Source organism: Sinohyriopsis cumingii, chromosome 9 (assembly GCF_028554795.1).
Source record: "Sinohyriopsis cumingii isolate HCF-2022 chromosome 9, ASM2855479v2, whole genome shotgun sequence".
Classification (NCBI taxonomy): Eukaryota; Metazoa; Mollusca; class Bivalvia; order Unionida; family Unionidae; genus Sinohyriopsis; species Sinohyriopsis cumingii.
The window spans coordinates 115,296,808-115,418,703 of NC_142969.1; the positions used below are offsets into that span (position 1 = coordinate 115,296,808).

The 121,896-nt window shown below is 35.3% G+C and overlaps 1 protein-coding gene across 1 annotated transcript; it reads left to right on the forward strand.

Annotated features, from left to right (window-relative positions):
- The first annotated feature begins 53,306 nt into the window (after positions 1–53,306).
- Positions 53,307–114,578, forward strand: LOC149792512 (uncharacterized). Its single transcript, XM_089971129.1, has 9 exons — positions 53,307–53,536; positions 92,551–92,678; positions 97,124–97,248; positions 99,583–100,148; positions 102,535–102,588; positions 106,632–106,770; positions 109,510–109,625; positions 113,125–113,197; positions 113,906–114,578. Exons 1-9 carry the CDS (start codon positions 53,513–53,515, stop codon positions 114,226–114,228), a joined length of 1,548 nt encoding a protein of 515 aa, XP_089827255.1. The 5' UTR covers positions 53,307–53,512; the 3' UTR covers positions 114,229–114,578.
- The last annotated feature ends 7,318 nt before the right edge of the window (positions 114,579–121,896 follow it).

A 121,896-nucleotide genomic window follows, 5' to 3' on the forward strand; every position in this document is an offset into this window, starting at 1 on the left:
CATGTTTATTGTTGTTGTGCTTATTGTTGTAGGGTTTAACGCCATTTTTCAGCACACGATAGGCTATACATGGCGGCCAGTATTAATGGTGGAGGAAGAACCCGGGAAAACCTCCAGAAAGAACCACCGACCCACAAGAAGCTACTGGCAGGCTTTCTCACATACCCACATTGGCCATTTCATGTTTATGTGACTTTGTTGAAATTTTGTAATTAGATGCATCTCAGTTACTACTTCACCCTTGTACCTAAAGGTCACAGTGACCTTTTATGCTGTTACTAACATCGGTTAAGTATTTGTGTTTATTACCTAGACCTATATACTCTGTACACTACTTAGGATGCATTTCTTTTACTGCTACACCCTTAAAACCAAAAGAAAGTCACTGTGACCTATATGTTATGCTTTAACAATTGGTTAAGTATTTGTGCCAATGATCACATATAGTCATCCATTGTATACCTATATATACTCCAGCCTACACAGAAGGCCATTCCTGACCAGTGCAGTTGTAAGTAGGAATAATTATGTTTATTTAATGGTAAATTTTCCATATTAATGTCAACATTGTTTATTGTGATAAGTTACCTTCAACATGTGAACTGTATTGTCCAGTAAATGTGTACACAAAAGAGTGTGTTGCATGCTTTTCATATAATGTAGTGGCTAATCAAGGTAATTATTGATGCTGAACTACAGTATGTTTGCACTTCTGGTTGTCACTCATAGGTTACCCCAAATCATACAGTATGTTTGCACTTCTGGTTGTCACTCCTAGATTACCCCAAATCCTACAGTATGTTTGCACTTCTGGTTGTCACTCCTAGATTACCCCAAACCCTACAGTATGTTTGCACTTCTGGCTGTCACTCCTAGATTACCCCAAACCCTACAGTATGTTTGCACTTCTGGCTGTCACTCCTAGATTACCCCAAACCCTACAGTATGTTTGCACTTCTGGCTGTCACTCCTAGATTACCCCAGATCCTACAGTATGTTTGCACTTCTGGCTGTCACTCCTAGATTACCCCAAACCCTACAGTATGTTTGCACTAATGGCTGTCACTCCTAGATTACCCCAAACCCTACAGTATGTTTGCACTTCTGGCTGTCACTCCTAGATTACCCCAGATCCTACAGTATGTTTGCACTTATGGCTGTCACTCCTAGATTACCCCAAACCCTACAGTATGTTTGCACTAATGGCTGTCACTCCTAGATTACCCCAAACCCTACAGTATGTTTGCACTTCTGGCTGTCACTCCTAGATTACCCCAGACCCTACAGTATGTTTGCACTTCTGGCTGTCACTCCTAGATTACCCCAAACCCTACAGTATGTTTGCACTAATGGCTGTCACTCCTAGATTGCCCCATTAAGATCTGATTTCATGAGGTGGACATGATAGTACATTCTTAATGCAGATTTAAGAACAATTATTTTTAAAAAAAATCCTCAGGTTTTTATTCAACTCATTATAATACTTCTACTTTGATATTTATCTCTATTTTATAGTTTCATGTTTTTTGTGCATTTTCACTCTAGGTAGATAGGAAGGTCAGTGTATGCATAGGTAGTGTAGGTAGACGGGTGGGTGGGTTATTAAGGAGATGGTTTTACAACGTGTCAGTGCAATACTGGCTACTGTATATAGTGCCAATTAGAAGTTAAACATTTAAGTTCTAAAATGATTAAAACATTTAATATAAAAACAAAATATTTTAAAAAAGTCATTTGTAAGAAGACGGGTTAAAGTAAGTACAAGCCTCTGATTCATAATCACCATATGTCATAATTTTTTTTTTTTAATGCTCTCTAACATACCAAATTTGCTCAAACAGAATTTGTTTTATGAATCCTTGTTAGTTTAAATTGGGGTTCTATTTATTGTGTCTTTCACTTGTCAGATTTTATATTACTGAATTATATTTTCTCTCCTTTATGTAAATAAAATGTGCACACAGGTTTATGAAATGATAGAGCTTGTTTTACATGGCTTTTTTATAGCATTAGTTGGTAGCGGTTAGAAAAAGGCACTTTTACTTTTTCACTATCTGTGTGGGATTCACATTAGTCTTTGTGATGTTCGGTGGGGTTGGGGTGGGGTGCTTGCAATATATTATTTAAATTACTTTGGAAGTCCCACCCAGGCTCGCTGTTGTAGGAAGTGAAATTAGTGATAGTGAGAGGTAAAGCTTTGAGCCCCCAGTAAGCAGTGCCTACAGTTAAATTATTGAGAACACAAAGGTGAAATTCAAAGGAATAACAATTTAATACAATTCAATATTCAAATGATAATTTCTCAATCACTCCTCTTCCTCACGACCAAGTGATAGCCTATTGCATCCAGTGATATATAGTGTGAGATCGCTTTTCCACCTGTCCTTGTTTTCTACTCATCTGTATCTCTCCTATCCCGCCAATTCCTTCTCTCCTTCCGACTTCCCTTCTAACTCCTTCTCCTTGGCTGCTTCTTTTCCAGTTTCTCCTCCTCGACTCCTTTTCCTCCTCCTCCTTGACTCTGCTCTCCGACTAGCCTTCGATTCACAATCAGCTTCTCTACTAGTCTGTATTCCATCTCTTTCCTAGAGACTCAGGACAAAACCACACCGGAAGTCTGTCCCTAAAAGCTTCCTGTGAAAACATAAAGACGTTAGCATATTTCCTTAGCCATCTCATCTCACACTAAACCAACAATCATCAGATATAGGCTATTACATTTTTTCGGTCATGCATTCGTGCACATTGAAATACCCATACGCTCTTGTATGGTAAACAACGTTATAATAAAAACATGGTATCAACTACTTATCATACAGACATCAATAAATTGCATCACATCCGTATATATATTCTTAATCTCATTATACTGAACAATAGCACAGGAATCAGATGCATCTCTGTACATTACACTCCCACAAGCGTACACAAATATTCAAAATATCCACATTAACTAATTATACACACTGCAACCATTTTCCAAAGTTACAATTCAATTCAACAGTTGCAAAATCTAGAATATCACATGAATAGATGCACTAGTTTACTATGGATTAACCAAATAGCTAATTACAATATTAAGTCTAACTATGAGCTAGCAATCTACATAATTCTTTACATAATCATAGCTCATTTTTCAAATACGCATGTAAATTAAACACTACAAAGGTAATTCTATGTACTAACGATGCTACTAATTAAGTATACATACTGCACATAATTACAATTACAATGCCATAATATTCTGCAACAATTGAGCAAATAACTCACTGACCTTTACGAAGCTTTGTCTTTCCTTAGAATTTCCTAAGTTTTCCCGCCAATTCATGAGTGGCTTCCCTGAGTTATTCCTGCAGCTTCTCAGCACGCTGTTTCATTGACTGGGGTTTCTAGTCTAAAGTGCTCAGTTAAATTCAGGTTGAAATGGTGACCACACCCTCTCTCAATTCTGATTGAATATCGATTCTACCCTGTTCTATTCAACTTAGCAGACAATGCTCCGGCCGTCTGTCAACGTGGTGAGATTTACGATGCCAATAAGGGTCCTTTGTTCTTAAGCAAACCTTTCAGCATCCACATGTGATTTTTGACACCCAAAAAGCTGGGCTCTCATAACAAATACAAACAGGACCACTATAACCACAGGGTCTAATATATACATGACTTCTAACCAATTCCTTTGTTCTTGACTTACATAATTGCGGGCAGGCAACGTGACAGTCTTACATGAATTATAATAATAGGAACTTAAAAAGAAACACACTTTTTTAAGACTTTCATTCTTTTATCTCTATGGTGATACAAAGAGCAGGTAACAAATGAAAGTTTTCTGCCAAACTGTCCATATCTCTGTTTGAGTATTGTTCCTAGCTGTCCATTCATGTGTGTGTGTTTTCTTCCAAACTGTCCATCCATCTGTGAGTTTTGTTCCAAGCTGTCGATCCATCTGTTTTGTTCCAAGCTGTCTATTCATCTGTGTGTGAGTTTTCTTCCAAACTTTCCACTCATCTGTGTTTTCTTGCAAGCTGTCCATTCATCAAAGAGAGATTTCTCATAAGCTGTCTATCTGAGCTCTCTTCCAAGCTGTCCAATCATCTGTGTGTGAGTTTTCTTCCAAGCTGTCCATTCATTTGTGTGTGAGTTTTTTTCTTCCAGGCAGTCCATTCATTTGTGTGTGAGTTTTGTTCCAAGCTGTCCATTCATCTGTGAGTTTCCTTCCAAGCCGTCCATTCAGCAAAGTGAGAGATTTTCTCCTAGGCTGTCTATGAGTTTTCTTCCAAGCTGTCCATTCATTTGTGAGTTTTTTCCAAGCTGTCCATTCATTTGTGTGTGAGTTTTCTTCCAAGCTGTCCATCCATCTGAGTGTGAGTTTTCTTCCAAGCTGTCCATTCATTTATGTTTTAGTTTTTTCTTCCAAGCTGTCCATTCATTTGTGTGTGAGTTTTTTCTTCCAAGCAGTCCATTCATTTGTGTGTGAGTTTTGTTCCAAGCTGTCCATTCATCTGTGAGTTTCCTTCCAAGCTGTCCATTCAGCAAAGTGAGAGATTTCTCCTAGGCTGTCTATCTGAGTTTTCTTCCAAGCTGTCCATTCATTTGTGTGTGTTTTCTTCCAAGCTGTCCACTCATTTGTGAGTTTTTCCCCAAGCTGTCCATTGATTTGTGTGAGTTCTATTCCAAGCTTTCCATTCATCTGAATGCGAGTTTTCTTCCAAGCTGTCCATTCATTTGTGTGCGAGTTTTCTTGCAAGCTGACCATTCATCAAAGTGAGAGATTTCTCCTAAGTGGTCTATCTAAGTTTTCTTCCAAACTGTCCATTCATTTGTGTGTGTTTTCTTCCAAACTGTCCATCCATCTGTGAGTTTTGTTCCAAGCTGTCGATCCATCTGTTTTGTTCCAAGCTGTCTATTCATCTGTGTGTGAGTTTTCTTCCAAACTTTCCACTCATCTGTGTTTTCTTGCAAGCTGTCCATTCATCAAAGAGAGATTTCTCATAAGCTGTCTATCTGAGCTCTCTTCCAAGCTGTCCAATCATCTGTGTGTGAGTTTTCTTCCAAGCTGTCCATTCATTTGTGTGTGAGTTTTTTTCTTCCAGGCAGTCCATTCATTTGTGTGTGAGTTTTGTTCCAAGCTGTCCATTCATCTGTGAGTTTCCTTCCAAGCCGTCCATTCAGCAAAGTGAGAGATTTTCTCCTAGGCTGTCTATGAGTTTTCTTCCAAGCTGTCCATTCATTTGTGAGTTTTTTCCAAGCTGTCCATTCATTTGTGTGTGAGTTTTCTTCCAAGCTGTCCATCCATCTGAGTGTGAGTTTTCTTCCAAGCTGTCCATTCATTTATGTTTTAGTTTTTTCTTCCAAGCTGTCCATTCATTTGTGTGTGAGTTTTTTCTTCCAAGCAGTCCATTCATTTGTGTGTGAGTTTTGTTCCAAGCTGTCCATTCATCTGTGAGTTTCCTTCCAAGCTGTCCATTCAGCAAAGTGAGAGATTTCTCCTAGGCTGTCTATCTGAGTTTTCTTCCAAGCTGTCCATTCATTTGTGTGTGTTTTCTTCCAAGCTGTCCACTCATTTGTGAGTTTTTCCCCAAGCTGTCCATTGATTTGTGTGAGTTCTATTCCAAGCTTTCCATTCATCTGAATGCGAGTTTTCTTCCAAGCTGTCCATTCATTTGTGTGCGAGTTTTCTTGCAAGCTGACCATTCATCAAAGTGAGAGATTTCTCCTAAGTGGTCTATCTAAGTTTTCTTCCAAACTGTCCATTCATTTTGTGTGTGTGTTTTCTTCCAAGCTGTCCATTCATCTGTGAGTTTCCTTCCAAGCTGTCCATTCATCAAAGTGAGAGATTTCTCCTAAGCTGTCTATCTGAGATCTCTTCCAAGCTGTCCATTCATCTGTGTGTGAGTTTTCTTCCAAGCTGTCCATTCATTTGTGTGTGAGTTTTTTCTTCCAAGCAGTCCATTCATTTGTGCGTGAGTTTTGTTCCAAGCTGGACATTCATCTGTGAGTTTCCTTCCAAGCTGTCTATTCAGCAAAGTGAGACATTTATCATAGGCTGTCTATCTGAGTTTTCTTCCAAGCTGTCCATTCATTTTTGAGTATTTTTCCAATCTGTCCATGTGTGCAAGTTTTCTTCCAACTGTCCATTAATCTGAATGTGTTTTCTTCCAAGCTGTCCATTCATTTGTGTTTGAGTTTTTCTTCCAAGCTCTCCGTTCATTTGTGTGTGTTTTCTTCCAAGCTGTCAACTCATTTTTGAGTTTTTCCCCAAGCTTTCCATTCATCTGAGTGTGAGTTTTCTTCCAAGCTGTCCATTCATTTGTGTGTGAGTTTTCTTGCAAGCTATCCATTCATCAAAGTGAGAGATTTCTCCTAAGCTGTCTGAGTTTTCTTCCAAACTGTCCATTCATCTGAGTGTGAGTTTTCTTCCTAACTGTCCATTCATCTGAGTGTGAGTTTTTTTCCAAGCTGTCCATTCATTAGTGAGTTTTTTCTCTCCAAGCTGTCCATTCATTTGTGTGAGTTTTTTCCAAGCTGTCCATTCATCTGTGTGTGAGTTTTCTTGCAAGCTGTCCATTCATCAAAGTGAGAGATTTCTCCTAAGCTGTCTGAGTTTTCTTCCAAACTGTCCATTCATCTGAGTGTGAGTTTTCTTCCTAACTGTCCATTCATCTGAGTGTGAGTTTTTTTCCAAGCTGCCCATTCATTAGTGAGTTTTTTTTCTCCAAGCTGTCCATTCATTTGTGTGAGTTTTTTCCAAGCTGTCCATTCATCTGAGTGTGAGTTTTTGTCCAAGCTGTCCATTCATTTGTGTGAGTTTTTTCTTTCAAGCTGTCCATTCATTTGAGTGTGAGTTTTCTTCCAAACTGTCCAGTCAGCTGTGTTTTGTTGCAGGCTGTCCATTTATCTGTGTTTTCTTGCAAGCTGTCCATTCATCAAAGTGAGATTTCTTCTAAGCAGTCTGAGTTTTCTTCCAAGCCATCCATTCATCTGTGTGTGAGTTTTCTTCCAAGCTGTCCATTCATTTGTGCATATTTTCTTCCAAGCTGTCTATTCATCTGTGTCTGAATTTTCTTCCAAGCTGTCCTTTCATTTGTGTATGATTTTTCTTCCAAGCTGTCCATTCATTTGTGTGAGTTTCCTTCCAAGCTGTCCATTCATTTGTGTGTGAGTTTCCTTGCTGATGTAGCATAGTAGGACATAGGTGTCACCTTTTCTGCCAGTTGCTAAAGTGGTCACATCAATGGTAAAGTCTGGAGCTAAAGTATTTGCAAGTAAGATTCAGGGCAGGGTGGGAAGATTCAGGGAAGTTACATCAATGCACGGATGCAGGTAAGACACCAGGTTTCATGAAGGAGTTTAGATGTTATCATGGGTTTGTAAATTTTAATGGATGGAAATGTGAATTTAATTTTAATGACAAATGTAGGTCACTCACCTAATTCTGTCTCTATAATTGCAAGATTTGAATTCGTGAAATGTGTTTAATATTTTTCTTCATGCTGAGCAATCCCAAACATTGGTAATGTATAATCACTGTTGAACACTGGTATTATTTGCTGATTAACTCTGGTTTTAATAATTGCATGCTATTCTTCCTCCCTTAATTACATCAGTTTGCATTCAGCTCCACCCTTAATGACATCATTTTTCATTCAGCTCCTCCTTAATGACATCAGTTTGCATTCCGCTCCTCCCTTAATGACATCATTTTTCATTCAGCTCCTCCCTTAATGACATCAGTTTGCATTCAGCCCCTCCCTTAATGACATCAGTTTTCATTCAGCTTCTCCCTTAATGACATCATTTTGCATTCAGCTCCTCCCTTAATGACACCAGTTTGTATTATGCTCCTCCCTTAATTACATCAGTTTGCATTCAGCTCCTCCCTTAATTACATCAGTTTGCATTCAGCTCCTCCCTTAATGACATCAGTTTGCATTCAGCTCCTCCTATAATGGTTATAGTGTTTGTAATGATAAAACTGTAGCCATATTCCAATTAATTTCTCCTTGTACAGTAGTGCCAGCCAATTACCAGCACTGACTCTTAGTAAATTGTTGGAAACATTTTATTTGGGTTTTTTTTTAATGTTATTATATTTTCTAAAGAATTGTTTAATAAATTTTTTTGTGGAGAAAAATAATGATTGCCAACAATGATGTAGACAACAGTACCACATGACTGTTCAAGGGTGACCCTCCCTACAGGGTCATACCAACTTCGGGCCAATCATTTCTGGTGCAATAAATTGACATAATGAAAACTTTAAACTTTCAAGAGTGAATTGTATGCATTATAACCAAACTAACGGCAAAAAGAAAAGTATGAAATAATTGAAGCCCACGTAAAGGAAACTGTTAACTTTGTATGTGATTCATACTAATACATCGAATGAATACTATTTCTAATGTCATTTGAAACCAGATGACAACATTTTATTGAAATGTTAAAACATGCTGAAAACTATGGACAAAAAGATTGTGTACTTGCATATATGTAGAAATTTGTTTAATTAGTTAATCAAACTAGATAAGTGTTTTAATCCTTATTTAAATTCAGCAAGGTACAAAATGATGTCTGAACCAAAATAAGATAGATTAAAGTGCATGCATGATTTACTTCCCATTTAACATCATCTCTATTATCCTTTGATGCAGCTTGCAAAAATTATTTCATAATGGAAGAAAGACACTGTCATTTTAGTTCACTTGACGTTAAACTCTTTTTCACAATTTAATCATAAAAATGGCTTCTGTTGTTGGCACTACATTTTTTTTTTATTGTTCATTTTGAAATATTACTGAAAACTCTTCAAAAAATATCTATCTATCTATCTATCTATCTATCTATCTATCTATCTATCTATCTCTCTCTCTCTCTCTCTTATCTTGTTTTTGTGATAATGGAAGGATACTATATATACTTGTTTATAAATTGAGTCCAATTACTGGTACATGGATCTAGATTTACTGTCACATTGTGTGCTAGCAGGCTTAATGTCTAGATTTACTGTCACATTATGTGCCAGCAGGCTTAGTGTCTAGATTTACTGTCACATTATGTGTCAGCAGGCTTAGTGTCTATATTTACTGTCACATTATGTGCCAGCAGGCTTAGTGTCTAGATTTACTGTCATATGATGTGCCAGCAGGCTTAATGTCTAGATTTACCATCACATTATGTGCCAGCAGGCTTAGTGTCTAGATTTACTGTCACATTATGTGCCAGTAGGCATAGTCTTTAGATTTACTGTCACATTATGTGACAGCAGGCATAGTGTCTATATTTACTGTCACATGATGTGCCAGCAGGTTTAGTGTCTAGATTTACTGTCACATTATGTTCCAGCAGGCATAGTCTCTAGATTTACCGTCACATTACGTGTCATCAGGCTAAGTGTCCATGCAGTCTGTTAGGAGTAATTGGTAAAACAAAACAACACAGACCCTGATCTGTCAGCCCATTATGAAATGGTAGATCAGGATTTGTGTTGTTTGCAGTTGGAATTGACTTTTAAGCAAGTACATATGGTATTATCATTTAATTCATGTCTTTAACATAAGATTGTCTGGGTTTAATCTTAAAGCATAACAGAGATCCTCAGACATCTTATGCAAATCAAGCTTTTATTGTAAATTGTTAGAATCTTACCATAGCTCACCGTTTTATGCCCCTCTTTTAGGAGAGTCATGAGCCTTGATGACAGGATGTATCTAGATGAGCAAGATATCACTGACTTGAGATTAGGACATGGTGACCCACATTTCATTCTGTACTTACTTAGCTTTTCTTTTATAAATAGTGTCTGAGACATTATGAATCTTTAGCAAATGAAACAACTAGAGAAGAATTATATAACAATCATTTAAAAAATAGGTCTTGTTTCGCTTTGATAAACTTTTATGTACCTGGATTTCGCAAGTGTTATCCCCAAATAGGTTGATCATATTTACTCAGTGGTTTCACTTCGCAGTGGAATTAATTTATGAGGGATTCACTAATTTGAAAAATAGATTATTATGATATACCTGATCCCTTTTTTATTATTTTAAAATAATAATAATAATAATAATAATAATAATAATAATTTATTTATTAATGTTGACTCATTTATCCAAGGACTATTCTCCCTTGAGGTCCTCTTAAGAAGAGTATAACAATGTGCATTACATGAAAGATAACAGTAATTACTGTTTATTTTAATGTGTTTGGTATTAAAATACTAAATTTCATTGTAAGCTATTAGAAACACCTACATATTCATGATATCTGTTCTTAATAATTTTCTGCAGATTTTACTTGTGGAAGCTTGTTCCACATAACTGTATGAGAGTATTGGAAACTTTTTGTAAATTGCTCTGTTCTTGGCTTTTTTGCTTGAAGGTTTCCATGTGATGTTGACTTTAAACTAATACTGTGTTGAATCAAACCTTAAGATACTCTGGTGTTGCTCCATATAGACATTTATACACAAGAACTGCCGTTTGAAAATCTACTGTTTCATTTATTGTGAATCATTTTAGTTCAGTAAACAGTGCTTTTAATGGATGATCAATAGATGTATTTAAAATAATGAAATGCTGCCCATTTCTAAAGTTTATAAATCCTGTCAAGCTGAGATTTGGCACAGTTTCCCCATATAGCTGAACAGTAATGTTGGATGACAGTGTTTTACAAAACTTGTCAATATGGTCATCCCATTGTAAATTATCTACAGACACACCTACAAGCTTTTCATGTTTAAAATTTTCTAACAGATGATTAATTTTTGTAAGAGATAGTTCTGGATTCCCTAACTTGCATGCTTTTGTGATGTCCCTAAAATCTTACATTTTGATGTACCTTCATTAATTAACATCCTATTTTATTGTGCCCAATTTTTAATTCTAATAAGGTCTGAGTCTAATCTTTATTTTGGACAACTTCAGTTTCAGAACTAGATGTACAAGGTTGCATCCAGGCGTGGTCCTAGAGCAAGGTGAATGAGGCAACCACCTTGGACCCCATGCTTTTAGAAAGATTCAACTCCTGAATGCAATTTTTTTGCTTGAGGCCGCATGCTCATTGCATGCTGCCTTGGGCCCCGCACATCCTAGGGCCAGACCTGGTTGCATCATCTGCAAACAAATCTGTATTTGTTGATTCATTATTTAATGGTAGATTGTTCACATAGATAAAAACAGAGGAGAAGAGGACCTAAAACAAAGCCTTGAGGGACCCCTGAATGAATAGTATGAGTTTGAGAGCTATAACTGCCAATGCTTGTTGAGACCTTATTTTAAAAAAAATAATTCATGGTACTAAATACTTTAGGGTGACTGAGGGTACTAGTTTTGCTATGAGCCCATGTTGGAAGCAAGAACTCTGATTGTGGCAGCTGCAGTGGCAACATTTAAGGTTTGTTAAGGATCTCATCGAAGTTGCTTTCATATTTATATTCCTAAATCCCATGAGAAATTCTCAACATACTTGGCATGAATAGTTCATTCTGTGGCAATTGCTGACCCTGGTCACCTTGGAGATGGGGTTCCAGTAACTGAAAATTTGTGTAAGGGTTTTGGGTAAAGTTTTTTCATTTGGTGGTATTTTCTAAATCCTTCAGTAGATTTTCTATATACTTGGCTTGAATTGTTATGAAGTGAAAACAAATCCTTTTATGACATGTGACATTGGAGTCAGTGTCCCACTTGTGGATGTTTCTGGTTATTAAAGTTTTTACATTGGCTTAGATTTCCTCAATCTTGTGATGGATTCCAATCATACTTGGCATTAATTAACAATTTATTATACAGCTTGCTTTCTCACCCCTTTGACCTTGTATATGAAGGTCATAGTGATAGGAACTTTGCATTATAGTTTTGGGTAAAGTTTTTCATTTGCTTTTATTCCCTAAACCTCTTGATGGATTTTCATCATGCTTGGGATGAAATATTATGAAAATAAGACATTTAATTTTGCTACATGCATGCTGACCAGTTTGACTTTGTAGTCAAGGTCACAATCTTAGAAATGTTACATTAAAATTTTGGTTAAATAGAGGATCTTTCCTTGAAACAAGTGAATAACAGAAATATTTCATTGAATTGTTGAAAATATTTAAATGTTTCACATACAAGATGAAATATATCCCTGATTCACTTGTGTCAAGCAAATTTTCTTTTTATTTTATGCTCAAACATATTGGCTTGCAAAGATATACTGTATGACAGATTGCAGTGGCAGATTTCTTTCTGGATCATGCCCAATGTCGGTGGTATAGCATTTCTAATCTGCTGTATTTTGTGATTTTTCACATAAAAATATAACAGTTGCATAATTCTCCTTCCCAATTCAAACAGTACATTAAGAAAAATAATTTGCATCTTGGTGGATTGGAACATATGCCATCTTTTATGGAAGGCCACAATATTTACCACTTGGCTACGTAAGCATCTAAGAATAACTTTGAATTTAATAATTATCTTGTTATTGACATGGCAGTGAAATTATTGATCGTATTTCACTCAAGTGAATTATAACAATTATTTCACTTGGAAAATCCAGTATTTCATGGCCTTGCACAAAACAGAGTATTTTAATTTTCTTATATTTTTCTGAACTCCATGAAGGATTTACTTAATACGTTGGATGAATTACTATGAACTTAGGACAATTCATTTTGCACCATGCTCTCTCAACCTTTTGACCCTGGGGTCTAGATCATGTTTTATAGCAGTGCTTTATCATGGGCCTCACGTAGAAGTCCAGGCCTTACATACAATACCAGGTCTTACATACAAGTCCAGGTATTACATTCAATTCCAGGCCTTAGATACAGGTCCAGGCCTTTATGTTTGCTCAACATGGGCCTTACATACAAATCCAGGCCTTACAAGTTCAAGCATTAGATACAGGTCCAGGCCTTCATGTTTATTCAACATGGACCTTACATACAAGTACAGGCCTTGATGTTTGCTCAACATGGCAAAAATTCTCCTTGGGTCATGAAACTTTGTCCAATTATCATCATTGCTTTAAAAAATGTAAGTGTACAAACCTATGACAGCTGTCATTACATTATGTTGCTTATGGGACTCATTAACCTATATTATAATATACTGCTGTCAAGATAGTGTTGTAAGGCCCCAATATGTGAGTCATTTACAGGTCTTAAGTTGGGTATATTATGTTATCCACTCATCCACATGTTAGCATGTGCATGTACATAACATAAATATGTAACTTTTTGATGGATTTTCATGAATTTACCCTGATATTTATGATGACTAGATGGTACATCACATAACATAGCCAGTCCATGTGCCAAAGTCAAGGTCATGACATGGGGAAATGTAATTCTGTGGCATGTATCCTTGTTAAGAAGACACATTGGAACCACTAAAAGTATTTTAATAAAACTATCCAGTTATATATCATGTATAGAATGTGTCCCATGTACCTTTGCCACACCTCCTTCCTCAGAGTCAGGACAATGGAAAATATAACTCTGTGAACATTTAGGCAACCTCGAACTAGGATTACCTGTTCCAGTTTTGTTCACTCTGAGCAATGAAGCTATCCTGATTACTGTTCATGCTGGCTTGTTCTATTGTATGACAAGTGGTAAGTAACTTTGTGATTGGTTAGTTTTCTACTTGTCTGTATATGGGCCCCGAGTGGCCGAGTGGTCTAAAGCGCTCTCCGTTACGGATCACTGCCATCTCACCTCTGTCTGCGTGGGTTCGAGTCTCGGATTCAGCCAATGTGGGTATGTGAGAAAGCTTGCCAGTAGCTTCTCGTGGGTCGGTGGTTCTTTCCGGGGGTTTTCCCGGGTTCTTCCTCCACCATGCCGCCATGTATAGCCTATCGTGTGCTGAAAAATGGCGTTAATCCGTACAACAACAACTTGTCTGTATAAACAATATAGTATGAACAGCCATATTAGTGGTGGTCATTCCACTGGAGCTTCTGAAGGGTACTGGTCATGGGATTGCAGTAAGAAAAGTACCTCATTCTTTTGCTTCAAGAAAAATGTGAATTGACCTTTGTCCCATATGATATGGTAAATAGATTTATAACATGGTTAATGTAACAGTTTATTTTATATGTACTCTGTATATGCCTCTGAACTGTATGTTGATGTATTTTAGTACCTTTAATAAGTTATCAACCTGCATATTCTTTTCTGAACCTATCATTCTGTCCATACACTTGTCTGTCTGTCTGGTCTCTACTTTTGCTCTACACACTGATTGTTGTGTTTTGGTTTATTTGATCCACTATTTCTCTAGATGGATAATTAATAAATGTATGGTATTGTAAGTTATTCATATTGAATGTACTGTAAACAGAATCAATGTATACGTGCAGAACAATAATGCACTGATGACGGTATTATTTATAGTTGTAGTAAATGCATTTTTAATGTATTTTTAGGGTGTAACAAAGCAGGAGAAATGTATTTATCTTCCGTTACCAACCATGTGCACAGTAAAACACAATTTCTTATAACAAATACTGGACTTGTATTGTCTAATCCGTGAGTAGAAAGCAAGTGCTGTAACACATGTATACAAGTCGATGTGCATGAAACTTTCACCAAAGAAATTTATTTAACATTGTAAATACTCTATCACTCTTTGCATAGGACTTAAGTCATGTTGGTTTTCAGACCTATTCCATGTTGTTATATATTAACTGATATAATTTGTTTGAATTTTAAACCAATATTGATGAATTGTTTCATATTAAGATGATTATGTATGTTCTGGCTTTTTGTTTTATTGTCCATTAAGATATAATTATGTACGAATTAATGTCTTTTGTGAGGTATTTCTCATTGATTTGTTTAGGTTTTGTGAGGGTTAATGACATATGATAGGTTATTCATGGAAGTCAGTATGATTGGTTGTTGTTGTAGGGTTTAACACCATTTTCAGCACACGATAGGCTATACATGGCGCCCAGTATTAATGGTGGAGGAAGAACCCGGGAAAACCCCCAGAAAGAACCACCTACCCACGAGAAGCTACTGGCAGGCTTTCTCACTTACCCACATTGGCCGAATCTGAGACTCGAATCCACGCAGACAGCGGTGAGATGGCAGTGATCCGTAACGGAGAGCGCTTTAGACCACTCGGCCACTTGGAGCCCCAGTATGATTGGTGAAGAAATAACCCAGCAAGATCCATGGGAGAACTACTGACCTAAAGGAAGATACTGGCAAGTTTTTCACATGCCCACATTGTTCAAGTCAAGACACACATAAGTAAGATGTGTAAATGATCAATGACAGCACATGATTTGAACAACTTGGCCATACAGGACACATGTTTCTACTGAACTACAATTGTTTAATTTTTATACAAGCAAGTTATGTTGGCAATGTTTATGCTGCTTTGAAAAATTGTTCAAAATGTTTGTCCTCTTTTGTTCCTCCTTTGTATGCCCAACCAGACAGGGGTAGGAGCATATCGGTTGTCATTGTCCCAGATTCTTATCCCCTACCCTGACAGCATTTCTGGGGAGAGTGTATTTGCTTTTTGATGAGGCATCGTGTAAAGCAGGGATCAAGAAATTCTAATGGTTCCTATCAAACATTGTTTTCCCTAAAATAACATATTGGCATATATTTGTGAAATTCAGTCTAAATAGATGTAATAGGCTGACAAGAAAGAAAACACTGATGTACCTAATTAATAAATATTTAGGAAAATGTCACTTTTTTGTTCTAGATGTGATGCAGCTTTAGTTTTAATATTATCCTACTATGATTAACTGGTTTCTACTTAAACTAATTATTTATCTTAAAAAATTATTTTTTCTTCTATAGAATTTTGCCAGACAAGTTTCCTATTCCACTTAACAGTTTTTAAAAATGAATTATTAATTGAAAACAAGGAGATTTACCTCAAAAATATGTAACACCTAATCAGTGGACATTTCTGGTAAAATCAGATGGTAAAATTTTATCTGAGCAGGTCCCCAAGTAAGTCTTGGAGGGTAAAAGTTGATTTGAGACTAGGCTTCACATATTTTAGTCTGACAGTAACATGCTGATACATTGCGACACATACCACTTGGTGTGAGAGACTTACATAATATATATATATATATATATATATATATATATATATATATATATATATATATATATATATATATATATATATATTACATATCTTAGGGCAAGGGATGACTTGTAGGGCAGGGCAAAGGTTGACTTGTAGGGCAGGGCAAGGGTTGACTTGTATGGATGGGCAACGGTTGACTTCTAGGGCAGAGCAAGGGATGACTTGTAGGGGAGACCAAGGGTTGACTTGGAGGGAAGGGCAAGGGTTGACTTGGAGGGCAGGGTAAGGGTTGACTTGTAGTTCAGGGTAAGGGTTGACTTGTAGGGCAGGGCAAGGGTTGACTTGCAGGGCAAGGATTGAGTTGTAGGGCAGGGCAAGGGTTGACTTGTAGGGCAGGGCAAGGGTTAACTTGGAGGGCAGGGCAAGGGTTGAATTGGAGGGCAGGGCAAGGGTTAACTTGTAGGGCAGGGCAATGGTTCCTTGTAGGGCAGGCAAGGGTTCACTTGTAGGGCAGGGCAAGGGTTGAATTGGAGGGCAGGGCAAGGGTGACTTATAGGGCAGGGCAAGGGTTCACTTGTAGGGCAGGCAAGGGTTCACTTGTAGGGCAGGCAAGGGTTCACTTGTAGGGCAGGGCAAGGGTTCACTTGTAGGGCAGGGCAAGGGTTGGCTTGTAGGGCTTTAAATAAGTCCAGAAGATAGGCTTTCACACCACTTTTCTGTTATGTTTTGTGGGTATAGAGTGTTTAAACATTGGGAAAGTTAAATGACCAAACAAACTTTGTTGCCAACAATATTGTTCAACATAGAAAAAGTGTGTATACTTGGCCTAGTCACTTCTGAATTAAGCGTAGTTGGCCATATCAAAGAAACAATATGTAAACTAGACCTAGTGACCTTTAAATGTTACTTTGATAAGGTGGTTTCTTTTCGGGCATTTTTTAAAACAAACAAATAATGGTACATGTACTAGGAGCTGCCTTACTTGGTGCTCAGCGTTAAAAGGTTAGTGTTAGGACTGGTGGATCTGGTTGTTGGAATGGAGATGATGCAATATGTCCAGTGCTAGACTTCACCATTAACTGCCTTACTGCAGACATTGTAGTGATATAACTGAAAATTGTTAAAGCTACATTCTAAAATCCAAATAACACACACATAAACAAGGAAAAGAGAAGTTGATAACGAGTTTTGAGAACTCCTATGACTTATATTTCCTTGCGTAGTGTTAGTCAATATCATTAATCTACCAGATATGTCTGGCAAATACTTTGATTTTAGGATCAAAAAGCCCAAAGCTTTGGCTACGATTACTACCTGTGAAGGGGCAAATTTCTTTCGATCTATGAAGAACACATTAGCTGAGACCAGAGAACAGATAATTAGATTTATGGGAACATGCGCATATCAAATCGCCATACTGCCATGATCGGTAATGTCTTTTCAAGGGAAGAATTTCATTCTTAATTAAGCATTCGTTTATTTAGCCAACAGAAGGCTGGTGGAGACAAAAGCTAACTTCGATTCCATAGTGTAAATGTCGAAATTGAAAGATCGCAGAACACTGTTACTCAAACTACAAGGTCAAGTTGACCACGACTTTGGCGCCTCTGGAAAAAGGCGGCAGATATATTTGATTCTGATTGGTTACGCTAAATGCGGGGCGTGTTTCCCACACTAAATTTCCTAGTTTTAATATTGCCACATCGAACATTTTATCAGTCTAAGCTTTTCTGCAAGAGAAAACAAGTGTAGAAGACACTGAGAGTAATTTGGGAGAAATTCTCTCGTAAAACTGTTGTGAAAAAACCGACGAACAAATTTGGCGGTAGAAGCGGGGAACGCTGAATGCTCAAAGGTATTTGTGACAATTACATGTAATTTGTTGATGCCATATATAATGCTTTGCTGAGTTTATTTACTTATATTTGCATGAATTTAATTTCTATATTCGTATATCAATTTGCTTTATGAAGTATAACTGTGTTGAGTTTATCCATAGGAAGTCGTACATTAATCTTTAGATAAGTTTGACAAATTGTTTGAATTAGTCGTCTTGTTTGCATAAGAATTAGGTTCTAAGAATTTCATGCATTACATTAGTTATTCTGAGTTACGAGAATCCGTGTGCATTCACCGAATTTAGAAGATTTCCACGTATGATTAAGGTTGAGTGCGTATTGACTGAAATAAAGTAGTATGCCATTTAATGTATCTCATTCATTCACTTGTGTAAATTGAGGCTGGCTCGGAACCGTTATGCCTCATGTGGTATTAATGTGTGGTGTTAATGCGTGATGAATTAGCCATTAAACTAACTATGGTCATTATAGGACGTGTGGAGCCGACTGATAGCCTTAGCATCTGTTTAGCACCAATAGTAAAATCTGATAACGAGAGGGGGATAGTGCAAGCCCCTGTATCATAAACAACAGAAAATTTAGTTGTCTCTATTTATATTTTTTGAAAGGGAGAAAATAGCTTCTGCGACGTATTATCTCTATGACGTATTATCTCTGAGACGTATCCTGTGAGGTACTATCTCTGAGCAGTATTCGGAGACGTATCCTGCTACGTATTAATTCGGAGATGTATCATGTGACGTATCTGTGAATCTACGTGCTACGCATAGAGTTGAGGACCGAAAGATGAAAACAGAGGAAGGTAGAAGGAACAGCTACAGTGGAAGTGGAGTGAACGGAGAAGCAGGTTATGCAGTTGTACAAAGCATTGACTTCGATTGTTTACTCGATCCTATGATGAACTAAATCTTTCAGTAAAACAGATCGGCTACTTTATGTAAATATATTTGTGTTCTTTGTAATTCGGTGAAAGCTTTATTTCTAGAAGCAGACTATATTCCTGATGTAATGAATTCTCACAATTGTTTTATGTAATTGATTAAATTGTTGTTTACGTGTACGGAGGCTCGTGTTGGTCTGCTCAGATCTCTATCTATTCCACCTATACGTTTCACCACTTATTTTTGTATTTACTCGAACCGGGCAATAACATAGAGGGTGGTTAAGCTCTAGACAACGAGAACCAAATTAAGCGGACACCTTTAAAGAAGGTACAGTCCGCCAACCCACACACCTCTTGCAAGAAGAGGGGACATTGTGTAAAGTTTCTACAGAGTGGACCCGTGGGTACGCTTACACTACCCTATTATCAAAACTGGAGAAAGTTCTGTCCATTCATTTGCATTATGTTTTTAAAAAACAAATCACAGAAACACAAATACATAATTGAATTTTTTGTACTTAATGACTTGTCACATATTTGATTCCCCAGTAGTGTATTGTCTCATGCAGGGCAAAAAAGTAGGGTCCCGTATGGTTTTAAGTATAACCAAAACAGGGGCCCAGAGTTGCCGAGTGGTCTAAAGCGCTCTCCGTTACGGATCACTGCCATCTCACCTGTCTGCGTGGGTTCGAGTCTCGGATTCAGCCAATGTGGGTTTGTGAGAAAGCTTGCCAGTAGCTTCTCGTGGGTCGGTGGTTCTTTCCGGGGTTTTCCCGGGTTCTTCCTCCACCATTAATACTGGGCGCCATGTATAGCCTATCGTGTGCTGAAAAATGGCGTTAAACCCTACAACAACAACAACAACAATAACCAAACCATATAGAGAACAAATAATATTTTAATGGATGGTGTACAGTTGCTAATAAAATAATTATGATTAAATGGTATGACAGATGATGTTATGGGAAAGCTACATGTAGATTTTATTAAAATGAAAGTACAGGGCTACAATTTCTCCAAAACTAAGGATTCAATATCTAGAACACCTAGGCCATGTTTTAAATACGTGAGTTTTGGACTAGCACTTGAGGTCCATGAATAGGGATTTCTATGATTCACAAGTTTAGAACAGTGCAAGATCAGTACACATGGTTGAAACGAAGACAAAGACCTTGTGTTGGGGTGCACATGCAGCAGATTTTTTTACCCTGAGTGACAGTACTTCTGATGCTGAAACTGCTTATCATCACATGCATGTTTGCCACCACCTCCTCCTCCATCTTCTCCTTAATTATTGTCATCACTACCAGAAAAGAAACAGAAGGAGGAGTTAGATAACTTTTACAACACCATAGGACATTTTGGCAAAGCTAAAACAACTGATATGTATGAAGCCTTTTTGGCAAAACCTAGGAGAAAGAGACTTCCACAGTCAAGGAATTCTAAACCTTCCATGTCATCAACAACATCAACGATCATTGAAATGCCAGTAGCAGCAGCAACTACGACAAAACAACAGCAGTATGACCTGGACGGGATGAAGGTTTAAGGCAGCTGAAGCTGATGATGAAGTCAAAGATTTGTTTGCTGAACACAAGGACACTTTCCCAGGGAACTTAATCGTCTCAAAAAACCAGAACTATTGCCAAATCAAAATAAAATCTTTCACAGAAATATATGTGTATGTTAATATCTTATAAATAAAAAGCAAATCAAGACTTAGATACGCTTACATCTGTGGTATATTCGTGTGAATAACAATTTCAATGAAAGTTTCAACAAATCATTATACCTCCTGTTCTTTTGTTTTTCTTCAGTCTTCATCAAATTCTTGAAAGAGATGAGTTGGTGTGGCAGTCTCGTGTAAACCATTTAAGTGAATCAGTTGAAGACGTTCTAATTCAGTTTCGATTTTTCCGTTTCTGAAAAATCTGTTCGATCCAGTAATAATTGCAACTCCTGTCGTAAGCGTGACATTCTTGTGAGATTAAGATTCGCGGGTAAACGGGGCATCCGTTGTTCGTACAATCCGTCTAGTTATATCAACCGTTTGTAAGGAGCAAAAGTTAATTTTATTCCTCACATAGGTGTCAATGCACAGGCTTAATAGCATTCCCGAAGAGTCTGTTCATTTTGTGTTTACATCATCACTCCTCCTCTAATAGAACAAGCGATCGATTCTAAGAAGGAAGCAGGGACTTCTCACAACGGACCTGTCAACATTTTCTTTAGACTAGAATGTTCTTTTCAGCATTTAGAGAATAAGGTGACAGTGTCGTCCTGTCGTCATGGGAACTGTTCGTTTCAATACATTTAAACAACATTCATAGATTGATGATTTCTTTTGGATCTTTTTATTGTGAATTTTTTTGTTTTGTCCACATACTGAACACAAATTTAATAAATTGACAAGAAAACGCTTTTTTCTTACTGGAATTGTTTCTTGCGATATTGGTCTTTACATGCTGGACTCCATAATTAATTTTTAAAGATCGATCACTGAATAATAATTTATTTCCATTCAGGAACACAAGACATCAACGCTAAACAGCTACAACATCTCCCTCCACAGAAAATGCTGCTCCTGATTGCTAATTCATTAGTCACGTTTGTCACACTATATAGTAACTGCATCTGAAAAATCATGTGATACTGGTAACAGTCTCAAAATGATTTTGGTGATGATCGACGTGAATATATTTTCAGTCTGGAAAATGAGTACTCCAAACATGAGATCTCCACGAATGACTCGAGAATAAATTTTCAACGAATAAGGAGTGGAAAGTATCTCGTGACTTTCCTGCATCTTATGTGGTCCACACACGATCGCTTTAGAACTTTCGTCTGGTTCCAAAAGACTTTGATTCTACGTCATTTGGGTTAGTCTGATTGTCTAAAACTTGCCCATAATTGCCTCCATTCTAGTGTGCCAGTTTTCTAGGCATGACCTCAAGCTACCACGATCGCGTAGGTTAAACACATCTGTTACTGGTAGGGCCGTAGAGCGCGAGCACGGTCCCTGCGGTAAGAAACACCCAAGCCTCTCCTAGTTCTTGTTCAAACAAAAATTTTATTTTATAAAATTAAAAGTGTTGTTCGGCCCGGGCCCCAGGGATATATCCCCGGTTGCCCCCACCCCCACCCCCTTGTCGGCCCTGGTTCCTGGTCGTTGTTAATCTTGAAAATACTTATGTAGGTAACAGTGAGCTGATCCACAGAACACTCTTCCGTTGTCAGCTGCCTAAAGGAAGTGAAATGAGTATTGTATGACGGGTACCTTTTCCATCAGCCATGTCAAACTCGTCACTGGATTGATGAACGTGTTGAATTTTATCTCCAATTTTGGAAGAGTTTACTTCCGCAAGTGTGCGAAATTAAACCAAAACGATACTTCAAACTGTAGTGAGTGACAGAATGATCTTCAGCTTGCAAGGACTTGGGACCGTGTAAGCGGTCGTTCTAGAGTTTTGAAAGTCACTTTCTTGTCGGTTAAATGTGAAACTAATCGTCAAAGGCTATCGAAAGATTAGCAGCAGGGAGGGCGAACAGACCTTGACAAAACGACCGACCAAAAACATCTCCAGGGAAATATCACCCGGAGAAATATTTTATTTACCGAATAAAAGCTTCCTGAGATAGTTACGTCGTTATTGATCCTCAATCGAATGAACAACACCTTGTTCGGAAGATCTAGCTGCATATTAATTATGTTCATGATTTTTTTTGCTTTTTTGGTTATTCTCGTCGACAGACTATACTGAGACGCCCTCCCTGCTGCTGTCGTATTTAAATGAATTTTTAAAATTCAGATTCATTAAAATAAAATAGAATAAAATAAAATATCGAATTAATTTTTAATTTCAAGATACAAAATGAAAATAAAATAATATGGATGTTGGAGAATCACTTAGCGCGAAAATAGCACGAGAACGACTGAAAGCAATAGAAGAGTATCTACCGGTGAAAACATCAGTTAAGCGAAAAATAAAAATTATTCGAGATGCAAAGGAAGGATTTGCAGAGGCAGCTAAAGAATTATTTAAACCAGTAACCGAAACCACCGAAAAGGTTCTCCTAGGTGATGTAAAAGATCTTGAGGTGAGAAAACGTGGTATTCTTCCTGTGTTAAAAACAATTGAGGAACAAACTCGACCACGACCCGCTGCTGCACCTGCTCCGGTTGCACCTGCAGTGGTTAAGGTTAAAAAAAAAACAATCTGTTGTATCCATAAAAAAATTCACTGATCAGGGAATAGATGAATGGAAATTAGGAGAACCATTAGATGATGAAGAAGATGCATATGAATTTGGTCGGGCTGCAAGTGAAAGATTTTCATCCAGGAGGCCTTATTTTCATCCCGAGTATTTTCCCAAAGATCAAGAAGATTGGAAAAATTTGTTATTCAAGGCGAAGCAAGGTCTCACCAGCAAACCAAGCGTGACCGATAAAATGTATATTGCGTATATTACAGGATATCAACGCAGAGAAAGTGAAATGAAAGAAGAAGAGTTATATCAAAAACAAAGAATAAAGGAAGAAAAAGAACAACAAAAAAGACTTAAAGCAAAAGAAAAAGAATTAGAAAAGAAACAAAAAGAATTAGAAAAAGAACAGAAAAAATTAGAAAAAGAACAGAAAAAAACAGAAAAAGAAAAACCAAAGGAGGTAAAAACAAAAGAAAAAGAATTAGAAAAGAAACAGAAAAAAATAGAAGAAGAACAGAAAAAAATAGAAGAAGAACAGAAAAAAAACAGAAGAAAAGAAATCCCCTGTAAAGATATCTGATCCTGTATCTCAGGAAATACCAGAAGATTACTCTGAGATGTTCTTAGAGGATTTTGTTAGATTAATTCGTTCCAGCGAGATCTTTGCCGTTAATATTGCGGCTGATGGTTATGATAAGAGAAGTGATTATTTAAAACCAAATTATGTCGATTTAGTTCCACCTTATTTATGGCATCAAATAATCTATTCTGTTCATAAATATAAAAAAAATGAAAACTGATGATCCAGATTTTAAAAATTTTCTCAAAAGAATTCGCGAAACAAAAGAAAAAATGTCTGCACTTCCTTCCCGGCAAGCTAGCACCTTACTTGGTGATTATACGGATCCGCCCCTGGATATTTACAAAAAAATGCTAGATGATTCAGTTGTTCAGAGAATTCAACACAGTGAAGACAATGCAATTGCAGTCGCATCTAATTTTAGAATAAACAAAATGTACATTAAACCTGAGTATCATAGGGAAGTAAATATAGATCCAGTTAATTGGCCACTGATAATATATTCTGTGTAAAAAGATAAAGATACTGATTTTGATGATCCTGGGTACAAAGAATTTATTAAAAGAGTATCAGGAATAGCAACTCCTCCTCATACCGGTAGCGGATATAATTCTATCTGTCCCGATAGCGTCATCAATGATGTATCTCGACTAGAGGTTCTTGTTGGTGGAAAACGAGCTGGAAATAATTCACGCGAAATAATAAACGAAGCAGCGGATATATGTCGAAGATTATTTCAAGGAAAAGTTATCGACGTATCTATCTATCGCGATCTCGTCGACGAACTCGTAGATGATTATCACAGTGATTGAATAATTGTATTATAAAATAAAATGATCGTTCATAAGAGTCATCAGAGAGCGATACAGGCTCGTATCATGAATTCAAGGTTACCTGTGTACAAACTCAAATATGGATCGGGGATAGGTGATTCAATAATTAAATTTTTCACTCGAATAGCTCCTAAGGTCGGTCCATTAGCCAAGCAGTTATCGTCAAAGGCCATAGGGGTTGTTCGCGACAAAGTCATAGGTACCGTTGGTGATGCTACCAGTAGAGCATATGACGCCATTAAAGATAGAATATTACGATTGGTAAAAGGAAAACCGAAACCCACAGATAGATTACCCGTCACGGCTGAGATGCCTGGTGATGTCAGCAAGATTATAAACGACGCGGCCAATGAAAAACTAGCATCGTTGGCGTTAGAACAAATACAACAACCACAGCAGGAAATTAGTACAAGCGCATTCGGAGGGCGTCTTCGTTTTAGACGATAAAGATATTTTATAAAAGCATGTTCTCGCGCGCATCCAATGAAGCATTCAAATTAGATGAACCAATAGAGAGAGACGACTCAGTGCGAGATTATCAATATTACTCGTACGATGCGATAACATCAAATAGCCCTAGTAGAATAGAAATACAAGTACAAGATACTACAAGATATTTTCTCCCGTGTGAGGCATTCATTGAGGTTGTTGGTAGGATTGTGAAAAACGATGATATTAATTATGCCGCGGCTGTCAAAGTTGGATTAGTCAACAACGGTATTATGGCGCTATTCAAGAGCGCAGCGTATATGATCGATGGTAGAGAGATCGAATCAATTAACGACAACGTTGATGTAGCGACCACGATCATAGGCTTAGCGAGATACTCAGATGATTTCACTAGATCGGCTGGTCCCAGCATGATGTTTACTAAAGATAATTCAGATGCCGCTAATCCTAATCCATTTCTCGTGAGACAACCAAAAGATCGAACTGCTCCTAATCCAGCTGATGCTGCTATCGAGGATATGATCATAAACTCTAATGCTGATTATAATCTTGGATTTGCCGCTCGTGTAGCTATGTTGAAGGGCGATAATAAAAAATTTTCATGCGCTATCCCGCTATCACATATCTTTGGTTTTTGTAGAGATTTTAGAAAGGTCATATTCGGAGCTAAACACGCGGTTGTTTTTTCATCGAAAAGGCGACAGCAACGACGCTATCTGGAGAGGAGCGGGTGACGCCGGCAAGGTTGTATTAGAAAAACTAACACTGTGGATGCCTTCGATTACGCCATCGATAGAAGAAGAAAAAAAATTGTTATCATTCATGAATCAAGGTGGTAAATTTGTCATGTCGTGGCTGACGACGTACACGGATAGTATCCAGAATAATATCAGCGGTAATTTTACTTGGCATATAGCGTCTCAGCAGGGTGTATCTGATTCAAGACATATCTGTATTGCTCTTCAACAAGCTGATCGAGTAGGTGTTCAAGAACGAACTCACATGATCTTTGATCATTTTAATGCCAGCGATGTATCACTGAGGGTAAATGGACATCAAGAGCCAGTTGAAAAGATTCAGTTAAATTACGCAGAGGGATCAGTAGCACGTGGTTATCATCGTTTGTGGAGCTATATGGGCCGAGATCAGAATATTGATACCGGATTACAAATATCTCAGTTAGATTTTCAAAATTTTTATCCAATCTATTATTTTTCATTGGAGCACATGGATTTGATAAAACAATCTGTCGTTGATATTCATTTTAAGATCAGAATAACCAATGCTTCTCCTGTTGCGTTGAGAGCCGTCGCCGTCATACTCAGTGATAGAACAATGATTCTTGAGGGTATTGAAGGCAGAGTGAGAATCATCGACGCCCCTGTAGAAAAAATGTGATTTAGATTCAATCTAGATTTTATAAATGCCGTATGATCACGTTAGTGTGACTCTGACTCAGGGTCAGATGAAGAAACTCCAATCAGAGTTAGCGAAAAAATGTGGAACAAAATTGACGTTAAAACACGATCAGATTCTAGGTGGTCCAAATAAACTATCCTTGACAAAAACACAACAAAAACATTTCAATAAAGCCAAATCATCCAATACCGGAACGCAGGTTACACTATCTCCGGCTGCGTTAAAGGATATGGTCAAGGTGGGCGGTATTTTCCCGCTATTAGCTGCAATACCGGCGTTGATAGCTGCTGCTGCTCCAGCTGTAGCGAAGGCAGCTGCGTTAGGTGCGGTCGGATATGCAGGTCATAAACTAGCAGAAAAAATTACAGGTGGTAGATACAGAAAAAAAAGGACGAGGACTCCGATTACCGGGGACTCCTCCATGGTATTACGGAAAGGGAACAACTCTACCAGGAACCTCCGCGGCGTGGAGAAGATAACGCCGATGTCAAATTATGATCTAATAGATGCTGCAAAAAAAAAAAAAATTTCAGAGGCGTGTTCATGCGAGATCAATTACCACCCCGTCCGAATAAACACGAGACAGGAATTATAAATCTCGATAACAACGCCGGACCGGGTACTCACTGGGTAGCGTACGCTATTAATCCGCGTGAGGCTATTTATGCTGACTCATACGGATTAGCCCCGCCTGTAGAATTCTTAAAATATGTAGATCAGCTAAATACTCCAACGTGGTATTCTACGCTACCAATACAAACACTAGACGATCCTCCGATATGCGGAAATGAAGCAATAAATATTCTATCGGCGATATCTAGATAAAAAAAAACCCTACCATAAGGCTGTTCACGAGCATACATCAAGTAAATTAGATCAACGACAATAATATAATGGTTGACATCTACGGTAGTTCCTTGTTAACGAGAACAATAAGAAAGATACTAGAGCGAGAAAAATTTGATACAGGCGATTTATCAAAATACGCTACAAAGGACGACGTTAACAATATTCTATCACTGGCGGAAGCAGATCCTGGTGAGGTTGCTGTTTTTCAGGATGAATACGGAAAAATAAAAACCAGCAACGTGAAGATAGGCGATATAATCAAACGAGACGAATACAACATTCACGTGGTTGATTTTAATACCATCAAAGAAGATACCAGAAAAAATACCAATGCCGTTGAGAGAAATCGCGGAGATGTCGAGCTTATATCTACTCAGATGATTCAAAAAGCCAGCGTAGATGATATTGATAAAATAAATAAAAAACTCACTGTGATTAACACATCCGTTGATGGTAAAATTGATTTTAACAAGATTCCACCAGCAACGAAAGATTCATTCATCAATCTAACTCCTACCATTGCATCAGGAGTATTAAAATGGACAAATACATCAAATACAATCAGATACACGGCACCTGTCACTGGCGCGTATAGAATAAATCATTTTTCTTCGGATAGATTTAGAATCACCTGTGAAAAATATAAATGGCGACATCACTCAGATAGATTCCTCGGTACGTTAAATATTTTATTGGATAAAAATATCGAAGAGGTAATCAAATTCGAATTCGCTGACGTTAATAAACCAATGCCGCCAGAGATGTCCATATGGTGGATCATAGAATTTCTCGCTGAGATTCCTTCTTCATTTAGTTTTTGATAGATAGATATATGGAATATAGATACAATCAAGCTCGTGCGTGGCAGATGTCGCTGAAGAGTATCATCGACGTCTATCAGATAAAAATAAAAAAATACCAGCGCAGACTTGTCATTATTGATGTTGCTGTTTATTCTGTCTCTGCGGTTATTACCGGGACTGGAATAATCTTGTCTGCGTTAACGATGACAGCGCCGCTTGTCATCACGATAATTGTTTCCACAACAACCACACTCGCTGGTGTATTCGGTATTATAACAAAAAAAATATCCTCGTGTACTAACACAAAATTAATCTCGTACAAAGACAAACTAAATATAGCAACGGCGGCGTATTCTAAATTATCTCTGTTGTTGTCGGAGAGTCTCAACGATGGCGTTATATCCGACGTAGAATTCGCGTTGATATCTAAAATTTACAATCAAACGATTAAAGATATTAATATAAGTAATGACCGAGTTACTGCAGCAGATCGCGACGAACACAACGGTGACAAAAACAACGATGATATCGGCTAGTTCAACTAAGCCCGAATTTAGCATCGTTTTTCCTACTCCTATCTCCATCGACGAGATAGCACTAGCTCAGTTACGTGTTTATTATAGCTGGCCAAATATCAGATAAAGATCATTTGGTGGATTACATTCGAATAATTCCTTCGTTTTTGCTCATAAAAACAAAGATGATGGTACTCCTGATTGGTACGTGGTTGGATTACCATCGGGTAGTTACCAGATCGATCAGGTTAATGATGAGCTCATACACAGAATAAAGAATATAACAAGATCCGATCCTGGAATAAAAATAATCGTACACGAACCAACATCAAAATCAATCATTGAAATCAGCTCGAATTATCAGGTAGACATCTACGCTAGCTCAGTAAGAACCGTATTAGGCTGGCCTGAAATCAAACCACCAACACCACCGATTCCACCAGAACCTAAGAAATCTGACTTTGTCACGGATAGAAAGGCTATTTATCCTTTTTATGTGGATCCAACGATTGCTCTCAGGAAAGCAACATTGAGAACTGAATTTGTATTCAGAAAAAGAGACGATATGAAGTTTACATTTGTGGTCAGAGAATTCCCAGACTATGCCAGAGGGGTGACGACGATCGAACATTTCACTCATGAACACGCCTTTTTCACCACTCTTTTTGATGCACTAATTAAAATAGGTAAAAATCTTTTAGTCGATATAAAAAGATATTTTCATGAGTGTATTTCTGATATATCAAGCTCATGTGATACGATTATTCAACACGTAGAAGCAATAAATCAAGCAACATCGGATGCAGAGTATATTCACTCACGATTGATTCAGGCAATAATCGACGATAAATCAGGCAATAAAGAAAAATTTATGCAAATATATCGGATATATGAAGCCGATATACCAAATTACAAATTTCCAGGATACCATGTGGACGAAATCAGAAAAAATCTCACTGAAACCATCGATGAGATGTTTTCCCAATTACAAGCCGCATGGAGAAAAAAACTACCACCACCATCCATTCTCAAACGCGACAATGCCGAGGATGGCACCGGCAGGAATCTCTCACCGGAGATAGTTAATATAACAACAACCATCGCGGTCAATCTCAGTTGTGATATTGTCGAGAATAGCTACATCGCCGATGCATCCGTCTCTGATCAGGCGAAACAAAGATTCGTTTTGTATTCATTTTCACCTAAAGATCCACCGGGATTCTTGCTGGTACAAGAGCCAATTAATCCTGTTTATCTTAGATGCCACAATAGATTATTACAGCACGTAAATTTCTCTCTGACTGTTGATGAGCGATTTGTACATCGCGGATTGTATTTTTTTTATGAGTCTGTATTCGGACGACAATGTATATCTATTTTCTTGTTTGTGTTGCAATATTGTATCAAAATCGGCGATGATTCTATCAGAATCTAGATCATCTGATAACGATATTTTTTTTTGTTTTTAATATCTCAATGGATTTTATTATCTCGTTGATATTTTCTTGATTCATATTTATCAATGATTTTATTTATCTAATATGAGCGGAAAGTAAGAAAATTTTATCCATGATCCGGATTTGTAAGAAAATGATGATTTTGTTATTCTTTCTGCGCATCTTCGAACTGAAGCTGAATTAATACCAAAATATTTCGCGGCTAAGCTCATACTCTGGAAATATATTTCTTCATTTGTTTCTGTATTTACTGATTTAACCGCCTTGGAAATTCTTCGTCCACCTGCATCACCTTTCCGTAAATTCTCACTCTGAGTAATCGCTTGTAGATTATGGATGGAATTATTGAGTGTATCTCCATCAATATGATCAACCACTAATCCATGCTCGATGGATCCGCGAAAACACTCATACACAAATCGATGATTATAATAACATTTTTTATTTTTATTGACGCTGAACATGGGATAACCGGATTTACTAACGTTACCGAGTGGTTTTTTCGTTTTGACGTTCCTGACTGTACCATCAGCTGATGCTTCATAATTATTGTGGATTGGATGTTTCCTGTATTGGGGATTCATATACAATATACCATTTATCTAATTGATAATTTGTCTGAGCATCTACTTAAATAATCCTCCTCACATTTGATAGCGATATTGCTATTGGGTGATTTTTTATCGTAATGTCGTTTTAATTCTCTGTATTTTTTACCACCACATTCTAAGCATATTCTAGTCTTTCCTCGTATTCCAATATTGCATCTAATGCATCTCGTGGGTCCAATTCCACCGCGTTTTATATAAGCTAAATGTATTCCACAGTATTCTTTCCTGCACAATCTATCGCAGCAAGTAAACGAGCCAACCATAAGCCATTTGCAATTATTCATCGTTATTATTATTTAGATACTTGTTTAAAATATAACAAATGGTATTTGATCTCGACGAAATAGAGTATGTTATTCCTGAGCTAGATCAAGCTAAGAAAGAATTTTACGATGACGGAGCATCTCATGTATGGTCGACGTGGAAAGCAGCTGATATTGATAACACAATGAACGATACACGAGCTAAAAAGATAATTAATTTGCTCAGCGACAAATACATATTCAGAATAAAATTCATCGTGAATAACGAGAATGACATTTGGATTACTCGTGATAAGCGTGATCCTGTGATTAACGGCAAAAAATCAGTTACGGTGAGTAATAATTCGAAGCCAGGATTACTCACAGGAATAGATAAACCGTATTATGTACGAGCCTATCCCGTAACAGCTGTTGTTTATGGTATTTACAAGCTAAATAAACCCGCTGTTGAGAATCTTAGTAAAATGAAAATGTCAGTAAAGATTAATTGTGTAGCTGAGCGAGTTAGAACATTTTGCCAACATAAAACGTGGTAACGGATTAACTAATCTAAGAAAAGAAAAAATAAATGACTGGGCGGAATCAGTTGCTGATAGTGCATCAATAAGTGCCGTTGCTGCGTTACCAGCGAAATTAAAATTCCCTATCACGGTTGAAACAATATCAGGTGAAATATTGTATTCTTCTGCGTATAAATCTAAAGGTGTTCCCATCGAGATAATTGATCATAATTCTCATGCTTGGAGTAGTGCAGTTACTGTTTTTCCTCGAGAACGTAATATTAAATTCTATTCTGTCGCAGAGAATTCTGCGGGAAATATATTCGACACTATTCACGAGATAAGCAAATCAGATCCTGTATCGGTTTGGTTATTTTCCAGTGATGATCGATACGATACGTTTGTCAGACCCAATGGGGATATATATCGAAGTGAAAAATTACATGATTCTATGACCGAAATAGCGAAAAAATATTCAGTGAATGAGGAATCGCTTGTTAACTGCTTCACAATTCCATCTGTTGTTGCTCATGCAGCGCGAGAGAAAAATTCATGGAAGCCAACCAGAAAAGATTTTCTTAAAGATATTCAAGATAGCTGCGCTGAGTATGGTCATGGTGGATTATGGAATACCGACTACGGTTTCATCGATATGATTTCATTTGACATGATAGCATGTTATCCTGGTAGTTTTCTCGGAATGGGGCAATGTAACAATTATTTCACTCAGTTTGGACATCCTTGTGATGAAATGACTCGAGTATCGATTAATGGTCCGTTACCTGATTTTCCCCTGGCAGGATTCGCCAAGGTTACATCGTTCGAATTCGCCACGGGATTACATAAAATATCTTATATTTGGTTTGGACGACATTTATCAGAACAAAGATGGACCCCGATAGTGTTATTGAGATATATGCTAGATTCTGCTATGTTGACATCGTTAACAGTCAGTGAAGCGATTATTTCGTATAAGAAACAATTCAATGTTTGGTTACCAACTGAACACGATGACGCAAAGGATTTAGGCAGGAAAATTATTGGGAAATTTACTCAGGGTGGCGCATATGATCATTAACGACGTAATTGTAGATTGATTATGGACGAGGTCGAGTTGGTTTTTATAATCGCCGATACCGCTGATAGAAGAATATTTTGCACGCGAGAGGATGTTTATATCGCTGATGGAACGAAATTAGGTACCGTTGTCAATTATCTTGATGGAGAATCACCGCAGTACGTTCATTTGAGATCGTCGATGCTGGCATATGCGAGTATAAATCTTTTGTCGATGATAAATAAATTTCCTGATGCCGCGGTTAGAGTAGCTACTGATTCATTCTATATTGATAAAAAATACCTGCCAGAGTTAGAAAAACTGACCGGAGATGGATCATGGGGTACGTGGCGAGTGAAGGATGAGCATATTTTATGGTATTGTGAAGACGCTGATGTAATTGATGAAGAAAAATATCACTCAGATAGTATATCAGAAACATCTCTCGCACCATCTGTTTATGATCCCGCTGCAAGACAAAATGATATACATAAATGGATCAGGAGGATCGGGAAAACAACAAGAATGATTGAATTATTTAAGAATTCCGATGTAATTGTGTTGACGCCAACACACAGATTAGCACGAGAAATGAAACAACGAGGGGTTAATTCGTGTACATATCACAGTTACTTCAAGTATAATGGTGGTACGTGGAATCCGTCCAGGATGGGAGAAAAATACATAAATAAAAAAATCATATGGGATGAAATTTGCACAGTATTCGCTGGTACACTGAAAATGTTCTTAGAGTATTTATGGACGAAAAATACTGCCGTGATAATGTGCGGAGATCATGGTCAACCTAATCCTATTGATGGAGAATCGCCTCACGAGTGGTTGAAAGATTTTGTTGATTATTATGAAGAGGTTGATACTGATTATAGATATCTCGATGGCAGATTGAGTGAATTTAAAAAATTAATTCGATTAAAATCAAACAAAATTCAATGTGACGTAATGAGAGAGGTAATTCAGGAAACATCGATGAAAGATTTCCTATCGATGTGGACACCGAGTGATTTGATAGTTGCCAGCAGAAAGATAATCAGAGATATTCTTCAGCAGAAACTATTCAAGATACATCAAGAAAAATTTCCTCTGATGCCTGTTCCGTTATGTTATAGACCAATCGATACAAGATTGCAAAATATCGACGTCGATATACCAGGACAGGGTAAAAAAAGTCTTGTGCTGAATGATATTGTCGTCGTTGATATTAATTTCGTTAATGATATGATAAATGCAGAAAAATTACCGTGGAATCTGGGATATGCTATGACGATACATTCCTCACAGGGATTAACTATCTCTGATTGTCGTGTTTGGATCGTAGATGATAATGTGGAGTGGTCCAATTTGGTGTATTTAGCTATATCTAGAGTGAGAAAAATATCTCAGTTGGGTAGAATAGTCTTAGATAGATCGGTTATTAATGACGAAACGAATGAATTCGTGATTAAAAAAAAGTTATTCAGCTATAAACAAACTGATAAGAAAAATAATCATGAATTCGATCTGGATATGGAATTCATTTTATCGTTGAAAGAAAAACAAAATAATCATTGTAGTGGTTGTAACTGCATTATGACCTGGACGTATCAAAGGAACGATTCGAGACAATTTACCGTGGATAGAATAAACAACAATCTAGGACATAACAGAAAAAATGTCACTCTAGCTTGTTTAGAATGTAATAGACGCGGCGTGGATTATCTAAGTGACCGAGGTGGTAATTGAGTATCATCAGGAATTACCTGTAATTCTTCTCGCGTGAAGCCTCGCTGAGGGGCGAAAACGTCAAGTTTGTAGATTGCTGGTCTACCTGATGATCTCGTTACAGATGATATCTTATGTATTGTTACACTCCAAATAGGATCGGTTGCTCTTTTTCTGCCACGCTCAGCCTCTCCGTGTTTATGTAAATACCTGACTAAAACATCACCTAATACCGGTTGAATTGAAAAATCCTTCCTGATGATAGGTATAAATTTTTTTTGCATACTTGCTGTTGGTTTCATCTTTATCGCTCTCGTTATTTCGTTATTTATCGCTGAGATAACACTCGGTAGCCTAATGACCCAGTCGCTAGATCGTTTATCCTGAATGAATTCTCTCGCGTATTGATATCCAAATAATTTTTCAGCTAATGTTTTGTTGAATCGTTCAGCAATAGCCTGATCGTTATGAATATTTACTTTTCCGCGTCGTATCGCTACATTCTTTGTGTTCATTAGTTGAGTAACCGCACCAAGGAATTCTCGTCCGGGATCAACCTGAAGTAATCTCGGCCACATTAATGGACCCCGTTGATATATTTTTTCAAATGCATTAGCAACCTCAGTCGCTGTTTTCGTTGCTAATGGCTCAGCTTCTTTGTATCTGCTAGCGATATCTACAACGGTTAGTACGTATTTGTATGTTTTATCGTTAACGGTATCGTGCGGTAGAAACATTATATCAGCCTGATGAACTTCATTTGGAATACTAACATCAAAGTGAGCGTATTCGATTCGTTTAGGTGGTGGTAGATATATTTGCCATATAGCCTGTTTAGATAACCACGCAGCAGCTACTGATGGTTTTACTTTGGCAGCCTTCGCTAGTTTCTTAATCGCCAAAATCCAACAGGAAAATAATAAATCTCTTCCATATAATACTAACCAGCATCGAAAACTAATTTACTTTTCATCGCGGCCTTTATCGCCCAGCTAGCTAATCTTTCCTTGATGGTCTTATCTTTCATTGAATCTATCGCATGAATTAAATTTACATCAGCTAGATGCCGTTGTTGTAGATCCTTGCTTCGATATGCGATATCGTGAATATAACACGCTCGATCAATTGCATTTACAGGATCCTCACCGGGATTAGGTTGATCTTGATCATTCAATCTGAGATCGAGTGGTGTTCCTGGTCCGCAGTAGCTGTATCCTGGTAAATGTTTATCTCCTGGATACTTGGACCAGAAGAATCCGGGTAACGATGATAATCCTGATGCGATGTCACCCCCGATTCTTCTTCTTTTTTTTAAATTAATTTTACTTTGATTGGTTTTTCACCAGATGATGTGAATCTAAATTTTTTTGTTCCATATACTTCACATTTACCGGTAACTGCCGATCTATTATTCTTTGTAACGACAGTAACTACATCTATGGTTGGAGTTCGTGTTCTGCATCGCACACAATATAAATCCATAATATAATTATATCATGAATGTAATTGATTTTTCGGCTACAAAAAATTCTACACCTGTGAAACATCATGCCGCGCTACCTAATTCGATTAGAATGATCATAATAGGACCATCAGGGTCAGGGAAAACGCAGCTATTGTTGAATTTGATTATGAGATGGCTAAAATGGGACAGATCATATTTGGTTGCACCATCCCTAGATGATCAACGATGTTATCAGGTATTGAAGGAATTTAATGAAAATGCGGCGTTGTTGAATAGCGGCGAAAATATAATTGAGTTTATCACTGATATTGAGGAAGCACCATCAATTGATGTTCTTGATGGTTCGATAAACAATCTTGTCGTTTATGATGATGTCATGCTAGATAAACAAACTAATCCTGCTAGAATATTCTCTCGTGGACGACATAAGAACACCGATGTTGTTTATGTGACTCAGAGATATGCTCAAATACCTAAAGTGATTAGAGATAATTGTAACATGTTGGTGATCTTCAACAGTGTGGATACACATACACTAAGAAATATTCATCAGACTTGGTGCAGCGGCGACATGGATATAAATAAATTCAAGAATTTCTTTGGAAGAGCTCAATCTACACCGTATGGATTCGTCACTGTGAATTTATGTGATCCAAGAACAAGATATCGAATCGGTCTAGATAGAATCTTTTGACAGAAAAATATTCTAAAATTCATTTAAATACGACAGCAGCAGGGAGGGCGGCTCAGTATAGTCTGTCGACGAGAATAACCAAAAAAAAAAAAAACAAAAAAAAAAAATCATGAACATAATTAATATGCAGCTAGATCTTCGAACAAGGTGTTTATAATAGATTCAGGATCAATAACGACGTAACTATCACAGGAAGCTTTTATTCGATAAATAAAATATTTCTCCGGGTGATATTTCCATGTAGATGTTTTTGGTCAGTCGTTTTGTCAAGGTCTGTTCGCCCTCCCTGCTGCTAAAGATTTCTTTCTTGGACGATCTTGACTCACTCTGCTTTAGGGAGCATGCGCAGGATAAAAGTACTGGTTTAAGAATCCGTCATTTCCTTTTCAAAATCACTGGGATGGACTGCCTCTAAAACTTCTTGGAGTGTGTAAGACGACACAGAATGTTGTCGTTGCTTTGTGTCAAGCGTCTACTTGGCATGTTGTAATCGTGTAATGACGGTGTACGATTTAAGATTGATTGACCTAATACTACCTTTTCTTCTCGCTATATACTGGACTCCTACGTAAGGTCGGGGCCCCGAGCGGTCTAAAGCGCTCACCGTTACGGATCATTGCTATCTCACCTCTGTCTGCGTGGGTTCGAGTCTCGGGTTCGGCCAAAGTGGGTATGTGAGAAAGCTTGCCAGTAGCTTCTCGTGGGTCGGTGGTTCTTTCCGGGCTATTCCTGGGTTCTTCCTCACCCATTTATACTGGCCGTCATGTATAGCCTATCTTTGTGCTGAAAAATGGCATTGAACCCTACAACAACAACCAGTGTAAGATAATACTATCATTCAGTTACACGATCATCCTGTGAAATTCTTAGAACACTTCTGTCATATTTTTACAAAGAGTGATTCAAAAAGACAAGTCTACAAGACCTATAAAAAGAGTCAAGACGGTTTCTCCGGAGATAAAAGTGAAGATATCATTGGACTACCGAATTTCCACAACGTCGAAGAAAGAAAGAAACCAGATCCTGAGACAAAAGTAAACATACCTGCTATCATTGTCAAGAACAAGGACATTGGTCTTCTGATTTTCCTGAACATCAAAAATGAATGTGAAAAAGAGTACAAGGGTGAGCTCCAATAAGATGATGAATTCACTCAAAGACAGTGAAAAGTCAAATGAAGAAATAAAAAGAGGACATACCAGAAGCAATTAGAACGTCTTCAACTGATTCACTTAAATGGTTTGCACGAGACTGCCACACCAACTCATATCTTTCAAGAATTTGATGAAGACTGAAGAAAAACAAAAGAACAGCAGGTACAATGATGAAATACATGGTCATAGCGATAAAAGAGAAAGGCGAAGATTTTAAAGACATTCTCCCCCACGCACCGATAAAATACCCAAATTGAAATCTACGTCCTGGATTGGTTGGACTCAAACGTTTGCCAATCCCCTATCCAGCAGAAGAGAAAACGAAAGGAAAAAATGACTCGTTCAGGTATCGTTATAATTTGTGAAGCACTGCAATACAAAATATTACGCAGAGAAAAGATCATCGGTGGTTGTTTGACTTATTGATCAGCAACTACATGGGCACACTTTTGTGGCTGGATGAAATAAAAAATTGCATCATGCAGCCTAAATGAAACTGAAAAGTGTACGCCTGCAAGATGGGATACAATGATTCCATAAGCAATCGATATACACATTACGCAAAACCCATTCGAAGGCACTATCCAAGAAGTTAAACAAAAGTGGCAGAAATCAATCATCAATGACAAGCTGAAAGCGCCGACTTTCTTAATCTAATCTCTCAATGACTATTGAAAAAGCGATACATTTGTTTTTCACCGCTAATGACCCTGAAACTACAGCCAGTATGATGAAACGATTTCCAAGTACCTTGAAAGAAACATATAAGGAAATATTTTACATATTAACGTACTCTGCACTACATCGACTTGTTACCACTTCTGGTGACAGCTTACAATCATTGTACTATCGTAACATCAAAATAAGTGAAACACCAAATGTATTTAGAATGCCTGAGAATTCTTCCAAGAAAAGGAGAAAAAAAGAGGAGATTTTTGAGTTCGTATCGGAAAAATAAAACGCACTTTTGAGAACGGCTGTTTACCGCATCGGAAGACAGAATTGTTTATGTGACCGGACAGAATTGTTTTTGTGACCGAACAGAAACGTGGACGTTATCCACCTGTCTATAAATTGAAAGATATGAACGGACAAGTGCGAAAAGAAGTTTTGATTTGTCCGATTACAATGATTCGTCCATAACGATGACGATGTGTGCGATCCTGAAAGCATTCTTGATTTTAAAAAAAAACAAACATGCAAAATGGGAATACAGTGGAACACTGTATCCAAGAAGTCAAGACCGTTGGAAAGAATAACCATCTAGTTTGATTATTGGGCTGTAGCTTCACAAGTCGTCGACTCTAAAAGAAGCAAAAAGCAATAAACGTCTCACTTCATTCTTTTCTCTGAGTTCATTCCTCCAAGAACTTCAAAAGCAAAGACAACAGTGGGTGTGATGTAAATAACGTGTTCTTCAAAAGCAAATCATTTATATATTCAGAACTTTGTTGCACATTGTGTCACTGTAGCAGCCATTGGAAAATTGGGCTTGAATAAAGGGTACATAACTGTGGACTGTTTTAATAAGCAGTTGTATTAGTTATCTGCTTCCCAATCCCTCGTTGAAATATAGATCATTTTCAGATACTATTTTTAGCTGGCTAAACATATCCCATAGCCGCATCCGGTACGGTCATGCACATTTGACGTAGGGCAACTCGAGTGACCTACACTTCTTACATGAATATAAAATCTGTCATTAACGATCGCCGCAGATAGTAGTAAACAATAATATGCCAGCCCACACGTATAAGAGTTGAACTGTACGTTTTCATCAAGTATTTTTAACAATAAATGAGTTTCAATTGCTTTATGTTACTGCATCGTGGCTCATCTTAATTCCGCCCCGCTCCCCCCCCCCCCCCCGCCCCCTTATGACTGCATGGTAATGAATAATCCGAAAATAAACAAGTTAACTTGTCTAAGTAGCAGCAAACAATAAACACCAAAGGCGGCACTTCACATATTAAGCAGATTCCTCAAAGATTTGCCATTTAGTTAATAAATTAAATGGAAATGAATGTGAATCTCAAAACTGCTTATGATACATTGGATTGCCTAAGGAATTTACCCTCCCTCCCTCCCTCCCTCCCTCTCTCCTTAGTTTGCTAACTCCTTGAACACAAATGAATAATATTGATGTGTTAACTCATCCTGCGATACATTTGCAATGACCAGTTGTTTCAGTAATATCAACTATGTGTAACTCGTGTGGCTTCTCAGATTTGGCTTGGGTTCTCATTACGTTGGCATTGATGATGCTGTGTTTACCTGTATGCATCCATCCACAATGAAATTAATTATATGCAACAAAGAGATTTCTAAGTCCTCATGTTTTCGCGAGTATATAGCCTTAAAGAATCATGTAAATACACGTAGATTTGTACAAATTGTAATTCTGGTCACATAAGAAAATCGTCCACCCACCCCTTTCCTTTCAGAAATAGATCATCCAACTTTGTAAGTCCTATCCAGGACCGCGGACAGGGTAGGACAAATTCCGGGGGACCACAACGGTCAGGGGGTCCACCGTTGTTTCAATATGTGATTCTTTGGGGCCTACTGGATAATTTGCCCCAGGGCCCACAAATCCTGTCCTTTGCCCTGGTCCTCTCTGATGATTTTCGTGCTCAAACCTACTTTTCTGTTTTAGGCAGGCTACTGAACTATTAACTCATGATTTTTAAACACGCTATTTCTGTGAAGGGCGTACAGATGTCAACCCTATTCAAATTTGTTTGAAACTTTCTTTACGAACATCCATTATGTTAACGACAATAGCTTAGAAGTTGTCAAACGTTGATTGCGCATGCGTTAAATATTGGAGTGGAAAACCCCAGATTCGACTTAATGAAAAAGGTCTGTACCGACGGATATGTCAACAATGGTAGTGATAGCCACACCAACTCCAGTCACAACAATCCTGTGGAATCATTTCGTAATCATTCTTCTCAACTGAGCTATTCTTCATACACGAGAATCCTCGAACTATGAATAATAAGTTTTATTTGACATAACCTAGTGACAGTTTTATGGATGTGTTTCCCAACAACATATTCTTCAATTTCACAACGAAATTGCCTCAAGCGATACAACTGGACAAGGACATTTGTTGGGATTTGGCTGTGATAGATATCAGTATTTCATGGGAATCTTGAACACTGCTGCTGATCAAAGTACTTCGCCGCAGAAATACTCAATGAGTAAGTACAAAAATACTGGGACAAAAATTATTCTGAAATTTACGAGAAAGACAGCTACCAGTATCCATGAGGATTCCTGCAAGAATTTCCGACATCTCGTCGATACGATTTTAGCTACTGTATATTCAGATAGTTTTGTCAAAGAACTCAACGAAGCCTAAAGAACATTAAAGATTGATTACCCTTTAACATCTCATCGTCTATAAAATTGGATTTTTAAAGAGAAACTATTTCATAACTTTTTTGTTTCTCTGAGCATAGTTGCTACTCAGGGTGGAAGTACAACCCTCACTCCAACAACATACATCATTAACAAGAACCGATACTTCAAGAATTTTAAAACGCTCTCGAACTGAACGACGGGCTTAATTTTATGTTTGTGTGCTGGGATATCGTCGAGTACAGCATGCTGATAAACAAAGCCGCTACATTGTTGATGGGCATTAGTGTTAAAGTGGGTTTTGCTGTAGCTTCTACGATGAAAGAGGCAGTACGTGTCGTGTTCACCAAGAATTTGTACATCCTTATTATTTTCCATGCCTTTTGTTGACAGTGTGAATATTGGGATAAAAGGATATATCAGAAAACTGTATTATATTCTCCAAAGGAAAGTCATGGTGAAGATACGATTTTGAGAACGATTATCAACTAATATATCGTGTGTACCGAGGAGTAACTCAACATCGAGGACATGGTTTGAGGAGTACTTGTTTTAATCGGTCTTTCCTACTGTGGCCCCCTATTTGAGATCCAGCCTTGTTGCAAGGAAAGGAATTACTTCAAATTGTGACCATTTACAAGCAAGGTCCCAAACAAAGTGTTACTCAATGCAGGGAAAATGTATTTTATCAGACATGAAAAGAGCTCTTGAGATCCTAAGAATTGCATACAAATTCATTACGCTCGAAAACATCGAGTCATCCTCTATCATGCAGCAAGACCAGGGAGAAAAAGACATGGAAAACCATGCAGACTTTATCAATGTAATAAGAACAATAAAAAGGTGTAACAGGCAAAGAATTGTTACATATTAGGACGTTTTTGTTATTGCTAATAAATTATGCACTGTGATTCGTGAGAACGTTCCAAGAATATATGCTAATACTGAATAGTGTTTCTATTTATAAACCCTCGTTGGCTCTGAAATTGACAGTGGTGGTTAACAAAGGTCTTGGTTTTTAGCACATAATAAACTTTTTTGCTGTATCGATAGGGATGATGATGTCTAACACCTAATGACCACCTGTCACCCGCCCACCTTGACCATTTAATATCCATACATACAAATAAAATGAACAATAAGATGTATTACATAATGCTCACTAACACAAATAATTAAAATCAACCACCCACCCTTACAAACAAAATATATATGATGGAATGGGCATTGTTGATGATTACTCACCATAAACAAACCCTTGCTATATATTAACCACACACAAAGTCATTTAAAAGAAGACAAAGGGGTTGAAGTTATTATCACTCATTGTTACAATAAAAGAACACACAAACTCGTGTGAAAGTGATCATAAATCATATAATCAAGTAGTACTATTGCAGGTAATTATGATTCAACAAGCGTTATTTATTGTACACCTATATCCAAACTCATGCCAAAGGGGATGAAAATTGTTTCATATGTACGACCACTGACACTCGTACTAACCAACAAATAAATATTATATCATCTAGCATTTATAGGTTACTGCATTTGCATGGGAAAATATAAATGAGTTTTTGGATGGAATACTGCACTCCTAAGGTCGTGCAGTATTCCATTCCAAAACTCGTTCATATTTTCCCATACAAATGCAGTAACCTATAATTATTGTACACCTATATACAAACTCATGCCAAAGGGGATGAAAAATGTTTCATATGTACGACCACTGACACTCGTACTAACGAACAAATACATATTATATCATCTAGCATTTGCCTATGCAAAGTAGATGAGGGTAGAGAATGGGTGCGTATGGTTATTACTAGATAAATGTTTATGTAACAAAGACGAAGCATAAAATCCTAGACACCCTTGAAAGGATGAGAGCGTTGTAAGACACATTTTGGCAAAGCCCAGGAGATAACAAACCATCATTATCATCAACTTCAGCAGACAGGGCGACAAAGGTAGTAGCTAAGGTGGCACTCGGACTCCGAAAAGGCCTGAGACAATTACAGCTGATGGTCGAAGATTCACGATTTTGTGTGGGTCTTTTCCAAGGCCAGAGGCTTTCATATGGCCACCATATCTGACAAGAATAAGATCATGCTCGTTCATTGCCAAATATAAAATCCCTCCCAAAACTGTATTTTTATCTAATAATAATAACAATAATAATAATAATAAGAAGAAGAAGAAGAAGAAGAAGGGGGAGAAGGAAAAAGAGAAGGGGAGGAGAAGAAGAAGGGGGAGAAGGAGAAGGGGGAGAACGAAAATAATATTTTTTTTCGCTTACGTTTGGTATATTCTCGTAAATAGGTTTCATAATGAAATTTCAAACATGTCAGAAAAGACCATTTTGTTCTAATGAATCGCTTGTTTTAAATTTAACATAGGGAGTTCTTCTTCAATACTATTCTTCTCTTCCCTTCTATCTTTCTTCATTTCCTTTTGTGTGAATGGTATCCTGAAAACTCGTGTCCCCACTCGTGACACACAAAATACGCATCTTAGATTTTGTGCTGGGATCTTTGTGCTGGGAGATCATGGGGATGACCGTGTACGTCATATGTGTTTATTCTTTGATCGTTAGCACTAATTGCAGAATATACTTTAAAGAGAGTGACTCTCAACAACAAAGCATCTGTATTTCCTGTTATATTGCACTCCACGACAACAGACTGCACATACATCAACCTGAGTCCATTGTTTCGCTTGATGGGGGTACGGAAAGTACTGGAAAAATTTGTTGTTGTTATTGATGATGATAGTGACAATGTCTTTTAATGGTGTGAGGCTCTGTTTCCACCCAGAATGGCAACAAACTTGGGGAACATTTGATGAAACAGTTTTGATACCGGAAAAAATCCGTTTTAAGACGATGAGAGAGTGGATGGTACTTGACCAGCGCTTATTTGTTGGAAATCTCGAGAACATTGAGAAACGATGACTTTTCCACGATTCTAAGTGTTACTGTGAGTTTGATTCTTGTAGTTCTGACTGCTGTTACGATCGGATATTTCCACAAAGAACTGCCAAGAGAATAAACAATGCAACCGTTGAAAAAAAAAACTGATCCACAATTATTTCTAATAAAATAAAACTATTTCATTTCTTGGGACACGTTTTCCAAACTACACCTACTATTTTTGGTGTTGCTGTTGATTCTGGGATTCTTAGGAAGATGAGGCGGACTAAGGTGACACAGTGTTAAAAACAAATTCATGGGTTATTATTCTTTTTATTGTCAATAACGTGCGATTCCGCAATCCAAGAAATAAAACTGGATGTTGATCCTTTCCAACATACTTTGAGTTCTTTGATACTGCGTTTTCTAACTTTACTTGTTCTCTGACCGATAGTGCTTTCAGTAATCGTACACGTCGTCGTCTTTCTTGGTCAGTAGTTGCAGCTCGGGTAAGTAAATGGTTCCCTGTAACACCTCTCTGATCATGTCTTCCATATTATAGACACGACTGATTTTAGGCTTTCACCAGAAGTAGGAACGCATCAATGGATTCAATATTATGTTGACGTATAAAATATTTCCCATACACGTTCTTTCAAGGTTCTCTGAAAAGGTTCCACAACACTGATTCTGGTTACATGACTTTTAGTGACGAAAAAAAATGTCTCATTTTTTCTGTAATTGTTGTTTAGAGATTCAGTCTATTTACTTTTGCAGAGGGTGTCGACCAAATTAACTCAAGACGAGTATCAATGCTGACATTAACACTGAACCGGTTTTGGATGGCAAAGGGACCTATATGGTATAAGTAAAACTTTGTATATAAATCTCGGATATATGCATTTAGTCGCTAGGAAGCAGTCTGATCAAGAAATGTCCCTTCTTCTGCTTGGATTGTAAAAGGGTGTGTGGTGGATTGTGATAACAATTGATTGTCTGTCTAAACTATGTGTTAATACTCATTAAGTTTGTTATGCATATCTTTTTTTGCAATCCCTTGTTTGATTTAGCCTACGTAACAGGGTATGTAGAGAGCGTAAAACTGCATAGGATCTATAAATAGATGATTACGTATGTGTTAAATAATTACAAATAATCTTAATTATAAGACCTAATGTCATCGTTGGGTACGTTTTTCACTGGCTGATGGGGTTTTGACGGTTCTAGAAGAATTCAATAACTTCATTTGATTGGGCAAGGTCACAAGAATAGGCAAGTTCGAGAAAAATTGAGTAGGAACATCCGTCACGTGGGGTATGTTGTGAAATATAGTCTTAATATAAGGTGTATATAAAGAGAGAACTGAGTAATCAGGTTCATTCCTAGTTTGGATTCATCCTCATTTCTTTTGTTCCTGTTGCAAGTATGCAGACTTGTTTTATGTTGTACTTTAAGGTTGTTCAAGAAGAAAAACATTTGTCTGGACTGTTCATTAGAAGTAGAACGTGCTCCTTAAAGGGCTATGCTATAAATCTGGAACTATTGCGAATTATTCAAATAAGTTTTGGATGACGCCATTTTGATAACGTCACGATTCTTTGCGGATATTTCCAGTTTTGCAAAAGAATGCGGAACTTTTCATTCACTTAGACTTTCATAGAACTTTATCAGGATTATCTTGGATTCACTTAATAATACTGTAGGTTCCTCTCTTATTTTCATTTATAAATCGATAATTAATTATTTTGTTAAGCTTTACAAAACGTGTTGGATATGCTTTTTTCTGCTATTTAGTTTATAACCATAGGGTCATAACAGCTCACCAAATAATATCTTCGCGCATATGTTTGCAGCTGTGATTGCTGGTAAGTAACACTGTGTATTAGTTATATGCGTAGGTGTTGGTCAGTAGTTGTGGGTGCTGTTCACTAAGACTGAACATTGGTTAATAGACGTAGATGTTGGTTAGTAGATATGGGTGTGGGTATATGTGCTGGTCAGTAGAGATGGATGTTAGCCAGTATATATGGGTGATGGTCAGTCAGACCGTGTATTAGTCAGTAGTGTAAATTAAACCTTTTTAACATTGCATTTCCCATTTTCGCTATGCATTTTTCAACATGGAGCCCTAAATGTCAACCTCCCCTTTTTCTGTAAGTTCATTTCCACCAGAAAAGTCACAGCGAAAAGAATAGGCGTAATGTTAATTTTCCCTTGTCCCCATAGAATCATTTTCGCCAGAAAATGGGGACAAAACAGCGAAGTAATTTACATTTTTCTTTTGTCCCCACAGTAGAATTTTCGTCTCATAAATGACACACTATACTACTATTGTAAACTGTAACATATACACGCTTGAGGTAATTATACTTGACACTTTTTGGATTTGCTCTGTATTTTTACACGTGTTCAATTCTGTGGGAATTCAAAGTGCCTCAACCTTATACGTTCATTTTACTTACAGAGGTACTCATCCTCACCGGGTCGGAATTCTCGCTTGCCGCGACAAGTGTCAGTCAACACATAACTGAAATTTCCAATGTCCCGTTAACCATTTGTTTCCCTACATTCAAGCTGTAGGCCAGAAGGCCAGTGGGTCAACTGTTTGAGCTGTACTATGTAACCTGTACAATATCAAATCTTTGTAACATCTTTCACATCATACTTTAAACTTATCAGGAAATAAACATGATTTTTAAATACGAAAACCATAATTTTAACTAAATAATTGCCCGTTAGTGATGGAACGTTTCCTTCAAGTCAGATTGGTTAATTGCGCCCTTCATGAATGATGACCGCGACGTAAATTATTTGTCCATGGTTTGATGAATTATATATGTGTGTGTAAGCAAATCGATGTACCAATAATATTGGTATCTGAGATTGTGATCCGCCCATGGCGCAATAATACGAATATGTAAACATTCTTTCAACTGCAGGACTATAGATCAATGACAAATTTCCACTCATCAATCATTAATGACGTATGAAAGAAACGATATAAGGTATTAATAGCCCCCGTTTTCTAAACGAATTTAACATGGTACACAATTACATCGCAATCATTTCTTTTTTTTACCGTTCCCATCTCCGCTATCAAGCGTAATATGGAGCGAGAATTTTTTTTAGGGCTTGATGAAAACCTTAAAACTGAACTTGCACCAAGTAACATACAAGAATACAGTTCTTCGTAACGGTATGCTTACACTTCCTTTGGGATATATCTACAGTGTTCACACTGTCAATAGTTGCAAAAGCATGTCGGCACTAAATTAAATTTGTCGGTTTGAGGCACACATACTGTAACGTATTTATTGCTTTTTTGTTGTTGTTTCTGAAACCTATTATAGTGTTCTAAAAATCGATAATTATTAATTAAATATGAAAATGTCTTAACGGCCCCTCTCTCTGTCTCTGTCTCTCTCTCTCTCTCTCTCTCTGGACCATCATAGCAAGTTACGGAAGAAAATCCATTAAAACAATACGAGCGTTGGGGATTTTCGCTTGTCTCATACGACGATGTCTCTTGACCTATGTATGACGGTAAAGTTGGGGGAGGGGGCGAGGGAGAATGTAATGATCCGTAATAATGTCAATTAAAGCAGAATAATGACTTAGATCAACTGTAAATATATTAAAATATTTTAATTATCTCTTGTTAGTTCGTCATCTTGTATAGTTTTTATTCAACGCTAATTTCCATACGCCAGTACGTGAATGCTTGAGCGTTCAGTGTGTACCAGAAGCTAACGTGTTTGTAGTGCTCTACTTTCTTCATAAAACAATTTTTCATGTTTAAATCATAAGTGTGTCTTATATTGATTTAATCAATGTGAATAAAAATAGAAACTCTGATACAAAACAATCAACTTATTTATTTGTAAATATGATTGTGAAGGACAAGAAAATGCATATAACTATATTTTGTAGCGGACACACTGAAGAGTTCATTCACTCGGTCAATACACGGTTGCCCGGAGCATATCTTAACTCAGTTCAAAGGCCAAATACGTGTATTGTTATGCGACATAAATAAAATATATGTATAATACGTACGCTGTATCAATGATATACAACTCGTATACATTTTTTCATTAAAAGCATACTCGGCAAGCCTCGTTTCCTTTTAATGAAATAATTATGCATCTCGTGGTATAACACTGACACAGCGTACTATCTACCTATCTCTCTATCTCTCTATCTATCTCTCTCTCTATCTCTATCTCATTCACTCAGTCTATCTCTATATATATATCTATCTATCTATATATCTATCTATCTAGATTTTTATCTCTCTCTCTCTCTCTCTCTCTCTCTCTCTCTCTCTCTCTATATATATATATATATATATATATATATATATATATATATATATATATATATATATATATCTATTTCTATCTATCTATATATCTATATATCTCTATCTATCTATATATCTATCAATCAATCAGTCTATCTATCTATCTATCTGTCTATAGATTTGTATCTCTATCTATCTCTATATATCTATCTATTTCTATCTATCTCTATCTATATATCTATATATCTATCTATCTCTCTATCATTAGACATTATTTGTTTCATGAATTTATCAATGCACATATATGTGTATGTATAAAGGCGCACATACATACGTACATGCATACATTTATATGTACTCAAACGTACATGAACAGGAAAATTATATGTTCAAGTTTTCTAAAAGTGAAACGTTTGACGTTTGACTTTGCACAGATTAGTCGATCAAATCAAAATGTGAAAGCTTCTTGAAACATGCGAATTGATCCGTGTCAGTCCGAATCTGACTGGAATAAAAATACGCACAAAATCACTGTCGCTTGGATTCCATATTTAAGAACATCCCATTACATGCTTTTGAAGAACCTCGACCTTTTATTTTGTTTGGTTCTGCGAGACACCGTGTTTTGCCCTTCATATCGTCCTTCATGGCCAAGGACTATACTGCAATATCCTTGGATATGAATTATTAATCAACATTAATTGTCAGGTGGTGTCCTGCCATTTACCGTATATATCCACCTAAGACACGCTTCTTTCAGTATCGCATACACACAATGCGCCAGCGGATCAGGGTCAACACTATCCGCTCTATTTAGGCTTTCTAGTGTAGACCATGGGCTGGCGGCACATAAACTGTTTTTAGTTTATTGCGTGTAACACTGTGTGGTACCTGCTGTTTTTCTTGTCTTGAAGATTTGTTCATACATGTACATGTATTGCTCCCAGCAAGTATTTTATCATGAACGTAATACAGAGCTCGAAACATGCTCATTCGATGTCAACTACTAACATTCATGTTAGTTATGGTAACCATGCGATAGTTACTCTCTTTTATGTAGAGTTCCTATGAAAAGGAGAAAGACTAGGATATTGGTACAGATAATCATTTCTAGCAGTTTGAGCCAGAGACAAACAAATACATATTTCAAACAGTGCAAATCGAAAGTTAAACAGAAATATCCCAGAATTTCTTTGAAAGATTTTTTCGTTTTTAATTTCCTTGCAGTCTTCACGTAAATTTTATACCCGTACACTGTTTAGATACAATCTCTTTGTACCGTTTACAATCACAAAGGTTTTATTCTTGAATGATGGTATATTTCTTAAGATGTGTTGTATCTAAGATTCCTTGAATTTGTTCCATCTGAAGAAATGCCTACCGCCACTTCCACTGACATTTCGAACAGGCCTTCATTTGACATTTTAAACAGGCCTTCATTTTACATTTTGAACAACTGAGTAAACCATAACGTTATTGGAACATAATATTTACTCACATATATTAATCCCCTGGCCAACAAGAGTAATTCTTTAGAGACAATGTACTGATTAGTATGAACGATTGATGCCAAGGCTTCGGGAGCCTCGCGAGAAGAGATCCGCCAAGACAGTAGATTTCGGTTGATCTGGACACAATTTTAACCTGTTAGTAATGGTTACGAGTCTAAGACAATGACGTGTGGACTCTAAGCTATGTACAGTCATTCTGTGGACTCTAAGCTAATGACTACATCACTAAGTCGATTATAAGCTAATGACTAAGTTACCATACGGAGGAAGGAAATGTTACAGCAACCAGTTAGCGCCAGTTATTAGTCCAAGCTAAAGAAAAAGTCATCATGTGGAATCTAAGCTAATGACGTCATCGTATGAAGGAAGAAAATGTTACAGTATTGCGCTACTTATTAAGATGTATAACAAAGTTTCATCACTGTAAAACAAAGGTCGATTCGTCTAGATATAATAAGGTTACAGTTGCAGATGAAATAATATATAAACGGTCGACATTACAAGCGTCACTTAAGCGTGAAAATTGGTAGTTCGCAGTTACCTGGTATTGGTTTTATTGAGTTATTCCTGAGATGGGTCCAAGTATAAATTTTCAGGACTGTAGGTGCATTAAGGTTAACTATATTACGGGTGTAATTTTCACGAGTTCAGGTTAAATTAGGGTTCAAGCTATTTTCCAAGTAACTAACGAACAACCGAAAATATATAAGTTACTCAAATTAGCTCACATTGTCTTAGTTTTGGTTTGCTTCGGTTAAACACTTTTAGAATCACCCAAATACATATTTTCACAAATGTAAGACACTTTGCTTCAAGGTATCTTGGTGTTGCTAACAAATATCTCAAAATATGGGTCACTCAAGCGCGCAAATAAGTCACAGTGACCGTCTTGTTGTTGCTTAGTTATACTCCTTGTGATGCATACATGCTCCAATTGGCATGAGAATAGTTCAAACAGGGATAATGAGGGCGAAATGGGCAAATTGTAGAAAGTATAAAAATCACTCGAGCGTAACTGTTAGATCACAGTGACCTAGTTTGAGAATGGCTGAGTTGCTTTTATTAGATACATTCACATGCCAGTTTGTATGAGTGATGGTGACAAAAGGTCAAACAGGGCCGTGGTTTAACGAACGAATAGCTGAAAATCCAAAAGTACCTCAACCGTACAAAATAAGTTCAGAGTTACTAATTTGTAGTATGACTGCATTATTCTTTCTGAGATGAATTATATACAGCTTTTCAAGGATACAGGTGGAATAAGGTCCAAGACAAAACGAGTGTAATTAACTACTGACTGAAAATACCAATGTCACACAGGAATGAAAATGAGGTCACAAGGAATTCGTGTTTAGTATAGCTGAGTCACTCTCTTTTACATGCATCTAAATGCAAATTTCATGAGTTTAATTGTAATATGATCCATGATATTGACAGCGTAGAGAAGAATTAATGAAAATAATTAAAAAAATAAGTCAATCAAGAGTTAAATATAGGTTCCATCGACCTAGTTTGGACATAGCTGAGTTATTCTTTCTGAGATGCATCCAGATAACTTACCTTTAACAATTTTTCAGTCATATCGCTACGATATCTGCATTGTGGCAGTTTATAGTGATGTCTATCACTGGGACATCATTCCGCAGATATGTAGCATGCTGTCCCACCCAGTCACATTATCATGACAACTGGCCGACCAGTCCTAGCACTAACCTCTTAATGCTGAGCGCCAAGCGAGGCAGCTGTTAGTACCATTTTTGTAAGTCTCTGGTATGACTCGGCCGAGGATCGAACCCACGACCTCCCGCATCCGAGGCGGACGCTATAACCACTAGGCCACCGGAGCGGTGCATCCTGATACTAATATTCATGAGTGTAGATAAAACACACTAGTGACACTGAGAGTATAATAAACGAATACATGAAAATTAAAAGACACTCATGTTTGAAAATAATTATTAGTGATGTAGTTTTGGCGTCACAAAGCTACTCCCTAATGATGAGTCAATATATAAAATTCCATTAGTATAGGTGAAATAAGGTCCATAATCATTAGAGTGTAGCGTAGGAATGATTGAAACTACACATATTAACAAAAATGAAAACTGGGTCATAGCGACTTAGTTTTGAAATGAGCGAACTTCTTCTCTTCACGAGATGCATTTACATACCGGTTCGCACGAGTGTAGGTATTCATGCTGTGCAAGATACAGTGAGAATGTAACGAACAAAGACATGAACGAAAATAAGAACGAAAGAGCACATGCGCAGATGGGAAAAATAAAAGGATATAAAATCTGGAAAATAAATAATAAATGCTACCAAAAAAAATTTTAAATAGTAAACATTTCTCCAAAAACAAAATGCAATTCAGTGTCAACATTGTACTTGTCAGTGAAGTTAGTGGAGCCGTAGGACCAACTCTTAGAAAACGACGTCTTCAAACGAAGAAAATATCTAATGCTGTTTGGTCGATAACAGCGATGATATAGATGACAATATTATGGCTGCACCTTCTGAGCATACTCCACTTCTCAAGCATGTTTGTTTTTGGTGGGATGTTTTTCTTTTTTTTTTAAAAAATTCTACCGTCCTTCAATCAACGTTTTTTATCCACATAACTGAAACTGTGCGTCTGACTAGATGTGTAAGACGGTTTCGGTGCTAATAACAATTTGTAGTTAACTTCATACAAAGAGACGCAAGCATCAACGAACTAGGACATCCAGTCGCACAATGTTTGGGAAAAAGCCTACATTTGGGTGCACAGACTACCCAAAAAATGACACAGACGCGCAAGATTCAATACTAGGATATATATTATATATAATAGTAAGATTCAGTTTTCCCTTCTTAACACACGGGCTTATTTTTACCTCTTGTTATATATTTCTCAGCAGTCTGTATGATACAAACTATAAGAGTCGAAAATGCATACAAAATGATTTTTGATATACTGAATGAGGCATACATGTACAAAACAATTCGAGCACTACTAGATCACAAGTTAAATATGAAATGTCTACACTTTTTATTTTATTGTGTGCAAATTTTACAAACTTTCATATACATTTATTTAATTGCTAAACCCTTGGAACTGCCTCGGTTGACGCTCAGCATTAAGAGGTTAGTGTTAGGACTGGTCGACCTGGTGTCAGGATAATGTGACTGGGTGGGACATCGTGCCACATGTCTGCGGAATGATGCCCCAGTGCTAGACATCATTATAAACTGTCACAATGAAGACATCGTATCGATATGACTGAAAAATTGTTAAAGCTACGTTTAGAACATCCAAATAAAAAATCCAAACCCTTTGAAACGAATGAGCTAACTAGGTTGGTAGCTTTGTACTAAATACAAGTCAACTCAAAAGACGAAGACGAAATTCATGTGCACCTGCACACCTTTACTGATGCAGTGAAGCCCATCTTTCTTGAACCGCAGTCGTTTAGTGGTTGTAATCCGTATCCACCTACACAAATCTCACACGTATTTTTTAAATACACTTTTTGGTTGTGCATTACAGTTTTATATGCAACAGCGTTAGATGCTAGTCAAGAAGTATGTTTGCAACGTTGATTTAAATTTTTTTTTTTAAATCGTCAGAAATGATGATATAAAATAAAGGAGAGTACAACTAGTTTATCACATATATTAAAGTATATCAGCGTTGGACTACGTATATGGATGGTGGAAAAAGTTCTTAATGGGTTCTTTCCTCTCCGAAACAAATAAACAAGTAACAATAAAGTTCATTAATATTTTGTTTTTGTCTTTGCAAGGTAAACATGACACAAAATAAATACAAATCTGACCACTGGTGTTAATTTTACACGAAAACATCGCACTACATAAGACACTAAGGTTTGAAGCTTATCAGGTGAGAAATTCGTGTAACCTTGGAGCGGGCTTTCGTCTTACACCGGGAATTAGAATTAATTGTAGTCCCAAACACGCACCTACAGTGTTTCACTGAGCCGTGAACCTCACTGTCGTCAGGATGTATACGTTTATGTCGCTCGTTGTATAAGATTCGGACCACAGTCAAGTACATCATGCCTAGAAAAAGCAGTCTTAAGGTATGTATGTATGTATACAAAAAATTCAAAAAATTGTTTAATCTATTTAAAGGGCTGCGACTAGAACAAACAATTTAATTTTTGTTAGTTTGGATAGTTTTGGAAACTTCACTAAAAAAATGACAAAGATAAGAAAAAAAAGTTCAAATTTTTAATTTTCTTTAAACACGTGGTTATAAGCTGAAGTTTACACCACTGACCAACATAGCTGGAACAGAAGACCACCCTGACTAATACTGTAAAGACAACTGTACATGTCTTCTCATATACGTTTGTAGGGGGTTTTTTTGTGTGTGCAAATGTTGTAGACTTCATAACATTTTTTTGTGAATTTTAAAAAATTGCTTACTCTAGTACAGCTGATTATATATGTTGACATATTTGTATCTGCAATATTATAGTCTATGTACTCCTATCAATTAGAGCACTGTGCAGTTTTTGTTGTGCTATTTTGATGTCATATGGCCCACACACATGACGTAAATCGCCAGAGGGGGTTGAAAAATCCAGTCAAACAACTTCTTTTTGGACGGGGGTGGGGGAAAATAATAAACTTTTACTATGTTTCTACTGAATACTTGAAGCAAAGTGCCCGGATTATCTCCATGTAATTCTGCAGTTGCGTATTGGGTGATTTAAGAAGCTGCACTAATTCACCTGTTTCGGTTACTCTTTATCTGATTTAAGCAGTCACATTCCATACTACGATACTACGTACTCCGGCAATAGTGTCTTACTGGTAGTACTGGCCTACTTGTAAAAATGACTTGGGAATTGTCTTATGTCAACATGAGACCTGGGGGTATGACGTATATTATGTGCTGAAAAATTGCGATAACCAAAAAACCAAAGCAAACCTTTTGTTTGCATACCAGCATATCTCATACGTTATCTTTCATCTTTGACTTGACATACTGAATGCCTATGATCCAAGGCGTACACTTTCCTTCCCAATGGTCCCTTAAAGAAATGGTAACTCGCTGTAAAGCATGTGACAAGTATTTCTGTTGGCTAACTTTAGGAAGTATAAAAGAATCAAAACAATCGCAATTGCTCTTATATACTACTTGGCTTGGTAGGGTAATAGAAAAGAAAACATTTTAAAGTTTTCATTAACCTTACAGTTAGGACAAAGGAAGAATAGAACGGGAATAGCGACAACACGAACCGTAATGAAGTAAATTCAGATAAACATAACATAATTATGCTAATCATGCCATCTAGATACTCCTAGAAGTTTGAATAATTTGCACTGACACTTAAATACATAATTTAATTATTTTCTTTTCTAAAACTTCACCAGAAAATGGCAAAGTCGGAAAGATTTGAAAACTATTTTAAAAGAACCCCTATAAATTACATGAGAACAAACGCAGTTATCATCACTTCAAAGTGTTAATCTATTCAAACAATATGTCTCTTATGTTACAGATCAGTAGCCTCAACTTAATAATAATAATAATAATAATAATAATAATAACAACAATCTTTTAACGTAGATATCTCATTTGGTCATAAAAGATCCATCTGCCATATAGTCCTTAATTTTTTTAAAAAGATTATGCTATAAAATAATTTTTACAAAATGTCAGGTTACAAACTCAAATATCTTCACACACCTATTCTCAAAGATTTAAAATGAATAAATGTGTGTCACTAAAGTGTTCATACACATATACAGTTACACACACAGTTAATCATGACATACGTCACATATCCATAAATTTAATATAACACGCACGTATTATTTCTGGATACTGTGATAAAAAGAAATTTGGGAGGCTTCAATACATCATCCCTACTGATTTAATGGTTTTACATATCCTCTGTGATAAAGAACTCCCAAAGGTAGGTGCTGAAACAATTAATAAGCTTTTGAAAGATTGTCGAGATCGATTTTGAGGTTTATTTTCAATGGATTCGAGACATTTACCTGATTAATCCAATGTAGAGTCGTCAGTGAAAACATTTATGTTGGAGTGCACTGGATACAAGGTTAAATCATTGATAAACAGCAGAAAAAAGGAAGCCCTAATATAGATTCTTGAAGAACACCACTTAAAATATGATTTGATTCAGAAGTATATTTACCCATGCAAACAACCTAGGATCTGTTAATGACATACAACGTGAACAAAGCAACTGAGTTTCAAGAAAACTTGTAAGCTGATAGTTGGTTAATGAGCACCGAATGTCACCAAATCAAAAGTTTGTTGATTTTTTTTTTAAATCAAAGAAGACTGTTCCAGTAATTTGTCCTGGTTCGATCTCTAATAGCCATTGATTCCATCTCTAATAGCCATTGATTCCATCTCTAATAGCCATTGATTCCATCTCTAATAGCCATTGATTCCATCTCTAATAGCCATTGATCTTTTAGTTTCGTCAACGCAGTATGACATGAGTGATTCTGTCGAAAACCTGACTGTGATTTATGGGGGAGTTGGTACTTTTTAAGATATCCCAAAGGATGCCTGCTGACATTTTTTTTTCTCAATAAGTTTTGAAAGTACAGATACAACAGGTATAAGTCCATAGTTGGATAGGTCATTCTTTTCATTTCCCTCGTGAACTGCGACTAATTTTGCTAATTTCAATGCCTATAAAAATTTATAGCAAGCGATACTACAGTTAATTACTTCTTTCAATGACACGGATAATGATAAAGCCGAAGTTTTCAGACCTGTTGTGGTGAATTCCATCTAGATCCAAATTGTTAGTGTCAATTGTATTGATAATATCAAAATGTACATTTATGGATTAAATTCATTCGAAACGGAGAATCTTTAGAAATTTGTCAATTTTTGGTAAATTCTGGAAGGCTAAAAAAGTAAAACTTGAATTATTTGTCCTAGTGACATTTGATTAACTATTTACTCTTCTTAGTAATTACCACAGTGCAATCTAAGTACTACAGTCAACCAGGATTAATTACTACATCTGCGTCTGCTGTGTTCATTTCAAGTCATCTGGCCAAAAATACATGGTGTAATGACCAAGAAAGGTACTTAAAACTCAAGTCATCTGGCCAAAAATACATGCTGTAATGACCAAGAAAGGTATTTAAAACTCATGTCATATGGCAAAAAGAAAAATAGTGAAATGACCAAAAAAGGCACTTAAAACATATGTCATATGGTCAAAGTAAATAGTGTAATGACCAAAAAAGGTACATAAAACGTATGTCATATGGTCTAAAGAAATAGTGTAATGACCAAAAAAGGCACTTAAAACTCATGTCATATGGCCAACATACACAGTGTAAAGACCAAGAAAGGTACCGTATAGCCAAAATAAATAATGTAATGTCAAAAAGGCACTTAAAACGTATGTCATATGCTCAAAATACATAGTGTAATGACCAAAAATGGCACTTAAAACTTATGTCATATGGCCAAAATACATAGTGTAGTGACCAAAAAGGGTACGTAAACTTTATGTAAATTGGCAAAAATAAATAGAGTAATGGCCAAGAAGACTACGTAAAACATAGCCCATCTGTGACATCTAGGAACTTTTCGTATGCTGTAAAAGAAAAACCAGTTTGTGTGTGGCAAACTTACCGTTTTGTTAAAGTTTCAAAGATAAAAACAAAAAAAATTGCTTGTTCTAGTGGCAGTCGATTAAATAAAAATTGTAATAACAATGCTCTTATCATCTAGGTACTCTTGTTCGTCTTACTTAATTACAGTATATATTTTCTATTGCGCTCTTTCATTGGCCTTAATTCATATTTTAAAATTTAAGTGACAAAACAGGCGCATGTCTGATGACACGACATTTATAAGTAAATAAAAATATCACTGTTAAAGTCAAATTTAGTGCTTCTCATTTTACCATGAAAGGTAGTATACAACATACTGGTACTAGATTATTGTATCATAACTATATAATATGAAATAATATAACTATATAATATTGAATATACTTGTACTAGACCATTGAATAATAACTAGATAATATTAAATATACTTGTACTAGACCATTGAATAATAACTATAAAGGATACTGATACCAAACCAATTAATTATAGCTATTTAATATAAAACATTAGGCTATTGGTATTAGACTCTGGAATCCTGACTATATAAATAAAATATACTTGTATTAGACCATTGAATAATAACTATATAATATAAAATATACTTGTTCTAGACCATTGAATAATAACTATACAATATTAAATATACTTGTACTAGACCATTGAATAATAACTATACAATATTAAATATACTTGTACTAGACCATTGAATAATAGATATATAATATTAAATATACTTGTACACGACCACTGAATAATAACTATATAATATTAAATATACTTGTACTAGACCATTGAATAATAACTATACAATATTAAATATACTTGTACTAGACCATTGAATAATAACTATATAATATTAAATATACTTGTACTAGACCATTGAATAATAACTATACAATATTAAATATACTTGTACTAGACCATTGAATAATAACTATATAATATTAAATATACTTGTACTAGACCATTGAATAATAACTATACAATATTAAATATACTTGTTCTAGACCATTGAATAATAACTATATAATATTAAATATACTTGTACTAGACCATTGAATAATAACTATACAATATTAAATATACTTGTTCTAGACCATTGAATGATAACTATATAATATTAAATATACTTGTACACGACCACTGAATAATAACTATATAATATTAAATATACTTGTACACGACCACTGAATAATAACTATATAATATTAAATATACTTGTACTAGACCATTGAATAATAACTATACAATATTAAATATACTTGTACTAGACCATTGAATAATAACTATATAATATTAAATATACTTGTACTAGACCATTGAATAATAACTATACAATATTAAATATACTTGTACTAGACCATTGAATAATAACTATATAATATTAAATATACTTGTACTAGACCATTGAATAATAACTATACAATATTAAATATACTTGTACTAGACCATTGAATAATAGCTATATAATATTAAATATACTTGTACTAGACTATTGAATAATAACTATATAATATTAAATATACTTGTTCTAGACCATTGAATGATAACTATATAATATTAAATATACTTGTACACGACCACTGAATAATAACTATATAATATTAAATATACTTGTACACGACCACTGAATAATAACTATATAATATTAAATATACTTGTACTAGACCATTGAATAATAACTATACAATATTAAATATACTTGTACTAGACCACTGAATAATAGCTATATAATATTAAAAATACTTGTACTAGACCATTGAATAATAACTATATAATATTAAATATAATTGTACTAGACCATTGAATAATAACTATATAATATTAAATATACTTGCTCTATACCATTGAATAATAACTATATAATATTAAATATACTTGTACTAGACCATTGAATAATAACATACAATATTAAATATACTTGTATTAGACCATTGAATCATAACTATATAATATTAAATATACTTGTACTCGACCACTGAATAATAGCTATATAATATTAAAAATACTTGTACTAGACCATTGAATAATAACTATATAATATTAAATATACTTGTACTAGACCATTGAATAATAACTATATAATATTAAATATACTTGTTCTATACCATTGAATGATATCTATATAATATTAAATATACTTGTACTAGACCATTGAATAATAACTATACAATATTAAATATACTTGTACTAGACCATTGAATGATATCTATACAATATTAAATATACTTGTACTCGACCACTGAATAATAGCTATATAATATTAAAAATACTTGTACTAGACCATTGAATAATAACTATATAATATTAAATATACTTGTACTAGACCATTGAATAATAACTATATAATATTAAATATACTTGCTCTATACCATTGAATGATATCTATATAATATTGAATATACTTGTATTAGACCATTGAATCATAACTATATAATATTAAATATACTTATACTAGACCATTGAATGATATCTATATAATATTAAATATACTTGTACTAGACCATTGAATAATAACTATATAATATTAAATATACTTGTACTAGACCATTGAATAATAACTATACAATATTAAATATACTTGTACTAGACCATTGAATAATAACTATACAATATTAAATATACTTGTACTAGACCATTGAATAATAACTATATAATATTAAATATACTTGTACTAGACCATTGAATGATATCTATATAATATTAAATATACTTGTACTAGACCATTGAATAATAACTATACAATATTAAATATACTTGTACTAGACCATTGAATAATAACTATACAATATTAAATATACTTGTACTAGACCATTGAATGATATCTATACAATATTAAATATACTTGTACTCGACCACTGAATAATAGCTATATAATATTAAAAATACTTGTACTAGACCATTGAATAATAACTATATAATATTAAATATACTTGTACTAGACCATTGAATAATAACTATATAATATTAAATATACTTGCTCTATACCATTTAATGATATCTATATAATATTGAATATACTTGTATTAGACCATTGAATCATAACTATATAATATTAAATATACTTATACTAGACCATTGAATGATATCTATATAATATTAAATATACTTGTACTAGACCATTGAATAATAACTATATAATATTAAATATACTTGTACTAGACCATTGAATAATAACTATACAATATTAAATATACTTGTACTAGACCATTGAATAATAACTATACAATATTAAATATACTTGTACTAGACCACTGAATAATAACTATATAATATTAAATATACTTGTACTAGACCATGGAATAATAACTATAAAGCATACTATTACCAAACCAATTAATTATAGCTATTTAATATAAAACATTAGGCTATTGGTACTAAACTACTGAATCCTGACTATATAATATAAAATATACTTATACAAGGACATTGAATTATAATATATAATTTCTGTCATAGTCATTACATCTAGTTGTTATTAATTATCAAGATGGTATCATATTGTAGAAATTTGCACAGCGTTGGACAAATCGTCAGGTTATATATTTGCCAGGAATAACGACTTTCATAAAATCACAAAAACTCATGATTTTGCCTTCACATTGTTTTCCTTACATAAAAATGTTGGAAAATGACACAAAAATTTGCCGGTCCAGAACACAACATCTATTGCTGACTCTTTTACCGAAATGTAAAAATAAAATATATTTCACGTTCGAGCCGATATTCTTGATTTGAAAAATAAAACAATAACATTTAGTTTTCTGGATTGATCGATCAATAATATATAAGAAAGCATGTCTTTTTGTAATATCAGTTTGACTTCTTTAAAACAATTTAGCCATTTTTTTCCCCCCTATATCTCAAGCGCAGCCACACGTTTCTCATTTAAAAGCCATGACTAATGTTAGATCATATAAGACTTAAGTAGTTTTACCCCATGGATTAAATAATAATAATAATAATAATAATAATAATAATAATAATAATAATGATAATAAATAATTATTACTATTATTAAGAGCAACCACAACAAAAGTAATATATATATATATATATATATATATATATATATATATATATATATATATATATATATATATATATATTCAAAACCCAATGCCCTAACAATTTTATATTGAATGAATATTTGAGTATTTGGTCGGGACACGTACAGTATAGTGTATTGTTATTTCCCCCCACTACTAACACTTATTGATAATGCTTTCTTGTCGAATTGTAAAATATCTTGGACATGTCAAACCGGATTTGTCCACGAATGACGGTAGAAAAGGGTACATCCTCTGTCATGTAACCAGTTTTAGCTGTCAATAATTTGCATATCTGATATTTACAGGCCCAACTATTGATATACCATAATAAGGTAAATAATACAATTCGGCATTTCAGACCCTTGTCACCGATTTCGATTTTATTTAATTATTTGCTGAGTATTTCGATGCAAGAAATCAAATAGTGACGCTGAAATTAATTTACTTCTTTGGTACAATTACAACCAACGTTGAACTGTACACATCGTGGTAAAAACGAAATTTATTAAATGATTTTGTATGCAACACTTTCCACGCGTACAAGATAAATGCTTGATATTGAAATGCATTCAAATCATTAACAAAGTTTATTTACTAACAGCGCGAAGACAGAGGGTCTAACACACGCCCCCCTTACGATAAATATATACTAAAAGACAAGATTAGCAAGTTGAAAAACTGCAGTTGAATTCTTAGCCTTCGTTTTATTTAATGGTATTTGCATTTACTTTGACACTTTTCAATAATCTAGCTGCCATTTTAATGTGGAGAATTTTCTTTAACTCGAAACAAGCAACTAGCTTACATGTACGATATGATCTTCTGAATGGTCTAAAGAGCTTTTGACCACATTCCGTACAATTTATGCTGTTGTAATCCACTTCTAATGCATACAAATTCAAACAAAATTGAATTTGAAGGAAATTTGTTTTTGGTCATCACATAGTGAGCATCGAATTTTTTTATGCAATCAAAACGTTTTCATTTGTAAATTACACCGACGCCATTTTTATACGAATGTTAGAAAAAGAGAGGGTAGCAGACCACAAATTAATACAGAATTCCTTTAAGTTCTTTTAGAAACAAAACAAAACAACAACAACAAAACCCAAACAAACCTTAACAATATGGCCGACTGGCCGTAACTTTCTCGTTCAGACTGATTGAAAAAGTAATGGAATGTCAAAGCACGACCGGAACATCGCTCGGCCATTTCCGCCATTTATCGGAATAACCTCGAAAGTACTTGTAGGAATACACTCTTCAATTTGATGTGTTTAGCCTTTGGCGGAAAGCACCACATATATGTTAGACAGCAAATGCCGAGATTGTTCCGATTGTGACTTTGTCTCCTTCTGCTACCATATTGTTCCATGTGAACGAAAGTTGTTCCGAATATAATTCTCAATGGCGAGGAATTGCTTTAGATGTTTATTGTACGACCTGTTGGAAGTGTCCATTTGATCTTCTAATCGCTATCGGAATATCGCTCGGCCATTTCCGTCATGTTCCCGACATGACGGAAAAGGCAGAGGATATTCCGATTGTTAGATCAAATTGATGGAGAAAACATCAGTAAAAGAGCTAGCTCTGTTATTCAGCATTACAACGGATATGAGAGAGTTATCTTTCCTAAAAAAAGAAACCGTTCTGAATATTGCTGTTGTGCACAGCCCGAGGCTGTTTACTGGTTAGACGTGATTCGTTCAGTGGTATTCCAATCGGAACGAGCCACGATTAGTTCCCTCCACATGAAGGTTTGCTTTGGAAAATCTAAGAAGGCACTTAAAATTGTTATTTCGCACGGAAGCTATATGTTTTTTTCTCTCATGTGTATAGTAATTATATACTTCTAGAGATAGCTGCTGGCATTTTTATTTTGGTGTAACAATTTATTAATAAAGCTGCACAGTCGTGCAGATAATAATGTGTGTGTATATCTATGACTGACTGTCTAACTGACTTAATTTCCTCTTTTGCAAAGAGTACATTAAGTTAATAAAAACACGGATTATACATATTACAAGATTATGAGACACATTGTAGAACCGAGAACGTAAACAAGAGACATACATCGTCAACTATCGCATTTACAAGTTGAAATATATAAATACATACACTCGTACAATAATCTCTAGGAAATTTTTGGACTAAATATCCTTTGGCATAATATGGCTCCAATCCCATTTTTATACATATTTGTTTGGAGCTGCTAATGCCATAGCGAATATGTATGCCAATCATGTTTTGTTACATGATTAACATTAACATTGGAATCGAGCCAAATCGATTTTTATGAGTGTTTTTATGTTTTAGAATTGTGCTATAATCAATTCTAAATCTGGTGGCTGGTAAGTTTAATAAATTATCCGTATCTAGTCTGACAAGATAAAAAGAAAATGTGTGTGTGTGTGTGTGTGTGTGTGTGTGTGTGTGTGTGTGTATGTGTGTGATTTGGATTTTTAACGTAGCTTTAACAATTTTTCAGTCATATCGCTACGATGTTTGCAGTGTGGCAGTTTTTCGTGATGTCTAGCACTGGGGCATCATGCCGCAGACATGTAACATGATGTCCCACCCAGTCACATTATCATGACAACTGACCGACCAGTCCTAGCACTAACTTCTTAATGCTTAGCGCCAAGCGAGGCAGCTGTTAGTACCATTTTTATAAGTCTTTGGTATGACTCAGACGGGGATAGAACCCACGACCGAGACGGACGCTATAACCACTAGGCCACCGGAGCGGTTTAAAAGGTATGTATGTATGTATGTCTGTGTGTGTGTGTGTGTGTGTGTGTGTGTGTGTGTGTGTGTACGTGTGTGTGTATATATATGTATGTATGTGTGTGTGTGTAGCGTGCGTGTATGTATGTATGTATGTATGTATGTATGCGGTAGCTCATTAAGCATGGCATCAAACTCTTAATACAAGTGTCTCGCGTTTGTTACCCACTCAGCCAGACCATGCTGACTTCCTCTGTGTGCCTTTGGACAAAGTACTTATATCCCATTTCCTTGGCGTGATATAGCATTAATGTGTTAAAATTGCCATTTAAACCAGCAGAGAATGAATACAATTGTACGCTTGTGTGAATAGAAAACTATGTGTATGCGCATGGATCGGGGTGGGGTGAGAGAGTAGAGTAGATATCATTTGCGACTTCTAGCAAGTACATTTCTTAAGATAAACCAACTCACAGAGATACAACCAACTCGTAGAGATACAACCAACTCGTAGAGATACACTAACTCGTAGAGATGCAACCAACTCGCAGAGATGCAACCAACTCGTAGAGATACAACCAACTCGTAGAGATGCAACCAACTCGTAGATATACAACCAACTCGTAGAGATGCAACCAACTCGTAGAGATACACTAACTCGTAGAGATGCAACCAACTCGCAGAGATGCAACCAACTCGTAGAGATGCAACCAACTCGTAGAGATACAACCAACTCGTAGAGATACAACCAACTCGTAGAGATGCAACACTACTAGCATTAAAATTAAGATACTTAGCCACCACACCAACCCACTCTTATGTGGCAACACTACAATTAATGCTTTAAAATTTATAGCAATTATAACATTTTTGCTATTACATTCGTACTAGGATAAGGAAACACTAAATGATAAAACATATTTACTGGCGCAGTAAGAATAGATCACAAAAATTTATATTCAATACTGCCGTAAAACTAAAGAATAAATCACACAAATTTATATTCAATACTGCCGTAAAACTAAAGACTAAATAAAAAAAAAATTATATTCAATACTGCCGTAGAAGTGGCACGGAAAAATCACTAAACCTGATTGCTTCAAGCGAATGATCGTGCCTGGGACAATGAGCGCCTGAGGTGCAATTTTGGTCTGCCGAATATCTATCTGATAGTGTACAGGTAAAGCCTATATAATTTATTTTATACAGTGTCGTAGTAAATGAACCAGCTTAGTTTATGTAAATATTGTGGATTTACAGATCGATCGGTCAAAATTTGTCAGGAGGCCAGCGAAGGTCCAAGATTGAAATTGAAAGCATTGAATAGTTAATACTGCACATAGACAAGTATCACTCGAAAACATGATTCTCATAAATTACATTGAAAAGCAAAAAGAAGCTTGTCTTACAGCAAAGAAAAAGAAATGGTTTTTGTTTCTTTGAATACCTTCAAAATAGATCCCTGTATATAGTTTAAATACAAATTAGATACAGCAATTTGTTTGATAAATGTTTTGTAAAAGTCGAGATATTAAATATTTTAAATAAGATTGGTATGTATATAAATTTGTATGAAACAGGCTAACCATCGTATAACAAACCGGTTGGAAAAACTAAGCCATCGTATATCAAACCGGTTTGAATCGCTAAACCATCGTATATCAAACCGGTTGGAATAACTAAACCATCGTATATCAAACCGGTTTGAATAACTAAAACATCGTATATCAACCTGGTTTGAATCACTAAGCCATCGTATATCAAACCGGATGGAATAGCTGAAACAGAGAACTATATCTTGAAATTTATGTTATATTTCAGGATGAATGCCCTAATTATTACAAGGATGAAATGTATCAATTGGTTGGAACAAAATACAATTTTTCAAGAAAAGTATCATTACAGATACACAAATTTCAAGAATGGAAATAAATACTTAAATATAAAAATATATCAAACAAATCATCAGAACAGAAAATACTGTATAACATTGTGAAAAACTACATAGAGATATTACATGAAGAAGTTCATTATATCATTTGTAAAATACCCCCACTCCACACCCAACAAAACAAAACAATCAACATTAATTCACATGTCCGTATTTCAATTATTCTGTTTTTTATAAGTGTGAGTGTATCAGAGGAATAACATTGTAAATAACAACACGATGTTCTCTAAGAACAACTCGCCACTTAAGCCGTTGTCAGCTGGAGGAAGATCATCTATAGCGACGAAATATCTTGGAAAATCAAAACAGTCAAACACATTCCATCAGTTTAAGTATATAAATATGAAAGTATATTTTTCAAATTCAGAAAGATCTATCATTTGTAAGAAGAACAATTATCGCTGATGACTTAGAGGGTTTAAAATACAAGAAAGTCAAAGTTTAGCGTGGATTTACTGAGTTATCTTAACATCCTATGTACTAATTTTAGCGTGGATTTACTGAGTTATCTAAACATCCTATGTACGAATTTTACCGCGATGAGCTAAGAACAAATAAGGCAATTTAATTCTTCAATCAGCTCATAAATGATACAGCTTCACTGTGTGTCTGTTTTGGGACAGCATATATTGACAGGAATATAAAGGATAACACATGCTCTATGACAATTGCGACTATCCAGACATGCTCCATGACAATTGCGACTATCCAGACATGCTCCATGACAATTGCAACTATCCAGACATGCTCTATGACAGTTGTGACTATCCAAACATTCTCTACGACAGTTGTAATCGTCCAAGCATGTTCTATGACTATTGTAACTATCCAAACATGCTTTATGAACATCGTGATTCTCCAAACATGTTCTATAACAATAATGACTATCCAAACATGCTTTATGAAAATTGTAACTATCCAAACATGCTTTATGAAACTTGTCACTATCCAAACATGCTCTATAATAATAAAAGCTAGCCAAACCTGCTCTGTAACAACTGTGACAATCCAAACATGCTATATGACAATCGTGACTCTCCAAACATGCTCTTTGACAACATTATATAATGCAATTGTTACTATCCAAACATGCTCTATGACAATTTTGACTCTCCAAACATGCTCTATGACAAAAGGCTCAATGACAATTGTGACTCTCCAAACATGCTCTATGACCATCGTGACTCTCCAAGCATGTTCTATGACAGTTTTGGCTCTCCAAACATGCTTTATGACAATTGTGACTCTCCTAACATGCTCCATGACAATCGTCACTATCCAAACATGCTCTATGACAATATGCGCAATGAAAATTGTGACTATCCAAACATGCTCTGTGACAATTGTGACTCTCAAAGCAAGCTCTATTGCCGTCGTGGCAATCCAAACAGGCTATATGACAACATGCTATATGATAATTGCGACTATACAAACTTGCTCCATCACAACTGTGACTATGAAAACATGCTCTATGACAACTGTGACTCTAAACATGCTTTATGACAATTGTGACTATCCAAACATGCTATATGACGACATTGTCAACGACAATTGCGACTCTCCAAACACGCTCAATGTCAACTGTGACACTCCAAAAGTGCTCTATAATAATTATGACTATCCGAACATGCTCTATAACAATAATGACTATCCAGACATGCTCTATAACAATAATGACTATCCAAACATGCTCTGTAACAATTTTGACAATCCAAAGATACTCTGTGACAATCTTGACTCTTCAAACATGCTCTTTGACAATTGTGACTATCCAAACATGCTCTATGACAAGTGTGGCTCTCCAAACATGCTCCATGACAATTGTGACTCTCCAAATATGTTCTATGACAATTGTGACTGTCCGAAACGTGCTCTATTACAACATGCTCTGTGATAATTGTGACTATCCAAACATGCTCTATAACAATTGTGACTATCCAAACATGCTCTATGACAATTGTGAGTCTCCAAACATGCTCTATGACAATTGTACCTATCCAAACATTCTCTATGACAATTGTGACTATTCAAACATGTTCTACAACAATTGTTACTATCCAAACATGCTCTATGACACTTGTGACTCTCCAAACATGCTATGTGACAATTGTAACTCTCCAAACATGCTCTATGACAACATGCTCTATGACAATTGCGGCTATACAAGCATGCTCTTTGACAATTGTGACTCTCCAAACATGCTCTATGACAATTGTTACTATCCAAACATGCTCTATGACAATTTTGACTCTCCAAACATGCTCTGTGACAATTGTAACTCTCCAAACATGCTCTATGACAACAAGCTCTATGACAATTGTGACTCTCCAAACATGCTTAATGAAAACATTCTCAGTGACAATTGTAACTCTCCAAACATGCTCAGTGACATCCGTGACTCTCCAAACATGCTCTATTGACAATTGTAACTTTCCAAACATGCTCTATGACAAATATGACTTTCCAAACATGCTCAGTGACAATTTTCACTCTCCAAACATGCTCTATGACCGTCGTGACTCTCCAAACATGCTTTTAGCTTTAAATGCATCAATGCTTTGCTTAATTCGAGTGTCCTTTTGACTCTTTTTCACTCACAATGTATCAACTGTTTCCGTTGTAAACCCTTGTTCCAAATTAGTTTAATGTTTTCTTTATCGTTTAATTGTTTTTTTTTTCTATTTTGTTTAATTGAACGCTACCTTCCACCACATCAATAGTATTGTTTCGTTTTTTTATATTCCGTTGTATCTAATTTAATAGTTCATCTCAGCATCTAACTACATACAATCTTATTAAATGTTATCATCGTGTAAGTACTTGCAACCTCAGTAAATGTTCTCAGCGTGTAAGTACTTGCAACCTCAGTAAATGTTCTCAGCGTGTAAGTACTTGCAACCTCAGTAAATGTTCTCATCGTATAAGTACGTGCAACCTTAGTATATGTTCTCAGCGTGTAAGTACTTGCCATCTCAGTAAATGTGCCCATCGTGTAACTTGCAACCTCAGTAAATTTGCTCTGGGTCTATGTACTTGCAACCTCAGTACATGTGCTCAGCGTGTTATTCATTTTGTTGAATTTCAGTGTGATTGCGCGCCATTCGCTTTAAGTTTTGTCCACGTAACAAGTGCATATATACAACCTGCTCGCATAAAAATTGGACAGATATCATACGTGGTGAAATAAGGTAATTTTAATTGGGTCATATTATTAATGTTATGTATAAACATGAACCTATCGTTGCTTACAATTGACCTGTCATACATGTACGACATAATAACTACAAGGGAGGACAATTATGTTGTTTTAATTTCATGGTGTTTTTTGTTGTTGTAATAATATCATTATATATGTTTTTATGTTATAGGTGTTGTCTAATGTTGTAAAGTGCGTAGAGCTTCTAAGAATTAGGCGCTATATAACGTCCTCATTATTATTATTATTATTATAATCTCATTGCTCGCGTGAACTATTTAAGAATAAACCGCTCTACATGGCCCCGATCGCGCCCGCCTAATATGCAAGAACAACGCGTTGAATGGAATACTACTTCTCATTCGCCAACTGAAAATAAGTTATAAATAAATACAGGACGTGATTTACTTTTAACCAATGAGAAGACAGTATTCCATTCAGCGGGATCTCACTTGTGTATTAAGCGGGCGCGATGAGGCCATATCGAGTAGTAACGTGGGAAAATGATTTAGCATTCCTTAAAGGTATGATATTAAGTCAAACTTTTAATAGGGATACACAGTCGAATGCCTGAACAAAAATCGGTACCAAATTTATTAAGCTGCGCAAAGCGTAGCTTGAAATATCAGCGAGCAAGGAGTCAGGTGTCCTCCCTTGTAGTTATTATATAGTACAAGTATGACAGGTAAATTGTAAGCAACGATACGAGGCCCTGTGCCAACAACGAGGAGTGAACCCCAAAATAATGTGATGATAAAATCGTTGTAAGAGACAATAAAACAAGCCCAGGGAAATGATGTGACAAATAATAGACTGTAGAAGTTCATACTGGAGAGTTTTATTATTGGTGGGTGTTTTTATACCACAATCTCCTTTATGGTTAGGTGTTTGTTTGTAGCCGTAGGAACAGCAAGATAGAGGAAACAGGTAACTGAATCAAGAAGGACGCTGCTAGGTGAGCGTTGTTAGAGTTCAGCATTAGGGAAGAAATCATAACATTCTCCAGGATTGTTGCTGCAGGCTACTTTTAGTGACTTCAGTATAGATTAAATATAGAAATAAAACATAATTCAAGTCAAAAGATATACAAATGCATATCAAAGTTACTGCTGTAATGGCATATATTCTCTATGCAAACTTCGTACATTCTTTAGCCTTACTTTACATGCATAATGAAGCTCAGGTGCTTGAAATTTCGGCTCCTACCGCCACAACACAGAAAGGGCAAGACACATCCTGCGCTCTCTGTGTAGCCCAAAATGGAAAGAAGAAAAAAGGGGGAAAAACCTGCAGCAATCAAGTAAAGCAAACAAACATGGAAGGAAAAGAAAGCATAATAATCAGATAGTGCCGAATTGTGCACCCCATCTCGCGGAGAGGATGTATTACATGTCGCAGAACGCCACTGGAAGAATGTGTTGCAAGATGGTCACGCCTTGAATGAACCCATGTGAAGTAAAGTGTTCTTCAGTGAACCCATACGAAGTGCAGTGCCCGTATGACGTAGACGGCTGTATCGGTCTGTGCACCCACGAGACCTGGATGAAGAATTGTAAAGCAGAACAAAACAACAGAAAGTGATATGATGACGTTTACAACAAGGGAAGTCAGCACTAAATTACAAACTGGAAATTCTATCGCTCAGGCGTATATATTTCTTAAAGGCATCGGACCTCCACCGACCCAAGACCCGAAAAAGACTGTCTAAGAGACCCTGGTTAGCACCGTTTGTGGCAGCCCCAATCCTAAAACTATGAGTCTTGAATAACTGAGGATTAAAAGCAGGTAAGTCAACATTTTTTTTTTGGGGGGGGGGGGGCAAAACATGATTGGGGGGTGGGCAAAACTTGATTCGTGCAAATATCAACGAGCTGGCTCAGGCTGAGTAAATTTAGAGCAAAACTTGACGGGCTTGTTAATTTTCGTATATAGGCTACAGCAATTTTGCAGCACATGCAAATTCATGGGGTGGCAAATGCCCTTCCCACCCATCCCACCCACCCATCCCAAAAATGACGTTCCTGATTAAAACCGCATTTTAGGATCGATGTACGCAGAGCTTGGTTGAACACAAGCCTAGTTATGGGCAACCCTGCGCAGGGCTTGGTGGAACACTTTCCTAGTAATGGGCAACCCCCACAGGTAAGGAAGAGTAGTCCCGCCTGACAACCCCGCACTTGTAAATATTGACGTTGCGCGTGGACATGGCACTGGTGTTGTACTTTGTGGGGCACGACACTTAGGCGAAAAAGGGTACCCTTGGAGTGTTTATAATGTGTAAACTGGACAACTAAGCCGTCGTCACTGATCCGAACCTGAGAATACGGAAGCAAGTTTGGATTGCTGCAACCAGGCTGTCTAACGGTCATTTTCCCTACCCACAGAAATGCATCAGATGCAAGAAGAAACATAAACTTTAATACAGCCGCACGAAAAGCATTGTGGGTAAATGTCGGAAGGACTAGAACGAGCTTTTGTAATATACATTTATCAGTTGATAGTCTGGCATCTGTGTGCGGTAAATGTTTATAAAGCATTTGCACGAGTTTTTGTTTTGAATAAGAAAGGAATTGTCTGGATCAGGGACATTTTCTAGTTTGTGCACATAGCCAATAGCGTAGACATAGGTAGATATGGTTGTTGGTGCATAGTGTTTTTCAGAAAGATACGAGATAAATAGTGCCAAATTGGTACTTGAAACCGGGAAAGTGCTCTGGAGTTTTAAAGCAGTTGAAAAATCGATATAATATTTTCATCTGCGCCTGTAAGATTCTACCGAAGATGGAGAAAGAACACGTTGTATTAACATGGACAATATTACTCCCAGTCTGTTAATGTCGGTAGTTCCTGGACCTGTTCTGGAATTTTCCTCTGCACAGGTTGAGAGCTGGAGGAATCTGTGGACCTGTTGGAGAGAAACAGCATCCTGAGATTGTGCCATCCCTTGCAAGTCTAAACCCGACTGCAGGTACAACTCTTAAGTGTGTTGTGCCCCATTCGGCTTCTTGACGACTGACCAGTTGACGAAACTGCTCGTCATAGTAACGTCAGTTGGCATTTTTGTTGGAAAGAGTCATTACTGTTTCCATATGTTGCGACAAACCTGCAACTGATACTGTTTTACTTTCTGCGAGAATTGATACGAACTGATTCCAAGCAAGCAGCCTGTGAGTAATGGAAACAGGGGTTTTATTATGACATAGGACCAATTTTATTTCGGGAGATGTCCGGTCAATATCACTCTGCATCTTAAAGTTCTCCTCACTCCTATCAGGAAGAATCATAGCTAAATCAATGTGCTGGTCTTCCAAAATGTGTTGTTTGACCTTTATAGGGATAGCAGCTGTGATCTGAGTGGATGCACTAACAAATGTGGATTGGTTTTGACATGGCAGTGCCGACTGACTGGGAACATTTATAGGGGTGCACAAAGTAGCAGTACCTATCAGTGTATTTTCCACCAACTCTGACGTTGCCATCTCTACGGTCTGGTCCAACACCTCATGATTCCGCTGCTGTGACGTAGATGCAGCAGGTGACGGATTATCGGCTGATTGATCTATCTGTTGCAGGGTGCTGAAAATGTTGGCCAATCGGTCATCCACGTGGGCCTTGATGGTGTCAGTTGTTATGTTTTTATCGCCTCAGCATCAAGGGATGAAGAAGTGCCAGGAGCTGGAGCTGAGGATGTTCTTCTATGCCTGCCATTTCTGGAATCCACCACCCGCTGTACCCCATTTGAAGATTTTCGTCGCAGAGGCGCTCTTTTGCGTGTGGTATTCATAGAGTCTACCATCTGTACCTCCTTGGAAGATTTTTTCTGTGGAGCCAGAAAGCAGCATTTCCGTATTGTGGAAGTAGGAGTGAAATTGTTACATGGTGTACAAATTGCATAAGTCATGGTGACTAACACGCTAAATAACTGCTGTCAACACGACCAGCTAGATACGGGTTAGGAGACACACCATGCACGTAGAATTTGTAGCATTGAGATTGAAGCCAGTTGCCAAAACTGAGAACTGAATCGCCCAGTAGATGCAAGTGGAAAGAGATGAATATGAATGACACGATGCAGATGGAAAGAGTCAAGTGGTCAAGAGCGACTTGATACTAGTAATCAAGTCGATGGACCCTCTTGGGAACTAGTAACATAGCATGTATAGCTGAGGCGGTTGACTAAAGTGATCTCTGATCAACTTGATAACTGGTAGAGTGAAGTAGAAATATCTACTTCATAACTTGTAATAATAGAGTCTAGTGCTCTATGATTCACTTGATAACTGGTAGTCAAGTCGAAGCATTCACTTGATAACTTGTAATAATAGCACGAAGAGTCAAGGTAGAGCACAAACTCAAAAAAGGAAGAGTCAAGTGATATAGAATGAACTTGAAAACTGCTCGAGTCACACGGACCCACCATATTACTTGACATGACAGCAGGCAGAATTGAATTTGCAGACAAAGTCCAAAAATATAGAATCAATAGATGCACGCTGAATTTGAAACTAGTAGAGTGAAGTGGAAATAGTTGGATAAAATTGGCGACTTGTAATTCCAGCATGCAGAGTGTAGCTAATATATGTACTGTAGAACTGAAGAGCCAAGGGTGTACCGATATTGATTATAATCTTGCCAAACTAAAGGAATGATGCTCCAGAAAGTTTTACCTGATGTAGGCGCTGTTAATGACAAGCTGAAAAACGTACCGAAAAGCAATAATTATATGTAATGTGTTAATATAGAGTGTAATTATGTAGGAAACGGAAGGAAAACACAAGGATATTAAAGGAAAAGAAACAAATACAGAAAATATATGTAGTGAGAACTCAATGGCTTCAGTCTTTTAGTCTAACTTATAAATTTTCTTGCAAGTAGTCATGATTGCACCCCTAAGTGATTTATACAAATGCCATTGCCCTTTGTTTGACAAGTGCACTCCGTCTGCTCGGGATTTATCCCTGCAATTCTTGCTTTCGGTGGGGAAAGGACACAATGTTCCCAAAATGTAATGTATGGATAGGAAGTGACTTCCGTTCGCAGAATTCCATTCACCGACCGTGCAACGTCGAAATAATTATAAGGTGTATGACCACTACGCATGAAACTGGGAAACATCAGGCTTATTACAATTTGTTTGACATGGTACTTACGATGTAATTGTGAAGGCTAATACGTGGGGCACAGGATCAGCTTGTATGTCATTGTCGCCCAAAAGCAAAACAACAATATCCGGACAAAGAAAACAAAGGGAAGACATGTCGAACTTCATCCATTTCTACACTGTTCTTCCTCCAACACCGTGCAACTTCAACGAGGCGACATTTTCAAATTAAAATCCAGGGCAAGACGATCGTCTGTGTGGAGGTAAGAAACCGTGCTAGGCATTTACAAATGGAATGGCCCGTAACTGAAGCAAGAGACATCTTCAAAGTAGTAGTGAAAAATAAATTTGTGAAAAGGTTCACTCATGTTACAAATACCACAAAAGCTGTAAAGCACAGTGCCAACTAGTATGGCAAATCTTGGAAGTTGACTGTGGGATTTAAATTCCACAAATTATTTTTCTCCAATTATTTTTGGTCCGCTAGGGTTCAGTTGAAAGTGACGTTAATTACAATTGAATTAACTGTGCGCATTTGCAAGCCCCCACAAATGATTGGCTAATGAAAACCATGTGACCACTATGGAGCAGTTCAGTTGACCCTTCCGGGCTCAGCTCATCATCATCACGGAGTAAGGTAAAAATTAGACCCAACTTCATTACACCACCCATAAATGTACTTACGCAGGCGAAAGTAGTTTTAGTGCATAGCTATAACATTTTTCGCATAACCTTTCAACGTGTTGCGGACAACAAAGAAGATGGTTGCGTGTATTTATTATAAACACTGATCATGAAATCCTAGAGTGAGGTTGATTGCAGTAATATCAAATCATTAAAATAATTGGGTTGAAATGCACATTTTTCTTTTCCAAATTTTGGTACACAGGCTGCGTATCTGCGTTATACAAGTTATATTGACTATGTCTAAAAATATCCACGTGTGGACGTCAAAGAAGGCACCTAAGTAGTTCGAATCTGGGTGTGTGATGACTTGACTATTTGATTATAGACGTGTTCGCCCAGCTGGGCATGTACGTCTGGTTAATTCCTGCACAGCAGGATGTTTTATTATTCCTGGGGGAAGGAATCCGAGCCACATTCCCCCAGGCATTTATGCACTCAAAGAGTGTTGTTAGTTAGCCTCAGGTCGTGGGACTGTATTAAGTCTTTAACGACCTGAATGTACGACGGCTATACATGAATGGGAATGGACCCAGCACACACTCATGTTAAATAGAGAAGTTCCAGTCTGTTCTCCTGGGATACCAGGTGTCAGCCAAAGCAGAATTGGTAGCGAACATGAAGTCACATCGGGACACCTGGTATTATGGACGGGTGGAAATTGATCCACGTCTCCGACCTGATACTAAATGTCCGAGATAGGCAAAGAAACCGGCAAAAGGCGGAAGCGCACAGAGACCTAAAACGTCAGCTCATACTTTCAACAAATCTAGGTCAGTATTTCTAATGGACAATATTAAAATACCAAAAATGTGTAAGCCACCTGTGCAATTTATCACCTTGATTCAGAAATCAGTGAGTCAAGTAAACAACTTTCTATTTTTATCTTATTCTTCGATTAAAATGATTGGTTTTTGTCAAGGTCGTATGGGGAATAGAGATGTAAACAGCTTCTATTTCGAAATTCTAGTTTTACCGGAATTGCGCAGTAGTCATGTATAATACCGATGTTTATAGAGAATTTAGTCAGTTTGGGCTTGAAAATACTTGATGTCATGGTGTTCGTTTTGTTGTGACCAGTTTGGAATTACATTTCAATTTTTATTGAAATTATTTGGATTCTAAAAGATTAATTCTTTTTCCTGGAAATATTTAGTATTAATACAGAATTCTTGGACAAAGACATTTCTTTGAATTTTATTCGGAATTCAAACACCGGAATAATATTGTCTGTGTGAATAACAAAGAACTGTAGACATAACAGCACAATATACTAGCTATAGTATACGTCATCGCCTTCCATTTCGGATGTTCGTTGGGACTTGAACTCAGATTTCTTTAGAACATTATATTATTAGGGCTTCTAATTTTTAATTCTTGGATTATTTTTGGATTTGATTCTTAAAAGCATAAGTTCCATTTTTCCTTTTTACCTTTTTTTATCCCTCCAAGGAAATAAATTATTTGTTAAATTTTACAAAGCTTGTTGTCTTTACTTTTTTCTAGTTACTGTTTATTAGAGCCTAAACACATAACATAAGACAAGAACGAGTCAGTGCAAACCTAGAGTCCCCCCTTTTCACCGGTTTGGGACTAATGACGTAAGTGTCGATAATACGTTACAAAATTATCATGTAAAGTATTGAGTATAGCTGAAATTAATTTTTTTAATATAAATATTTACACTCATTGTTTGTTTCTAATTTACCTTTGCACTGATTTTATTTCCTAGTTTGTTTATAATTTACCTTCGCACTAAAGATTTTTTCTTTTTATGCTAGTCCTTCAACCATTAATCACCGAATATTCTCATGTCATTTATAATCACTTTTAAAACTTTTAAAAAATGTATCCAATATTAATTGTGTTTTTAAGAATTACTGTAGAGTAGAGCTAAACTGAAGATCTAAATTGTACTCATATTTTACACTGATAATTATTTTTGTTCTGGATTATGTCTTAATACATACGTTACGCTCTGTAACGTATGTATCAGTACTTTATACACAGTGATTAAATCGCTTGTAAACAAAGAGGTCACGATATTTTAATGTATATCTTCTCTTTCTTTTTTTTTTTTTACTGAGTCCTGTCCAATAAAAACGCATGTGTCAATCAAACGTTTTAATTGGAATCGCTTACCTATAGGTGGGCTTTAGTACACAGAGTATAACACAATTTTACTGGCTTGTCCTCGTTGTACTTTGTGGTTTTTTTTTTTAATACAGAAAATTGAAAGATAGCGGCATGACACCTTTCAGCATGCAAAATTGGCCGGCTATCATCACGTGTTCCGTTGTTTAGTATTTCTTTGTCACGTATGTATCGGTAATGTACGTATTATTATTAAGCATTAATTATGCTAAAATTTGTCAAAATATTACTTGATAGATTTTTCAAGATTTTATTTTCAGACATATATGAAACATGATTACATTTTCGAAGGGTTTATTCAATCCTTTCATTTTGATTTCATATTATTTGGAATGAGTAACGTAAGTATCCCATATTGTATACCCAATGAACATCACAACATATGGCATGTAATTTTTTTTTTGCATCAACAATAATCATTTAATTTGTTGTTTTTTTATATAATAAAACTACAAGTGAATTTTGAGCGCCTTTTATACTCCCCAAACTCCTCATTTTACACATAAAATGTCGTGCGGAAATAAGGGTTACGTATGTATCATGACCTTAGCGACCTACATTCTGAAGTCTCGTGAATGAATGTTCAGGGTATAATTATTCAAAATTTGATTTTAGATTTCTCAAAGAGTATACACGATTGATTCAGACACTTTTTGATTCAATTTTCAGTTTTATTTTTCATCTTTATCTGACAGAATTGGTTCCTAATTACACTAGCGACAGTAACGTAGGTATTTATATACGCCATTTAGGTTTCGATATTTTCAGATCGAAGCTTTATTTATTGTTTACAATGATTTTTTGGAATGATATACGTATATTGATATAGCAAAAAGGTATGCATTAAGGAAAGAAACGTATATAATGAGTTAAACTGTCAGCGACATTGATTTGTGCCTCATTAGTGAATTTGGGTCTAGGATCTTCTTTGGTCTTCGGCTGTACATCTGAGCTACACTTCTGGATAAGCTCTATTCCAAGGTTTCCCCGGTAGCCGCCACACATTCTTATGGAGTGTCGCCTTCCCGTCTAACCATAGGAATTCTCACAGGCTCTTCCATGTAGCTATCTCTCGGCCCAGTTCTTTATTCAGTCGGCTACTCCTCCAGCTCTCCTGGTCTGGCCTCTCTCTGAAGTTTGTCAAGGTGGCTCTCCCCAGTTCAGGCTAGTGGTGTTCCAACTAATAATTAGACGTATAGTACCTGCTTCTATTTTAGTGAGGTGGGTTGGTCACCTTGTGACCTTATTCTGAAGTATGATATGCTGTCCACTGCAATATACTGTCCATGTAGAGCTGTTGGCATGCTCCATTATTCTTATGGTAATTTGCTGACTGCACGTGGGAACATGCTTTTCCAGCATTTCTTCTTCCACCCTTTGGAAGCAAGCACGATGTGCTCTGGCCGACGTCTCTGTCCTGAATATGGGTATGCAATAAAAGTGATGCCCTGTCATCATGACGGTAAATCTGAACTCTGGGCAATAAATAGAAATACTTTTGTGCTCATTTGAAAAGTACTATAAAAATCTGGACGAACCTATTTTACCAGTGATTCATTCTTCAGTGGTCATACGCTGTCGTATCAAATTGTATCACAACCGCGTACTCACTGAAATGCAAGAGAGTACTAAAATAAGCTGCGGCGGTACATAACGGTGTAGAATTACATGTATATTAGCGGTGAAATGAAACGTTTCGTGAAAAACGTACAAAAGACTTCTTGAACAAAAGACGAAACACCACTATTTGTAACTTTTATATCAGAAGTTTTCTCAATATTTTCAAGTTACGAAGTCACGATTTAGAGCCAGGATAAATTGTATAATTTTTATTTAGTTAAAATGGAAATATGTTTTGCAAAAGTTTCTGGGAAATCGTGTGAGTAACATGTAATGCTCATTCATCACTTACATGCAATTCAATTTTTCCTTTTTTTTCTGCATGAGCGAGAGGATACAGACAACGAATAATGTACTTTTATTTTTATGGGTTACTGGAAAAAAATAAATCTCTAGAATACATTTTAAAATGGGGTGAGGGGTGTGCGAAGGAAGAAAAGACAGTTCAATTAGTAAAATATGGCATCACATAAAAAGGAATATGTGGGATTTTTATACAATTTATTTTCTACTGTTTTTTCCATGATTTATGGATCGGTTATCATTTGTCATTTTGTACATCAAAGTCACCTATGCATTTCGAATTCATGTAATTGGCTGGCAGACAGAGGTTGAAGGATCAGTAACTTTCAAACTAGAAACTGTTCTCAAAGAAAAGAGTGGGGTGGCAGAAAGCTTCTTACCTTTTCCTACAATCCCACTTGGTACGATCCTACAGCATCCAGTGCCTGAGAAAACGATGGAAACTGGAAACTTAAAGTGCGACGGTCATTAATACTGACACACTAATGGATTGACAGGGGTAACCCTATATCTGCCCTTTCCGCATAAATAGTAAATGCAAATCCTTATTTAAGTTCTAGTTTATAACGATTTTAGAAGGAAACCTGATTCAATATAGGTTGTCAAGATAATTCATCTCCATTTGTTGAATAGTACATATGTATCATGAATAAACGTTCTGTTCATAAAGAAGTATGGGTTAATATATTCATCCGGGACTGAATTTAGGTGATTGCTCTTATAGATAAAGCAAATTACCATACGACCGTCTCTTATTCTTTTCTTTCTTTTTATAATGCGCATGCTCTGTTTTCATTCTCACAAGTAATAAGTGCCAGCTCATATTTTCTTCAAAGTTCAGAAATACGAAAAATACTATGATATATAATTTTCTACTTAAGCACGAATATACAAATATATATATATATATATATATATATATATATATATATATATATATATATATATATATATATATATATATATATATATATAGTAAGCCTTCCTTACCATTTATGGAGGCACTAACTTTGGGTGCTAAAATTAATGTGTTTAATGGTAATATGGTCAGAAGATGGGGATGGGGGCGGGACGCACTTAATGACTTCTCTAAGTCAAGGCTATTTTTTTTTTATTCCCACGTTAAAAAATCTAGTTGATGACATACACATATCATATATTTGTCGATTTAGTGAATAGTCTCAATTTTCTTTCGTTTGACACACATTAGTCCAAAGGATTTGTATTGCCTATAGTCACGCAATTCTATGAAAACCAATGGTTGGATAAAGGTTGTATTTATCTATCGAGTTAGTGAAGACTCCATTTTGTTCCACTTGACACAAATACTTGATTGGTTCAAGGTATCTCTGTACCTGTGATTAGACGGGTCTATGGAAAACAACGGTTCTTCTTCTTCTTGATCTATAAACCTTGTATCAAATGGGTGTTATTAGAAAATATAAAATATCATTAGGTGGTTTTGAACCCGCATTTCTTGAATTCATATCACGGAACCAGTCCGATATCGGTATTCTTGTTCTATAAAATAAACTTTCGTTTTCTTAACGTGGCGCACGTGCTGCATGGTGTTTTGCCTTTAATATCTAGCATCCCGTAGTTTGCAATTTCTTGCGTCGATAGCAGTTATGTTTTTTTTTTTACGGACTTTGACCCAGTCCGACCTCCAATTATTTATTATGTTCTAAGTAAAAGACTTCGGTTTGATTCGACGCTTTATGATCAGCAACACAGAATGGTTATTTAGATGCATTTCGACTGAAGCATCTTGCCCAACGAAACACATCACAGTAGCCGACAAGGGGCTGGTCCAGTGGAAATATCCGAACGCTATCCGTTAGGTCGCGAGTCGGGCACGCTAACCACTCTAATACCGTGGTTCTTTCTCGTAAATGAAAACAAAATAGTGTATAATGTAAATAGGGGAACTGTATTCTAGATTTCAAAGGAAATTACTGTAAAAAGAAACACCGTGTACAACTGTTACCAGAAACATGATAAGTTCCTACACTCAGGTCGTGTGTGATCATGACAGTTTACGAGGCTCGTATTTTACGTGATGGTCTCTAAACTGGCATGAACTCGTGAGCAAGGTTAATGACCGGATTGTCAGTGATATATATACTTACATCTGTGTATCCTCATTAAGTCAGTTATTTTCCTTAACTTAGTATGTCACACGTCATCGTACAAGTCTACACCGTATTGTAGATGTACATGTGTCTCAGCTTAGAGTTTAAAGTTTAAATCATGTACACAGATCATCTGCACTGTACATCGGTTGTTTTAATTAATTTATTTCTAACTTGTTTGCATGCATGACCTCTCATGTTGTTTCCATGTCTGTCTGATTTCTAATTTATTGTTGTTTTGTTTTTAAAACTTTGACACGAGCCTTAACATAATGGATGACACTCATAATTGCATGCGGCTTGAAATCCGCATAAACAGGGCTATCACGGGTCAAGGAAACGTCAGGGAATTTTAAGTTTTCAGGAAAGTGAGGACATTTAATGATATGTCAGGGAAAATTGAAACTTCGTTAAAAAGTAAAGGACTCTTGTGCTTTCTGGGATATGCGCATGAGAAAATGTGTTGTAATGTTGAATTTTCTTAGTGCAACATGGTTTGAATAACTCTTGATTACTTGCACTAATTAAATGTAAACTATTCTTTTTTTAGAAAGGAAATAAAATATACCTACTGATGAAGAATGAACACATACTTGGTTAGTTGGTTAGTAGTTCGGAAATAAACAAATATTTGCCCAGTTGTAAGAAGGGCCACCCTTCCATCTTATCTAATTAAGATTAATATCGCTTCTCAGTGCTGTTGGCGTTGGTTTTTTTGAAAGACTGATTTGCAAACATATTTAATAACTTAGGTAACAAAACTATTATTACACCATTCCAGTCTGATTTTAGTCAGACTGATTCTACAGTTTATTAATTAACATACCTGTACGATACGTTCTGCAAAGCAATATTTTCCGATAAGGAAATTAGGGTTGTGTTTTGCAATATAAGTAGAACCCTTAGAAGTAGAACCCTTTTGTGTGGTGATTCAAAGCATCGGACTGTTTAAATCCCTCACTTCAGATCCTAATTTAGCTTTAAACACCTTTTTTGTGTGGTGATACAAGGCATCGGACTGTTTCAATCCCTCACTCCATATAGTAGTTTAGCTTTAAACACCTTTATGTGTGGTGATTCAAAGCATCGGACTGTTTCAATCCCTCACTCCATATAGTAGTTTAACTTTAAACACCTTTATGTGTGGTGATTCAAAGCATCGGACTGTTTCAATCCCTGACTTCATATCGTAATTTAGCTTTAAACACCATTTTGTATGGTGATACAACTCATCGATCTGTTTCAATCCCTCACTCCATTTAGTCTAAGTACCTTTTTGTGTGATCGTACAACGCATCGAACTGTGTCAATCCCTCACTCCATATAGTAATTTAGTTTGAAATACATCTTTTGCGTGGTAATACAATGCATCGAACTGTTTCGATCCCTCACTCCATATATTAGTTTAGCTTGAAACACCTTTCTGTTTGGTGATTCAACTCATCGGACTGTTTGAATCCCTCACTCCAGTTAGTAGTTTAGCTTGAAACACCTTTTTGTTTGGTGATTCAACTCATCGGACTGTTTCAATCCCTCACTCCATTTAGTGAATTAGCTTTAAACACCTTTTTGTGTGGTGATACAACGTATCGAACTGTTTCTATCCCTGACTCTATGTAGTAATTGAGCTTTAATACCTTTTTGTGTGGTGATACAACAGTTTTACCTGTTTCAATCCCTCCCTCCATATGGTAATTTAGCTTTAAATACCTTTTTGTGTTGTCCTTATGAAGGAGACATTTGTATTTTTTATATCGTTCATACATTTCTCGAAAAATGAAAATGATTTACTTAAGCTCACTTTAACTTCCACGGGTCTTGTACACATATTGCCCCGTATTTTCCAAACGATTCATCTCCTTCAACGCAACGATTCGCTCCAGAAGAAAGCACTGTTCACTCTTAATTTTGCCATTTTGCCCTTTTTTATTCATATTGTTATTCTTTTGTTACCCACACCCATTTCTGTTATGCATGTTTTCTCAACTTTCTACGCTCTGTTGGACACATTTTAATAGATACTTTCTCATTTTAACTTCTTTCTTCCTTTCTCATCGTCTTTCACATACTCTTTCGCTGTTTATCCTCCTTCTTTGTGTGCCTGGACTAAAGGCTAATGTTTTACCAAAAGACCCTTCACTCTGGCTATTAAAACGTTTAGCTTCTCGTCATCGAAACAGCCGCCATATATTCACACATGTTTACAGTTAATTTATTACAAGAGAAGAAAAAGAGTATTAGCCACTACCTTCTATATTATATCTTTTGTAGCGTCCAATTACAAATTTAAGAAAAAAAAATGCTCAAACTAAATAAAATTAATTTGTTTCTATTCCCTCAATCTTTTGTAGTAAGCCATATCTACGCGATGTCTATATAACATGTGTACTGACGGATGGTTGCTAAAATATAAGAGAAAAAGTGTATAAAAAGTGCAGTTTTCATGTTTCAAAATATCTTTAAGACCGGTCCCCTCTTCTAGAGAGTATAAAAGTATCCCTCTTTGGCGCATACAGATATCCCTCGACAGCGTATAAAGGTATATTTCGACAGTAAATAAATCATCCCTCTACAGTGTACAAATATATCCCTCTATGGCGTATAAAGTATCCCTCAGCAACATATAAAAGTATCCTTTGGCAGTGTATAAAGTATCTCTGGACAGTGTCTAAAGGTATCACTCCACACAATGTAAAGTATCCATCTACACCGTATAAAGTGTCCATATACAGTGTATACAGGTATCCCTGGACAGTGTATAAAGTATCCCTCTACAGCATATAAAAGATTCCCTCTATAGAATATAAAAGTATCCCTCTGCAACAGCGTATTAAAGTCTCCCAATACAGAATAGCAAAGTATCCGTCTATAGCGCATCAAGGTATCCCTATCCTCTATAGCGTATGAAAGTATCCCTGTCCAGCGTATGAAAGTATCCATGTCCAGCGTATTAAATTGCCCCTATACAGCGTATGAAAGTATCCCTGTCCAGCGTATTAAAGTATCCTTGTACAGCGTCTTAAAGTATCCCTGTCCAGCGTATGTAAGTATCCCTGTCCAGCGTATGAAAGTATCCCTGTCCAGTGTAATATAGTATTCTGCTTCAGCGTTTAAAATTCTCCCTGTCAAACGTATTAAAGTATCCTTATACAGCGTATTAAGGTATCCATGTCCAGCGAATGAAATATCCCTGTACAGCGTATTAAAGTATCCCTCTACAGCGTATTAAAGCATCCCTGTACAGCGTATTAAAGTATATCTTTAAAGCGTATTAAAGTATCCCTCTTCGATAGCATATAAAGGTATTTCTCTACAGCGTATTAAAGTATCCCTCTACGGCGTATTATAGTATCCCTGTCCAGCATATGAAAATATCCATGGTATTAAAGTATCTCGCTACAGCGTATTAAAGTATCACTCTTCGATAGCGTATAAAAGTATTTCTCTACAAAATAAATCTTTTCTCATCGAACTTCCTTCGGACGCTTTAAAATACTGAGCAAGTCTTACCCGGCATTCAACGCAAATCCCTTAGTTAACTATTTAGTAATATTTTGTATATGTCATGCATACGAAACACACGGAAGGAGCGCTTTCATTTGTAAAGGATAGAAATGTCATCCACTCCATGATTCAGTGGGTGGTAGCTGAATGCAATTGTAAATCCATTAAAGCTGAATTTCAGCAATAAATCATATATTTAAAAAAAAAGACAATTCCTTTCATGACTCAGTATCAGTGGTTTAAAATTAATCATTTCGCCGCAAATATCGACGTTGCTTAGCGACGTTTAATGAAATCTATATCATTAGTTTCTTTTGTGCATTTGATGTAACAGCCCTAGGTAATAACCAGAAATGTGTTTGCCGATTAAATTTAAATTTAGATAACAAATAAAACTTTATTGTTGTAATTTTTACAACTTATGGAATTAGACAAACTTATATAAAACATTGAACAGTAAAGCGCACACAAGCGAAAACGCGTTAATGCATACATTAGTTAACTGTGGAAACTGTAGCAGCGTACGAAAATATATGTACATATTTGAATAGGAAACATAATAATATATATGGGTGGAATTGTCAAGCACGCGGTTGTTATTACGTCAAGATAGCTAGACGCTAATTAGAATGCCGGACATGACTATTATTAACGTAAGCAGTAATTGCAAGTTATTGATACCAAATGATTTCTTCATATTTGTTTTTGTTACAAATTTGCATAAGCAACATTAAACATTAAAAGTGTAGGGATTTCATTGATTGTTGAAACGTCATCGAGTGTTTGTTCAATACCTGTTATTTAATAAGAATCAGTTTTTCGCACATTTTGCCGGGTGTTCGTCCACCAAACCTCACTTATTTTGGAAGTAACGCTACGATTACATTTTGAGTTTCCTTCAGAAAGTCGAGGTTATTCATCTAGCATAGGAAAAAGACGAGTGCGTGCCGGATGATTACGTCCTTCAACAAAAATTATATATCGAGCATCGTTCCTGTGATAGAATTTATTTACTACATACAAATGTTAAACTTTGTCCTTCTGGTTGAAAATGTTGTCACATAGTATTTTAAAACTATTCTACGGTAAACTATAATTTTATGTTAATAACTTGTCCTTTTTAACGGTCCGTATCAGCAGATGACGTCACACCAAACACGACGCCTCGCAAAACATACAGAGTGAATAAAAGAATTTGGTGATTGGTCCATCTCAGCGGTTGACGTCAAGAAAATCGCATTGTTACAAACATAATAAATAAAGAAAATGTTTGTTCACTCCATTAAAAAGAGAAAGAGATGGTGTTATGTATTTTTATTTTGTATTGTTTATTGAGTTTCTCAGTGATTATATGTTATGTATATCTGTGTTTTGTACTTGGTCTTTGTTTAAAATCAAATTAATGGTATACCTAACCAGTGAAATTTATTTTGTAAACAACACAAAATATTTCTCTTTGAGTATAGATTAAATAAACAGATCAATATCAATGGAGATAAACATGCTTACTTCTTTTTGAATGTAGGATATTAGTTACTCACTTGGAGATTCCTAACTTTGTTGACAAATTAGAATGGTTTAGGAAGGAAACTGACCTACATCTTAACTTTATTAAAGTGTCTAACCTTTTTATATAATGTAGTTTCCCTGAAAAATGACTCATTCTTGCTTTAACATACGATGCAGACTCAGTCTTATTGATGTATTCAGTGTTTAATTTTCTTGGAACTATTTATTAAAATTTGTATTCACTGGAATTACAAAGTGTTGAATAATGTTATTGGACTGAAACATTAGTTTGGACTTGTCACTTCAGACAAGGGCATTTTGAATTATATTCTTGTAATACATCAAAAAACTGTTTAACACATTACCATATTCCAGGCCATCGGCACATCGGCACATTCGAGACTACAGGCACATCAACACATTCAGTATCTGAATTTACTGGGAATAACAATGGAATTTAATTGGAATTTCATGCATTTGGACTTGTGATAGATCTTTCAGGATTGTTTGGGATTTAATTCCAAATACAGTAAGTTCCATTAAAACTTTCACCTTGAATTCTAAGAAAATAAATTATTTGTTGCATTTTACAAAACGAGCTGGTTTTCTCTTTTTTCTTAGTTTAAGATCATAGAATCGTAACATATATTTATTACCGAAGAAGGTAATATCATTGGAAATGGACTGCCCTCTGGTTAGGTCCTGGACCTTTGACAACGAACCATATGAACCGACCGGTCCAGGCCCTGTCCTTTAGTTAGTCTGTCCCCAATAGCAATTTTCTTTTGCTTCAATCAGTTTTGAGCGAAATCGCATACGTTATGCAACGAAAACTATGAAGGTTACTCAGTCGATTAGATAACTCTTGTCCAATCTCACAAAGACTACCATTCAAAATGACATTTCGTAAATCTTCCCACGTGGTTGTGTCTTACGTGTTTAGGCTCTCATAAACAATAACAAGAATAGAGTGAAGACAACAAGCTTTGTAAACTTTATTACATAATTTATTACCCTAGAAAAACAATGGAAAAATGGAACAAAAAAAAATTTACGATTTTAAGAGTCCAACACAAAAGAAAATCGAAGAATAATCCAAGAATTTAAATTTAGAAGTCCTAGTAATAAAATGTTCTAATGAATTTGAGTTCGAGTCCCGACGAAAATCCAAAATGGGAGGCGATGGCATATGCTACAGCCAGTGTAGCACCGATGTGTCTACAGTCTTTGTTGTAACACGGAAAATAATATTTCGGTGTTTGAATTCCGAATAAAATTTCAATAAATGTCTCTGTCCAAGAATTCTGTATGAACACTTAAATATTCTCCAGGGAAAAGAATCAATCTCTTAGAATCCAAATAATTTGAAGAAAAATTAAAATGTTAAACTCCAACTGGTCACAACAGAACAAAAACACCTTGATATCTAAGTGTTTAAAAGCCCAACTCAGATTATTTTTCAAAACATTAGTATTAAACCTGACTACTGCGCAATTCCGGTAAAACCAAAATTTCGAAATAGAGGCTATTACATGTAAAAAGTCACATACACCAGTACAGCCTCGATTCCACTCTTTAAATCAAACATTAAAAATGAACAAAAAAGTTGTGTTTACTCCAACTAATTTTGAATCAAGGTCAGGAACTAGGTCAGCAGAAGGGTACAAAGTTATATTTTAGGTCTTTAAAAGAAAAAACAGGTCAAACTAATTTTTGGAAAATGTAAAATTCCAGTAAACAAAATTACATTACTTTAACATGTAATGGAATGAAATTTTTTTTTTAAAACTAACAAAACAGATAATGAAATTAAATCAAAGATAAACTAAATCAAATATACATAACACTTGCAACTGGGTTGATTTGCGATCCTCGGGAAACTTTTCTCCTGCTGTACTTGGTTGCCAACTGTCACTCGCGCCAGACAGTGTAAAAGGTTAAGTTCAAATGCACTAAATCAAAGCTCCCCAACTTTAAGATGCTGTATTAAAAATTTCGCTTAATTCGAGCTTTGGACGTAAATGAAACAAGTGATTTAGAGTGGTTGTTATGTTTGTTAAACTTCCAATGCATTGCGTTAGCATCAAAGACTGATTGTGCTAGACTTATTGAATGCTACAAGTTGGACCCTCTCCAAGAGATTTTCCCTTTTTAAAAAAAATAAGTAATGAAGGACAGCAGGTTTTGTATTTACAATAGATCAGCTTTTGTTGTTTTGTTTCGTGTGGTTTTTTCCCGCTCACATCGAAGGAGACTTAGGTTTTTAAATATTTTCCTCTTAATAAACTAGTGCCCTATATTTCTGTCTTTGACCCTTTAAACTTCCTCTTATTACATTTCACTCATGGCTGCATTGGGTCTTGCTGTTTCGAGTAAATGCCTCTTTAATTTTCGGTGGCTGTTTTCATTGCCTTTGCTTTTGGTACCGAATAATTAAGATTGCAAGAAAGGATATCACCTTGTTCTTGGGTCATTTACAGTATGAATTGATCGAAAATGGCCTGCATGACGCGAGCCATGTTATTGGGTCGTTTACTGTATGAATTGATCGAAAATGGCCTGCATGACTTGAGCCGTGTTCTTGGATCATTTACTGTATGAATTGATCGAAAATGGCCTGCATGACGTGAGCCGTGTTCTTGGATCATTTACTGTATGAATTGATCGAAAATGGCTGCGCTAATGCCCACCCACCCATTTCTTCGTGTATTGCATTTTATAAAAATAAAGCTAGTAGATATATCACAATTACGAAACATGTATACAGCTTGTTTTTAGCAGCAGTTTGTATCATGTTGATGTATAGTATCTTTGTACTTCATTGTAAATAACATTTTTGCATTATTTGGTATCTTGTACTTCATTGTAAATAACGTTTTTGCATTATTTGGTATCTTGTACTTCATTGTAAATAACGTTTGCATTATTTGGTATCTTGTACTTCATTGTAAATAACGTTTGCATTATTTGGTATCTTGTACTTCATTGTAAATAACGTTTGCATTATTTGGTATCTTGTACTTCATTGTAAATAACGTTTGCATTATTTGCTATCTTGTACTTCATTGTAAATAACGTTTTTGCATTATTTGGTATCTTGTACTTCATTGTAAATAACGTTTGCATTATTTGGTATCTTGTACTTCATTGTAAATAACGTTTGCATTATTTGGTATCTTGTACTTCATTGTAAATAACGTTTGCATTATTTGGTATCTTGTACTTCATTGTAAATAACCTTTTTGCATTATTTGGTATCTTGTACTTCATTGTAAATAACGTTTGCATTATTTGGTATCTTGTACTTCATTGTAAATAACATTTGCATTATTTGGTATCTTGTACTTCATTGTAAATAACGTTTGCATTATTTGGTATCTTTGTACTTCATTGTAAATAACATTTGCATTATTTGGTATCTTGTACTTCATTGTAAATAACGTTTGCATTATTTGGTATCTTGTACTTCATTGTAAATAACATTTGCATTATTTGGTATCTTTGTACTTCATTGTAAATAACCTTTTTGCATTATTTGGTATCTTGTACTTCATTGTAAATAACGTTTGCATTATTTGGTATCTTGTACTTCATTGTAAATAACATTTGCATTATTTGGTATCTTGTACTTCATTGTAAATAACGTTTGCATTATTTGGTATCTTTGTACTTCATTGTAAATAACATTTGCATTATTTGGTATCTTGTACTTCATTGTAAATAACATTTGCATTATTTGGTATCTTGTACTTCACTGTAAATAACATTTGCATTATTTGGTATCTTGTACTTCATTGTAAATAACGTTTGCATTATTTGGTATCTTTGTACTTCATTGTAAATAACATTTGCATTATTTGGTATCTTGTACTTCATTGTAAATAACGTTTGCATTATTTGGTATCTTGTACTTCATTGTAAATAACATTTGCATTTTTTGGTATCTTTGTACTTCATTGTAAATAACATTTGCATTATTTGGTATCTTGTACTTCATTGTAAATAACGTTTGCATTATTTGGTATCTTGTACTTCATTGTAAATAACCTTTTTGCATTATTTGGTATCTTGTACTTCATTGTAAATAACGTTTGCATTATTTGGTATCTTGTACTTCATTGTAAACAACGTTTGCATTATTTGGTATCTTGTACTTCATTGTAAATAACGTTTGCATTATTTGCTATCTTGTACTTCATTGTAAATAACATTTGCATTATTTGGTATCTTGTACTTCATTGTAAATAACGTTTGCATTATTTGGTATCTTGTACTTCATTGTAAATAACGTTTGCATTATTTGGTATCTTGTACTTCATTGTAAATAACGTTTGCATTATTTGGTATCTTGTACTTCATTGTAAATAACATTTGCATTATTTGGTATCTTGTACTTCATTGTAAATAACGTTTGCATTATTTGGTATCTTTGTACTTCATTGTAAATAACGTTTGCATTATTTGGTATCTTGTACTTCATTGTAAATAACGTTTGCATTATTTGGTATCTTGTACTTCATTGTAAATAACATTTGCATTATTTGGTATCTTTGTACTTCATTGTAAATAACATTTGCATTATTTGGTATCTTGTACTTCATTGTAAATAACGTTTGCATTATTTGGTATCTTGTACTTCATTGTAAATAACCTTTTTGCATTATTTGGTATCTTGTACTTCATTGTAAATAACGTTTGCATTATTTGGTATCTTGTACTTCATTGTAAACAACGTTTGCATTATTTGGCATCTTGTACTTCATTGTAAATAACGTTTGCATTATTTGCTATCTTGTACTTCATTGTAAATAACATTTGCATTATTTGGTATCTTGTACTTCATTGTAAATAACGTTTGCATTATTTGGTATCTTGTACTTCATTGTAAATAACATTTGCATTATTTGGTATCTTGTACTTCATTGTAAATAACGTTTGCATTATTTGGTATCTTGTACTTCATTGTAAATAACATTTGCATTATTTGGTATCTTGTACTTCATTGTAAATAACCTTTTTGCATTATTTGGTATCTTGTACTTCATTGTAAATAACATTTACATTATTTGGTATCTTGTACTTCATTGTAAATAACGTTTGCATTATTTGGTATCTTGTACTTCATTGTAAATAACGTTTGCATTATTTGGTATCTTGTACTTCATTGTAAATAACATTTTTGCATTATTTGGTATCTTGTACTTCATTGTAAATAACGTTTGCATTATTTGCTATCTTGTACTTCATTGTAAATAACATTTGCATTATTTGGTATCTTGTACTTCATTGTAAATAACATTTGCATTATTTGGTATCTTGTACTTCATTGTAAATAACGTTTGCATTATTTGGTATCTTGTACTTCATTGTAAATAACCTTTTTGCATTATTTGGTATCTTGTACTTCATTGTAAATAACGTTTGCATTATTTGGTATCTTGTACTTCATTGTAAATAACATTTGCATTATTTGGTATCTTGTACTTCATTGTAAATAACATTTGCATTATTTGGTTTCCTAGCTAAAGTCTGATAACGCTTAGTGCATGCTTGTAATTTCTCTTCAGAGCATTGCCATAGAGTAACGCAAAGTCCATTGTATTATGTGATTAAAACAACCTCAAATCTGTATTTATCTGATAAGAAATCTATTACTCGTCGAATAGTACAGCAAACCGCCAACTACAAGCCGCTCGCAGCATATACTGTCAAGCCACTCCTTTCATTAACTTCGTGTGCCCAACGATTTGGTCTGGCTGTAAAGGGTCTAAAATACTGACTACATTTTATCAAATGACTCTGCATTTAACATGGTGTTGTCTATGCTTTAAGCACCATGCAACAAGTGTTGTCAGCAATTTGACATGATTACAGCACTAAAGAAGTTAAGACTACACAATTCTCTATTGAACCCATCATCATTATTTAAATTATAGACTTTTTCGCCCATACGGGAATGTACGTCTGGTTAATGTCCATAAGCGGACTATTTAATTGATCCCGGGGGAAGGAATTAGTGCCTCATCCCTCAGGCATTACTGTGCATAAAAGGCACTATTTAATTGAGCCGTCAGGTCTTTGGTCAATATGACTGGCTTCGTAGACCCTAGCGACCTGAATCTAAGGCTATACTCGAGTGGGAATAGACCCAGCACACATTCGAGTTAAAGGTCGTAAATCTGTCTGTATAAACCTTTGTCTATCCGACTCTTAATACTTTTGTGTTACCGTATCCATCCCGTTAAATGTTTTGCATCTTAAAAATTGAGAAGTAAAATTCTCAAATGTAAATTAGCCATTCTTCGCTAAAATCAATTAATTACCAATGAAATTATCGCATCACTCCGATCTGTCTTTAAATGGAGTGATTATGATATTGGATTTCTATACTCGTTCTCTTATTTAGAGATATGGTACCAAAATGCTATAGTCCCAATATGCAATCTTGTTATCATAGTCAGAATGACTGCCACTCGATAATAGTGTTCCCCTACACAGTGGGCATATTAATGGATACTATCTTTTTTTCTTTTACAGCAACTAGTAGCGGAGTCGTTATTGCTTGCCAGATCCCATGCCCCGACTGTACTGCAAGAGACAGAGAGAAAGCTAGAGAGAGAGTTGAGGGAGGATAGTATAGCCCTTCCCAGTTCGAAGATCGCCAGGTACAATACCAATGCATACACTTTCGTTTGTGGAGTAACAATTTTCCTTGTAATTTATTAATCTTGGCCCAACTCATATATATATATATATATATATATATATATATATATATATATATATATATATATATATATATATATATATATATATATATATATAACCGGTCGCAGAACACTTCTCCCCTGGCCACACTTTCAGTGAAATAAGCAATCTTAATGCAACTGCTAACAACCCCGACTGGAGTTCCGAACCAGGAAAGAAAAGGAATCTTACTGGATATGCATCCTTAGAACAATGAAAGCAAGCTGTTTAAACCAAGAAGACTAGAGAAAAAAAAAAACAACAGCCATACACAAATAAAATTGTCTTTTGCAGCCGACACATTTACTTTTGAAATAATTCTTTAAATTTCCTATAACTACTACTGTAACAATGAAATATCTGGGATATAATTTGCGCATACATATATTTACATAAATAACAGATGTCGTTATGGCTCATCGATTTCTAGGTCATCAACAAGTTGAAATAAACTAGTTGAAACATAATACATTTAAAGGTTTAATTACTTTAGAAACAGCCATGTAAAGTTTTGCAAACACAACTTTTTTTCTGTTTTATTTGTTTGTCTTGTCTACGTTTTGTATTTGCCTTTGAAAAAGACTCATTAAGAGTCGAAAGCGCTCATACTAATTATATATATATATATATATATATATATATATATATATATATATATATATATATGTTAGTATATCATATCTTAGTAGAATATTCGTATCTTTATGAACCGACAACAATACCATTTTTGTTTGTTTTCAAAACCGCGAGAAGTGATATTCTAGAAACTTAATAAATTTACTGAAGGTTCTCGTTTCTATGAAGATTCATATTCCTCCTCCACCCTGACACACACCCATTAAATGATCATTTCTGTATTCAATCAAGCCTTAATTTGAAAATGTAAAAGTGATATCTTAAAGGGAATTAATTACCTATAACCTTAGAAAGTAGTCCAGTCCATATTTGTGCCCCCTTGTTTCAAAGAATGTTATAAACTTTTAACGGGAACAGTAACTAGGATAGTCCGACAATTTTACTGTTAATCAAATTATTAGAAATACTGACACCCGGTTATTTTTTTTTTTTACCAAGGGTATGTGCGTAATTTTATTGTTGTTTTCTGTTTCTTTTTTGGGCATCCTTCAAACAATTTTGGGGAAACAATTAATCATCATTCTGTTAAGGCCTGTTACCTTTGTCTCAGATATGTCGTATAGAGCAAGCCTGATATGCAGCATAGATCAAGCTTTATATGCAGTATAGCTCAAACCTGGTATCCAGTATCGATCAAGTCTGTAATGCAGTATAGATCAAGCATGGTATGCAACCTGGTATACAGTATAGATCAGGTCTGATATGTAATAAGATCAAGCCTGATATGTAGCATAGATCAAGCTTTATAGGCAGCATAGATCAAGCCTGATATGCGGTTAGATCAAGCCTCATATGCAGTATAGATCAAGCCTGATATGCAATTAGATCAAGCCTTATATGCAGTATAGATCAAGCTTCATATGCAGCATAGATCAAACCTGGTATCCAGTATCGACCAAGTCTGATATACAATATAGATCAAGCTTTATATACAGTATAGCTCAAACCTGGTATCCAGTATCGATCAAGTCTGATATGCAGTATAGATCAAGCATGGTATACAGCCTGGTATACAATATAGATCAAACCTGATATGCAGCATAGATCAAGCTTTATATGCAGCATAGATCAAGTCTGATATTTAGTATGGATCAAGCATCATATGCAGTATAGATCAAGCCCCATATGCAGTATAGATCAGACCTTATCTGTTTTGTTGCCCGAGACATGTAGCAAAACTGAATTGAAGCAAACCAAATGAAGCGTAACATCGTCAAACAGACTTTGACCTTGCCTGATTGTTCTGGCCATAACTCAAAAAGTAGACCTATCTTAGATCCCTCAGATGTCATTAAGGACAAGAAAGTCGTCGTGGATAAAGCAATATTACTCATCGCTATAGCTCATTGCGTTTTTTTTTTTTTTTTTTTTTTTTTTTTTTTGTCCAACACTTGTGCATGAATGCAATGTAATTATCTAAACACGCCTTGTGTTTCAATTTTTTTCGAATGGTTACTGTGCTAATCACGCTGTAGAAAAATTATTAAAATGATTTAAAAATAATATATGATGTTATTTTTCTAAAGCATTATCGGCACAGTAACCCACCGTTGTTGTTGATGTGGGGTTTAACGCCATTTTTCAGCACACGATAGGCTATACATGGATGCCAGTATTAATGGTGCTGAAAGAACCCGGGAAAACCCCGGAAGAACCACCGACCCACGAGAAGCTACTGGCAAGCTTTCTCACGTATCCACATTGGCCGAATCAGACTTGAATCCACGCAGACAGAGGTGAGATGGCAGTGATCCCTAACAGTGAGCGCTTTAAAGCACTAGGGGCCCGCGTAACCCACCGTTATGTTCCGTCATCACATTTTAACCCTTGGAGATAAATAAAACAATGCTACTATGCAAATCCAAATTTGGGTGAGTCCACATACAAGGGGTGTTGTGGTTTACTTCGCGCGCTATTGAAGGCTATTGGGCTGTTTAGGAAAACATTTCTTCTGATATATCATCTGGCGGAATTAAAACGAACTCGGTAATACACATTCTCATGTTTTGATATAGTACCAGAGGGAAATTATTCTGGCTTCCCAAGTCGGAGCTCTAAAGGGAAGGACAAAGTTCACATGCCCCGAATCCTTCATTTTAGGGAACGGTGTCTGTTGGAGGTTATCAACAACAACATTTTTGTATCCCAAATTACCTATTTTTTTTAACATTGAAATAGTATGAACCGTTTTTGTTATATTAAACTAATAATTTCCAGTAATTCACAATTTGCTAACATCTAAGTTCCGTTACCATAATTTTTAACAAATACTCCGTGTGTAATATTTCAGTCAATATCTGCTTTTTTGATCTTTTAAAATGTGTAATTTTAGAAAACGACAGCAGTTTTGTCCTCTTCTGGTATTTTAATTTGATTTAATTTAATTTAATTTAATTTAATTTAATTTAATTTAATAATCCTCTCTTCAGGGTTTCATCAGTCTCATCATGGTACCAGTATACGATTAATGAAGAATATTCTCTCATCCGTTGCATATAGTTAGGAGATAAAATACAAATATGCAAAGAAAATGAAAAATATTGCCACGGTTCTTTACAACTCATTCTTCTTGCGTGTACGTCAATATTGAACTGCCTGCACGATTTGCTTTATACGGAAAACCAATAGGACTATTCTGCTCTCTGTAGCTCTTGATTTTCTGATATAAGCCTTAAAATGGTGTCCTTAAAGTAGACACTGCGCATACATAAATACATTTTAAAAAGTTGATTTAGGTATGGGATGTATTTCGTTGTTATTCTTAAATGTAACCATTCAAGAAATTTTATGCCAATTTCAATGATTGATAAAATAGATCTAAGCGACGAGAGAGAGAGAGAGAGAGAGAGAGAGAGAGAGAGAGAGAGAGAGAGACTCTCTTACGATACTAACTGGCTGTGCATATATTGTTGCGTAATCAGGACAACCTGCATGGGTTGTCGCGACGATTGTAGAACTTGTTTGCCTCAAGTGAGATCGACACGGGTTTATAATAGAACACGTATTCAACTTAAACAGAGGCGATATGATAGAATTTGACTAAAATTCTAAAACCAGTTTAGTCTAGGCAGATTGCAGCTAAATATATACAAATTTTTTCCATGATCCCTTGCTGCTAGGAGACGGAATCAATCGACCAATAGACAGCACACAGATAAAGGAGGACGATGACATAAGGCATGATGGAAGGCTCGAGAAACACCTCACTCTAATGAATGAATGAATTAATTAAAAATAATAGTTATTATTATTATTATTATTATTATTATTATTATTATTATTGGCCGCTCTGGTGGTCTAGTGATTAGAGCGTCCGCCTCAGATGCGGGAGATCGTGGGTTCGATCCCTGGCCGAGTCATGCCAAAGACTTAAAAAAATGGTACTTAACAGGTGCCTCGGTTGGCGCTCAGTATTAAAAGGTTAGTGTTTGGTCTGGTAAGCCTGGTGTCAAGATAATGTGACTGGGTGGGACATCATGTTACATGTCTGAGGCATGATGAAGACATTTAGCATCACTGCAGACATCATAGCGATATGAATGAAGACACGTAGCAGCACTGAGATCGTAGCGATATGACTGAAACATTGTTATAGCTACGTTAAAAATCCAAATCACACACAACACACACATTATTATTATTATTATTATTATTATTATTATTATTATTATTATAGCACTAGTAGTAGTAGTAGTCGTTTAACTGCTTATAAATGAATATGTTTCAGATACAGACGTAAAGGTGGAAAATTGCTGCATACAAAACTCGTGCTACTGATAGTTGTGCTGCTAAATATCATCGACTGTATTCTCGTCCTAGGAGAGCTCATCCTGGACATACACTATGTAAAACGTATGTATTCTAGTCCTATCAGGACTCATGAACATTTACTATATAAAATGTATGTATTCTAGTCCTATCAGGACTCATGAACATGTACTATGTACAATATATGTATTCTAGTCCTATCAGGACTCCTGAACATGTACTATGTACAATGTATGTATTCTAGTCATATCAGGACTCATGAACATGTACTATGTACAATGTATGTATTCTAGTCCTATCAGGACTCATGAACATGCACTATGTAAAATGTACGTATTCTAGTCCTAGCAGGACTCATGAACATGTACTATGCAAAATGTATGCATTCTAGTCCTATCAGGACTCATGAACATGCACTATGTAAAATGTATGTATTCGAGTCCTATCAGGACTCATGAACATGTACTATGTAAAATGCATGTATTCTAGTCCAAGGAAGACTCGTAGACATTCACTATGTAAAATGCATGTATTCTAGTCCAAGGAAGACTCGTAGATATTCACTATGTAAAATGCATGTATTCTCGTCCAAGGAGGAATCATGGACATTCACTATGTAAAATGCATGTATTCTCGTCCAAGGAGGACTCGTGGACATTCACTATGTAAAGGTATGTATTCTTGTCCAAGGAGGACTCATGGACATTCACTATGTAAAAGGTTTTCACTAGGAGGACTCATGGACATACATCACGTGAAAAGTATAAATTCTCGTCACAGGAGAGACCGTTCTGGACATACACTATATAAAAGATATGTCAATGTTTTAAATTTATCATTATTGGTAATAGTAATAAAAAAACATCATCATCATCATCATCATCATCATTATTCAGAACTCTCTTTTGAACAATATTTAATACAATGGATTCTTCTGGTCGTTATATAAAGTTGGTGAAATGAAACGAATTGATAGTAAATTCCTATCATTTTGACAGAATATTCAGCATCCAATTCCCACGTCAGTTTCACCCTTTGTAAAAATTCAGCAAGAAGAAAAAATCATATTATTCTTAATACATGATTATTGTTCTCTACAAAGACATATTGGCTCCATGGAGGTTTACTTTTACCGAAAATGGATCGGAGAATGGTATGTAAGCATTTTATTCCAGAAAAAGACAGTTTTTAATCTAGGAAAATATTGATAAGATTATACAGAGACATTCTAATAATATTTGGCATTAAGGATAGATCTCTATTTATGACCCATTCATATCCTTTATACACACCGATTTCACGATACTATGACTGGGAATGCAGTATATCACCCGCATCACGACGGATTCGTTAATACGACAAGATGGCTCTTAATGAACTAGGTCGTTGTTACGAGAATAGACAATATTGTCTCCTGTTTGGCAGTCCTTACGGTGTTATTTTCGACTGATCTCATGTTATTTTGAGGTATGGACGTCTCGTGTGTCAATAAATATATTATTATTATTATTATTATTATTATTATTATTATTATTATTATTATTTTAAGTATCAAAACATGGATTTTAACTTTTCATTGTTTCTGTACGTAATTAGTGTAAACTATTGAACTTCATGTCATGTCACGGATCAAAAATTGGGAGAAGTTTTTCATTTATTAAATTTACTTTGCTTAAGGGCATTACTTTTCTTACTTATGTATTCTGTATCACTAACCAAAACTGTTAGTTCTTACTTATGTATTCTATGTCACTAACCAAAACTGTTAGTTCTTACTTATGTATTCTATGTCACTAACCAAAACTGTTAGTTCTTACTTATGTATTCTATGTCACTAACCAAAACTGTTAGCGGACTCCTTATATTTTACTCGTGTAGCAGCTGAGAAATATTAAAATATTTACTTCCTGGCATCTATCAGTTCTAATTTTAATGCATTAACATTCAGTAATACGAAAACTCTATAGTGCGTTATTAATGAAATTAAAAATACGTCTCTTTTAAGAGAAATTTAGATTGTATTATGTCACATCCTGTATTATGTCACATCCTGTATTATGTCACATCCTGTAGAACTACGTTCTGTTAATTTTTAGTGAATATCTGAGGGGTATCTGTCCACGAGAATAAACAACCGACCATTGCCGTTTTAGAGATCAAAAGTAACTGATATGCAAAATGCAATTGTAGTGAGATCATGAGTGACACATCATAAAGAATAGCTGCCGCCACGTCAATTAAAGTACGCAGTAATCGTTTGTTCTTCATATATATATATATATATGTATGTATATATGTATGAATATATATATATATATATATATATATATATATATATATATATATATATATATATATATATATATATATATATATATATATATATATATATATATATCTTTTGCGCACACATTCCAGAATTGATTGAAACTTCCGATGAATCCTTTACTAAGTTTGTTGTGACCATGAAGCAGCGATATCCTACAGAGCTGAGTCACTTTTCGATACAGAAGATGGACGAATTCTTTGTGAAAATTGCATCTGGAAAATGCAGCTGGACACCACACGTACCCGTTGAAGACCTGCATATATCTATATACAGTAATGATACTAGAAAGCGGAGTGTCAGAGAAACTGCTGATCCGAACCGTTTGGCTGGTGTTAAGACCGCCAGAGAAAACGAAGGACATGGGAGGTCAGCCAATTCTAGGTCAGAAAACAGAACTATATATGATAACAGTATGCAAACAGGAGATCGGACAAACTTTCAAGACAACAGTACAAACAATTTGCAGCTTACGATAGACAAGTCAACACATCAGCAATATCATGTCGTGCAAGAGGAGGACGAGATCCAACACGAAAATGGTATTCATGTTGCTGCGCATCATTCAAGCCAGCATAAAGAACACAGTTTGGACGAGATCATCGCGCACGCGCTGCACAAAGCCAGCATTACAATCCTGTCAGTTCTGGTTGTGGAGGTAAGAGAGGCCATTTTGGTTGATTTAACCATTTTTAATCCCAAACATTCCGCCCCTTTGACTTTCATAGAAAGACATGTTTAGATTTGCGTGATCGATCAAAACGCATGCTATGATGACTAACAAAATTAGCAATAGCAAAGAAACATGCGTATAAACAATAGAATCGACATGACTAGTAGCTTCTCGCTGATTTATAGAAAAACGAAGTTTGCGATCAAAGAACAGTAGATGCTTCACACATGGAATGATGTTGGTGTTCTCATTTATGGGCAGGAACACACGCCTATCTATCTAGGCTTTAATAAGACCTACAATCTTAAAGTGCAAGACAAAAAGCGCTTAAATTATCACCTACAAGCTTAAAGTGCAAGACAAAAATCGCTTAAATTATCAACCACAAGCTTAAAGTGCAAGACAAAAGGCATACATTATCACCTACAATCTGAAAGTGCAAGACCAAGAGCGCACAAATTATCATCTACAAGCTTAAAATGCAAGACAAAAGGCGCTTAAATTATCACCTACAAGCTTAAAGTGAATTATGCATATTTTATTTAATTTATATCTGATTTAATTGTTTGTAAGTTTTAAAACAATATTTTTAATTATTCTAATTTCATTGTATGTCAAAATAATGAAGTTTTGTTTACTAGGAACTCGATACTTTTCCAGAAAATAGTTTGACCGTGACTGTTTATTTGTAAACACTTAAAGTTGACATAGTTCCCGACCTTAATTCAAAATTATTAACAGTCACATGAACAAGTTCTTTTTTTATTTTTTTTTATTGTGAGAATCATAAGGGTGAGATCGAGGCTGTATTGGATACGCCAACATCAACTTATAATTAGTTGTTAGTGAAGTAAACAACCTCTTTTATTTTATTCTCGGAGTAAAATGATTGCATTTTATCAAGGTCATACTGGGGCTACGTGATCTTTTTAATGTAAACATGATCACGTTGACCCTCTATTTCGCAATTCAGGCATTTTCGAAATTGCGCATTAGTTAGTTTAACAGTGATGCTGAGAGAGAGAGAGAGAGAGAGAGAGAGAGAGAGAGAGATCAGTCTGGGCTTACACCACTTGATGTCAAGGTGTTCTTTTGTTGTGTCAGTTTGGAGATATTTTAATGTTTATTCGAATTATTTGGATTCAAAAGGATTAATTCTTTTTTTTCCCCCTGGAAATATATGTGCACACATACAGAATTCTTGCACAAAGACATTTCTTAAAACTTTAATTCGGATTTCCAACACCGGAGTGTTATTTCTTGTGTTTCTACAAGGAGCTGTAACAACACCGTACCGGATGCAGCATACGTTATCGCCTTCCATCTTGGATTCTTCGTTGGGACTAGAACTTGAATTCATTAAAACATTTCATTATTAGGACTTCTAAAATTTTATTCGTGGATTATTCTTGGATTAGTTTTGGATTTTATTCTTAAAACTGTAAGTTTTTGTTTTTTCATTTTTACAGTATTTTTCCAGGGAAATAATTAATTTGTTAAATTGTTCAAAGCTTCTTGTTTTCACGCTTTCTTGTGTTGCTGTTTATTCGAGCCTAAACACATAACAAAGTTTAAGACAAACTTTAATTGATTATCAATTACAGGTTTAAAGTGCATGACAAAAAGATCTTTAATTATGACCTACAAGCTTAAAGTGCATGACAAATAGTGCTTAAAATTTCACCAAGAATCTTACAGGGTAAGACAATAGTGCTTAAATTATCATATACAAGATTGAAATTCAAGTCAAAGAGCGCTTAAATTATCATCTCGAAGCTTAAAGTGTAAGACAAAAAGTGCTTATATTATCACCTGCTAGTTTAAAAGTATGTGAGAAAGCTTGCTAGTAGCTTCTTGAGGGTCGGTGGTTCTTTCCGGGGATTTCCCGGGTTCTTCTTCCACCATTAATACTGGCCGCCATGTATAGCCTATCGTGTGCTGAAAAATGGCGTTAAACCCTACAACAACAACAACAACAACAAGTTTAAAATGCTTAAATAGGCTTTGGATACAATGATTCACCTGCAATATAGAGAAATTACAATGTGCAGTTACTTTTTGCCTTGAAAACTGATAAAGTTACACCTGGAGTTTGCTTGATGCGTTTTACTTAGCTTGAAAGGAGTATCTGAGGCAAACGTTTCTTAGCGGAGCTTAAAATAAATTGTGGAACTTTTCATTTTTGATAGTAGTATTGCTAGAATTAAATGATTGCTTTCATCAGGTCAAATAAATAATACTAATTGAAATGTTTCCTTGTATGTCAGGATTTGCCATAAATGGTTTATTATTGTATTATTTTATTCATTTAAAACTGGCAATTACAATATATCATTTCCTCTATATTTGTAATTATCTTATTTTATTTCAGACATGTCTGAAAGTTTTATGCCAAGGTCTTAGATTCTTCAGGCATAAACTTGAGGTGAGTCATAAAAAATAACTTCTAACGCAATTAAAGCAAACACTTAGTGTGTTAATATGAAAATATCCAATGTATTTAGGTTGTAATAGTAACTAAAGTTTAGTTCATTGTAATTTTTTCCCCTTATAATCGCAGTGTCGTACCTCTACTGAACGATATTCTTCTGTCTCCATAAATCGTTATTTATGAAGCTTAACTGTTTCAAAACTGTGACGGATGCCAAATCCGATTCAGTGTCAAATCACTTTGAAAGAGAGCAAACTCGATTTTGCAGTATATATGCAAACACACACACACACACACACACACACACACACACACACATATATATATATATATATATATATATATATATATATATATATATATGATTATAATAAAAAGTTAAAATATTTTACTCTGTAAATGTAGTTGTATGTGCCAAATTCACACGTCTGAATCGCAAAATCCAGAAATACTACAGTTGTTATTACACTGTCATAATGAAATAAATGTGACAGAAGATAAATGTGTTTACAAGATTCTGTTTATATTATAGTCTCCTAAATTTATCAAACAAACCCAGCGTAAACTCACTTGTCAAAAATAAGCCAATTCTCGCTAATAGAAGACCCAATAATTTGCAAGATTTTCTAATTAAAACTAAACAGACAGAAAATAAAAAAAGACATTTTTTCCCCATCTAAATCTAACAGACATAGGTGTTCTCAATGTGCAAACATAAGAGAAAGTACTTCTTTCAGTAGCGCTAATATAAAAGAGGTATTTTCTCTACCTGATAACACTAACTCCATATCAACTGATGTAATTTACTTGATAAACTGTAAAAATGTAGCATGCAATATGTTGGACAAACACTTCAACAAGCTTATAAGAGAATGAATAATCATAACTTTCATATAAAATTTATTGAGATCCTCAGTTTTCCTGTAATATTTCAACACACTTTAACACCAATAATCACTCTCTACTTGATTTTTCTTTCATGCCAATATATATTGTGCATGGTGACACGAATAGACTCATAAAAGAAACTTTTTGGATTCATAAGTTAGATACTTTGTATCCTAATGAACTTAATGCCAATGCACTATATTAAATTATACATATTTTTTAAAATTGATATATTGTACATCCTTTTTAACAATATAATTATATGTATGACTGTTTGTCTCTATTTTATTTTATTATATATAAGGACACACACACACACACACACACACACACACACACACACACACACACATATATATATATATATATATATATATATATATATATATATATATATATATATATATATATATATATATATATATATATGCCACTTCATCTAAATACTATAGAAAAATTGTTTACATTGCTTGAACACAATTACTAATATAGAAATTATAAAGCGCCGCCTCAGTACCAATGGAATTTGACAGGCAAGTATTTTTTATTTGGAATTCAGAATTACCTACATTTTTAAGGTGGTTAAAAATTAATAGACGAAGTATGGTTGATTTAAAACAGAGAATTTTCATGACGAGCTGTAAAGTTCTATCTGTGTCAGTAATTATAAATTCGTGGTTGGACAATATCACGTCAATGATAAACGGTAAAATATTACGTAATAATTTGATTTTTTTATTCCGTTTGATTAATATATAAATGCATGCTCACTAGGGTATATAGAATTCTTGGAAGTACAGATGCATTAATTTGTTAATTAATTGAAATTAATAATTAAGTTAAATTCATTAATGTTATTTTATATTTTGTTGTTGTTACCCTAAAGTCACTCACTCTTGATTATCGTTACGTGATGTTTTTGACCCTAATGTGAAATAAGATACCATCTAATCACGGTCGATTGATTTTCGCGTGACGTCATATTTTAGCCTATAACATTTTAGCCGTTCCCTTAAGCTTACTCTGTGTGATTCAGTTCCACGTAGTCATGGTTTGCTAATTTTAACGTTATTATATAATCATTATAGATCATTCATATCGATATTCTACCAAGCAAAATTGCAAGAATATGGCTGGACTGTACACTCAGCTTTATTATGGCTGGACTGTACACTCAGCTTTATTAGACTGAGTTTCCGAAGTCAACACTCTTCCACGCGGCTATGCAGACATCGTTATTAAAGTTGAAAATAACCAGAGTGAGCTTGAGATGTGTTATTTATACCTTTTAGAAAATTTAATGTTATTTTTATGATTATTATAAAATATAACTACACATGTATCTAATTTGATTACCTCAAGTACAAATTTGCTAAATATTTATTTTAGTAAATTCTTTGTTATAAGCTTTATGTTCAATTTGTTGTTGTTGTTCTAGGGTTTAACGCCATTTTTCAGCACAAGATAGGCTATACATGGCGGCCAGTATAACTGGTGGAGGAAGAACCCTGGAAAACCCAGGGAAGAACCACCGACCCACGAGAAGCTACCGGCAGGCTTTCCCACGTACCAACGTTAGCCGAGCCTTGGACTCGAACCCACGCAGACAGAGGTGAGATGGCAGTGATCCGTAACGGAGAGCGCTTTAGACCACTCGGCCACTAGGGGCCCCTGTTTAATTTGTTTTAACATGTTTATAACGCATAGGTTTACTCGTAATGCTACGTATAAAAGTTCTGTTTGTCTATATTCATTTCACTTTCTATTGATATTTCCTTGTTTGGTTTACATGATTCATTTGGTTAGCTTAACTGGTGATACATTTTTACGTTTATTTGTGTTCTTTTATAAATTTGGAAATATAAAATTGTTGCTGGTAGACATTAATTTCTGGTTTTGACATAATGGGTTCGGGTCCACGGGTGGCTGAGTAGTCTGAAACGCTCGCATTTATTGCACACTGCCATCTCACCTATGTCCGCGCTGGTTTGATTCTCGGGCTCGGCCAATGTGGGCATGTGAGAAAGCTGCCAGTAGTTTGCCGTGGGCCATCGGTTCATAGTGGGGTTCCCGGGTTCATCCTCCACTAATTATTCTGGCCACCGTGTAGAGCCTATCTTGTGCTGAGAAATGGTGTTAAACGTAAAACAACAACAACAACAACAACAACAACAACAAAACAATAGCATAATGAATATATAAATTATGGGCGTATGCATAAGTGACAGCGCTCCAATTAACTTGATATGCTGTGGGCTACTGAAGTATGTAGCAGGGGTTGACACCATTCATTTATTTTTAGTTTCGTGGTGGAATATTTTTTAAAATAAAAATTGGGCTATGTGTAGCTGAGTTAGAAATCATACTGCTTAAAATTGTTATGGGGAGCAAGGAGTTGCTTTCTGAAGAAAAAAATTCTCATGAGGGTGGAAGGCAGGGTGTCAATTTTTGACAGCTAAATTATGACGTTTTGTTAATATAAATTGCGGCCCAGCTGTATATAACGTTTACATTCTTGCATTTCTCTACTGTAACGAATTCCGATAAAATTTTTAGAATATTGCCGAATACACATTAACTGCATCAAAGGTCTGAAATCTTTATTTCCATCAAAGTGTCGTCAAATCCCCAAGAACAAGATTATAGTGTTTGGTTTGACTTGTATGAAGACGAATTAGCTCACAAATTACGCCAGTCAAGCGTTTGAGTTACGACGAATTAACTCACAAATTATGCCAGTCAAGCGTTTGAGCATCTAAATACACTTCTGTAAAATCTTCGAACTTCACAGATTTCAAACTTGATTCGTTACAGGAGAGAACTTCAAAGATACTTGCTTTGAATCTGGCCAATATGGATGACCTTCCTTTGTCAGTATCCATCTTTCGTTATGCATATTACATGCCATCTCTGGGAGTGTGTGCGGCCGTTTTGGCATTAAAAAAAAACATACAAGATACAAGAAATCTTTATTTAATATAGGTAATCGAAATAATATCTACAACTCCAGCTCCACGGGAGCTATTATACAAATTAAGCACAGGCTCCTTCTAACATGATCATACCAATATTTAGTGGAAGGTGAAAACCATACTAATTGCTTTCTTTAATTGCGTAATACCCTGAACATAGGTTCTATTTATTTTCAGGTATTTGATGCCATAATTGTCATTGGATCATTTATAGTTGACCTCGTGTTCCTTAAGGGTCTTACATCGTACAAGATACATATTTTTGTTTATGTACTGACCTTTTTGCTACCATGGCGCGTCATTCGAGTTGTCAACAGTAAGTAGAATTTTCATTGAACATTATCTCCAGAGTGTATATTTATACTTTATTAACGGCACACGAGATGTTTCCTGAAGTTTCGACTATTGCATAATGGTATATATGCTATTATGAGGATTCAAAGTTATTTTGTTTCCATAGTAACCGTATGCAAGCGTTCTAATATAAACAGTAAGAAAATAGATATTGAACTCACGTATCATTTATTATGTTCCATGACACTGATTATCCGCATAAATTTGTTGATTGTTGTTAGTTGGATTTTACGATACTTCGAGCACATTACCATGCCGAAAAAATGCGTTTATTTATTTACCGCAGTGAGAAACATAGTGTTCATTCGGACTTCTTATGCAGTATGTGTGCTTCCTACATGCAAATAACATTTTGAGTTCTAATTGAAATTATTGTAATCTGTAACAAAAACTTCAAACATGTATAAAGGATTGCACCAAATATAGCTTCCATTTTTTGACAGTAACAAATTATCATCTGTTACAAAACAGTAATTTTTTTCCAGATGGGGATTTAATCTTGTTAAAAGTGAGAGTTATGAATATTGCACTCTGTTAATGACGTTGTGAATACTGCACTCTGTTAATGACTTTATGAATACTGCACTCTGTTAATGACGTTATGAATACTGCACTCTGTTAATGACGTTATGAATACTGCACTCTGTTAATGACGTTATGAATATTGCACTTTGTTAATGACGTTATGAATACTGCACTCTGTTAATGACGTTATGAATATTGCACTCTGTTAATGACGTTATGAACATTGCACTCTGTTAATGACGTTATGAATATTGCACTCTGTTAATGACGTTTACGTCTCTTTCAAATAATTGTATTCCTTAAAATCAAGAATCCAACATTAAGGGTGTATTGTATGAATCTGAACTGATTTATTTAGCTCGTGTAGCAAAATCTCAGTACTGCAAACACATATTAATGTTAACAGATGCAGAAATATTTTAGAGCTATCAGAATTGTTCAGACAACGATTCAGTGGTTTATATATTGTTATACGCGGCTTGCAAACAGTAAGAGAAAGAGCCAATGATTTACTTAACGTTAGGCAATAAATACAACCGATCCAGCAGAGGATCAGCACAACGATATATGCTTTGGACAGGATATCGATAGTTTTGAAATATCTCTAGACCACTATGGCACATTACAATCTCCAATGCAACAATTATAGAGAGATTTCAATAATAAAATCAAACAGAACTATTAGGAATGTAATAAGACAATGTTTGATTTTGGCAACAAACACTAGATCGGTCAAGATAACGGCTAAAAATAATACAGAAACAGTAGTGAACAACAAGATCACGGCTAGCCCTAATATGTTGTACGCTTTGAAGGAACAAATGTTTGATCGAAAAACCAGTTTGTCAAAAACCAAATGAATGTGAATAACACCACGATTAGTTCTATGAAAACAACCTCAGATTTATCTTTTATAGACTCAGTGTATGCATAATACACAATAAACGTGCGCAAGAATAAAACGATGACCCAATTTCAAGTGACAATTGACTGTAAGTCTGTATTTGTGTACTTTTTTTGCCGGGGGAGTACGGAAACCTTGGGTCCGGCCCTAATATCCGTGTGGTGTAAGGTATTATTCAGGAAATAGACAAAACCATGAAACAAATGAGAAAAGATGCAAATTATTAGCAAGTAAGATATTTGGAACATTTATAGATGCATTAAAAAATGAATCAGATTTAAAGACTCTTGCATTCAGCGAGAGCGCAAATACAATTTAGCGTTAATGCAGTCAAAATCGAATTGAGTGAAACACAAAGACATTCAAACCTGAATTGAACATAACAATATGCGTAAAGAGTATTGAAATGATAGTTAACTTAAGTGACTGAAAAAGGAAATGATAAAAACTAAAGGGAGTTAAGTTAGAAATCAAAGCCAATCCCAGGAAATTTATTGCTTTACGATCTTGCACTTGAATATTATAGCTGTGTTGTCTGTGATGAAAGAAAAGATTTTTGTAATTTTAAATCAGAACTTTACCTCGTTGTTTTCAGTCATGGATTTCATTACGATCCAATGCTGGTTACAAGTTATACACACACACACACACACACACACACACACACACACACACACGCGCGCGCGCGCTCGCACGCACGCACACACCAAAAACATCAGATCAACATAGGTCAATATTTAATTCAAATAGAAATGATGAATATACACAATTCGTTTTCAGCTACACCCCCCACAGAATTCATTTTCTTCTTTTGAAGAAGGTATGAATTATTCTTTTGGATTCGAAGCAAACAAAGTTTTACTTACACTCTGGAGCTGAGAAAGGAATCTGAAGATAAAATTTGCAACGTAAAATAAACCCATACATACTGTATGTTTGATAAGAATGATTAAATAATTGTATTAAAATGCCAATCACTCGATCTGATATGATGTAGAATAACAACTGGCAGCAGCAGAATAAATGTTCTACTTTTAAATACAACAGAATAAACGTTTTGAAGATGCGGCTCTCGTTTTTCACCGCCATAGATGCTTTGCTATTAATAGCCTCGAGCATAATAAAATAGCCACGTGGACAGTTATGATTGGATGAACAATAGCTAACGATCTAGTATTTACAGGAAAGAACTTTCTGTCCAATTTAAATGATGCAGTCAACTTTAACTATTTACTTGATCTGATTCAGTGAACTTTCATTAAATATTTATAGGTCTGGTCGTCGCTGTCAGGGATCATGAGCACTTCCGGTTAAAATTAATATACAAACAGAAGAAGAAGGGCTCCATTAAACTCAAAGAATACAAAGATAGAGAAAAGCTAACCAAAGTAAGTATCCTCGTATGCTGTACATTAGTTTGTTTTAACCTGTGTATATCAATATTTCTATCGTTGAAACAAGTGACATTTTCGTGAAATCTGACATTTAGGGTTTTCCATTTAGAGGCTTGTACTATCCACAAAATCCAGGAAAATTTGTCACTCCTCAAAGACAGGTGAATTCATAGTATGTTTTAAACCAACATTTCAATACCACAACTACTACCCCCACTTACCATTCCTGAGATATATTCATTGTCGTTTATTCATAAATTATCAACTTCAATTATATCTCCCTAACCTTAAGCAGCAGCCCAATTTAAACAGCAAAACTTACTCTCTCTTTTTGAGGAAGAAAACATCCGTAAACATGTTGAACTCCACATTCAATTCATGCAGAACTGTGATTTGAAATCTAAGACAGACAGTCAGGCATATAACGAATATTGCACACAAATCAGTACAGACAGACAATCATATAACGAATATTGCACACAAATCAGTACAGACAGTCGTATAACGAATATTGCACACAAATCAACACAATCATATAGCGAATATTTCACACAAATCAGCATAGACAGACACTCACGTAACGAATATTACATAAAAATCAGTACAGACATTCATATAATACATATTGCACACAGATCAGTACAGGCAGACGATCATATAACGAATATTGCACGCAGTTCAGTACAGATAGTCATGCAATGAATATTGTACACAAATCTGTCCAGACAATCGTATAATGAATATTGTACACAAATCAGTACAGACTGATAATCATATAAAGAATATTGCACACAAATCAGTACAGACAGACAATCATATAAAGAATATTGAACACAAATCAGTACAGACAGACAATCATATAACGTATATTGCACACAAATCAGTACAGACAGACAATCATATAACGAATATTGCACACAAATCAGTAAAGACGGACAGTCATACAAAACGAATATTGCACAAAAGTTAGTACAGACAGACAATCATATAACGAATATTGCACACAAATCAGTACAGACGGACAGTCATACAATGAATATTGGACACAAATCTGTACAGGCAATCGTATAATGAACATTGCACACAAACATATAACGAATATTGCACACAAATCAGTACATACAGACAATCATATAACGAATATTGCACGCAATTCAGTACAGACCGACACTCATATAACGAATATTGCACACAATTCAGTACAGACAGACAATCATATAAAGAATATTGCACACAAATCAGTACAGACCGACACTCATATAACGAATATTGCACGCAATTCAGTACAGACTGACAATCTTATAACGAATATTGCACACAAATCAGTACAGACAGACAATCATATAACGAATATTGCACGCAATTCAGTACAGACTGACAATCTTATAACGAATATTGCACACAAATCAGTACAGACAGACAATCATATAAAGAATATTGCACGCAAATCAGTACAGACCGACACTCATATAACGAATATTGCACATAAATCGGTACAGACAGACAGTCATATAACAAATATTGCACACAAATCAGTACAGACGGACAATCATATATTGAATATTACACACAAATCGGTACAGACAGACAATCAAATAACGAGTATTATTATATGCTCATTTTTTCCTCATTAACTTTACATTTTCAGAATCGTTCAATATTCCCCGATACTGAACGCTCGCGACAATACACATATAGCATTCACGTGAATAAAGGAACTACTTTCTATTGTAAACAAACAATGACGCAGACGCCAGCACTTTTGATTTGTAAACAAATCATATACACTCGCGTAAGAGGCTCTTTACGTTGTGGTTGTTTAAATTTGTTTCTGAATGAACTGAAACATGTTTCGTGGACTGCAAAAAAACCCCAGCTGTTTTGGCACATTCCGCGTTGATACAATGTTACGGATTTAGGCTAGCTACATTATATAAAAAACGGAAGATTAGGTCCTTACAAATAACATACAAGTGACAAGGCATATACTGTCTTCTTTATCTGGTGATAAGAATGTCAAAATAAAATATACTTACAGTTTTACGTCCTGAATTTCCTCAAAATGTTTTTTCTTAATTCTGCAAATCCGAATTACATGAGCAATGTCATAGGTTTTCAGTCTGGATTACACATTTCGAAATTGTGCTGTAATTTCAATGATAAGTGTAATTGCATCCTCCTTACTGCACTAAAAATGAAATAAGCATTAAATTCCATAGCGTCTTTTTGATAATTGCAATTGAAAGACTTCATATTTTTCCCACGTTGTGATTTCAAAATTCAATGACAGAAACAGAAACACATTTGCAGGCGTAAACACGCTTCTCCCGCGCCACTTCAATCCGATGTATTTCATGTATAATTTGCACAGATGAATCCAGTCCAAAATCACACACTTTCGTCGAATCGAAACAAAATACCAAAATATATTCATTCCAGATCAAATGGAAAAGTTGTTGCAATGCGCATTCATTCACAGTATGACTGCAAATTTCAATTTTAACTAGACACGCCATTTTCTTTCGAAAGTTATGTCGAGCGCGCGACTAAGTTCAAATTTATCTGGGCAGAGTTATGTGCGCATTAATAATGATGTCATTGTGTAATGACAAATCTGCGCTTGTGTATTTAGTTTGGAATACGGCATTCATTGATTTACGTTGTTTCTTGTAGTGTATTTTGTTTATATAATTAAACCTTAGGTAGAATAAAAAAAATGAGCATATAATAAAAAGGTAACTGCATTTGTATGGGAAAATATGAACTCGTTTTTTCGGAAGGATATACTGCACTCACAAGTTCGTGCAGTATTCCATCCCAAAACTCGTTCATATTTTCCCATACAAATGCAGTAACCTATAATTACACAGAAATTAGTACAGAGGGACAGTTATATAACGAATATTGCACACACATCAGTACATACAACAAATCAGTACAGAATGACAGTCATATAACAAATATTGCACACAAATCAGTACAGACAGATAATCATATAACGAATATTACGGAAAAATTATCAGAGACAGACAGTCATATAACAAATATTGCACACAAATCAGCAAATACAGGCAGTCATATAACGAATATTGCGAACAAATCAGCACAGGCAGACAATCATATAACGAATATTACACACAAATCAGTACAGACATACATACATATAACGACTATTGCACACAAATCAGTAGAGACAGACAATCATATAACGATTATTACACACAAATCAGCACAGATAAACAGTCATGTAATAAATATTACACACAAACCAGTACAGACAAACAGTCATACATTATGAACGTTGCACGCAAATCAACAAATTTTTAAGAAGTAAAGTTTGAAATTTTTGGTAAATTGAACACATGGATACTGAGTCATATCTTCGTTTACAAATACTCTCATTTTGTTTGGTGTTGGTCATGCAAGAGAAAACAGGGTAATAAACCAACTTCTATTGATGCGTGACTTCAGTCAAGAATTCTTCTGATTTCAGTCCTATGTCAATACCCTGGAAGCAATGATGGATTCGTATGGAGTACCAAAATGGAGAGTTCAGAAAGAAAGAGGTAAAACTAATCTACAATAATTGATATGTGTTGAATGTTTCTTCAAAATAAACGAGGCATGATGGGAGTATTTTTTTTGAAGTTTGTGTTTTTCACGCTTTAGCAATGTAGAAGCTACCTTTCTTCCATCAGATTTTAGTACAAACAAGCGTCATGCCTTATCGATTGCTGCGGTGATTCAAATGATGTAAGTTTTCCTTCAATATTTGCTTGAATCTCGAGTTAATTTTTTTTAGGCCGGGACTCGAATATAACCATCCCAAACTTGGATTGCAGCATAATTTCTTACGCATCAGCTTGACATGGCTGTAGATATAAAGAAAGAAATTAACTGGCCAAATTAGCCCACAAATCAGTACACAGTCTGCCGGTTTATAAGCTCTGAGTTAAACAGTTCCAAACAGAAATCTTTCACTAGAATCCAATTTTTCTAGAAGTGATAATTTAAACTTAATATAGCTGTCTCATATTTGAATAAAATAATCTAACTTTAGAAATCTGAAAGTATGTTTTCAGAATTAAAGAAGATAATAAGAAAAATATTCATACTTCATTAAAACCTATGATATTATTTTACGATTAAACAATGCATTGATTTTTCGACAGCCGTAGATATATATGAAAAAATATGTTAAGCTGTCATAAATCTGTCATATTTTGAAAACTATTGTCCGTAACCGTAATGTTCGCTTAAATCTTTGATTTCAGCAATCCATATGCGTCGAATGAGCAAACAGAGCCCTATATCGGCATTAGGCGCACTTACCCTAGGGACCATGATTTCAGGTAGCTTTTGCAAGAAAAATAGCATACCTGAAAGTGAAAATAAAAATGACGATGATGATGAAGAGAATGTTGATGATTATAGTGATCTTGCATTCCTGCCGACTGAATCATGCGATCCTCTGTCAGTTATAGAAGAGACTGATTCAATGCTGTCCGCAGATTTTGACTGTGAGATTGAAGTCAATGAAAATAATGCACACGACGATATGCATAAGACTGGGGGAAAACCACGTGTTTCAAATTGATTTCTGCACGCTTTTGACTTAACAGGGAATTCCGTTCTGATTACCGATTCCCGTTTTCAATTAAGGTGTTTGCAATTTACAAGTGCTGTTCTATCTGTTTTATAACAACAATTCTAATTCCATAAAAGGTCATGTTAGTAGGTATTTGTGAATGTTTTAAGTTTTATCTTTCATATACTAGTTTATTTTTGGAATGTATTATCAAACATTTGTCTTTATTTTGTGTTGTAGTAACCATGATGTGACGAATTTTTAGAAAATGCATGTCTGTTCATTAATAGTGCACAAGAAAAGACTAGCTATTGTTAACAATAAAATCTCATTGTCATCCAATACACGACTTTGACGTATATCAAGGTGTCATTATTTTCCATGTTTTTGTTGTCATCTTTTGCACCGAACCGAAAATAATAAGCGGCATCGAGCTCAAATCTCACAGAAGGTCGTAATTTTTGTTAATTTTGCACACTTTTGCTTCTTGTTTGAAAATTTAATTATCACACGATTTCCCCATATAAATTATATTAAACAGATACAAATGTCATTGTACCATATCCATTTTATCGGACCGTGTCATTGGTACCAGATCTGTTTTGTCTTATTGTTTTGAAAGTACTACATCCGTTTTGTCGGGTCGTGTCATTGGTGCCATATCCGTTTTGTCTTATTGTGTCATCGGTAACATATTCGTTTTGTCTCATTGTTTGAAAATGCAGTATGTATGCAGACTTATAACATACTTGAAAATAATTCCTTAACTGGTGTAAAAAGAAGGGCGATAAACTAGGCATGAAATACTTGCATCGAGTCCTTTAATGGGTTCAAGTTAAACCCAGTCTTCCTCTTTGGGCAGATTCTTCCAATGATTATTCAACATTGTCAGGCATTTTATTCCATCTGTCGAGAACATTGCAGGGGAAAAACGACATTTGCTGAGTTCAAAATTACAATGTATTTTGAACTGTTTCTGAAAGTTACTTTACGTCTTTCATCTACCGGATTCACATTGTACTATATCACTATTAGGAAAACCGTGTGCTTGTTCTACTGGATTGACTTTTTTAGTATTAAACTATTCGGAAAACTGTGAAGTTCTCATGGATTGAGATTGTATCATATCACTATTAGGAATCGTGTGCTGGTTCTACTGGACTGACATTGTACAATAAGACAAATCAGGAAGACCATGGATAATTCTACTGGACTGACATTGTATAATAATATCATTAAGAAGACTGTGTACAGGTTTACTGGATTGACATTGTATAATAAGACCATTAGGAAGACTGTGTACAATTCTACTGGATATACATCGCATAATGAGACCATTAGGAAGACTGTACAGTTCTACTGCACTGACATATTATAATAAGACCATTTGGAAGACTGTACAGTTCTAGTGGATTGAAATTGTGTAATCAGACCATTGGGAAGACTGTGTAATGTTCTACTGGATTTACATTGTACAGAAAGACCACTAGGAGGACTGTACAGTTCTACTGGATTGACATCGTATAATAAGACCATTTGGAAAACTGTACAGTTCTACTGGATTGACATTATATAATAAGACCATTAGAAGGACCGTACATTTCTACTGGATTGACATCTTATAATAAGTCCATTAGGAAGACTGTACAGTTCTACTGGATTGACATTGTACAATAAGACCATTAGGAAGACTGTACTGGATTGACAACGTATAATAAGACCATTTGGAAGACTGTACAGTTCTATTGGATTGACATTGCATAATCAGTACATTGGGAAGACTGTGTACAGGTCTACTAGATTGAAAACGTATAATAAGACCAATAGGAAGACTGTACAGTTCTACTGGATTGACATTGTATAATAAAACCATTAGGAAGACTTTGTACAGTTCTACTAGATTGAAAACGTATAATAAGACCAATAGGAAGACTTTGTACAGTTCTACTAGATTGACAACGTATAATAAGACCATCATGAAGACTGTACAGTTCGACTGGATTGACATTGTATAATCAGACAATTAGGAATACTTTGTACAGTTCTACTGGATTGACATTGTACAATAAGACCATTAGGACGACTGTACAGTTCTACTGGATTGACATCCCATAATAAGACCATTAGGAAGAATATACACTTATACTGAACTGACATCGTGTAATAATACCACTAGGAAGACTGCACATTTCTACTGGATTGACGTTGTATAATAATACCATTAGGAAGACTGTACAGTTTTAATGGATTGACATCGTATGACAAGACCATTAGGAAGACTGTACAGTTCTACTTGATTGACATTGTATAATAATACAATTAGGAAGACTGTATAGTTCTACTGGATTGACATTGCATAATCATACCGTTAGGAAAACTATGTACAGTTCTACTGGATTGACATTGTATAATCAGACCATCATGAAGACTGTACAGTTCTACTGGATTGATATTGTATAATCAGACCATTAGGAAGACTGCGTACAGTTCCACTGGATTGACATTGTACAATACGACCATTGGAAGACTGTACAATTTTACTGGATTGACAACGTTTAATGAGACCATTAGGAAGACTTTGTACAGTTCTACTGGATTGACAACGTATAATAAGGCCGTTAGGAAGACTATACAGTTATACTGGATTAACAACGTATAATAAGACCATTAGGAAGACTGTACAGTTCTACTGGATTGACATCGTATAATAAGACCATTAAGAAGTCTGTACAGTTCTACTGGATTGACACTGTATAATAACGCCATTAGGAAGACTGTACAGTTCTACTGGATTGACATTGTATAATAAGACCATTAGGAAGGCTGCATAGTTCTACTGGATTGACATCTTATAATAAGACCATTAGGAAGACTGCATAGTTCTACTGGATTGACATCTTATAATAAGACCATTAGGAAGACTGTACAGTTCTACTGGATTGACATTGTATAATACGACCATTAGGAAGGCTGCATAGTTCTACTGGATTGACATCTTATAATAAGACCATTAGGAAGACTGCATAGTTCTACTGGATTGACATCTTATAATAAGACCATTAGGAAGACTGTACAGTTCTACTGGATTGACATCGTATAATAAGACCATTAGGAAGACTGTACAGTTCTACTGGATTGACATCGTATAATAAGACCATTAGGAAGACTGTACAGTTCTATTGGATTGACATCGTATAATAAGACCATTAGGAAGACTGCATAGTTCTACTGGATTGACATCTTATAATAAGACCATTAGGAAGACTGTACAGTTCTACTGGATTGACATTGTATAATAAGACTATTGTGAAAACAGTTTGCTGTCAGAAGCAGACAGCTGATGAAAATAACTGCTTCTATGTGCTGTGGAAAGGCACCTGAAACAGGAAAAAGGATATCGAATTTGCTTGACCCTGAAATACATCTTTTTTTGGCAGTGTAGATAATATTATTTGCCGAGAGCTCACTCATGAAAGTTTAAGATATAAAGTAAGCGATACATTTATAAATGTTATCTATTTTTCATGCTTTACTTCTGAAGTTCAGAAGTGAAATAGCCACGCAGAGCTAGCAATGTTCTATGAAATACGCTTCATATGTAAGGCCTAGCTGTGTACTCTCAAGCCCAAATCAATATCGATTACTCAGATATTAAAATACATAAAATTGTAAGTTATATAAACATACTCTAGAATATACACATTTCTTTCTTATAGCAACGAATACTACTGAGTAAAATCAGGAAATAACTTTTCCTATTACAAGCATTATCATTGGGTTAAATAAGAGGAATACATTTTCCTATAACAGGATTATCATTGGGTAAAATTTGAGGAATACCTTTTCCTGTAACGAGGAATACCATTCGGTAAATTTTTGGGAAACCATTTGTGCAGTCTTTAACCTTGTTCAAAATTACGAAATTCTGGGACAGAACTTAAACAGAATGTTTGAACTCTTGTTTCCGGTATTTAGAAACATTTAGTTTACTATAACTTTATCTATATTTCAGTAGAATCATCCTCATTTTTTAAAATTAATTATTATTTATATTATACTTTTAATCATAAAGATATCTCAGAAAAATATAAAAATTCATCTCTTTTTCAGAGATGCAATTATTAATTCATTAACCCCTAGCACACATTTGTGCGTCAGGAGGTAGTACCCTACTTCCGAGCTCTGTGTCGTCAAGTCATTTGAAATACACCAAATTGGGTAGTATTACAGAAAAGCAGAGAGATATAGCTCTACAAAGATACCTAATAATCTGGACTTTCTACTCGCATTACAAAATACAGAGAGAAAAGTTTATTTTTTAGACCCAAATTTTGTATTTTAAAACAAATTTGCCCGTTGTCGGAATCGGATTTTTTGTCCTGATTTTAGACTTTTTGGAATCGAGTCTAAAGCAGACCGGTCTGAACAACACACTCTACAGTCGAAACTTTGCGAAAAGTTGGATAAGTTGGGGATTTCAAGTAAACAATTGCCAGGACACGAAAAGGACATGTCCAATCCGAAAGCATACCCCCCCACCACCACCACCACCACTTTTATCCTTTAGCACGTACGTGAGCGAAATAACCAATGAAAAACGACGTTTATAACACACCTAGGCAATAGGCAAAACGGGCATTTCTAGCAAGCAGATTTATTTGAATGTATTCAGAAACAGCCCCTAAAATGCGTTTCCTACCCGCGTTTCAGACGAAAATGACACAAATCTCCAGAGGTTAATGAGATCGTAAAACTGGAGCAGCCATAGAGACGACTGTCTAGTAAATCAACTGTTCACAGTTTCTCATTTCCTTAGATGTAACAAGGATTATGACTATGAGAACTGGAATAGTGGATTTGAATCATATCCAATAAAACATCGACTGATATAAATGTTAGGTTTCTGCACCAGTTTCGGGGTAGATACCTCCACCAGTTTTCTGATAAAAATTCCTCATCAAACTATACGTTATAGCAACAATCCTTCTACAAACAGATAAGTTAAATATTTCGAGCAATTAACGAATTTCAATTTCCGTTAGAAATTTAATTTGAAGACGAACGTTTAAATACCTGTACAAATCAGCTTATGAGCCAGTCGTTAACATTTATCAAAGGAAAGAGTGTAAAACTGGTATCATATTTTATTTTATCAATCATTAAACATATTTTAAATGATATTTTACTTCTAATTATCCCAATATTACCTTGCAAGCAATTTCCCACAATGCTTATAATGATGATGCCGACTGTTCAAGAAATTTCTTTGCGTTTTTCGTCGTCCGCAAGAAATAATAGTCTAGCCGAACTATGAGATCGCTTGAAGGATGTAATTGCTACATACCGTTGAAACAAACTTCAATTATGCAACAACAGCACGCCTGTCTGTTTACAGCGTACTAGTTAATCGAAATGTATCTTAAGTTAGACCAATCAGGTCAGATATTTTAACTTAGAAAACAGACAAGAAAAGATAAGATATATCAAACACACTCACTCACTTATTTACAAACTCACTTACTCACTTACTTGCACTTACTTACCTACTAATTTACTTACGTTACTTACTTACTTATCTACTTATATACATATTAACCAAATCTTACTTTCTTTTATACTTACTTACTTTATTCCGGTGTCCTATTGCTCAGAACGTCCGCCTTGGATGCGGGATGTCTCGGGTTCGAACCTTGGCCGAGTCATACCAAAGACGTATAATAATGGTACATATAGCTGCCTCGCTAGGAGCTCAGCATTAAGAGGTTAGTGTTAGGACTGGTCGGTCTGGAGTCAGATAATGTGAATGGGTGGGACATCATGCTGCATGTCTGCGGCAGGATGTCACTGTGCTAGACATCACTATAAACTGCCACAATGCAGACATCGACGCGATTTGACTGATTTTTAAAAAAAAAGCTACGCTAAAAATCCAACACACAAACATTACTTATTTTTATATATTGACTTACCTACATTCTTAATTTTACTTAATTATCTGATTACCTACCTACTTTTACTAACATACTTACTTACCTTTATATACTTATTTTAACTGACTCACCTTTACTAAATGACTCAATAACTTTTCTTATTCACTTACTTTACTTTTACTTACTTACCTAATTATTTAATTTTACTTACTGAGACATTTACTTATTTATTTATTCATCTGCCTGCATACTTACTTAATTACTCATTTTACTTGCTTTAACTTACTTAATTACTTACCTATTTAAATACTTAGCTAGTTGAGCTTACGTACTTTACCTACTTACCTACTTAATTACTTACCTATTTAAACACTTAGCTAGTTGAGCTTACGTACTTCACCTACTTACCTACTACTTACTTTTGCTTACTTAGTCACTTTACTTAGTGACTTTAACGTACTTACTTACTTTTACTTACTTACTTTTACTTTCCTACTTACTTACATTTACTTACTTAATTTTACGTATATGCTTACTTTTGCCCACTTACTTTTACTTACTTACTTTTACTTACTAACCTATTTACTAACTTTTACTAACTTACTTTTACTTATTTACTTCCCTTGACTTACTTAGATTTAGTTGCTTACTTGATTACTTATTTACTTACCAACTTACGCATCTACTTACTTGCAAACTTACCAACATCACACCTACGTACTTAATTTCTTACTAACCAAGTTACGTACTTTTCGACCTAATTAGTTACTTACTTTTACTTACATACTTTAACGTACGAACTTACTTTCTTACTTGCTTACTTACTTTTACTGACTTACCTATCTGCTTACTTCCTTTTACCTATTTATTTAACTACTTAATTGTACTTATTTATCAACTTAGTTAATTATTTACTTACTTACCTACTTAGTTACTTTTGCCTACTGTGTACTTACTTTTATTTACTTACTTTTACGTAACTATTTACATATGTTTACTTTTGCCTCCTGTGTACTTACTTTTATTTACTTACTTTTACGTAACTATTTACATACGTACCTTCTTACTTACTTTTACTTACCTACTTAATTTTACTTACTTACCTACTTACTTGTCTATTTATTTTTACTTACTTATTTATTGGCTTAGTTACTTAATTACTTAATTTTACTTACCTAATTACTTTTACTAACTTACTTTAGCTTCCTTACTTTTTCTTACTTACTTTTTTTACATTTCCTTAGTGATACTTACTTTCTTACTTTTACTTATTTACTTACTTTTACTTACATACTTATTTTTACTTACTTTTTCTTACTTTCTGACTTTTACTTATTTACTTACTTTTATATACTTACTTTTACTTTCTTACTTTTACTTAGTTTTATTTACTTTACTTATGTAACAAACAGAACTTTGTCTCATCTTGTCATTCAAGCTTGTGTTACTTTAGACCGTTTAAGGTTCTAAACTTTCAGGAGACTATTGGATGCGACTGATCTTATTTGTCCCACTTCAGAGATGGTGATGACGATACTAACTTCGATGAAAGAAACAAAACGCTTAGCTAAGAAAAGAAACTAGTCACCTAATAGCTCTAACGCATAATAGATTTATGTTTGTAAAGCATGTATGGCCCTGTTGAAGGGAAAAGATTAAGTCCAGAACTCTCAAAAATCTGCAAATAGACCAACTTCTGTACATATTTTTCTTTTATTTTCTATTTCCGATCTCTCGCAGTTGCTCT

Coding starts and splice junctions, on each gene's coding strand:
- LOC149792512 (XM_089971129.1), top strand. CDS start 53,513: ATGCCTAGAAAAAGCAGTCTTAAG. Junction 97,249..99,582: donor GGACATACACTATGTAAAAC/GTATGTATTCTA, acceptor CACACATTCCAG/AATTGATTGAAACTTCCGAT. Junction 106,771..109,509: donor CGTCATTCGAGTTGTCAACA/GTAAGTAGAATT, acceptor AAATATTTATAG/GTCTGGTCGTCGCTGTCAGG.